This window comes from Ranitomeya variabilis, chromosome 3 (assembly GCF_051348905.1).
Source record: "Ranitomeya variabilis isolate aRanVar5 chromosome 3, aRanVar5.hap1, whole genome shotgun sequence".
NCBI classification, from domain to species: Eukaryota; Metazoa; Chordata; class Amphibia; order Anura; family Dendrobatidae; genus Ranitomeya; species Ranitomeya variabilis.
Genome location: NC_135234.1, coordinates 694,301,179 through 694,445,357, shown reverse-complemented (window position 1 = coordinate 694,445,357; position 144,179 = coordinate 694,301,179). Strand labels below are relative to the sequence as shown.

At 44.8% G+C, this 144,179-nt stretch overlaps 1 protein-coding gene across 1 annotated transcript; it reads right to left on the bottom strand.

The window, feature by feature from the left end:
* Positions 1–65,432: 65,432 nt before the first annotated feature.
* FOXO1 (forkhead box O1) lies at positions 65,433–127,632 on the bottom strand. The gene is made up of 3 exons (XM_077298165.1): positions 126,951–127,632; positions 71,583–72,904; positions 65,433–66,622 (listed from the first exon to the last, which is right to left on the bottom strand). The coding sequence occupies exons 1-2, from the start codon at positions 127,488–127,490 to the stop codon at positions 71,594–71,596; spliced, it is 1,851 nt and encodes a 616-aa protein (XP_077154280.1). The 5' UTR covers positions 127,491–127,632; the 3' UTR covers positions 65,433–66,622; positions 71,583–71,593.
* Between the last annotated feature and the right edge of the window lie 16,547 nt (positions 127,633–144,179).

Sequence of the window (144,179 nt, the reverse complement as noted above, 5' to 3'; positions counted from 1 at the left end):
GGTGAGTGGAGGAGTATTTAAAGTAGGGACCGCAGACAGGCTATCAAAGGCCTAAAATAACAAACAATAGGCTCATGGCAGCTTTACAGCTGTTACATGGATACACGGGCAGGCAGCTTGGTGGTGAGTGGAGGAGTATTTAAAGTAGGGACCGCAGACAGGCTATCAAAGGCCTAAAATAACAAACAATAGGCTCATGGCAGCTTTACAGCGGTTACATGGATACACAGGCAGCTTGGTGGTGAGTGGAGGAGTATTTAAAGTAGGGACCGCAGACAGGCTATCAAAGGCCTAAAATAACAAACAATAGGCTCATGGCAGCTTTACAGCGGTTACATGGATACACAGGCAGCTTGGTGGTGAGTGGAGGAGTATTTAAAGTAGGGACCGCAGACAGGCTATCAAAGGCCTAAAATAACAAACAATAGGCTCATGGCAGCTTTACAGCAGTTACATGGATACACAGGCAGCTTGGTGGTGAGTGGAGGAGTAGTGCAAGGAGTGTCTGTCCCAGTACTCCCAAAATATAAATAGATGTTAATGTCTCGCAAAACAACCAAAACAAAAAAAAAGGTGGCATACTTAGGTACAGGGGTGGGCTCATCTACTGAGTTTCTGACATAGTAATTTGGCAGTCACTATTTAATGGTGCCAATATAGGACACAGACACAGACTACTTTAAGTTGCATCATAGATGTCTACAAATTTGTATTGTCAGTGCCAGACATTGAATGATGTCAGCGAATAGACTAAAGATTGGTGGAGCTGTGCGACATAATTTTGCACGTGGTAGAGCACATTTTGAGCTGGGGTAGGGGGGAACTCTCTTGAGGCCGGCGGGACCGCCCCAGGGCCCCTCATGTTACAACGGTGTGTCTGACGTTGGGTGCGCACCACCACCGCCAGAGACACTACATTGTACTATGAGGGACCCAGTAGCAATGCCGTCAACCAAAAGCGAGCACACCCACCTCTTCAGACAAACAGCAGTCTCACGGGTGCTTGCGCCAAGTCGCGATACCACGGCCCCGTGTGGGGAGTTTTGCCATTTAGGGAGGTGTAAACATGTCGTATGCTGTACAATCAGCTGCAGCAAATTAGACATTAGAAAAGTAATTCACAGGCAAGAGCTTTTCATAGGAAAGCTAGGTGTCGGCCGGGCAAGGTGGGGCAAAAGATTTCGAAATCCAGTTGTGGTTCATTTTAATGAATGTTAGATCGTCAACATTTTGGGTAGCCAGACGAGTCCTTTTTTCGGTTAATATTGAACCTGCAGCACTGAATACTCTTTCTGATAGGACACTTGCTGCCGGGCAAGCAAGCTCCTGCAATGCATATTCTGCCAATTCTGGCCAGGTGTCTAATTTGGAGGCCCAGTAATCAAATGGGAATGACGGTTGAGGGAGAACATCGATAAGGGATGAAAAATAGTTAGTAACCATACTGGACAAATGTTGTCTCCTGTCACTTTCAATTGATGCAGCAGTACCTGTCCTGTCTGCGGTCATAGCAAAATCACTCCACAACCTGGTCAGAAAACCCCTCTGTCCAACGCCACTTCTGATGTGTGCCCCCCTAACACTCCTAGTCTGCTGCCCCCTGGAGCTCGTGTGAGAACGATCACGTGCGCTGTGTGCTGGGAATGCCTGAAGCAAACGGTCAACAAGAGTTGATTGTTTGGTTGCTAATATTAGTTCCAAGTTCTCATGTGGCATAATATTTTGCAATTTGCCTTTATAGCGTGGATCAAGGAGGCAGGCCAACCAGTAATCGTCATCGTTCATCATTTTCGTAATGCGTGTGTCCCTTTTTAGGATACGTAAGGCATAATCCGCCATGTGGGCCAAAGTTCCAGTTGTCAAATCTCCGGTTGTGATTGGTTGAGGGGCAGTTGCAGGCAAATCTACGTCACTTGTGTCCCTCAAAAAACCAGAACCCGGCCGTGACACGCAACCAATTTCCTGTGCCCCCGGGAAAGGTTCGGCATTAAAAATATACTCATCCCCATCATCCTCCTCGTCCTCCACCTCCTCTTCGCCTGCTACCTCATCCTGTACACTGCCCTGACCAGACAATGGCTGACTGTCATCAAGGCTTTCCTCTTCCTCTGGTGCAGACGCCTGCTCCTTTATGTGCGTCAAACTTTGCATCAGCAGACGCATTAGGGGGATGCTCATGCTTATTACGGCGTTGTCTGCACTAACCAGCCGTGTGCATTCCTCAAAACACTGAAGGACTTGACACATGTCTTGTATCTTAGACCACTGCACACCTGACAACTCCATGTCTGCCATCCTACTGCCTGCCCGTGTATCCTCCCACAAATAAATAACAGCACGCCTCTGTTCGCACAGTCTCTGAAGCATGTGCAGTGTTGAGTTCCACCTTGTTGCAACGTCTATGATTAGGCGATGCTGGGGAAGGTTCAAAGACCGCTGATAGGTCTGCATACGGCTGGCGTGTACAGGCGAACGTCGGATATGTGAGCAAAGTGCACGCACTTTGAGGAGCAGGTCGGAGAACCCAGGATAAGTTTTCAATAAGCACTGCACCACCAGGTTTAAGGTGTGAGCCAGGCAAGGAATGTGTTTCAGTTGGGAAAGGGAGATGGCAGCCATGAAATTCCTTCCGTTATCACTCACTACCTTGCCTGCCTCAAGATCTACTGTGCCCAGCCACGACTGCGTTTCTTGTTGCAAGAACTCGGATAGAACTTCCGCGGTGTGTCTGTTGTCGCCCAAACACTTCATAGCCAATACAGCCTGCTGACGCTTGGCAGTAGCTGGCCCATAATGGGACAACTGGTGTGCAACAGTGTCATCTGCCGATGGAGTGGTTGGCAGACTGCGTTCTGTGGAAGAGCTGTAGCTTCTGCAGGAGGACGAGGAGGAGGAGGAGGAGGGGGTGCGAACGCCTACAGCCAACTGTTTCCTAGACCGTGGGCTAGGCACAACTGTCCCTAAATTGATGTCGCCTGTGGACCCTGCATCCACCACATTCACCCAGTGTGCCGTGATGGACACATAACGTCCCTGGCCATGCCTACTGGTCCATGCATCTGTAGTCAGGTGCACCTTTGTACTCACAGATTGCCTGAGTGCATGGACGATGCGCTGTTTAACATGCTGGTGCAGGGCTGGGATGGCTTTTCTGGAAAAAAAGTGTCGACTGGGTAGCTCGTATCGTGGTTCAGCGTACTCCATCAGGGCTTTGAAAGCTTCGCTTTCAACTAACCGGTAGGGCATCATCTCTAACGAGATTAGTCTAGCTATGTGGGCGTTAAAACCCTGTGTACGCGGATGCGAGGATAAGTACTTCCTTTTTCTAACCAGAGTCTCATGTAGGGTGAGCTGGACTGGAGAGCTGGAGATCGTGGAACTTTCGGGTGTGCCGGTGTACATGGCAGACTGAGAGACGGTTGGAGACGGTATTGTTTCCGCCGGTGCCCTAGATGCAATATTTCCTCCTACAAAACTGGTGGTTCCCTGACCCTGACTGCTTTTGGCTGGCAAAGAAACCTGCACAGATACTGCCGGTGGTGCGGAAAATGGTGGCCTTACAGTGACGGAAGGGATGTTGCGTTGCTGACTAGCTTCATTGGCCGAGGGTGCTACAACCTTAAGGGACGTTTGGTAGTTAGTCCAGGCTTGAAAATGCATGGTGGTTAAGTGTCTATGCATGCAACTAGTATTTAGACTTTTCAGATTCTGACCTCTGCTTAAGCTAGTTGAACATTTTTGACAGATGACTTTGCGCTGATCAGTTGGATGTTGTTTAAAAAAATGCCAGACTGCACTCTTCCTAGACTCGGATCCCTTTTCAGGGATTGCAGACTGAGCTTTAACCGGATGGCCACGCTGTCCTCCAACAGGTTTTGGCTTTGACACGCGTTTTGGGCCAGATACGGGCCCGGCAGATGGAACCTGTTGCGATGTTGATGCCTGCTGCGGCCCCTCCTCCACCTCCGCTTCTGAACTACTGCCGCCTGCACCCTGTTCCCCCAATGGCTGCCAATCGGGGTCAATAACTGGGTCATCTATTACCTCCTCTTCGAGCTCGTGTGCAACTTCGTCTGTGTCACTGTGTCGGTCGGTGGTATAGCGTTCGTGGCGGGGCAACATAGTCTCATCAGGGTCTGATTGTGGATCTGTACCCTGAGAGGGCAATGTGGTGGTCTGAGTCAAAGGAGCAGCATAGTACTCTGGCTGTGGCTGTGCATCAGTGCACTCCATGTCAGAATATACTTGTAATGGGCATGGCCTGTTAAATGTTTCACTTTCTAAGCCAGGGACGGTATGTGTAAAGAGCTCCATGGAGTGACCCGTTGTGTCGCCTGCTGCATCCTTCTCTCTTGTTGTAGTTTTTGCTGAGGAGGACAAGGAAGCGACTTGTCCCTGACCGTGAACATCCACAAGCGACGCGCTGCTTTTACATTTACCAGTTTCGGAAGAGGAGGCAAAAGAGCTAGAGGCTGAGTCTGCAATGTAAGCCAAAACTTGCTGTTGCTGCTCCGCCTTTAAAAGCGGTTTTCCTACTCCCAGAAAAGAGAGCGTTCGAGGCCTTGTGTAGCCTGACGACGAAACTGGCTCCACAGCTCCAGACTTAGGTGGAATATTTTTATCCCCACGACCACCTGATGCTCCACTACCACTACCATCATTACCAGCTGACAATGAACGCCCACGACGACCTCTTGCACCAGACTTCCTCATTGTTTTAAAATCTTAACCAAAGTAACTTTATTTGTTGCTGTCAAACAACTTACACGGTGAGCTATAACTTCAGTATGATTTCAATATCCCTTAACAGGTTGGTGAGACCACAAGGAAAATCAGGCACAATGTTACACACTCTGTTTTCTGTGGCACAAAATCACAGAGATGACACACACGCAGGACTGTCACTCAAGCACTAATGTCAATATTAATCTCCCACCTAATTTATTTTTTTTTTTTTTTCAGGGAGACTTTAGAAACCAAATAATATTAAAAAAAACAAAAAAATAAATAGGCTTTCTATGGCCCACTGAATGAGAGAGAGGTGGCACACCCAGGAGTCAAGACTGGCACACAAGCTGAAAGGGCAATATTACTCTCCCACTGTTTTTTTTTTTTTTTTTTCAGGGAGACTTTAGAAACCAAATAATAAGAAAAAAAATAAATAAATAAATAGGCTTTCTATAGCCCACTGAATGAGAGATAGCACACACAGCAGTGGCACACAAGCCCTGACTGAGGCCAATATTTTTCTCCCACTGATTGATGTAGTGTTTTTGTGTTGAGGTAGATTTTAGAACACAAATCAAGGAAAAAAAAAAAATGCTTTCTATGGCCCACTGAATGAGAGAGGTGGCACACCCAGGAGTCAAGACTGGCACACAAGCTGAAAGGGCAATATTACTCTCCCACTGTTTTTTTATGTATTTTTTGTTTTTTAAGGGAGACTTTAGAATCCCAATAATATTTAAAAAAAAAAATAAATAGACTTTCTATGGCCCACTGAATGAGAGAGGTGGCACACCCAGGAGTCAAGACTGGCACACAAGCTGAAAGGGCAATATTACTCTCCCACTGTTTTTTTATGTATTTTTTGTTTTTTAAGGGAGACTTTAGAATCCCAATAATATTTAAAAAAAAAAATAAATAGACTTTCTATGGCCCACTGAATGAGAGAGGTGGCACACCCAGGAGTCAAGACTGGCACACAAGCTGAAAGGGCAATATTACTCTCCCACTGTTTTTTTAAGTTTTTTTTTTTTTATTTTCAGGGAGACTTTAGAAACCAAATAATATTAAAAAAAACAAAAAAATAAATAGGCTTTCTATGGCCCACTGAATGAGAGAGAGGTGGCACACCCAGGAGTCAAGACTGGCACACAAGCTGAAAGGGCAATATTACTCTCCCACTGGTTTTTTTTTTTTTTTTTTTTTCAGGGAGACTTTAGAAACCAAATAATAAGAAAAAAAATAAATAAATAAATAGGCTTTCTATAGCCCACTGAATGAGAGATAGCACACACAGCAGTGGCACACAAGCCCTGACTGAGGCCAATATTTTTCTACCACTGATTGATGTAGTGTTTTTGTGTTGAGGTAGAATTTAGAACACAAATCACGGAAAAAATAAATAGGCTTTCTATGGCCCACTCAGTGAGAGATGGCACACACAGGGATGGCACTGTAGCAGAAATGCCAATCTTAATCTCCCACAAAAAAAAAAAAAAAAAAAAAAAACAGGGACTGTCCTACAATTACTATCTCCCTGCAGTAATCTAAGCCAGGTATGGCAGGCAGCAATAGGAGTGGACTGATGCACAAATTAAATAAAAAGTGTGGACAAACAAAAAAGATAGCTGTGCAGAAAGGAACAAGAGGATATGTGCTTTGAAAAAAGCAGTTGGTTTCCACAGTGGCGTACACACAGCAATACAGCTATCACAGAGCCTTCTAGAGCAGCCCAATGAGCTACAGCGCTGAGGAAAAAAAAAAAAAAAATAGCTTCCACTGTTCCTGCACACCGAAGGTGGTGTTGGACAGTGGAAATCGCTACAGCACAAGCGGTTTGGTGGTTAGTGGACCCTGCCTAACGCTCTCCCTGCTTCTGACGAAGCGGCAGCAACCTCTCCCTAAGCTCAGATCAGCAGCAGTAAGATGGCGGTCGGCGGGAACGCCCCTTTATAGCCCCTGTGACGCCGCAGACAGCAAGCCAATCACTGCAATGCCCTTCTCTAAGATGGTGGGGACCAGGATCTATGTCATCACGCTGCCCACACTCTGCGTTCACCTTCATTGGCTGAGAAATGGCGCTTTTCGCGTCATTGAAACGCGACTTTGGCGCGAAAGTCGCGTACCGCATGGCCGACAAGCACAGGGGTCGGATCGGGTTTCATGAGACGCCGACTTAGCCAAAAGTCGGCGACTTTTGAAAATGATCGACCCGTTTCGCTCAACCCTACTATTAACTGCATAAAGTGTATGAGAACACGATGCAAGGAACCTGATTATGTGTTTTTTTGTTTTTTTTTCTATTTTTAATAGGCCACACAGGGATAGTTAGGTTAATGCGTTGAGGCGGTAGGCCAGTCTGAACAAATGCGTTTTTAGGGCACGCTTAAAACTGTGGGGATTGGGGATTAATCGTATTAACCTAGGTAGTGCATTCCAAAGAATCGGTGCAGCACGTGTAAAGTCTTGGAGACGGGAGTGGGAGGTTCTGATTATTGAGGATGCTAACCTGAGGTCATTAGCGGAGCGGAGGGCACGGGTAGGGTGGTAGACTGAGACCAGAGAGGAGATGTAGGGTGGTGCTGAGCCATGGAGTGCTTTGTGGATGAGGGTAGTAGTTTTGTACAGGATTCTGGAGTGGATGGGTAGCCAGTGTAATGACTGGCACAAGGTAGAGGCATCGGTGTAACGGTTGGTGAGGAATATGATCCTGGCAGCAGCATTCAGGACAGATTGGAGCGGGGAGAGTTTGGTAAGAGGGAGGCCGATTAGTAGAGAGTTACAATAGTCCAGACGGGAATGAATAAAAGAAACAGTAAGAGTTTTTGCAGAGTCGAAAGTAAGAAAAGGGCGAATTCTAGAAATGTTTTTGAGATGAGGATAAGAAGAGCGAGCCAGTGATCGGATGTGGGGGGTGAATGAAAGCTCGGAATCAAGGATGACCCCAAGGCAGCGGGCATGTTGCTTTGGAGTAATGATTGAACCGCACACAGAGATGGCACTGTCAGGCAAAGGTAGGTTAGTAGAGGGAGAGAACACGAGGAGTTCAGTTTTTGACAGGTTCAGTTTCAGATAGAGGGAGGACATGATGTTAGAGACAGCGGTAAGACAATCACTGGTGTTACTGTGCTACTGTGTTCAAGTGTTAAAAAAACACATACACACATATATGGTATTTGGCACCCCAGGAGTTCGGGTACCACAGTAGTGCTGTCTTCCTCATGGGGAAGATAGTGCTATGTCTGGAGACAAGTGAGATTTCCTTTGGTAGGTTTACACACATACAACACCTTCCACTTCCAGGCCAGGAGGGGGAGCTCCAAGCCCTGTTTTAGGGCAGCTTCCCTCAATAAAGATCCTGGTTTGGAGGCGGAGAGAGCTCAGTTTGTAGCAGGAGTCTGTGTGCGAGGACAGACAGGAGTGGAGCACAGAGGGAAGTGAAAGCTCCAAGAGGCCACGAGCAGGCCTCTGAAGAGTTTTAGCGCAAGAATCCGGGTACCGGGAGCCCGAGGCTTTTGTGGATTATAAAACACAGAGCAGAACCGAAGGGTATTGTTCTACAAGGACTTTGCCCATAATTTCCTGTGGCACAGCAGCTCCTAGGAGCCTGGAGTCACCGAGAACAGATCCCAGTTCACACGGCCCGAGCTGCCTGCCATATAGGTACCTGTCCTAGGACAGCAGAACAATTAAAGACCTTGTTGAGACACTTAGTGGCAGCAGGGACTTAGAGACAGAAAGCGCAGAGTGGTAGGCTCCCACCTGACTTACCCAGGGGAACTGGCTTGTCTCTGGACTGCATGGACTTCTCTGCCTGCCCTGTGGTCTGGTGCCCTGGATTGTGGATGCTGAGGTCTTCAGTAAAGGTAAAGAGACTGCAACCTTGTGTCCTCGTTCTTCTCTGCACCTCTCACTATATTACTATCCACACACCGGGAGCCCTGGGGATATACTTCATCTGTGGGAAGATATACCATCTAGCTGCCCTAACATCCCCCAGCGGACCCCCTAAAGCAGCGTCGGTCATCCTGACCGAATACCACAGTTGGTGTCACGAACATAAACTCTATCCCTTTAAAGACCTTTCCCTTTTACATGGGCGCCCTGGGCCATGGACCGGGTCGCAGCCACCGTCCATGACATCCCCCTGTGAACAGCAGGACCCGGTACCGAGTAAACCCTAGCCTAGCCCGACTCCGGTACATACATATATACAGTACATACAACATACAGTATATACTCACCATACAGCTAATCCCCGAAGCCCTCGATCACCTGTAAAAAAAAAATTTAAAATAATAACCAACAGTATACTCCCTGATCCGATGTAATCTATTTAATAACGAGTGTCCCACGACAATCTTCCGTGGAGAGCTGTCACATCGGAAGATGCAACCGCACTCCAATGGCTCTGTTGATACAATGACGGAAGGTACCCTTCTGCACTGTATCCCTTCAACTCTGTGAGTGCAGAGTTCATATTGTCACTTGCGGCACCGCTGCATGGGGAAATTCTCAAGCAGCAATGCCGTAAAGTGAGAGGCCTTTGAACCCTCAGTGATAACACTGCAGGAGCCTTTGTCTCCTGTCACTGTGTCACTGGAGGCCTATAGGGAATATTCTCGTGTGACACTGCATCGGACCAGGGAGTATTTGTGTTGTTTTTTTTTTCATGTTTTCCAGGAGGTCGAGGGCATTTCATGGATTGCCAGTATAATAAAGATGGCAAAACTGTGTGGTGTTTTATTTCATTAAAATACTTTATTCTGCATTTGTGTGTTTATTTAACCCATTATCAACTATAGGATTAGTAATGGATAGGCGTCTATTTGACGCCTCTCCATTACTATGCCGGCTTGATGTCACCTTGCAATTCAAAGGTGATATTAACCCACTATTACCCCATAAGCCACTGCTACAGGGCAGTGGGAAGAGAGAGGCTAAGTGCCGGAATTGCCGCATCTTACAGATGCACTATTTCTGGGGTGGTTGTGAGCTGGTATTTGCAGCCGGGGGGGGCAATATCCATGGTCCCTTCCTAGGCTATGAATATCAGCCCACAGCTGTCTGCATAGCCTTTTCTACCTATTAATTATAGGGAGACCCACATCGTTTTTTTGGGGGGTCCCCCTATTTTATTAGCCAGTAAAGGCTAAATATACAGCTGCGGGCTTATATTCATAGACTGGGAAGTCCCATGGGTATTAACCCCTTCCCAGGCTATAAACATCGGCCCCTCATCACTGGCTTTCCCTCTCTGGCGCAGAAAATTGCTCGGGAGTCCTCACCATTTTTTTTCATTTTTTTACAAATTAAACAGATATTGCGTTTAAGGCCGGGGCCAGGGTCACACTTGAAAGAAACTTGCATGAGTCTCTTGCATCAATACCCGGCACTGTAGCCTTCAGCTGCATAGAAATACATGCAGTCGCATGCTCCAGTCCCGAGTGCTGGCGGCAGTGCCGGGTATTGATGCGATAGACTCATGCGAGTTTCTCACAAGTGTGACCCCGGCCTAACTCTTTATGCACCATTTTATTATGTTTATTACTAAACATCGGGCTTGGTATTATCTATCTATCTATCTATCTATCTATCTATCTATCTATCTATCTATCTATCGGTAAATAGATTTATAGATAGATAGACCTATAGATCTATCTATCTATTATCTATCATCTATCTTTCTGTGTTTAAACATTATTCTTCAATGGAGTATGTAAATGAAGAGGTTGGACAAGAAATAACATCACAATTCTTTTTTTTGTTTAATAATAGATCATTATTTAGCTTTCAAAAACACATGAAAATCCGCATCAAAAATGCATCAAATCCACGCCGATTTTTACCTGTGTTTTCTGCCAAGAGATGCAGAATCTGCGCAAAAAATTCCACAGGCAAATCTGCAACGTGTGCACATACCCTAATGGTTGGTGAGATGTTCTTTTCCTGAAATTCTGTGCCCTTTTTTCTCCACACATACCTTTGATCATTAGGGCCAAAGAGGTATTTTAACCTCATCAGTCCACGGGACTTGTTTCCAAAATGCATCAGGCTTCTCGATGTTCTTTTGCATACTTCTGATGCTGAATTTTATGGTAAAGATGCAGGAGAGGTTTTCTTCTGATGACTCTTTCATGAAGGGCATATTTAAGCAGATATCTCTGAACAGTACACTGTGTTCCAAATTATTATGCAAATGACATTTTTCTCTGATTTTCCTAAATGGTTGGTGCAAATGACAGTCAGTCTAATACAAGTCATCACCCGTTAGAGTATACATCGAATTTTATTGAAGAAACCTCCCAATGATAACAGTATAATCTCCAAAATGAATAAAAACTTAAAATGCACTGTTCCAAATTATTACGCACAGTAGAATTTCTAAACATTTGATATGTTTTAAAGAACTGAAAATGCTCATTTGTGGAATTTGCAGCATTAGGAGGTCACATTCACTGAGCAAAAAGCTATTTAACTCCAAAACATCCTAACAGGCCAAGTTACATGTTAACATAGGAACCCTTCTTTGATATCAACTTCACAATTCTTGCATCCATTGAACTTGTGAGTTTTTGGAGAGTTTCTGCTTGTATTTCTTTGCATGAAGTCAGAATAGCCTCCCAGAGCTGCTGTTTTGATGTGACCTGCCTCCCACCCTCATAGATCATTTGCTTGATGATCCTCCAAAGGTTCTCTCTAGCGTTGAGGTCAGGGGAAGATGGTGGCCACACCATGAGTTTATCTCCTTTTATGCCCATAGCAGCCAATGACTCAGAGGTTTTCTTTGCAGCATGAGATGGTGCATTGTCATGCATGAAGATGATTTTGCTCCTGAAGGTGCGTTTCTGCTTTTTATACCATGGAGGAAAGTTGTCAGTCAGAAACTCTATATACTTTGCAGAGGTCATTTTCACACCTTCAGGAACCTTAAAGGGCCCCACCAGCTGTTTCCCCATGATTCCGGCCCAAAACATGACTCCTCCACCTCCTTGCTGACGTTGCAGCCTTGTTGGGACATGGTGGCCATCCACCAACCATCCACTACTCCATCCATCTGGACCATCCAGGGTTGCTCAACACTTATCAGTAAACAAGAATGTTTGGAAATTAGTCTTCATGTATGCGTGGACCCAATGCAACCATTTCTGCTTGTGAACACTGTTAAAGGGTGGCCGAATAGTAGGTTTATGCACCACAGCAACCCTTTGAAGGAGCCTACACCTTGAGGTTCGAGGGACTCCAGAGGCATCAGCAGCTTCAAATATCTGTTTGCTGCTTTGTAATGGCTTTTTAGCAGCTGCTATCTTAATCCGATGAACTTGCCTGGCAGAAATCTTCCTCATTATGCCTTTATGAGCACGAACACCTCTGTGCTCAGATTCAGCCTCAAATCTCTTAACAGTACGATGATCACGCTTAAGTTTTCGGGAAATTTCTAATGTTTTCATCCTTTCACCAAGGCATTGCACTATTTGATGCTTTTCAGCAGCAGAGAGATCCTTTTTCTTTCCCATGTTACTTGAAAACTGTGACCTGCTTAATAATGTGGAACATCATTTTTAAGTAGTTTTCCTTTAATTAGAATCACCTGGAAAACTAATTATCACATTTGTTTAAGGGTACTGTCACACAGTGGCACTTTGGTCGCTACGACGGTACGATCCGTGACGTTCCAGCGATATCCATACGATATCGCAGTGTCTGACACGCTACTGCGATCAGGGACCCTGCTGAGAATCGTACGTCGTAGCAGATCGTTTGGAACTTTCTTTCGTCGCTGGATCTCCCGCTGTCATCGCTGGATCGTTGTGTGTGACAGCGATCCAGCGATGCGTTCGCTTGTAACCAGGGTAAACATCGGGTTACTAAGCGCAGGGCCGCACTTAGTAACCCGATGTTTACCGTGGTTACCAGCGTAAAAGTAAAAAAAAAAAAACTGTACATACTCACATTCCGGTGTCCTTCAGGTCCCTTGCCGTCTGCTTCCCGCTCTGACTGACTCACGGACGGAAAGTGAGAGCAGATCACAGCGGCGACATCACCGCTGTGATCTGCTTTCACTTTACGGCGGCACTCAGTCAGTGCGGGAAGCAGACGGCAAGGGACCTGAAGGACACCGGAATGTGAGTATGTACTGTTTTTTTTTTTTTACTTTTACGCTGGTAACCACGGTAAACATCGGGTTACTAAGCGCGGCCCTGCGCTTAGTAACCCAATGTTTACCCTGGTTACCCGGGACCTCGGCATCGTTGGTCGCTGGAGAGCGGTCTGTGTGACAGCTCTCCAGCGACCACACAACGACTTTCCAACGATCACGGCCAGGTCGTATCGCTGGTCGTGATCGTTGGAAAGTTGCAGAGTGTGACAGTACCCTAAGATTGATTTCTGTGATCCATTGAGCCCTGAGACACAATACCATCCACAAGTTTATTTGAAAAACAAAACAATTAAATCTTTATCACACTTAAATCCAATTTGCATAATAATTTGGAACACAGTGTAGACCAATGTACCACAACTCCAGAGTCTACAAAATCTTTCAGAAGCTCTCTTGCAGTCAAGTGGGGGGTTCTGATTTGCCCCACTAGCAATCCTACAAGCAGCTCTCACTGAAATTTTGCTTTCTCATATACACTAGTGTCCAAAATTGTGAATACACTCGAAGTTTTAAATAATTTTTGAGGCTTCTGAAAGTTTCCTCCATAGAATATACTGCACCCCAAGATGGCATTGGAGGCTAGAATAGAGGTCTTTTCTCTTCAGCGATGATTTCTAATTTTTTTCAAAATGCAATGATAGCCAGAGATTGGCATGGAGACCATCTAGCCAACGCATGAAGAGACCTCCATGATGGATGTCACGTTACAGTAGTCATACTCCTGGGATTATGGTATTGGTGGAATAATGTTTGGTAGCCAGACCCCTCTAGTCTTCATTCCAGGTCATTAACAGCTTAGCAATACTTTGATTTGATTTGGCCATAAAACCAGTGGTTTGGCCATTTATCCAAAGTGTCCAATTATTATAGCATTATTGAAGCAATCATTTAACATGGCACTGTCAGTCCGCACATTGCTCATGATACTGCGAGCAACCTGCTTCACCTAAACATGCTACCATGGCATGCAGTGTCTCTGGACTTATCTCCATGTAGAAGTCATTGGTTGGTGATTACGCAAAAGATACCAGCAGCGCATGCTGATGATTTGTATATTCAGTAGCAAAACCTTCCTCAAACGAACATTAGTAACCTCAGTGATAGCAGCCGAGGCCGAAATTGCCAGGATTTCTGCACATAGCTCATATTACAATCTTATACAATTGAAATATTTCCATATTTTCCTCATTTGCAGATCAGTAATGTCTCTTTCCTGTGATTTACATGACTCAAGTTTTCAATTTTGGTGTTGCAATTTTAATATTGTGGAGTATAGTAAAGTGTATAACTGTATATATAATACATAGTGTGAACTCCACACCATAAATTATATACATAGGCAGATGCTTCACACCATAAAATATATGCACATCTCTACATTATATACCTCATATACTGTATACACAGCTTCATAAAATAAACTATAATAAAGTGTGGACTATATTACTGTGATGCTGAGTCACTCACACGGCCAACCCATGAGTTGGGATGGTCAAGGATTATGAGATCAAAAGCCAGGAGGGCAAGTCATAAACAGAGGGAAGAGAAGGAGGCATAGTCAGGTAACAGTCCAAGGTCAAAATACCAGGAAGATAGTGGATCAGAACAAAGGGGTTAAACACATAGACAATCAGAATGAGGTCCAAGGTCAGGCAAGGAACAATAATCAAAACACTAGGCACAGACAAAACCAACCACAGTTAACTGAAGCTACATATGGCAAAGGTTTGGGACTAACAGCCCAGTTAAGTAGCTGGGCAATCACCTGGAACAATGAAAACCTGGAGACAGCCAGCACCTCACAATCTCAGATTGAACAGACAAGCTGTAAAGCAAAACACTGACAGCTCATTATGCCCCTGCATCAGACTGGATACTGAGCTGTCAATCAAAGCACTGACAGCTTAAGCATTCCCTTGTACCAGATTGTACATCTGAGCCATCAGTACTGGCATCCCAGACACACTGAGGGGTAGAATAATGACATTACCCCCTCTTCTAGGTTGGCCACCAGACTCCCAAATTTTAGAATTTTCACATCTCGAGATGGGATACAGAATCTTTCCTCTGAACTGTATCCTCGCCAATAGATGAGGAATTTGAAAAGATTTATGGACCTAAGAGAATCGACAATCCTCTGAACCTCATACTTCAAGCCACCGTTGAGAGAAACCGGAGGAGACAGTGCTGAGGGTGACACTGCCAAAGGGACAAACGCATTTCATAGGGATTTATGGAACACAATAGGGATGTGAAGTGATGAAGGAAGCTTTAATCTGACTGCCACCAAATTGACCACTTCAGGATCTCATATGAACTAATAAACATTGGCCCAACTTCAAACCTTATTCCCAATCTTAAAAAAAAAAGACTTACCGACCGTCTTCTATCGACCTTCCGTTTTTGGCGAATCTGAGCATTCCCAATATTCTTTTGAACCTCCCTCCAGAGAGACATCATCAAGTCTCTGCATTGCGACCTCCACCCCAGGACATTCAGAACTAATCCTAGAAAATTCACCAAAATGTGGATGAAAACCATAATTACAGAAAAACGGTGAGTTTCCAGAAGACTCCACTGTTCAAGGCAAACTCAGCGAAAGGAAGTAACAAAGAACAGTCCTCCTGTCGAGCTACCACAAAGCACCTTCAAATTTGCTCCAAAAGATTGATTTCTCCTCCTCGTCTGACTATCGGTTTCAGGGTGGTAAGCAGGGGTGGGATTCAGCCGGTACGACCCGGTACGGGGCAGCCGTTTACTAAAATTTCTATCTGCCAGCGTTCCGGTAATTGAAAATGCCCCACCCCCGTCGCCGCTTATGCCTCCTGCTCCCTGTCTCATACTCACCTCACCTGCTCCAGCGGTGCCGGCTGGTCTGCTCTCAGCGACTGCACGACTGCAGCTCGCCCTGTGTGAGCGGTCACATGGTGCCGCCTCATTAAGGTGATGAATATTCATGAATATTCATCATCTTAAATGACCGTTACCACCTGACCGCGGCGCTCACACAGGACGAGGAGGACGGTGCAGTGCTGCGCAGGGACAGAGCGAGGTGGAGGATTCCGTTCCTCTGCTACGCGGTGTGTGAGCCTGTGAGGTGACTCAGGTGAGTATGAATCATTCCAGCCAGGGAGGACGGGGGAGCCGGCGGGGAGGAGGAGGTCCGCGGTGGACGGCCAGGACGGGGAGCCATGCCCATGAATGATACAAGATGGGACTGGGAGCATCGGGGAGCCGGCGATGAGCCACGCATGGGGGGGGGGCGGCGGGATGAATCATGAATCATTCCAGGCAGCCAGGGAGGATGAAGGGAGCCGGCGGCGAGCATGTAGGAGGTCCGCGGTGGACGGGGAGCCATGATACAAGATGGGACCGGGGAGCCGGCGATGAGCCACGCATACGCCGGGGGGGGGGGGAGATGAGCCAGTGCGTGGCTCATCCCCCCCCCCTGTATGCGTGGCTCATCTCTCCCTCCTGTATGCATAGGTGGGTCAGGCACTGGCTCATCTCCCATCCCCCCCCCTGTATGCGTGGCCCACGCATACGGGGGGGGGGATGGGAGATGAGCCAGTGCCTGAGCCACCCATGCATACAGGGAGGGGGAGATGAGCCACGCATACAGGGGGGATGGGAGATGAGCCAGTGCCTGAGCCACCCATGCATACAGGGAGGGGGAAATGAGCCACGCATACGGGGGGGGATGGGTTACCTATGCATATAGGGAGGGGGAGATGAGCCATGCATACATGATGGGAGGGGGGGGCCATTATACAGTATGCATGGAGCATCATATGTGGCCTTTATACAGTATGGAGCATCATGTGTGGCCATTGTACAATATAGAGCACTATGTGTGGCCATTATACTGTATGGAGCATCATATGTGGCCTTTATACAGTATGGAGCATCATGTGTGGCCATTGTACAGTATGGAGCATCATGTGTGGCCATTGTACAGTATAGAGCATCATGTGAATCGTGCCACTGGGCGTGGCTTATTAGTATGGGCGGGGTTATTGAAAATGGGCGTGGCCAAAATTCCGGCCGCCGCGACTTAGAGGACCTGTTGTTAAAAATTTGAATCCCACCCCTGGTGGTAAGCAAATGAAAATGACAAGTTAATCCTGAGTTTACCACAAAAATCTCTCCAGAATTTAGAGACAAATTGTACTCCCCTATCAGAAGTGGTCCACTACAAATTTATTTTTATTTTTTTTTATAAATCTTGCTATTATGTGCCGCTGAAAACATCCACTGTGTTTATTTCAGCAATATTACCTTTTATCATGCTGTAGCAGCACATCTTCAGTGCTGGATCCAGCTCTCATGGGGTTAATTGACAACTTCCTTTCTCCTGAGTTATTGTGCTCTAATACTACAAGTTCCATGATGCTTTGCACTGCCACTAAGCCCGAACCTAGCACCCCCACTCCAAAACACACCCAAACCCCTCCCTCCTCTCCCTCCTCTATCTTCAAAAGATTTGTGATGTCATTTCTGTCCAACCTCCTCTTTTACATTTGTCCAACCCACACTCCATTACACACAGATAGATAGATAGATAGATAGATAGATAGATAGATAGATAGATAGATAGATAGATAGATAGACAGACAGACAGATAGATAGATAGATAGATAGATATGGGATAGATAGATGAATACATACAGATATATCTATATATCTATGTCTATTTCCATAGATATGTCCATATCCATGTTTCTAAACCCCTTCACCCCTGGAGCTTTTTTCGTTTATCGCTCCCCTTCTTTCCAGAGCCATAATTTTTCCATCAATATGGCGATGTGAGGGCTTATCTTTTGCGGGACAAGTTCTACTTTTGAACGACACCATTGGTTTTAGCATGTCGTGTAACAGAAAATGTGAAAAAAATTCAAAGTGCGATGAAATTGCAAAAAAAGTGAAATCCTACACTTGTTTTTTGCTTGGCTTTTTTGCTAGGTTCACTATATGCTAAGGCTGTGTGCACACATTGCGGATTTGATTGCAGATCCGCAGGGTTTTTTGCTGCACAGAATTGCATCAAATCCGCAGTGTAGTGCACAACCAATGTAAGTCAATGGGAGCCGCAGACTTGTTGTGCACAAGCTGCGGAAAAATGATAATTACTTACGGGTAATTTGATTTTCCAGAACCATGACAGCACCGTACGTGAGAGATGGCATCCGCCCCGAGGAACAGGAAACCTGCAGCAGAGATAAAAGAATGGGGCGGCCACTCTCTCCTCAGTTTGTTTCAGAGTATGGAAGATGACCGCTTTGTTAGTATACACACCATACCTCCCAACTTTTGAAGATTGGAAAGAGGGACAAAGTTAGCGGCACGCAAAGCGCGCCGCGGCAAATTTTAGGCCACGCCTCTTACCACACCCATTCATAATTAGTCACACCCATATCCACGTCCCAACCACACCCATTTAGCACTGCTGATCACACTGTTTCATATACAATAATTATAAACAAAAAAATATGGCCACACAGTGCCCCATACTGTATAATGACCACACATGATGCTCCATACTGTATGATGACCACACATGATGCTCCATACTGTATATTGGATGAACATGATGCTCCATACTGTATAATGAACACACATGATGCTCCATACTGTATAATGACCACACATGATGCTCCATACTGTATATTGGATGAACATGATGCTCCATACTGTATAATGACCGCACATGATGCTCCATACTGTATAATGACCGCACATGATGCTGCATACTGTATAATGGTCACACGTGATGCTCCATACTGTATAATGTCCGCACATGATGCTCCATACTGTATAATGGCCACACAGTGCTCCATACTGTATAATGACCACACATGATGCTCCATACTGTATCGGCTCATCCTTAAAGGGGTTGTCGGATCTTATGCTACATGTCTACAGTCACTATGTGTGAATCCTCATATCGTGTGCACTGTGCGCTGTGAAGATTCTCTGGTGCCGGCAACAGGTGGTCTTGTAACCACAAGCATGCAATATATATATTCCCAGCCACATTTCGACTAGACTGTTTTGGGCCTTGTTCAATACATTTGCATTCGCCATGCAAGTCTAGTCGGCATGTGACTGCATGTATGCAAATCACAAACTTGCAGCCAGACACCCGCCAAATAACCACAGCTCTGCGAGCAATGTGAGATGCACAAGTCTGCAGTCACATAGAATGACACAGAGTGAATGCACCAATGACACACACACACACACACACATGCACAGCCCCACTGTATAATGACAGACACACGCACAGCCCCACTGCATAATTACACACACATGCACAGCCCCACTGCATAATGACAGGCACACACGCACAGCCCCACTGTATAATGACAGGCACACACGCACAGCCCCACTGTATAATGACAGGCACAAACGCACAGCCCCACTGTATAATGACAGGCACACACGCACAGCCCCACTGTATAGTGACACACACACGCACAGCCCCACTGTATAATGACAGGCACACACGCACAGCCCCACTGTATAGTGACACACACACGCACAGCCCCACTGTATAATGACAGGCACACACGCACAGCCCCACTGTATAGTGACACACACGCACAGCCCCACTGTATAATGACAGGCACACACGCACAGCCCCACTGTATAGTGACACACACGCACAGCCCCACTGTATAATGACAGGCACAAACACACAGCCCCACTGTATAATGACAGGCACACACGCACAGCCCCACTGTATAATGACAGGCACACACGCACAGCACCACTGTATAATGACAGGCACACACGCACAGCACCACTGTATAATGACAGGCACACACGCACAGACCCACTGTATAGTGACACACACGCACAGCCCCACTGTATAATGACAGGCACAAACACACAGCCCCACTTTATAATGACAGGCACACACGCACAGCCCCACTGTATAATGACAGGCACACACGCACAGCCCCTGTTACCACTCCTGTCACTGCGTGCCGCCGCCGCTCCTCCAGGTTCCAGCGCGCCAGCTTCTCTTCCGGTGCAATGTCCCATCCTCCTGCCGCTGCGAGTCCCCGCCGCTCCTCTTCCAGGTCACAGTGCGCTCGTCCTCAGATCGTCTCTTCACTTCCGGTATCTTGCTCTGTTAGGGGCATCCGGTGTTTGCGCAGGCGCTCTGGAATCATCAAAGGACGCATGCGTTCCTCTGCTATTCCTTCTTCCCCGGAGCTCTCTAGTGTCAGCCAATCCGGGTAAGACTTCGCCTATAAGAGGCTGACCTTCCTGCTTTGCGATGCCTGATTGTCATATAGCCTCCGCTTGTGCATCTGGCCAGTTTGCTCTACCTGTGCTCTGTCTTTTGTGTACTGCGTAGTCTGAGCCTATTGTCCTTGTCCTGCCTGCTTCGCCCCTGTGTTTGTTGCTTTTTTTCAGTTACCCCGCCGTACTTATTTTGTTCTTCTTTATTTCTTTTTCCCTGCAGCCTTCACCTGTCTCGGCTCCCCAGCCTCTCCGGTCTGATGTCCGTCTTCCTAGTCCTGAGGTTCGGTCCTGCCTTCCCGATTTTCCTTTACTGTAGCGCGAACGTGTAGGGAATAGAGTGGACCCTCTGGACCGCGGAAAAGACCTACCCCTGGGCGAGCTGACCTTATGGACCCGACCCCTATACAGGGACCGTCAGGGGCAAGCCCAGAGGAGCCAAAACCGCAGTAGCCGTACCAAGAGGGGCGGCTCTAGAGAGAGAGGAAACAAGAACAGAGGGGAAAATGCCGAAGGAGGGTGGAGAACAAAAAAGGAAAACCGGGAAGGCAGGACCGAACCTCAGGACCAGGAAGACGGACGTCAGACAGGAGAGGCTGGGGAGCCGAGACAGGTGAAGGCTGCAGGAAAAAAGAAATAAAGAAGAACTAAATAAGTACGGCGGGGTAACGCACGCACAGCCCCGCTGAATAATGACACACACGCACAGCCCCGCTGTACACTGTGTTCCAAATTATTATGCAAATTGGATTTAAGTGTCATAAAGATTTAATTGTTTTGTTTTTCAAATAAACTCATGGATGGTATTGTGTCTCAGGGCTCAATGTATCACTGAAATCAATCTTAAACACATGTGATAATTGGTTTTCCAGGTGATTCTAATTAAAGGAAAACTACTTAAAAATGATGTTCCACATTATTAAGCAGGTCACAGTTTTCAAGTAACATGGGAAAGAAAAAAGATCTCTCTGCTGCCGAAAAGCATCAAATAGTGCAATGCCTTGGTGAAGGGATGAAAACATTAGAAATTTCCCAAAAACTTAAGCATGATCATCGTAGTGTTAAGAGATTTGTGGCTGTATCTGAGCACAGATGTGTTTGTGCTGATAAAGGCATAATGAGGAAGATTTCTGCCAGGCAAGTTCATCGGATTAAGAGAGCAGCTGCTAAAATACCATTAAAAAGCAGCAAACAGATATTTGAAGCTGCTGGTGCCTCTGGAGTCCCTCGAACCTCAAGGTGTAGGCTCCTTCAAAGGCTTGCTGTGGTGCATAAACCTACTATTGGGCCACCCTTAAACAGTGTTCACAAGCAGAAATGGTTGCATTGGGTCCACACATACATGAAGACTAATTTCCAAACAGTCTTGTTTACTGATAAGCGTTGAGCAACCCTGGATGGTCCAGATGGATGGAGTAGTGGATGGTTGGTGGATGGCCAACATGTCCCAACAAGGCTGCAACGTCAGCAAGGAGGTGGAGGAGTCATGTTTTGGGCCGGAATCATGGAGAAACAGCTGGTAGGGCCCTTTAAGGTTCCTGAAGGTGTGAAAATGACCTCTGCAAAGTATACTGTATAGAGTTTCTGACTGACAACTTTCCTCCATGGTATAAAAAGCAGAAATGTGCCTTCAGGAGCAAAATCTTCTTCATGCAAGACAATGCACCATCTCATGCTGCAAAGAATACCTCATTGGCTGCTATGGGCATAAAAGGAGATAAACTCATGGTGTGGCCACCATCTTCCCCTGACCACAACCCTATAGAGAACCTTTGGAGTATCATCAAGCAAAAGATCTATGAGTGTGGGAGGCAGTTCACATCAAAACAGCAGCTCTGGGAGGGAAGAAATACAAGCAGAAACTCTCCAAAAACTCACAAGTTCAATGGATGCAAGAATTGTGAAGTTGATATCAAAGAAGGGTCCTATGGTAACATGTAACTTGGTCCGTTAGGATGTTTTGGAGTTAAATACATTTTTTATTCAGTTAATGTGACCTCCTAATGCTGCTAATTCCACAAATGAGCATTTTCAGTTCTTTAAAACATATCAAATGTTTAGAAATTCTACTGTGCCTAATAATTTGGAACAGTGCATTTTAAGTTTTTATTCATTTTGGAGATTTTACTGTTATCATTGAGAGGTTTCTTCAATAAAATGTGATGTATACTCTAACGGGTGATGACTTTTATTAGACTGACTGTCATTTGCACCAACAATTTAGGAAAATCCTATAAAAATGTCAGTTGCATAATAATTTGGAACATAGTGTATATATTTACTTATATATAATAAAACTTTTTTTTTTTCTTTTTGTGAATCACACAACCATCACCAAGATATGGCGGGAATTAATGCGGTGCTGTCATGGTTCTGGAAAATCAAATTATCCGTAATTATCATTTTTTCCCTTCACCATGACAGCACCATACGTGAGAGAAAGAAATAGAAGAATCCTAGGGTGGGACAACAGCAGATAGCACCTTTCTCCCGAAAGACAAGTTTGATAGACCTAAGTCTAGCCTATAATGTCGGAAGAAGGTAGAGGGTGAAGACCATACTGCCGCTCTACAAATCTGTTCCACCGAAACGTTTGCCCTTTCCGCCCAGGATGTGGCAATAGCACGCGTGGAGTGGGCCGTAACACCCTGTGGGGGAACTTGGCCAGAAGAGAATATGAAAGTGAAATAGCCGTATGCAACCACCGTGCAATAGTTGCCTTTGAGGCCTTTTTTACCTTGTTTGTCACCTGGAAGGTGACAAAAAGGGCTGATGACTGACTGATTTTGTGGCTTCTATGTATTGAAGCAGGCAGCATCTGACATCAAGACAATGGAAGGTTTGCTCTCCCTGGGATTTTGGTTGAGGACAAAATGAGGGCAAAAGAATTTCCTGGTCCCTATGAAATTTGGAGTTGACCTTTGGTAGGAAGGCTGGGTCGGTTTTGATAACTACTTTGTCATCCTGGAAGGTAGTGGAGCGCCCCCACACCGCCGCAGGGCCTAGGGGTACCCGGAGCCGGGCCTCTGGGTCTCAGTCCTGGGGTTGTCACGGTGGCTAGACCCGGTCCGTGGCCCTGTCCGTCAGTGGGGGACGTCCGGTGCAATAAGTGATGATGATGGTGCAGTAACGGTGGTGTAGCGGTGCAGTTGTGGGGTGCAGGTCGCGGTAAATAACGAGGACACCAGGTTGCAGTCTCTTTACCTCTTTACTGGGGATCTCTCAGTCCGCAGTCCAGAATACGGTTCACCAGGCTGCGCAAGTCCGGTCGGTCCGATGGCACTTCCAGAGTTCTCCTCACAGGTGGAAATCAGTGCCCTCCTTCTTAGCGCTATGTGTTGTAGTCCTTCCCTGCTGTGCTCACGGAAAGTACCCCACAACTGTCGTGTCTGTTTCTTAAGTTCCCTCACAACTCGATTCACTGATGTTCTTCTCGTATTCCATCCCTCCCTGTTATTCAGGTTGGAACGGCACCCGTTTGTCAGGTAGGCCTGGAGTTCTTCCGGGACCCTAGAGACGCCCCTCTCCCGCAACCGCCCCCCAAGACCTCATAGGTGATATGTGGTAGACAGCCCGCCTTAAACTGACTGCCCTGCCGCTGTTTGGAGTATGGCTTGAAGCTGTATGCTATTCCACTCCCTCGGCGTTCCGGCCACCGGTAATGCGCCTCAGTAGGATGTTGCTCCGGTCCTACAGCATGACCCCTACTGGTATTCTCCTTTTTGCTTGATCTCGTTTCTCACTCAGCACAATCTATCTCGCTTCTAGTCCTTTCTTGGGCACCGCCGCTATGCTGAGCAGGCACGGTCCCGTTACGTTCCTTCCAATGCCAAGCCTCTGTCAGGATCCCACCCCTGACAGAGACCCCACCGTCTCTTCCTCCACAACACCCTCTGCCACAAGGTGTTGCTTCGTTCAATCCAGTCAGCTTTCTCCTCTAACTTCCTGCCTGACCCCCAGTTTACCCACTATGGTGGGGAGTGGCCTAATGAATAGCACCCTTAGCTCCCCCCGGAGGCCCTGCTGTGAAACATATTGGTGTCTGTGATACCTGGTCAGATGAACTCCTTCAGTGCCATCGAACGCACCATGGCTCCCCATAGTGGCGGATCCACAGTACTGCAACGACCAGAACTCTGGGGCGCTGCACTCCCCCCTGGTTAAACACAGTACTCCGGGACTGGGAAGAAAACAACAATACAGGTTAGCAAAAAGACATACAATTTTGTTGAGTGCAAAACAATAAGCATACTTGAACAAGCTTCCCTTTATGGGAGGTGAGGACACTTTAACGTTACAAACATAATTAAATATCATAGCAACAGGCTACAATTAACTCTCATTACCCAACCGGGTATTCTACTAGGTGCAAACATTATTGACCAATAATTTAACTTTGCCTTTAAGGATATACACTCTTAATCCGCTAAAGACCTTCCTATAATCACATTATAAGGTATTTTAACTTTGCATTCTCCTACTTTGAACCTGCAGGACCGCCTGTCCTAACGGCACCAGACCTACTGCCTCTCCTTTCTATTACAGGACCGCCCCGTTCAGCCAGGGCCTACTGCCTTTCGCTACTATACATGGTATAGACATAACATTCCTTTCAATTAGAGAACATTGAGCCAGCTCTATTTGGCTCCTATTAGGACTCACTTTCTAACCCCTACGGGTTCACTCTCTGTCCTTAGTAACGAACGAACTTTCTATGGGGACTCAGGGTTTACCTTCTATCCTCACCTTCATTACTACTTTCTTTACTTTCAACTAAGCAGAACTCTAAATCTACCCCTACGGGCTTTCTGCATCTTTCCTTTTAAAGAACATTATCTAGATTTCTCACTTTAAACAAATTAAACACACATAACTTTTCTTCATGCAAAACAGTTACATTTCTTTCCAGAGCATCATCATCAGTATTTCTTCACATTTAACTAGCTAAAACACATACAACTTTTCTCGTTCAAACATTATCATTGCATTACTGTTCTAAAACAGTATCTTCTCATAAGTACGCTGTTGTACATCCCCTTTAAAAGAGAATCAAGTCTTTCTGAGGTAGCTTGTCTTCTCAGCCTACCAGTCTTTGCTCAGCAAAGGTTCCAGAACGGTATCTTCGCAAAGAGTCTTTAAATAAAACCAGTAGGAAGCGCCTTTAATAAGGTGCAAACTATTTACAAGAAAGTTTGGATCATGCACTGTTCATGATTTCTCAGTTTGTAAAACTTGTGCAAACTGGTAGGAAAAGCAAACAATAGGGATCCCGGGTCAACTAAGGGATCCATAAAGAGTTAACCCTGGACGGGTTTAGCAGCAAACAGTACTCAAACAGTTAACTAGAAAACTATTTACATTCTTGAAGCATTCAATTTCAGAACCCCCCACGAGGCGCCACCTGGTGGGTGAACCCCTGCAATACAGGCAGTCCAGGTTCCAGGTTCACTCCCGCAGCCAGGTACACCCCATGGGTGCGGGTCTGTTGCACGACCAGATCGTGTGCGGTGATGAGGGTCTGCGTTCCCATTTCTTTCTGCGCTGGTACATCAGGAACATCGGTTACTTGAGAAGGCACCTCCTTGGCCACTACGGTGGTTGCGGTGGTCAGGCGGCAGATCGCAGGTTCTGTGATCAGACGGGTGGGGGCGACCAGGGTGGTTACAGATCGGTCACACGGTGACACCTTGGCTACAGGGGCTGGTTTCTCTTTCTTGTAGACGTTCAGAGCGAACCACCCCTTTTCCCCAAAATGCCGGGTGTAAGTAACGCTGTCCCCCGGGTAGAGGTCCCGATCGGGGTGGCCCTCCCTAAGGTGCGACTCGACATCCCGTCGGTTAACAAAGACCTCCGCATATAGCCCCGGTTCTTTAATGAAGCCCCAGCCTCCTCGGAGTTTAAAGGTGGTGACGATGCCCTGCCTACGCGGGGCCTGGTGAGTGGTGGGGTCCTTACGGGCCCGGTCCTTGACCGCCAAATCCTTTTGATGGTGGGCCTCCCGCCCAGCCTGATGTATTTTCTCCTCCTCTCGCCACCGTTGTTCTAGCTGGATTCGGTACTCCTCCCAACTTAGAGCCTGTACCATCTCCCCCTTCTGGGTCTCCACCCCGGGGAACCCCATAAGATTGGATCCGGGATTCACCCAGCGGCACACCGTGCGCTCCGCGTGGACCTCACACAGCAAGGGAGTAGGGGTGATTGGGGCTCGCATACGGTGTTCCATGCCCGTGGCTTCCTCCCATGGTAGCAGGCGCTGGAGTCTATGGGTTCCCGGGAGAGGTGGTGCCGCTACGGGACCCACTAGCACCCCCTCGGCTGGCGGGGCAGGATCGGCGGACTCACCAACTGGTACGAGTTCACTTTCCGTAACAAGTCCCGCTGGTTCCTCCGGTGAGAACTTCGATGTCCGGGAACCCTCTGCCGGCTCCACCGGGTGCGGAGCCTGGACTCTCACATTCAGTTGGAGGAGCTGGTTATATAAGTCCTCCATCTCGGCTCTCAGGAATCTGGTGTTATCCACGGAGGCCGGGCTGCAGGGCTCATCCGGGTAGTCGGGGGAGACTTCCACTTCAACCCCACTGTCGGGTTCAGAGCTGCTGGCCATTGCGTCCTCCACGTGGGTCACTTCCTGGTCTTTTTCCCGCTCTCTCCTTCGGGAGCGGTTTCGTTTTCTCTGCCTCCGCCCCCCATTAAGGATTAGGAGGCGGATCTCTGCTGCTGACGGACACGTCCTCACCGTGCAGAAATACTTAGACTGGGCGGCCATTGCTGTTCGCGCTCTCCAGCTTGCCTACGCCCACTTCACGCCCCTCTTCTCTTCCTGCGCTCTCCTCAGCGCTACAATGGCGGCGGATTTTGGCGGCAACTGGCACAGCACAGTCTTTGCAATAAAGTACAGTTCAAACACAATAAATCACAGTCTCTAGGCACACATGACCTGATTCTTCAGGCTTAAGTAGATCCTGTTCGTGACGCCAAGTTGGAGCGCCCCCACACCGCCGCAGGGCCTAGGGGTACCCGGAGCCGGGCCTCTGGGTCTCAGTCCTGGGGTTGTCACGGTGGCTAGACCCGGTCCGTGGCTCTGTCCGTCAGTGGGGGACGTCCGGTGCAATAAGTGATGATGATGGTGCAGTAACGGTGGTGTAGCGGTGCAGTTGTGGGGTGCAGGTCGCGGTAAATAACGAGGACACCAGGTTGCAGTCTCTTTACCTCTTTACTGGGGATCTCTCAGTCCGCAGTCCAGAATACGGTTCACCAGGCTGCGCAAGTCCGGTCGGTCCGATGGCACTTCCAGAGTTCTCCTCACAGGTGGAAATCAGTGCCCTCCTTCTTAGCGCTATGTGTTGTAGTCCTTCCCTGCTGTGCTCACGGAAAGTACCCCACAACTGTCGTGTCTGTTTCTTAAGTTCCCTCACAACTCGATTCACTGATGTTCTTCTCGTATTCCATCCCTCCCTGTTATTCAGGTTGGAACGGCACCCGTTTGTCAGGTAGGCCTGGAGTTCTTCCGGGACCCTAGAGACGCCCCTCTCCCGCAACCGCCCCCCAAGACCTCATAGGTGATATGTGGTAGACAGCCCGCCTTAAACTGACTGCCCTGCCGCTGTTTGGAGTATGGCTTGAAGCTGTATGCTATTCCACTCCCTCGGCGTTCCGGCCACCGGTAATGCGCCTCAGTAGGATGTTGCTCCGGTCCTACAGCATGACCCCTACTGGTATTCTCCTTTTTGCTTGATCTCGTTTCTCACTCAGCACAATCTATCTCGCTTCTAGTCCTTTCTTGGGCACCGCCGCTATGCTGAGCAGGCACGGTCCCGTTACGTTCCTTCCAATGCCAAGCCTCTGTCAGGATCCCACCCCTGACAGAGACCCCACCGTCTCTTCCTCCACAACACCCTCTGCCACAAGGTGTTGCTTCGTTCAATCCAGTCAGCTTTCTCCTCTAACTTCCTGCCTGACCCCCAGTTTACCCACTATGGTGGGGAGTGGCCTAATGAATAGCACCCTTAGCTCCCCCCGGAGGCCCTGCTGTGAAACATATTGGTGTCTGTGATACCTGGTCAGATGAACTCCTTCAGTGCCATCGAACGCACCATGGCTCCCCATAGTGGCGGATCCACAGTACTGCAACGACCAGAACTCTGGGGCGCTGCAGTAGTGTAAGGGGGGTTCACCGAAATAGCTTGCAGCTCGCAGGTACGTCGGGCTGAAGTTAAGGCAACCAGAAGGACAGTTTTTAGGGTTAAGGATTTTATTGAAATGGAATCGAGAGGCTCAAAGGGGGGAACAGTTAGAGCATTTAAAACTAAATTTAGATCCCAGGGAGCCACCTTAGGTAATAATTTTGAGGGTCTAGATGTAAAGGAGGCTCGGATGAACCTATAGACCCAAGGGTGGTCAGCAAGTTTCTGATCAAATAGTGCACCCAGGGCGGAGACTTGCACCTTTAAGGTGCTAGTAGATAGCCCCCTCTCTAACCCTTTTTGGAGAAATTCTAGAATTTCTTTTACCGGAACTTCTTGGCTTGCCTCGGACAACTGTCGCCCCGAGAATTCCAGGAATTTTTGCAAAATTTTTTGGTATTTCTCTGAGGTGACCTTTTTTCTGCTAGCGAGCAACGTGGTCACCAAAGGGTTCGAGAATCCTTTTGCTAATAGAAGCCCCCTCTCAAGTTCCAGGCGGTGAGATGTAGCCTGTGTACTTGCGGATGTTGAACTGGTCCCTGGTGTAGGAGATCCGAGGCATCCGGGAGGATCCACGGGTCCAAGATAGACATGCGTCTGAGCCACGTGAACCATGCCCTTTCGGCCAAAAGGGGGCTATGAGGATCACTCGTGCCTTGTCTTCCCGAATTTTCTTGAGGACTGTCAGGATTAATGGTATCGGGGAAAATGCGTACGCTAGATGAAAGTTCCATCAGTATAGAAACACGTCCACTCCCTTCGGGTGTTCTCTTGGGTTCAGAGAAAAGAACTTCCTCGCCTTCCGATTTTCTTTTGTGGCGAACAAGTCTATTTCTGGAACGCCCCAGCTGGCACACATTTTCCCAAATATTCCCTGGTTCAGGGACCACTCCCCTTGATGTAATATGTGACGGCTTAAGAAGTCGGCTAATTGATTCTCTGACCCTTTTAAGTATGTTCCGGTTAAGGAAAGAAGGTTGTTCTTGGCCCATATGAAAAGTTCTTTGGCTTCTGCCATAAGGGATGTTGATCTTGTGCCCCCCTGACGATTTATATAGGCTATCGTTGTGTTGTTGTCGGACAACACCACCACATGTCTTCCTCGTATCCCTTCTCCTATATGAAGAAGTGCTTGCCTTACCACCGACAATTCTTTTAGATTGGAGGACTCTGCTGTCATTGAGGCCCCCCATTGACCCTGTAGGACCTGATCCTCCAAGTGTGCTCCCCACCCCCATGGGCTCGCATCTGTAGTAAGGACTACTGGATTCTGCACTGACCACGGCACTGCGTTGCTTAAATTTTTTGCTCTCAGCCACCATTCTACTGAGTCCTGAACTCTTGGAGATAGAAGAATTTTCCGATTCAGATTGTATGGATTCCTCATTTGTTCGGTTAGTATCTGCCATTGTAATTCTCGTGTGTGGCTTTGTGCCCACCGTGTTGCTGGAATTGTTGCCGTTAGAACTCCTAAGAGCGACATTGCATTCCGTAGTGAGATGGTCTGTTGTAGCAGGAACAGTTGTACTTCCTGTTGAATAGTTAGAATTTTTCTCTGTGGGAGGACACGCTCCTGTTTGACTGAATCCAATAGAATCCCGAGGAATTCTTGAGTCTGTGTTGGGATAAGTCTTGATTTTTTCAGGTTTATAATCCATCCTAACTTGGTCAGCACCTCCAGTACTCTTGCGACTGTTTTCTCGCAATTTTCTTTGTTGTTTGCTATTACCAGAAAATCGTCCAAATAAGGTACCAGCATTATGTCTTCTTTCCTGATGAAGGACGCCACTTCGGAAATTATTTTTGTAAACACGCGGGGTGCTATAGCCACCCCGAAGGGAAGACATTGATATTGTAGATGGGTGGGGGTCTTTGCAAGGTTTACCACTAATCTCAGGTATTGTTGGTGATGGACAGCGATTGGCACATGGTTGTAAGCATCTGTAAGATCGATCACTGCCATGTAACAGTTTGGGTCGAGTACTTTTATTGCCGTTCTTAGGGTCTCCATTTTGAATCTCTCTACTTGAATAAAATGGTTTAGAGCCTTCAGGTTGAATATCACTCTCAGTGAGCCATCAGGTTTTGGCGTTAGAAACAAGGTGCTGTAGAACCCTTTGCCTATCTCTTGATGAGGTACTCTTATTAGCACTTCCTTTTGTATGAGGAGATGAACTTCTCTTTCTAGTGTGGCTTGATTTTTTTCGGCCACTTGGGTCATTATTACACGATTTGGGGGGAGGCTGGAGAACTTGAGTCTTAGACCTTCTGACAACAAGCTGGTTATCCATTGAGAAGCCGGCAGTGCTGCCCAGTGGTGGACAAACCATCGGAGTCTTCCCCCCACTGGGATTTTGGTGTCATTGATGTTTGGGATCAAACTTGGGGGGAGGCTTATTGAAAAGGAATCCCTTTTCTTTTCGATCTTTCCAGGGTCTGCCCCGACCAGACCTGTCATCTGACCGGCCGCGGGCCCCTCTATATCCAGATCCATGAAAGGACGAATGAGAGGTTTCCCATCGGCGCCTAGGAAAGGAAGGAGGTGGAAAACGCTTCTTCTTGTCCGATGCCTTCTCAAGGATCTCGTCTAGAGCCTTACCAAAAAGATATTGCCCTTCACAGGGTACCCCACAGAGTTTGACTTTCGATTGGAAGTCAGCCGTCCAATTTTTCAGCCACAATGCTCTACGACTAGTGTTGAGCGATACCGTCCGATACTTGAAAGTATCGGTATCGGAAAGTATCGGCCGATACCGGCAAAGTATCGGATCCAATCCGATACCGATACCCGATACCAATACAAGTCAATGGGACTCAAGTATCGGACGGTATCCCTGATGGTTCCCAGGGTCTGAAGGAGAGGAAACTCTCCTTCAGGCCCTGGGATCCATATAAATGTGTAAAAGAAAGAATTAAAATAAAAAATATCGCTATACTCACCTCTCCGACGCAGCCTGGACCTCAGCGAGGGAACCGGCAGCGTTGTTTGTTTAAAATTTGCGCTTTTACTTGGTTACGTGAAGTCCCGGCTTGTGATTGGTCAGGGCGGCCATGTTGCCGGGACGCGGACCAATCACAGCAAGCCGTGACGAAATTACGTCACGGCTTGCTGTGATTGGTCCGCGTCCCGGCAACATGGCCGCCATTAACCAATCACAAGCCGGGACGTCACGGGAGGCTGGACACGCGCGCTTTTTAAAATGCGCGCGTGTCCAGCCTCCCGTGACGTCACGGCTTGTGATTGGTTGCATCTCCCATGTGACTGCGACGCAACCAATCACAAAGCCGGGACGTAATTTTAAAATCCTTAAGGACCTGAAATTACGTCACGGCTTGCTGTGATTGGTTGCGTCGCCCATGTGACTGCGACGCAACCAATCACAACGCCGGAACGTAATTTTAAAATCCTGAAGGACCTGAAATTACGTCACGGCTTGCTGTGATTGGTTGCGTCCCGGTCACATGGGCGGCACGCAACCAATCACAAGCCGGGACTCACGTAAAGGAAAGAAAAGCGCGAATTTTAAACAAAGAACGCTGCCGCTTCCCTCGGTAAGGTGCAGGCTGCGTCGGAGAGGTGAGTATAGCAATATTTTTTATTTTAATTCTCTCTTTTACACATTTTTACATTAATGTTGTTTCGATACCGATACCCGATATCACAAAAATATCGGATCTCGGTATCGGAATTCCGATACAGCAAGTATCGGCCGATACCCGATACTTGCAGTATCGGAATGCTCAACACTATCTACGACCCGAGTTGGATAAAGCACATGCATGTGCGGCACTTCTGACAGAATCAATTGAAGCATCTGCCAGGAATCTTGCGGCGCCCTGTAGAGAGGGTAATGCTTCAAGTAGTCTCTCTCTCGGGCATTTGTTTTTGATCTGGTCACTTAGCTCCTCTAACCACTTGACCATAGCACGTGCTGTGCAGGTCACAGCAACCCCGGGTTTAAATGACCATGTCGCTGCTTCCCAAGCCAATTTTAGGAAGGCATCTGCTTTCTTGTCGAGGGGGTCTTTTAGGGCTCCCATGTCCTCAAATGGCAATGCTACCCCTTTAGAGGTGCTGGCAATGGCAGCATCTAACTTAGGAGCCTTTTCCCACTTTTCACAGATCTCTTCATCAAAGGGGTACTTGCGCTTTAAGGCCTGAGGGATGGATATCTTTTTATTGGGCTTTTTCCACTCTCTTTTAATTATATTAACTATATTATCATGGAAGGGAAAAAAATTACGCTTTTTTCCCTCCAAGTTACTGAACATGGTGTCCTGAATTGACCGCGGCTCCTTAGGGGTCTCTACCCCCATAGTCGCTCTAACGAGTTTGAGCAGTTTCCCAATATCTTCTGATTGAAAATAAGGGTGGCCATACTCCTCATCCGAGGAGTCTAGGTCTGAGGCATCAGAGGGGGTTAACAATCCCGGTTCATCCCCTGAATCTACATCCGACCCTTGTTCACTTGTTGGGGGAGGTGGGGTTCCCTTTGCTGTATGATGTTTCAGCTGCTCCTTAACCGTTGATTTAACTTCTTCCCGTATAATCGTTTTAATATTTTGTAATAAGGAAGAAGATTCTTCTGCAACCGTTTTGTCAATACAAGGCTGGCAGATTTTCTTGCTATATAGTCTAGGGAGTGTGTCTTTGCATAGGGCACAGGCTCTATTTTTCTGTTTGGAGGTGGTTTTCTTCCCATAAAAAAAACACATAGTGTACAGGGTACCAGTATGTGTGGTTCGCCTGACAAAGGCACTCACCCCTCTAGGACCCCGGATACCGCGGTAGCGTGTGCCTCCTCAGACAATTTGGGCGCAGGCATCATCGGTGTGTCCGGATCCATCGCTGGTTCGGTCATCTTAGCAGGCAGATTGCTTGCTGTAAAGGACCAGCGATTCCCTTGGCTGCTCTATTATATATCAGGAGCGGTGTGCGCGCCTCTGGAACAAACTTCCGCCCGGAAGTGTCCAGCACACCGGCTCCCTCGGCGTGTGACATCACTTCCGTGACCGGAAGTCGTCATCCTTCACTTCGGCGCCAGCGTCAGTGAAGGACACGCCCCTTATCCCCGGACCAGCCTCCTGCACAGAGCGGACACTGGGGAGTCCAGCGAGGGGGAAAAAAGGCACGGACACACAGCCCCTTCACCCGGACAGCACCGCATGCAATGCCGCCGAGTATGGCTGGCCCCCACGCGGACCTCTGCCTCCGGACCGGTATCATCAGAGGGAGATCCCTCCGGAGGTAGGAGCCCTGCGACATGCATCCAGCTGCAGGAACAGGAAACCAAACTGAGGAGAGAGGGGCCGCCCCATTCTTTTATCTCTGCTGCAGGTTTCCTGTTACTGGGGGCGGATGCCATCTCTCACGTACGATGCTGTCATGGTGAAGGGAAAAAAGCCGCACTGAAACGCAGCTTTTTTTTTCCGCAGCATGTCACTTCTTTTGTACCAAACTGCAGCGTTTCTGCACCCTTAGGCCGGGGTCACACACAGCGAGATACGGCTGAGTCTCGCAGGTTAAAACCAAGCTCTGGCACCGGCACTCCAGAGCAGAGCGTGCAGCCGCTGTTGTGAATTCCGTTCTGGAGCTCCCTCCTGTGGTTGCTAATGGTATTTTTGTGAGTTCTGCCCTTGGGCTCCCTCTGGTGGTTTAGAGTGGAACTGCTGCTCCTTTAGGTAGCTGTAGCAGCTGCCTTCACTGATCGCCTTGCCTGGGTTTGTTATTTAAACCTGCTCTGGGCTTTAGTTCATGCCAGCTGTCAATGTTCTTGGTTGGATTTGGTTCTCTCCTTGGATTTCTCATATGGCCTGTCCTTGTCAGCAAAAGATAAGTTCTTGCTAGTCCTTGTTTGTCCATTTGTTTTGGACTCTATTGCTCTGCAAATATTTCTCTTTTTGTCCAGCTTGTCACTATGTCATATTCAGGCTAGCTGGAAGCTCTGGGAAGCAGATTTGCCCCTCCACACCGTGAGTCGGTGTGGAGTTCATTTTTGTAAACTCTGCGTGGATTTTGTAGTTTTTAATACTGACCGCACAGTATCCTTTTCTCTCTGTCTCTCAAGTTTAGTATTGGCCTCCTTTGCTAAAATCTGATTTCATTTCTGTGTACGTCATTTCCCTCTCCACTCACAGTCAATATTTGTGGGGGGCTATCTTTCCTTTTGGGGTTTTCTCTGGGGCAAGATAGCTTTCTATTTCCTTCTTTAGGGGTAGTTAGTTCTTAGGCTGTGAAGAGGTGTCTAGGGAGAGTCAGGAACATCCCACGGCTATTACTAGTGTTGTTGTTAGGATTAGGGACTGCGGTCAGTAGAGATACCACCTTCTCAGAGCTCGTCCCATGTTGCGTTTTAGCCACCAGGTCTTATCAGTGTGGCCTCTTAACCACCAGGTTATAACAGTACAGCTGGCCTACAATGTGTTAAATGCATCTCAAAAGAGGGAAAAGAAAGTTCTGAGTCATTTTTTTTCCTTTGTAGCTTGTTTTGTCTTTTTTTTCCCCTTAATCTCTGGGTGGTTCAGGATTTTGGTGCTGATATGGAGGTTCAGGGTCTGTCCTTGCGCGTGGATCAACTCGCTGCAAGGGTACAGAGTATCCAAGATTATGTTGTCCAGACTCCTGTATTAGAGCCTAGAATTCCTATTCCTGATTTATTTTCTGGGGATAGATCTAAATTTTTGAACTTTAAAAATAATTGCAGATTGTTTTTTGCTCTGAGACCCCGTTCCTCTGGTGACCCCATTCAGCAGGTGAAGATTGTTATTTCTTTGCTGCGTGGCGACCCGCAGGATTGGGCATTCTCCCTTGAGCCAGGAAATCCTGCATTGCTCAATATTGATGCATTTTTTCAAGCGCTCGGATTGCTGTATGACGAGCCTAATTCTGTGGATCAGGCAGAAAGAACTTTGCTGGCTCTGTGTCAGGGTCAGGAAGCAGCAGAAGTATACTGCCAGAAATTTAGAAAGTGGTCTGTGCTCACAAAATGGAATGAGTATGCCCTGGCAGCGATTTTCAGAAAGGGTCTTTCTGAAGCCCTTAAAGATGTTATGGTGGGGTTTCCCACGCCTGCTGGTCTGAATGAGTCAATGTCTTTGGCCATTCAGATTGATCGGCGCCTGCGCGAGCGCAAGGTGGTGCACCATATGGCAGTGTCCTCTGAGCAGAGTCCTGAGCCTATGCAATGTGATAGGATTTTGACTAGAGCAGAAAGGCAGAAATTCAGACGTCAGAATGGCCTGTGTTTTTACTGTGGTGATTCTGCTCATGCTATTTCTGATTGCCCTAAGCGTACTAAGAGGGTCCCTAGGTCTGTTACCATTAGTACTGTACAGCCTAAATTTCTCTTGTCTGTTACCCTGATTTGCTCATTGTCGTCCTTTTCTGTTATGGCATTTGTGGATTCTGGCGCTGCCCTGAACTTAATGGACTTAGAATTTGCCAAGCGCTGTGGTTTTTCCTTGGAGCCTTTGCAGAGCCCTATTCCCTTAAGGGGGATTGATGCTACGCCATTGGCCAAGAATAAACCTCAGTACTGGACACAGTTAACCATGTACATGGCTCCAGTACATCAGGAAAATATTCGCTTTTTGGTGTTGCATAATTTGCATGATGTTGTTGTGCTGGGTTTTCCATGGTTACAGGTACATAATCCAGTGCTGGATTGGAGATCTATGTCTGTAACTGGTTGGGGTTGTCAGGGGATACTTAGTGATATTCCTTTGATGTCCATTTCCTCGTCCCCTTCTTCTGAAGTTCCTGAGTTTGTGTCGGATTTCCAGGATATATTTGATGAGCCCAAGTCCAGTTCCCTGCCTCCTCATAGGGACTGCGATTGTGCCATTAATTTGATTCCTGGCTGTAAGTTCCCTAAGGGTCAACTTTTCAATCTGTCTGTGCCAGAGCATGCCGCTATGCGGAGTTATGTAAAGGAGTCCTTGGAGAAGGGGCATATTCGCCCGTCTTCGTCACCGTTGGAAGCGGGATTTTTTTTTGTTGCCAAGAAGGATGGCTCCTTGAGACCCTGTATAGATTATCGCCTTCTCAATAAGATCACGGTCAAATTCCAGTACCCTTTACCTTTGCTTTCTGATTTGTTTGCTTGGATTAAGGGTGCCAGTTGGTTTACTAAAATCGACCTTCGAGGGGCGTATAATCTCGTGCGTATTAAACAAGGTGATGAATGGAAAACAGCATTTAATACGCCCGAAGGCCATTTTGAATATCTTGTGATGCCATTCGGGCTCTCTAATGCTCCATCGGTATTTCAGTCCTTTATGCATGATATCTTCCGGAATTATCTGGATAAATTCATGATTGTGTATTTGGATGATATTTTGTTTTTTTCCGATGATTGGGAGTCTCATGTGAAGCAGCTTAGGATGGTATTTCAGGTCCTTCGTGCTAATGCGTTGTTTGTGAAGGGGTCTAAGTGCCTCTTTGGAGTTCAGAAGGTTTCTTTTTTGGGTTTCATTTTTTCTCCCTCAGCCATTGAAATGGACCCTGTTAAAGTCCAGGCCATTCATGATTGGACTCAACCTACATCTGTAAAGAGCCTTCAGAAATTTTTGGGCTTTGCTAATTTTTATCGCCGCTTTATTGCTAATTTTCCTAGTGTGGTGAAGCGTCTGACCAATTTGACGAGGAAGGGCGCTGATGTGATGAATTGGTCCTCTGCGGCTGTTGAGGCCTTTCAGGAGCTTAAACGTCGTTTTACTTCTGCCCCTGTGTTGCGTCAGCCAGATGTTTCTCTCCCTTTTCAGGTTGAGGTTGATGCTTCTGAGATTGGGGCAGGGGCCGTTTTGTCTCAAAGAAATTCTGACGGCTCTTTGATGAAACCATGTGCTTTCTTCTCCAGAAAGTTTTCGCCTGCTGAGCGTAATTATGATGTCGGCAATCGGGAGTTGTTGGCTATGAAGTGGGCATTTGAGGAGTGGCGACATTGGCTTGAGGAAGCCAAGCATCGCGTGGTGGTCTTGACTGATCTTAAGAATCTGATTTACCTCGAGTCTGCTAAGCGGTTGAATCCTAGACAAGCTCGGTGGTCTCTGTTTTTCTCCCGTTTTGATTTTGTGGTCTCGTATATTCCGGGATCTAAGAATGTGAAGGCTGATGCGCTTTCTAGGAGTTTTTTGCCTGATTCTCCGGGAGTTCTTGAGCCGGCTGGGATCCTCAAGGAGGGGGTGATTCTTTCTGCCATCTCCCCTGATTTGCGGCGGGTACTTCAGGAGTTTCAGGCTGATAAACCTGACCGCTGTCCAGTGGGGAAACTGTTTGTTCCTGATAGATGGACTAGCAGGGTAATTTCTGAGGTTCATTGTTCGGTGTTGGCTGGTCACCCTGGGATTTTTGGTACCAGAGATTTGGTGGCTAGGTCCTTTTGGTGGCCTTCCTTGTCGCGGGATGTGCGTTCATTTGTGCAGTCCTGTGGGACCTGTGCTCGGGCTAAGCCTTGCTGTTCCCGTGCCAGTGGGTTGCTTTTGCCTTTGCCTATTCCTGAGAGGCCCTGGACGCATATTTCCATGGATTTTATTTCTGATCTTCCTGTTTCTCAGAAGATGTCTGTCATCTGGGTGGTTTGTGACCGGTTTTCTAAGATGGTCCATTTGGTACCGTTGCCTAAGTTGCCTTCCTCCTCTGATTTGGTTCCATTATTTTTTCAGCATGTGGTTCGTGTGCATGGTACTCCGGAGAATATTGTGTCTGACAGAGGTTCCCAGTTCGTTTCTAGGTTTTGGCGGTCCTTTTGTGCTAGAATGGGCATTGATTTGTCTTTTTCTTCGGCGTTCCATCCTCAGACAAAAGGCCAAACGGAGCGAACCAATCAGACCTTGGAAACCTATTTGAGATGCTTCGTGTCTGCTGATCAGGATGATTGGGTGACCTTTTTGCCGTTGGCCGAGTTTGCCCTTAATAATCGGGCTAGTTCGGCTACCTTGGTTTCGCCTTTTTTTTGTAACTTTGGTTTTCATCCTCGTTTTTCTTCGGGGCAGCTTGAGCCTTCTGACTGTCCTGGTGTGGATTCTGTGGTGGACAGGTTGCAGCAAATTTGGACTCATGTGGTGGACAATTTGACGTTGTCTCAGGAAAAGGCTCAACTGTTGAGAATTTGGTTTTTGGGCTCCCCCGGTGGTCACTGGTGGTACTGGACTTGTGTGCTTCACTTTCTCTGTTCACCTGTTTCCATCAGGATATGGGAGTATCCTATTTAGCCTTGCTGCTCAGTTATTCTAGTGCCGGCCATCAATGTAACCAGAGCCTTTCTGTTGCATGTTCCTGCTTCTAGACTACTATCAGCTAAGTTGGACTCTTAGTCCTAAGTTTGTTTGCATTTTTGTTCCAGTTCACAGTTATGTTATGTTTCTGTAGCTGGAAGCTCTTGTGGGCCGAAATTACCACTCCGGTGTCATGAGTTGACACATGAGTCTTAAAGTAATTTCTGGATGGTATTTTAATAGGGTTTTCAGCTGACCGTGAAGTTCCCTATTGTATCTTCTTACTATCTAGTAAGCGGACCTCGCTTTGCTGAACCTACCTTCATACTGCGTATGTCTTTTCCTCTGAACTCACCGTCAATATATGTGGGGGGCTTCTGTCTCCTTTTTGGGGGAATTTCCCTAGAGGTAAGCCAGGTCTGTTTTTTCCTCTAATAGGGTTAGTTAGTTCTCCGGCTGGCGCTGGGCGTCTAGGGATAAAACGTAGGTACGTCACCCGGCCACTGTTAGTTGTGTGATAGGTTTAGCTCACGGTCAGCTCGAGATTCCATCACCCAAGAGCTAGTCTGTTATTTAAGTTCTCTGACGTTCCCTTGCCATTGGGAACCATGACAGTATGGCCGGCCAAGGGTTAAAACCGTTGGCAGAAGAAAGGAGAGAAAAAGAAGTCTGCAGATTTTTTTTTTTTTTTTTTCTTCTGAGCTTGCTCTATAGTTTACTCAGTTGCATTTCTGCTCTAATTGCAGCCTTTGCCTCTCTCTCTCCTTCTAATCCTTGAATGGCTCTGATCTCACCTGAGTAAAATGGATCCTCAGAGTTCGGCTACAGGTTTGAATAATCTTGCTACGAAGGTTCAAAATTTACAGGATTTTGTTATTCATGCTCCTATATCTGAACCTAGAATTCCTATACCAGAATTTTTCTCCGGGGATAGATCTCGTTTCCTGAATTTCAAAAATAATTGTAAATTATTTATTTCCCTGAGATCTCGCTCCGCTGGAGATCCCGCACAGCAGGTTAGGATAGTAATTTCCTTGCTGCGGGGTGACCCTCAAGACTGGGCATTTGCATTGGCACCCGGGGATCCTGCGTTGCTCAATGTGGATGCGTTTTTTCTGGCTTTGGGGTTGCTTTATGAGGAACCTAACTTAGAGATTCAGGCTGAAAAAGCCTTGATGGCCCTATCTCAAGGGCAAGATGAAGCTGAAATATACTGCCAAAAATTTCGTAAATGGTCTGTGCTTACTCAGTGGAATGAGTGCGCCCTGGCGGCGAATTTCAGAGAGGGTCTCTCTGATGCCATTAAAGATGTTAGGGTGGGGTTCCCTGCACCTACAGGTCTGAATGAGTCCATGACAATGGCTATTCAGATTGATCGGCGTTTGCGCGAGCGCAAACCTGTGCACCATTTGGCGGTGTCTTCTGAGAAGGCTCCAGAAAATATGCAATGTGATAGAATTCTGTCCAGAAGCGAACGGCAGAATTTTAGGCGAAAAAATGGGTTGTGCTTCTATTGTGGTGATTCAACTCATGTTATATCAGCATGCTCTAAACGTACAAAAAAGGTTGATAAGTCTATTTCAATTGGCACTTTACAGTCTAAGTTTATTTTGTCTGTGACCTTGATTTGTTCATTATCGTCAATTACCGCGGATGCCTATGTCGACTCTGGCGCCGCTTTGAGTCTCATGGATTGGTCCTTTGCCAGGCGCTGTGGGTTTGATCTAGAGCCTCTGGAAGTTCCTATACCTCTGAAGGGTATTGACTCTACACCATTGGCTAGTAATAAACCACAATACTGGACACAAGTGACTATGCGTATGAATCCAGACCATCAGGAGACGATTCGCTTCCTTGTGTTGTACAATCTACATGATGTTTTGGTGCTCGGATTGCCATGGTTACAATCTCATAACCCAGTTCTTGACTGGAAAGCAATGTCTGTGTTAAGCTGGGGATGTCAGGGGGCTCATGGGGATGTACCTTTGGTTTCCATTTCATCATCTATTCCCTCTGAGATTCCGGAATTTTTATCTGATTATCGTGATGTTTTTGAGGAGCCTAAGCTTGGTTCACTACCTCCTCACAGAGATTGCGATTGTACCATAGATCTGATTCCGGGCAGTAAATTTCCAAAGGGTCGTTTATTTAATCTATCTGTACCTGAACATGCTGCTATGCGAGAATATATTAAGGAGTCCCTGGAAAAGGGACATATTCGTCCTTCTTCATCTCCCTTAGGAGCCGGTTTTTTCTTTGTATCTAAAAAAGATGGCTCTTTGAGGCCGTGTATTGATTATCGACTCTTGAATAAAATTACAGTCAGATATCAGTATCCTCTGCCACTGCTGACTGATTTGTTTGCTCGAATAAAAGGGGCTAAGTGGTTCTCTAAGATTGATCTCCGTGGGGCGTATAATTTGGTGCGAATTAAGCAGGGGGATGAGTGGAAAACCGCATTTAATACGCCCGAGGGCCATTTTGAGTATTTAGTAATGCCTTTTGGTCTTTCAAATGCCCCTTCAGTCTTTCAGTCCTTTATGCATGACATTTTCCGGGAATATTTGGATAAATTCATGATCGTGTATCTGGATGATATTTTGATTTTTTCGGATGACTGGGATTCTCATGTCCAACAGGTCAGGAGGGTTTTTCAGGTTTTGCGGGCTAATTCCTTGTGTGTGAAGGGTTCTAAGTGTATTTTTGGGGTTCAAAAGATTTCTTTTTTGGGGTACATTTTTTCCCCCTCTTCCATTGAGATGGATCCTGTCAAGGTTCGGGCTATTTGTGATTGGACGCAACCTTCTTCGCTTAAGAGCCTTCAGAAATTTTTGGGCTTTGCTAATTTTTATCGTCGATTTATAACTGGTTTTTCTGATGTTGCTAAACCTTTGACTGATTTGACCAAAAAGGGTGCTGATGTTGCTGATTGGTCCCCTGCTGCTGTGGAGGCCTTTCGGGAGCTTAAGCGCCGCTTTTCTTCCGCCCCTGTGTTGCGTCAGCCTGATGTTACTCTTCCTTTTCAGGTTGAGGTCGATGCTTCCGAGATCGGAGCTGGGGCGGTCTTGTCGCAGAAAAGTTCCGATTGCTCCGTGATGAGACCTTGTGCGTTCTTTTCTCGAAAATTTTCGCCCGCCGAGCGAAATTATGATATTGGTAATCGGGAGCTTTTGGCTATGAAGTGGGCTTTTGAGGAGTGGCGTCATTGGCTTGAGGGGGCTAGACATCAGGTGGTGGTATTGACCGATCACAAGAATTTGATTTATCTTGAGTCTGCCAGGCGCCTGAATCCTAGACAGGCGCGCTGGTCGTTGTTTTTCTCTTGGTTTAATTTTGTGGTCTCATACTTACCAGGTTCTAAAAATGTGAAGGCGGATGCCCTTTCTAGGAGTTTTGAGCCTGATTTCCCTGGTGATTCTGAACCTACAGGTATCCTTAAGGATGGGGTGATATTATCTGCTGTTTCCCCAGACCTGCGACGGGCTTTGCAGGAGTTTCAGGCGGATAGACCTGATCGTTGCCCGCCTGGTAGACTGTTTGTTCCTGATGATTGGACCAGTAGAGTCATCTCGGAGGTTCATTCTTCTGCGTTGGCAGGTCATCCCGGGATCTTTGGTACCAGGGATTTGGTGGCTAGGTCCTTCTGGTGGCCTTCTCTGTCTCGAGATGTACGAGTTTTTGTGCAGTCTTGTGATGTTTGTGCTCGGGCCAAACCTTGTTGTTCTCGGGCTAGCGGATTGTTGTTATCTTTGCCTATTCCAAAGAGGCCTTGGACTCACATCTCTATGGATTTTATTTCTGATCTCCCTGTTTCTCAGAAAATGTCTGTCATCTGGGTGGTGTGTGACCGTTTTTCAAAGATGGTTCATTTGGTGCCCTTGCCTAAGTTGCCGTCCTCTTCCGAGTTGGTTCCTCTGTTTTTTCAAAATGTGGTTCGCTTGCATGGTATTCCGGAGAATATCGTTTCTGACAGGGGGACCCAGTTCGTGTCTAGATTTTGGCGGGCGTTCTGTGCTAGGATGGGCATTGATTTGTCTTTTTCGTCTGCGTTCCATCCTCAGACTAATGGCCAGACTGAGCGAACTAATCAGACCTTGGAGACTTATTTGAGGTGTTTTGTGTCTGCGGATCAGGATGACTGGGTTGCCTTTTTGCCGTTGGCGGAGTTTGCCCTCAATAATCGGGCTAGTTCTGCCACTTTGGTTTCTCCTTTCTTTTGCAATTCGGGGTTTCATCCTCGCTTTTCTTCTGGTCAGGTGGAGTCTTCGGATTGTCCTGGAGTGGATACTGTGGTGGATAGGTTGCATCGGATTTGGGGACAGGTGGTGGACAATTTGGAGTTGTCCCAGGAGAAGACTCGGCATTTTGCTAACCGCCGTCGTCGTGTTGGTCCTCGTCTTCGTGTTGGGGACTTGGTGTGGTTGTCTTCTCGTTTTGTCCCTATGAGGGTTTCTTCTCCTAAGTTTAAGCCTCGGTTCATCGGCCCGTATAAGATTTTGGAGATTCTTAACCCTGTGTCCTTTCGATTGGACCTCCCGGCATCTTTTTCTATCCATAATGTCTTCCATCGGTCATTGTTGCGCAGGTATGAGGTACCGGTTGTGCCTTCCGTTGAGCCTCCCGCTCCGGTGTTGGTTGAGGGTGAATTGGAGTACGTTGTGGAGAAGATCTTGGACTCCCGTGTTTCCAGACAGAAACTTCAGTATCTGGTCAAGTGGAAGGGCTACGGTCAGGAGGATAATTCTTGGGTGACAGCCTCTGATGTTCATGCCTCTGATTTGGTCCGTGCCTTTCATAGGGCTCATCCTGATCGCCCTGGTGGTTCTTGTGAGGGTTCGGTGCCCCCTCCTTGAGGGGGGGGTACTGTTGTGAATTTGGTTTTTGGGCTCCCCCGGTGGTCACTGTTGGTACTGGACTTGTGTGCTTCACTTTCTCTGTTCACCTGTTTCCATCAGGATATGGGAGTATCCTATTTAGCCTTGCTGCTCAGTTATTCTAGTGCCGGCCATCAATGTAACCAGAGCCTTTCTGTTGCATGTTCCTGCTTCTAGACTACTATCAGCTAAGTTGGACTCTTAGTCCTAAGTTTGTTTGCATTTTTGTTCCAGTTCACAGTTATGTTATGTTTCTGTAGCTGGAAGCTCTTGTGGGCCGAAATTACCACTCCGGTGTCATGAGTTGACACATGAGTCTTAAAGTAATTTCTGGATGGTATTTTAATAGGGTTTTCAGCTGACCGTGAAGTTCCCTATTGTATCTTCTTACTATCTATCTACCTCGCTTTGCTGAACCTACCTTCATACTGCGTATGTCTTTTCCTCTGAACTCACCGTCAATATATGTGGGGGGCTTCTGTCTCCTTTTTGGGGGAATTTCCCTAGAGGTAAGCCAGGTCTGTTTTTTCCTCTAATAGGGTTAGTTAGTTCTCCGGCTGGCACTGGGCGTCTAGGGATAAAACGTAGGTACGTCACCCGGCCACTGTTAGTTGTGTGATAGGTTTAGCTCACGGTCAGCTCGAGATTCCATCACCCAAGAGCTAGTCTGTTATTTAAGTTCTCTGACGTTCCCTTGCCATTGGGAACCATGACACTCAACGTTTTGCTAACCGTCGTCGGTGTGTTGGTCCCCGGCTTCGTGTTGGGGATTTGGTCTGGTTGTCTTCTCGTCATGTTCCTATGAAGGTTTCTTCCCCTAAGTTCAAGCCTCGCTTTATTGGGCCTTATAATATTTCTGAAAATTATCAATCCGGTGTCTTTTCGTTTGGCCCTTCCAGCTTCTTTTTCCATTCATAATGTGTTCCATAGATCCTTGTTGCGGAGATATGTGGTACCTATGGTTCCCTCCGTTGATCCTCCTGCTCCGGTGTTGGTTGAGGGGGAATTGGAATATGTGGTGGAGAAGATTTTGGATTCTCGTTTTTCGAGGCGGAAGCTTCAGTATCTGGTCAAGTGGAAGGGTTATGGCCAGGAGGATAATTCTTGGGTTGTTGCCTCCGTTGTTCATGCTGCCGATTTGGTTCGTGCTTTCCATTTGGCTCATCCTGATCGGCCTGGGAGCTCTGGTGAGGGTTCGGTGACCCCTCCTCAAGGGGGGGGTACTGTTGTGAATTCCGTTCTGGAGCTCCCTCCTGTGGTTGCTAATGGTATTTTTGTGAGTTCTGCCCTTGGGCTCCCTCTGGTGGTTTCGAGTGGAACTGCTGCTCCTTTAGGTAGCTGTAGCAGCTGCCTTCACTGATCGCCTTGCCTGGGTTTGTACCGACGGACGTTGTGCTAAATTTAGCACAACGTGGGCAGCGGATGCAGTTTTACAACGCATCCGCTGCCCATTTTGATGAGCGGGGAGGAAGGGGGGGAGTTCCGGCCACGCATGCGCGGTCGGAAATGGCGGACACGTCGCACAAAAAAAAGTTACATTGAACTTTTTTTGTGCGTCGTGTGCGCCAAAACACGACGGATCCGTTGACGTTTGCCCATCCTTCGCGATTCGTCGCTAATACAAGTGTATGGGCAAAAAACGCATCCTGCAAGCACATTTGCAGGATCCCTTTTTTTGCCCATAACGACGGATTGCGACAGAGCCCAGAAGACAGAAGTGTGAAAGTAGCCTAATCCGGACAGTGGAAACGCACCCTACACTATCCATACATCTATCAATAGATATATCTATCCAGATATATCTATAGATAGATATATGAATAGATAGATGTATGCATCTATAGATCTATCTATATGTAGATCTGTCTATCCATTTCATCTATCATCTGTCTATCTGTGTGTAATTGAGTGTGGGTTGGACAAATATAAAAGAGGAGGTTGGACAATAATGACATCACAAAACTTTTTTTCTTGTTCAATAATATATCTTTATTTAGCTTTTAAAAACGCATACAAAAACAGCATCAAAAACTGCATCAAAACTGCATGAAAACCGCACTAAAAACTGCATAAAAAATGCACAAAAACCGCATCAAAACCGCAGCAAAAACTGCATCAAAACTGCACCAAAAACTGCTTCAAAAACGCATGACAACCGCACCAAAAACTCCATTGAAACCGCACCAAAGACGCATCGAAACTGCATCAAAACTTCACCAAAAACTGCATAAAAAAGCATAAAAAACCTGAATCAAAACCACGTAAAAACGCAATGAAAACCGCACCAAGAACTGCATCAAAACCGCACAAAAAAACGGCATCAAAAACCGTGAAAAAAACGTGAAAAAAATGCATCAAAAACACAGCTGGGTTTTCTGCAAGGAGATGCAGATTTGACGTGTGCACACAGCATAAAATTGACCTGCCATTATGATTCTCCAGGTCATTACGAGTTCATAGACACCAAACACGTCTAGGTTATTTTTTATCTAAGTGGTGAAAAAAAATTCCAAACTTTGCTAAAAAGAAATAAAATAATTGCGCCATTTTCTGATACCTGTAGCGTCTATTTTCTGAGATATCGGGTTGGGTGAGGGCTAATTTTTTGCGTGCCGAACTGGCATTTTTAATGATACCACTTTTGTGCAGATATGTTCTTTTGATCGCCCGTTATTGTATTTTAATGCAATGTCGCGGCAACCAAAAAGACATAATTGTGGCTTTTGATTTTTTTTTCCTCGCTACGCCGTTTAGCGATCATGTACATTTTTTTGTTGTATTGAAAACAGCTGACATGTTGCGGCTTTGAAGTGGGTTCACCACCGAAGCCCAACTCAAAGCGGGGGATACTGCCAGCAGGCGTACTATTCCGTCAGCTGGCAGAAAGGGGTTAATGAACACTATGTTTCAGTTAAAAAAAATCAAAAGAATGGCATGGGCTCCCGCGCAATTTTCTGCGCCAGAGGGAGAAAGCCGACGGCCGGAGGCCAATATTTGTAGCCTGCTATGAATATCAGCTCGCAGCTGTCTGCGTAGCCTTTACTGGTTATTAAAATATGGGGACCCCCCCAAAAAATGACGTGGGGTCCCCCTATATTTTATAGCCAGAAAGGCTACGCAGACAGCTGCGGGCTGATATTCATAGCCTAGAGAGGGGCCATGGATATTGCCCCCCCCCCCCAGCTACAATTACCAGTCCGCAGCCGACCCCAGAAATGGCGCATCTGTAAAATGCGCCAATTCCGGCACTTAGCCCCTCTCTTCCCACTCCCCTGTAGCAGTGGGATATGGGGTAATAAGGGGTTAATGTCACCTTGCTATTGTAAGGTGACATTAAGCCGGGTTAATAATGGAGAGGCGTCAAAAAGACGCCTATCCATTATTAATCCTATAGTAGTGAAAGAGTTAAAAAAAAAAAAAGACACAGCCAGAAAACAGTATTTTAATATTCTTCATTTAAAAATACTTACCATACTTCAGCGCCTGCAAAAAACATAAAATAATAAACCGTATACTCCCTGTCCGATGTAGTCCAATTAATAACGAGTGTCCCACGACGATCTCCCCTATACAACAGTGACATCGGGTGATGTCACTGCTCTATAGGACCTTCAGTGACACACTGACAGGAGACAATGGCTCCTGCAGTGCATCACTGAGAGGTTACCATAGTTCACTGGTCTCACTTTATGGAAAAAAGCTGCGTGGGAACTTTCTCACACAGCAATGCCAAAAGTGAGACTAGGTACTATTTTCTCACAGGGGCGTAGGAATACATTGAGAGGAATACTGTTAGGGGTTGAGTTCCCGCCTCTGCACAGAGGGAATCTCGGGCCGTCTCTGCTGCAGTCTCCCATTCTTCTCCTGCCGCAGTGGAGGCTGCTCAGCGGAGACGTCGGTCTCAGCGTCTCGCTCAATCTGACTCTGTGAGGAGGATTACTGCTGCTCTTCCAGCCTCTGCTATTGTAGTCAGTGCTGGGCAGCGGCGAGCAGACGCTTTTGGGACGAAGTCTTGCTTTTCTCCTGAGCATGCCCAGGGTAAGATCTCTCATTGGAGATCGAGGGTCACATGCTTGGATACTGCAGCAAAGCCCATTGGTCCTCCAGGAAGGTCCTGATCCTGAAGGTGCTCAGGCTTTGCGGCAGCTTCTCATTGGTCCCTCTTGGAAGGTCCTGTTCGGGCTGCAGCTATAAAAGGCTCTCATGGCCGCACGGCCATGCGCTAGTGTCTTTCTAAATTATGTGCTTTGCGCCAGTGTGGTCATGTGTGATTGTGTTCAGGGACCCGGCTGAAATAAGCCCCTAGAATGCTGGCACCTCCGGCGAGTTTTGTGTGCATGCATGACCACTGACTGCTCTCTCTTGGGTAGTTAGCCTGTGCTCCTGTGAAGTTAACAGGGCGCAGAGCTTTGCTTTCACAGCTGCTCTGTGAGTCAACCGAGCTAGCCAATACCGCCATATAGTGCTGCCATTTGTCTAGCAGCAGGTTCTCCTGCACGGTGGACCCCGGGCTGCGAACGCACCAATAACAATAAAAACTATTTTCCTCAGTGCGTTCTGCTAGCCCTAACATACCTTCCATCATTGTATTCCTGGAGCCCCTGGAGAGCGGTCGCATCAGCTGCTGCTCCTGCTCTCCAGAGGAGATCGTCGAGGGACACTCGTTTTAATTGGATTTCTGCGGATCAGGGAGTATAGTGTTTGTTTATTATTTTAATATTTTTTACAGATGACACTGGCTTCAGGGAACAAAGTGACAAGTGATGGTGAGTATGTACTCTGTTATATGTACTGTATGTCTATATGTATGTTGTATGTATGTATGTATGTACTGTATGTGGCATGTTGCATGTCATTGCATGGTGCATGTCATATGTTGCATGTCGTCTCATGTCGTTGCATGTCAAATGTCGCATGTCGTTGCATGCTGCATGTCACGTCATCGCATGTTGCATGTCGCAGCATGGTGCACGTCGCATGTCATCACATGTTGCATGTCGTCGCATGGTGCATGTCACATGTTGCATGTCGTCGCATGTTGCGTGTCGCCGCATGTCATTGCATGTCACATGCGGCATGTTTCATGTCATATGTTGCATGTCGTTGCATGTTGTCACATGTCGCATGTCATCGCATATTGCATGCTATAGCATGTCACATGCTGCATGTCATATGTTGCATGTCGTCGCATGGTGCATGTCGCATGCTGCATGTCATATGTTGCATGTCGTCGCATGGTGCATGTCGTCGCATGGTGCATGTTGCATGCTATCGCATGTCACATGCTGCATGTTGCATGTCGCCGCATGGTGCATGTCGTCACATGGTGCATGTCGTTGCATGTTGTCACATGTCGCATGCTATCGCATGTCATCACATGTTGCATGTAATATGTTGCATGTTGTCGCATGGTGCATGTCACATGGTGCATGTCGTCGCATGTTGTCACATGTCGCAAGTTGTTGCATGTCACATGGTGTGTGTTGTATGTATGTATTGTATATGTGTATGTTTTTTTTTTTTACATTCAACACATTAGCCAGATGATGGGACTACTACTATCCCATCATTGGCTAATGTGTCACTCACTGTCACTGTAGCAGGCAGAGCACGATGGGACTTGTAGTCCCACTGGACGATGCCGGCACACAGAGACACACACACAGCAATGACCATCCCCCGCAGGAGACCCACCGCAGACCCCAGCACCGACCGCATATACAGGCGCCGGCCCGCACGCAGACCCCCGGCATCCGCACAATCATCCCTGCCTAGCCCCGCTCGCCCCAGCACAGCCCCGCAGGCAGCCCCCAGCGCCGCCCACAGCCCAGTCACTCTTGATGGGTCACACCTGCTGCTGCCTTCACGTCAGAGTCTGGAAATTGACGTGATGTCGGCAGAAATAAGCGGCGGCTGCAGCCTGAGACTCAGCCGCCGGAATAGCGCCGCTCACAGGCGAAAACGGCAACGGAAGGTATTTGTACAATTCATTAGGGGACCCGGGGGGATACATTGGGGGGTTAATTGAAAGTAGTGGACAACCCCTTTAAGGGGGATCCCAGGTAACCTTACAATATGAGTAATAAACAAACTGGAGAGTGTCTCTGCATTAGGTAATCCTGACAAAGGAACAAAATGAGCTTGTTTGCTGAATCGGTGAACTACCACCCAGATAGCAGTTTTCCCACCAGCGGCAAATCAGTAATAAAATCCATAAACAAATGAGTCCATGGTCTTTCTGGAATTGGCAATGGAGCCAATTCCTCAGCCAGTTATGACAGACTTTAGAGCGTGCGGCAGACTTCACAAGCAGATACAAAACCTATACCTTACAAACACAAAACTAATATCATTATGCATGAACGCTCACCAAAAAAAGTCTAGCAATGGCTTTCCGTGTAGTAGTAACCCCAGGATAACCACTGAAGACGAAATCATGAAACTGCTGTAACAGAAGCAATCTTAGGTACACAAGCACAAATAATTTGGACTATGGAGTAACAGAAGGAGCCAACGACTGAACTTTAGGGATCGCCTCTTCCAACTCCGAGGTTACCATAGAAACCAAAATATCCTGACGAATAATGGAGGATGGAGGTTCTGGAGGGAGAAATTGAGTCGCGACTACGAGATAATGTGCCAGCTTTCCTTTCTTAGACCTTGGCCTCAATGTAAAATAAAAATTAAACTTAGAGAAAAGCAAGGAATATGTGGCCTGTCTATAAGTTAGCCGTTCATCTGATTCAATGTATAACCTAGTAGTGTTGAAAATAATAGCAGTATGTTCAAAACTATGAATTAATCACAAAATCTTTATACTAGTTTTATTTTCATGCATTGGGAACATTGCTCATGGTTTTCTAATTCAAAACATGAAGAGAAAAGGTATATAATTTTTTATCTACTTTACAGAAAACAACAAAAATGAACATTGGGCCATTCTAAAAAAAAATAGCAGTGTCTGCATTTGTCTTTACAAACTCACAATATGTACTATTGTTTTGACAATTTAGCATTCCTGTGAATCACTAGCCTAATATTTAGTTGTATACTCATAGTTCTTTAGAAGTGCTTCACATCTATGTAGCATTGAGTCAACCACCTTCTGGCCCCGGTCACCTGTTATTGCAGCCCAGGATGCTTGGACTACATCCCACAATTTTTTGGCATTTGTTGCCTTTGCCTCAGAAATGAAATTTCTAATGTCACCCCACAAGTGTTCTATGGGATTAAGGTCCAGGGATTAGGCTGGCCACTCCATAACCTCAATTTTGTTGGAGTGGAACTAAGATTTTTCTTGTTTACTAGTGTGTTTAGGGTCGTTGTCTTGTTTAAACACCCATTTCAAGGGCATATCCTCTTCAGCATAAGGCTATGTGCACACGTAGGTTCGGGTCCCTGCGGGTTCTCCCGCAGCGGATTTGGTAAATCTGCAGGGCAAAACCGCTGCGGTTATCCCTGCAGATTTATCACGTTTTGTCTTGCGGTTTCCGCTGCGGGCTTTGGTTTTACTATTGATGCTGCATATGCAGCATCAATAGTAATGTTAAAAATAAAAAAAAATGGTTTATACTCACCCCCTCTGACGTCCCGATCTCCTCGGCGCTGCACGCGGCGGTCCGTTTCCAAAGATGCTGTGCGAGAAGGACCTTCGTGACGTCACGGTCATGTGACCGCGGCGTCATCACGGTCATGTGACCGCGGCGTCATCACGGTCATGTGACCGCGGCGTCACCGCAGGTCCTGCTCGCACAGCAAACCTGAGACCAGACGGCCGCGTGCAGCGCTGAGAGGGGAGTATAGCATTATTTTTTATTTTTATTCTTTTTTACCACAAATATGGTTACCAGGGCCTGGAGGAGAGTTTCCTCTCCTCCACCCTGGGTAGCAACCGCACATTATCCGCTTACTTCCCGCATCGTGGGCACAGCCCCATGCGGGAAGTAAGCGGATCAATGCATTTCTATGTGTGCAGAATCGCTGCGATTCTGCACAAAGAAGTGACATGCTGCGGGTTGTAAACCGCTGCGTTTCTGTGCGGTTTTTCCCGCAGCATGTGCACAGCGGTTTGCGGTTTCCATAGGGTTTCCATGTAAATGTAAACCCTATGGAAACTGCTGCGGACCCGCAGCATCAAAATCGCCGCGGATCAGCGGTAAAACCCGCAAAGTGTGAACATGGCCTAAGGCAACATGACCTCTTCAAGTATTTTAATATATGCAAACTGGTCCGTGATCCCTGGTATGCGGTAAATAGGTCCAGCACCATAGTATGAGATACATGCCCACATCATGATGCTTGCACCACCATGCTTCACTGTCTTCAGAGTGTACTGTGGCTTGAATGCAGAGTTTGGGGGTTGACTGGTGAACTGTCTGTGGCCCTTTGACTCAAAAAGAACAATTGTACTTGCATCAGTCCACAAAAAGTGCGACTTTGCGGGGACTTCTTGCTACGGCTTCTTTCACACTAGCGTCGTACTCGGCCCGTCGCAGAGCGTCGGGCCGACGCTAGCGTTGTTTGCGCCGCACAGCGGATGCTGTTTTTCCACGCATCCGCTGCCCCATTGTGAGGTGCAGGGAGGTGGGGGCGGAGTTCCGGCCGCGCATGCGCGGTCGGAAATGGAGGTCCGTCGGCTGCAAAAAACGTTACATGTAAGGTTTTTTGCAGCCAACGGTCCGCCACAACACGGCGCAACCGTCGCACGACAGTTGCGACGTGTGGCAATGCGTCGGTAATGTTAGTCAATGGGGAAAAAACGCATCCTGCAAGCACTTTTGCAGGATGCGTTTTTTCGCCAAAACGACGCATTGCGATGTATTGCAAAAAACGCTAGTGTGAAAGTAGCCTACGAGATTACAGTAGCTTCACACAGGAGTCTTCTAACTGTCATAGTACTCACAGGTAACTTGAGTGTCGCTGATCATAGGCTGAGCCTTTGCCATTCTGGCTATTCCTCCTTCCGTTCCAATGGTAGTCTTTTAATCTGGTTAGCCATACTAGACTACTATTATTTTGAACACTACTGTAGATTAATGTGATCAATGACTACAATAACTGGATGAATCGCCCCCTCCAAGATATGCAACTCCTGAAAGGCCAATTTAACAGTAAGTAACTGACGAAATACATCATCATTTCTGTCCACAGATGAGAATTTTTTTTTAAAGTTTTGGGCCCCTGCAATAAAGCTGCCCTTAGGCCGGCGTCACACTGGCGAGTTTTACGGACGTAAGAGCGCAGAAACTACGTCCGTAAAACTCGCATAACATACGGCACAATTATTCTCAATGGGGCTGCTCCTATTAGCCGTATATTACAGTTCAGTATTATACGGCTTTCTACGGCCGTACAAAATCGCAGCATGCTGCGTTTGTCAGTGTACTGCGCAAAAAAATCGCCAATGAAAGTCTATGGGGGCGAGAAAAATACGGATTCCACACGGACCAGCAGTGTGACTTGCGAGAAATACGCAGCGCTGTTAGTGAAAAGTCGGTAATTCAATTGCCGGCTTTTCATTTCTCCTGCACAAACCCGACAGGATATGAGACATGGTTTACATACAGTAAACCATCTCATATCCCCCTTTTTTTTGCATATTCCACACTACTAATGTTAGTAGTGTGTATGTGCAAAATTTCAGCGCTGTAGCTGCTAAACTAAAGGGTGAAATGGCGGAAAAAATTGGCGTGGGCTCCCGCGCAATTTTCTCCGCCAGAGCGGTAAAGCCAGTGACTGAGGGCAGATATTAATAGCCAGGAGAGGGTCCATGGTTATTGGCCCCCCCGTGGCTAAAAACATCTGCCCCCAGCCACCCCAGAAAAGGCACATCTGGAAGATGCGCCTATTCTGGCACTTGGCCACTCTCTTCCCACTCCCTGTAGCGGTGGGATATGGGGTAATGAAGGGTTAATGCCACCTTGCTATTGGAAGGTGACATTAAGCCAGATTAATAATGGAGAGGCGTCAATTATGACACCTATCCATTATTAATCCAATTGTTGGAAAGGGTTAAAAAACACACACACACATGATTAAAAAGGATTTTAATGAAATAAACACAGCGGTTGTTGTAATAATTTATTGTTCTCTCAAATCCATTTGCAGTCCCTCGCTTGGCAACATAATAAACGCACAAGATACATACCTTCTGATGTACTGTCAGGTCCAACGATGTAATCCATCTGAAGGGGTTAACTAATATTACAAGCAGGAGCCCTGCTATAATGCAGCTGTGCTCCGTGCTTGTAATTCCCCTGCGAATGAATGAAATGTAGGTCATTGACCTACATTTCATTCATTCGCGGTGAGGCGCCCTCTGGTGGATGTTCTCATGAACTGCAGCCTGGGAACTTTTTCCCACGCTCCAGGTCATATGAGGACATCCACCAGGGGGCGCATCACCGCGACTGAAGGAAATGTAGGTCAATGACCTACATTTCATTCATTCGCAGGGGAATTACAAGCACGGAACACAGCTGCATTATAGCAGGGCTCCTGCTTGTAATATTAGTTAACCCCTTCAGATGGATTACATCGTTGGACCTGACAGTACATCAGAAGGTATGTATCTTGTGCGTTTATTATGTTGCCAAGCGAGGGACTGCAAATGGATTTGAGAGAACAATAAATTATTACAACAACCGCTGTGTTTATTTCATTAAAATCCTTTTTAATCATGTGTGTGTGTGTTTTTTAACCCTTTCCAACAATTGGATTAATAATGGATAGGTGTCATAATTGACGCCTCTCCATCATTAATCTGGCTTAATGTCACCTTCCAATAGCAAGGTGGCATTAACCCTTCATTACCCCATATCCCACCGCTACAGGGAGTGGGAAGAGAGTGGCCAAGTGCCAGAATAGGCACATCTTCCAGATGTGCCTTTTCTGGGGTGGCTGGGGGCAGATGTTTTTAGCCACGGGGGGGGCCAAAAACCATGGACCCTCTCCTGGCTATTAATATCTGCCCTCAGTCACTGGCTTTACCGCTCTGGCGGAGAAAATTGCGCGGGAGCCCACGCCAATTTTTTCCGCCATTTAACCCTTTAGTTTAGCAGCTACAGCGCTGAAATTTTGCACATACACACTACTAACATTAGTAGTGTGGAATATGCAAAAAAAAAGGGGATATGAGATGGTTTACTGTATGTAAACCATGTCTCATATCCTGTCGGGTTTGTGCAGGAGAAATGAAAAGCCGGCAATTGAATTACCGGCTGTTCACAGATATCGCGCTGAATGAAATCTAAATACAGAATATATATATATGTGTCTCAATGACATATATATATATATATACTGTATATATGTTTTAATGAACATTTGAGCACATAAATCCATTAGATGTCGGTTTTGCAAGCCTGCGCGAAAATATCGCAGTACGGATGCCATACGGATTACATACGGAGGATGCCATGCGCAAAATACGCTGACACACCCTGCCTACGGATCACTATTTTGGGAACATTTCACCGTATTTCGGCCGTATTACGGCCGTAAAATACGGACCGTATTGTCTTACGCCGAGTGTGACGCCGGCCTTACTCTGACCTCAGAAGCATCCACCTCCACAATGAAAGGTTTTTGTAGATCCGGTTGGACTAGAATGGGAACAGAAATTAAATACTCAAATTTTGGAAAGCCCTGATAGCACCCGGTGACCAAACCTTGAAATTTTCCCCCTTTAGTGATTTGAGAAAAACCCTTGAAAAATTTCCTATGAGGCCGGGATCACACATACGCGAGATACAGCCGAGTCTCGCAGGTGAAAACCCAGCTCTGGCGCCGGCACTCCAGAGCGGAGCGTGCGGCTCCATTTATTGCTGTGTGGCTGCATGCTCTGCTCTGGAGTGCCGGCGCCAGAGCTGGGTTTTCACCTGTGAGACTCGGACGTTTCTCGCGTATGTGTGATCCCAGCCTAATAGTTGGCGAATCCCAGAAAATGTTGCAATGTTGTGAGATCACAAGGTTGAAGCCAATCAATTATGGCCTGCACTTTCCCAGGGTCCATCTTAAACCCTTCTGCTAACAAGATAAACCCCAAGAATGACATTTCCTGAACAGAAAAAATACATTTCCCCAATTTAGCAAGCAAAGAGTTCTCCCTCAACAATTATATTACCACACAGACATGTTTCTGGTGAGAGTCCAAATAGAGTAAGAAAATTAGATCATCATCCAGGTAAATCACAACATATCTTCCCATTGAGAGAAACTATTCAGAAAATTTTGAAAAATAGCAGATGCATTGGATAACCCAAATGGCATGACAATATTTTTAAACAAACTCCCAGGCATTAGAAATGCTGCTTCAAAATTTACTCTTGTGCCATGGATCTAACTGTGTGACAACCCAGTAGTCAGCACTATTTATAACCCTAACAATACAGGCATCATGTTGAAGATAGTGCAGCAAGAAGACTCATGTGTCGGGAGCTTTCATGAAGTCCAAGTACTTGATGTTGGTAGCGGGGTAACACTCAAGGTTGCTTCTTCCATCCCCTCCCGCCAACCACAGAAAACTGATAGGGTATCATTATCCTATTTATCTCCTGGCTGTTGTGTGCCTATCACCTCTTCCTCCCCGTCCATTTCTTCTTGGGCTCCTGCACCTTCAGTTTGTCTGGTATCATGAGACCCCCTTAAACGCTGTAATCCACTCTCCCATGGTACCCGCCTGTGCAACAACTGTCCGGAAATTAGAGATGTTGTGTCCCTTCCTTCGATGGAAGTTAGCACACAGCGATCATGCTTTCTGCAGCAATTCATTTAGGCTGGGATAGTGGCAGAGAAATTGCTGTTCCACCATGTTGAGGACATGAGCAATGCAAGGCATGTGTGAGATTGTCCTAGTGTAGGACGACCACCAGGTTCGCACCGTTATCGCACATGGCCTTCCCTGGCTCCAGGTTCAGTGGAGACAGCTATTGCTCTAACTCTGTCTGGCTAGCTATCCACAACTCTTGAGCTGTTTGACTGTGATCTCCAAGGCATATTAATTTAAACACTGCCTGATTGACGTGAGCCCTGGCTATGCAATACAGAAGTTGGTGGGGATTCTCTCTGCACTGTTGCAACTTGTGTCTCATTAAGGCTGCTTTCACACTAGCGTCGGTACGGGCCTGTCGCAGTGCATCGGGCCGACGCATGCTGTGAAATAAATGCGTCGCAATAAATCCGTCGCAATGCGTCGGTAATGTAAGTCTATGGGGAAAAAACGCATCCTGCAGACAACTTTGCAGGATGCATTTTTTCTCCTGAACGACGCATTGCAAACGACGCTAGTGTGAAAGTAGCTTACGGGAGAGGTTGAGGGCACAAGTGGAGGAGCCAGAAGTAGTGGAGGAAGTGATACAGAGGTTTGCCCCGTAAGCCTTGGGGATTCCAAGACATGTGGAGAAGCACCTTCCCACCTGCCCCTACAGCCACCAGAGTGACCCAGTGCCTAGTCAGTGAGATGTAACGCCCCTGTCCAGGTTTGCTTGTCCAGGTGTTCATCGTGAAAGCACCCTGACAGCCATAGATGTTTTCATGGAATAGGAGATGTTGTCAGCGACATGCTGGTGTAGTGAAAGCACAGCTTTCTTATGGCCAGGGACATGTGACTTGGGCAACCAATCGCAGAAGACCTTGTGTAATGATGATGTGGATGGCTCCTGCACCCTGATTGGTTGCCAGAATCAACAAAGTTAAAGGGAACCTGTCACCCCCAAAATCGAAGGTGAGCTAAGCCCACCAGCATCAGGGCCTATCTTCAACATTCTGTAATGCTGTAGATAAGCCCCCGATGTATCCTGAAAGATGAGAAAAAGGTTAGATTATACTCACCCAGGGGCGGTCCCGGTCCGGTCCGATGGGCGTTGCAGTCCGGGGCCTCCCATCTTCTTACGATGACGTCCTCTTATTGTACTCACCCTGTGGCTCCGTCACAAAGTACGTCTGTCTGTTCTGTTGAGGGCAGAGCAAAGAACTGTAGTGCGCAGGCGCCGGGAATGGTCAGAGAGGCCCAGTCCCTGCGCACTGCAGTACTTTGTCTGCCCTCAACAGGGCAGACAAAGTACGCCTGCACGAAGAGGACGTCATCGTAAGATGGGAGGCCCCGGACTGCGATGCCCATTGGACCAGAGCCAGTCCGGGACCGCCCCTGGGTGAGTATAATCTAACCTTCTTTTCTCATCTTTCAGGATACATCAGGGGCCTAGCTCACCTTCAATTTTGGGGGGTGGGACAGGTTCCCCTTAAGGGGGGGGGAGCGCACTGCTCCTCTAACCTCTCAACACATGCCGTCTCCTCATCAAATACATCCCCCCGCTCATCATACAGCACCACTATCCTAGTCAAACTAATAACAAAAGCATTAGTGGAAACACAATGATTTACCAAACTGTGACAGAATTTTGCTGTCTTTGAGTAAAAATGCCTGTGAAACCAAACACTTATCTGAATATGCTGCATTCATGCCAAGTTTGAGATTGGCAAACTTTTCCCGAACATGCTCACTCATCTCTACTACTCATTAGAAGCATGATTTCCCATTAAAATATAGATTACACACACATTCGTATTTTTTATCTATATTTTTCTATGTATACTTAGAAATATTGAGACTTGTTTGGCTTGATTTAAAGAAGTTACATTTGCATTTTGTTTTGATTCTTTCAGTATGGTCTTATGTGCACAATGGACTGCAGTTATGTTTTTTTCTATTATGCACTTTGTCATTGTGCTGTAATTAGAGATTAAATTAGATTTTTGTCTATATTCCTTTCTTATTACCCCATATACTATCCTGCTTTTCTTTTTGGTTGTGTTACTTTGTTTATTATTGTTATTTTTAATGAACTCTAATAAAAAAAAATCTTTTATGGTTGAATATACTCTCTCATTTACATATGTTTGATAGTGTATATAATGTTTTTTGAGTTATAATCTATATTTAATTTTGTGACATCCTCTTTTTGGAAACTTTGTATTTACTTGATTTTATTGTAAGATCTACAAATTAACGTTTATTTTGTTTGTGGGAAAACCCTTTTAAGGCTAAGCTCCCACTATGAGCTTTTGATACTTTTTTTGTTGCTACGTGTTTTCGTTGCGCAAAAAGACACATCTCTAGCAAAGTGGATGGGATTTATAAAAAAAAAAAAAATAATCTTTTTTCCAGTGTGCTCCCCCACAGGTACAAAATTATTAATCCCTTTAAGCCCCCAACTTGTTTTCACCTTCATGACCAAGCCAATTTTTACAATTCTGACCAGTGCCACTTTATGAGGTAATAACTCTGGAACGCTTCAATGGATTCCACTGATTCTGAGACTGTTTTCTTTCATGACATTGTACTTCATGATAGTGGTAAAATTTCGTCAATATGACTTGAGTGCATAAAAATTTAGCAATTTTCAAACTTTTCATTTTTGTGCACTTAAACCAGAGAGTTACATTACACAAAAGTGCAATTTCTACTTAGCACGCCGATACCCCATATGTAGGAGAAATGTACACTGTTTGGGCACACGATAGAGCTTGGAAGGGAAGAAGCACCTTTTTAGTGCAAAATTGTCTGGGATAGAGCACAGATGCCAGGTCTTTTGGAGAGCCCGTAACAATGGAAACCCCCCAAAGTGATGAAATTTTGGAAACTAAGACTCTCTCCCCCCCCCCCCAAGGAATTTATCTAGATGTGTGGTGAGCACCTTAACCCCTTCACCCACGTTTTTCCGTGTTCGTTTTTCACTCCCCTCCTTCCCAGAGCCATAACTTTTTTATTTTTCCGTCAATTTGGCCATGTGAGGGCTTATTTTTTGCGAGACGAGTTGTACTTTTGAATGACATCATTGGTTTTACCATGTCATGTACTAGAAAACGGGAAAAAAATTCCTAGTGCGGTGAAATTGCAAAAACAGTGCAGTCCCACACTTGTTTTTTGCTTGGCTTTTTTGCTAGGTTCACTAAATGCTAAAACTAACCTGCCATTATGATTCTCCAGGTCAGTACGAGTTAATAGACACCTAACATGTCTAGGTTATTTTTTATCTAAGTGGTGAAAAAAAATTCCAGACTTTGCTAAAAAAAAAAAAAAATTGTGCCACTTTCCGATACTCGTAGCGTCTCCATTTTATATGATCTGGGGTCGGTTGTGGGCTTATTTTTTGCGTGCCGAGCTGGCGTTTTTAAGAATACCATTTCGGTGCAGGTACGTTCTTTTGATTGCCTGTTATTGCATTTTAATGCAATGTCGCCGCAACCAAAAAAATGTAATTCTGGCGTTTTGAATTTTTTTCTCGCTACATCGTTTAGCGATCAGGTTAATGCTTTTTTTTATTGATGGATTGGGCGATTCTGAACGCGGCGATATCAAATATGTGTAGGTTTGATTTTTTTTTTATTGATTTATTTTGATTGGGGCGAAAGGGGGGTGATTTAAACTTTTATATATTTTTTTTATTTTTTTTCACATTTTTTTTTACTTTTGCCATGCTTCAATAGCCTCCATGGGAGGCTAGAAGCAGGCACAACGCAATCACCTCTGCTACATAGCAGCGATCTGATGTTCGCTGCTATGTAGCAGAAATGCAGGTGTGCTGTGAGCGCCGACCACAGGGTGGCGCTCACAGCTACCGTGGATCAGTAACCATAGAGGTCTCAAGGACCTCTATGGTTACAATATAGAAGCATCGCCGACCTCCGATCATGTGACGGGGGTCGGCGATGCGCTCATTTCCGCACAGTCAGCTTCTTCTACACCTTAGCTTTTCTCATGGCACTGTATGAGGTGGCATCCTCTTCCTCACTGTGTTGAAGGCAAGGAATGATATGTCTCTTATGCTAAATACCGCAATTTGGTCAAATGAAACAAAACTTGCTAAATGGACTTCAGTTACAAAAAAAAACAAAAACCTGACACTAACCCGTCATACGTCTAAAGCCAGAATGAGGAAGTGCAGGACAGTCATACTGAGATCAGATGGCCTCTGTGCAATTGAAATCATCGTCCGATCAAACCAAATCGGAGTTGGACCTGATGACGCTGCTAGGCTCCAGCCGTCCAAGGTCAGGTAAGTACTTAACCAGTAGTAGGAGAAAAAAAAAAAAAACACAGCAAACCAAGGCCAGTCATTTGTAGCATTATTTATATACATTTATGGCTTCATACAACAGATTGTTCTTGTGTCTGTAAATACATCAGGCACTTGTCTGCAGAGTTTGAATCATGAAATATAAAACAAAACAAAAAAAAACACATTAAAAAGGCTGCAATAAAACAAAAGAAAGCAGTTTTTACATGCCACCATTACACATATTGCTGATTTAATCGACTTCATGTTGAATGGATGATGTTTGAAAAACCAGGAAAACAAATGCCAGAATAGTTTTGCTTGCATGAACCACTGTGTAGCCTCTAAGGAATATACAACTTAACATGAACATAAAATCAGTCATAAATTAAAAAGGGACTTAAACAATTTCATAGTTTAAAATATGAATACAATATCAGTTAATGCACTGATCATTTCTTTTCCAGTGGTTTAACAAGTGCAAATATAGGATTTTACATTGGTCCGATTGAGAATTTCCATACATTCAAAAAAAAAAAAAAGTTAAATGGATTTAACTGGAGTTGAGCACAATTTTCCACCAACATTCAGCAAGATCTAGAGAGCTGAAGATCTACGGTGCTGATCAAGATGGGCATTGAAGGGTTCATCTTGTTATGTATAGAAACAAATGAGTCAATAATGAACTTTTCCCTTTGTAATAACATTTTTTACTATGGAACGTTGGAGAGTTAAAATTAGATTTTTTTTTTTTTTTTACCTCATTGGGATGGTTACTTACTGACGACTTACAGAGAATAAAAGCAGCATATTCATGAATACACGTCTGCTTTTCATTTTCATGATTCACTAGCACAAAAACAAATTACTCTTTACATTTAAAAAAAAAATTGATTAAAATGATATTGGCTCCATAATACACTTGGCACAACTGAGAGCATACAAGACACTTCTCCATATGGCGGTTTTAAAATGTATGCCAAAACTGACACCAGCAGTCCATAATCAATGCAGTTTCTTGTACATCATGCAAAATAATTTTAAAAATATATATAGATGTGATTTTTTTTTTTAATGTTACAAAAATTGTTTATTTTTCATAAAATACTTATCATTTTGACAACCACCACAAAAGACCCAACAAACAGCACCATAGATCTAATTTGTAAAGACCTGTACATACGGTATATTCCGATAATTGGCTGTGCTCAACCCTAGTCATCAAGATTTTTCTGGATTTTAATTAGGCTTTAAAAAAAAAAAAAAAAGTTCTAAAACAGATCCTTGAAGACAAAGATCACTGATCTCATAATCCAAGTATCATCACTGAAGCCCACACAAGCTGGTGCAAAATATTATCGGCTTGCTTGCGTTACATATTGCACGTAATATAAAATGGGTCCAGTTACAAACTACTGGCGAGAAAGCGGCAAATGTCTGCAACAAGCAGGAGGAACTTCAGGCATGATCGCTAATTGGCCGCATAATAAGTTAACATAGGTAACAAGCTTGCGTTAAAGCAAGGTCTTTAGCTTACTGAAACATCAAGAACTGCACCGATAGAATGTCTAACTAAACATTATACATCGCACTAATAAAACAAAACGTTTTTCACTGACAAAAGGAACACACCATTAGAACGGCACGGGCGGAGAAGAAAAGCTGCATAGAATCCGTACGATCCAAAAGTTTGGGCACAAGTTGGGGTTCTTTTTTATGCTGGAGGAAGTGTTGCTTTAATTTAGATACAGAAATTTAAAAAAAATAAAATTTAAAAAAAAAAAAGTGTACAGGTTTAGTGTTTTTTTTTTTGAATGAGCACCTGTTGAAATCCTCATAAAAAAAAAATATATATAGAATATATATATATTACCCTGAAAAGTTATTGTATATAGAAAAATCTAAGGGTCTCCTAACAGGCAAACTATATACATTTTTATTTAATGTGCATAATTATATTCCAGTTATTAAAAGGGTGCCTTTTATTTAGCAGGAGACTATTTTACCAAATTATACAGGAAAAAAAAAAAACTAAATGGAATGAAAGTCAAGTTATTCCACACTCTAATCCATTGGGTTCATCTCGTGAATGGAACAGAAATGCAACACAGGACAAGAGTGCAGTTTCTGGGAAAGTGGGGTAAAGACTGTTCATGTTTTTCACAGATGTCTACAATGACTTATCAAAGCTAAACCGGTTTGTTAGGGCGCTGTCAGATGCCATATAAATCGGACAGTGATCGGAACGCAGTGCACAGTGGCTCTCAACTCAAGCGTGACAGCTTCATGTATTTCTATGTGGTTGACACGTGAAGGCCAGGAGAGTCGCCGGCCAGTCCGCATTCCAATCTGTCCGATTTATATGGCCGCCTGATTGCGCCCTTAGTACACCCAATAAATTACCTGAAAGTGTTTAGCTTGCAAAAAAGAAGACAGAGGAGACTTAAGAGGTGTCTGCAAATATCGCAAGGGCTGTCACATTGTAGAAGGATCATCTTTATTCTCATTTGCACAAGGAAAGACTAGAAGCAATGGGATGAAACTGAATGGGAGGAGACACAGATTAGATATTAGAAAAAAACTTTTTGAGTGTGAGGGTGATCAATGAGTGGAACAGGTTGCCACGAGAGGTGGTGAGTTCTCCTTCCATGGAAGTCTTCAGAGGCTGGACAGACATCTGTCTGGGATGATTTAGTGAATCCGGCTTTGAGCAGAGGGTTGGACCAGATGACCCAGGAGGTCCCTTCCAACTCTACCATTCTATGATTCTAGGGGACTAGAAGAGTGATCCCTCTCAGCTCCACCAACTGGCTGATGGTCTGGGTGTGTTCAAAGCCATTTTCCAAGCCACTGATCAACAATTATTCCAAATTATGTAGAGGCTACGGGTGTGCTGAGTGGTCTGTAGAAGGGGTCAGTGTGCTATAATCTATCATTATCAAGCCATCTTAAAAACAATTTGGTTGCAGGAGGAAAAAAACTAACAGAATGCTTTGACAGGGTGATGGGTAAATGTTCTATATTTCCAAAGTAAACATATGAGATGTCAGGAAATAAATAAATACACACAAAGGTAGCAGATAACTGTCATCCTCAGATCTGATTACTAACCATGGGGATGACACTAAAGAATAATGTTGTGTATTTAGGACAATGGGACCTTCACAAATTAAAGCAACAATGTTCAGTGTCGGCAAGTAAAATCAAACTCAACGTATGCAAAGTTACATGTTCTTTGGCCAGGATCATACATGCTGCAGGAGAACATCTCCAGGAGGGCTCCGAGTGGCCAGTCCAGGAATATGGTAATCCATTACAACAGAAGTTATGTGGAAAGCGGGGGCTGTACATGTAAATACCAAGAAGTCATGAATCTCTCCCAAACAAGTGATACCAATAATTATACATTTCTTTCAGGCAAAATGAAGAAATATCTTATATACAACTTTCTCCATTTTTCCTTTCATGAAAATCTTAAACATGGATGTTGAGAGGGGGAAAAAAAGCACCCAAATCCTGTAGGTACAAAAGCTGGTACAAAGTACGGTACACAATGAAATACTGAAAGCTCCTGTGCGATGTGGGAATGCTGGCACACTTCAAACATACATAATTATCAACAATCATTTATCTAAAAACAGGAAAACAAAAAAATTAGAAAACAATTATACATATTAAAACAGTTTTTGTACAAGATCTAACATAACCCATTGTCTCTTTAGCCGACGGCTTGTCGGTTGAACCCTTGAATTGGATCAACAGTAAAGCTTTTCCATGTTGTGCTCATATTTAGGCAGCGAGCTTGTACCACTCAGGCACGACTAGGACGAAACAAAAAATACAAGCATCTGGAATTGGAGTCCGAAATATTGAGGCTAAAATTGGCATTTAATGTTAAATACATATTAAAAAATGTTTAAAGTTTAAATTTATCTAAAAAAATAAATAAAGCTAATTTGCAAATAGAAGACTGCCAAACCTTGACAACAGCGTCCATGCAGGCTAATGTGTCTCCATGGTAACAGACAACAAAACAATCCCTGTGTAGTCAGATTCTGAAGTTACTCTCCCTTCCACCTGTGCAGATTTCTAACTCAACTTCCAAATTTATATTAGCAAGAATGTGAAGATGGAAGGAGGAAGAGAGTATAAATACACAATTAGGCTAGGATTAGACTGCGTTATAGACAGTCCGTTAGACGGACTGCGTTACACCGCCGCATAAAGCAGTCCGTTAACGCCGCCATTAAGCCCTATGTCAGACGCATTGTTAGCGCACGCCCAAAATGGGCGATGTGCCGTCATTGAGTGACGGACCCTGGGCCGCGGGCCGCAGCGTTTCCGGGTCCGTCACCGCTAGCGCAGATAGAGCATCTGCTAGCTCTATCTGCGCTATCGCGATCACATTTCGGCACTTGCGTTAACACATGTGTTGAACGGGCTGCATTAACGCAATGTGAACCTGGCCTAACACTACATAGTTTGGTTTGTTGACAAAACCGGAGAAAAAAAAAAAAAGAAAAAAGCATAACCTATGGCAATGGTACATGTAAATAACAGACGGTACTTAGTTAACCAAGCGCTAACCAAGACCCCATTCTATTTATATTTACATGTAATATTTCCATTTGTTGATTTACTTGCTGTAGGGTACCATCACATTTGCTTTCCCCCCCCCCCCTTGAGTTTGGTCTATGAAATGGCCACCGTGTGAATGAGCTCTTACACTTTACACGTCGACCACATTTTAGTCCAGCTTAGGCTTTTGGTTTTTTACGGTTTGGTTTTGTTGTCTGTTACCATAGAGACACAAAATAGTCTAAAAATATGGATCAATTTGATTTGCAAAGTTTATTCTTTTTTTGTTGCACTGAATAAATTAAAAAACTGTGTGCATACCTTTTAAGAAATATTTAAAAGAAAGCCATAATCAGAAAATAACCCATCAATTAAATCAAGTTTGCGCTTTTCTTTTTTTTTTTAGCTCCCCCCCCCCCTTATCAACCTGAATTAAAAATAAAAGTGTCAATCTTGTACCTTTAAATTCACACAGGCCATTAGGTCTTTAATTTCTTTTAATAATTTAATGTGGATTCAGTAAGTATCACATTTATTTTAGCTACAATGGGTAAAAAAATGCTGATCCTGGGCCTTTGAGGATATAGAGCCTGCCCCAGTGTTTAGTGTGAAGACTGCAATATAATTTTATTTTTTTTCATAGAAGTCCTGATATGAACATACTCCGATTTAAACAATAAATCATTTTCTGAGGATAGCATCCCTTTAAAGAGCAGAGACATGGCCTAAACTACATCTGGACTTTGAAATGGTACAGGTAAATATTTTGGAACAAGTTAGATATGGTCACCATTATACATTCCGGACTCCAACTGGGGAAGTACTGGTATTTTGAGTTGGATACATTAGTGCTCTACCTCAAGCAGATAATAGGCAGACTAATAAAAACGCTCTGCAATGGTTAACACATTCCAGTTATTTTTATATATTTTAAATCAACATCTTTTTTTTTTTTTTTTAAATTTGTAGGGCAGATAAGTTATGTTATGTTTTGTTTTTCTTTTTTTAACAAAATTCTAGCACCAACCCTGGACTATGTATATGTTGGTCCAATAACAGGGAGGATCCCCATTAGCCTGGAATGTAAATAAATTAGACCGCAGCCACTGAACATACATTTGGCAGTTACCGACGAGACATAGCGTTGAAGAAAAAAAAAAAAAAAAAATGCTGGCAATAGCTCTTCCTGCTTCTCGTTAGGTCATTTAGTGCACAAGGGGCTTATGTAGGTTCCAGTCTTGAAAACGATTTCCACGAGATGCCCCATTGCTGAGCAGATCTCGCATCCACAGCAAACGCCTAGAGCAAAGAAGCAAATACACAACACACCATAAAGTCTTATTTCTGGACTGCGCACACGAGCCCCAGAATGGCAACAACGATGCAGGCTTCGGTATTCCCCCAGTAGATTCTTTTTTTCTAGTCAGTTTGGCACTTCATAGTGAGAGAGGTCCAGGAGCAGCACAGAACTGGCAAACACTGGGACAGCTCCGGATTTCTTCAGGCTTAAAAAAGAAAAATCGGCCAGAGAAGAGCATCTTTGGAGGGTTCTTCCACTGTCCTTGATGGCGATGCTGCCTACAATACAAAGAATAAGGGGTTAGAAGGCCAACAAGGTCTAAACTGCTGGTGTGAAGGTAAATGGCGCCAAATTAATAGACGAGACTCCATGTTATAGGGACTGTACAGATTTACAAGACGAGGCTGCGGTTTTAAGCAGAAACAGTGGTTCTTGTCCATGGACGTCTTTGGTACAAGGACGAGCAGCATAACCAGAGAACCCCTGCACAAGAGGGTGCCATGAAAAAATATCTACATTCCTATTGTACACAAAATTATCAGCGTGTGTTGTAAGTATTTGGTGAGATGTAAAGCATTGTGGGAGCTAATCCGAGAGCAGCATAATCTAGGTGACAGGGAGCCGGATTTCAGCGATATATCACTTAGGCCACTTTCACACATCAGTTTTTTGACATCAGTCACAATCCGTCGGATTTTGAAGAAAAAAAAAAAAAAAAAAAAAACAGATCCGGCGACTGATGCTGCTGGATCCGTTTTCTTCTCAGACTTGTATTAGCGACAGATGGCATCATGTTTCATCCGTCGTTCGCCAGATCTGACGAAAATTAATTGTCCGGAGACAACGGACAAAGTAACATTTTTTGTGTACATCGAAAAAACGGACAGCGATGGATCCATCACCATCCGTCATTTGCTAGAAAGGAAGCCTATGGCGCCGGATCCGTCAAATGACGGAATCCGGCGACAGATTCCATTTTTTCTTTAATGGAGCATGCTCCAATCCAATATGGCAGATCCGTCAAAAAAAACTGATCCATCACATCAGTTTTTCACAATCTACGATGAATTCGTCGAGCCAACGGATTATGATTAGCAAAAAACTGATATGTGAAAGGGGCATGAGGCTACGTGCACACGTTGCGGATTTTGCTGCGGACCCGCCGCAGTTTTCCATGCGTTTACAGTACCATGTAAACCTATGGAAAATGAAATCCGCAGTGCACATGCTGCGGAAAAAAAACACGTGGAAATGCTGCGGGTTACATCCCGCAACATGTCAATTCTTTGTGCGGATTCCGCTGCGGTTTACACCTGCTCCATAATAAGAATCCGCAGGTGTAAAACCGCAGGTGGAACCCGCAAAAAACTACAGGAAATCCGCAAGTAATCCGCAGTGCTTTTTACCTGCAGATTTATCAAAACAGCTGAAGAAAAATCCACAGACCTAAAAAATACGTGTGCACATACCTTTACTGGGCTGCTTGGTGCAGTTTTAGGCTATGTGCACACGTTGCGGATTTGGCTGCGGATCCACAGCGGATTGGCCGCAGCGGGTTCGCAGGAGTTTTCCATGCGGTTTACAGTACCATGTAAACCTATGGAAAACAAAATCCGCTGTGCAAATGCTGCGGAAAACAAACCGCGTGGAAACGTTGCGGTTTATTTTTCGCAGCATGTCAAATTTTGTGCGGATTCCGCAGCGTTTTACACCTGCTCCTCAATAGAAATCCACAGGTGTAAAAACGCTGCAAATCCGCAGGTAAAAAGCAGTGCGTTTTACCTGCGGATTTTACAAAAACAGTGCGGAAAAATCCGCACACGAATCCTCAACATCGGCACATAGCCTCAACAGAATCCCGGTTTTCTCTGCTGTATATTTAGCAGCGCTATGTTTAACTCCACCCACACCACTGATTGGCTGCTCCCCGTGTACACTCTACATGGTCTTCAGCTGGACTGGCCTGGAGTCTGTCTCCAGCTGATAAAACACTGATTGCATTGAAACTACAACATTCAGCCTAATAGGTGTCACTTATCCCCACAATCCTGTAGAATGTAAGCCCGCAAGGGCAGGGTCCTCACCCCTCTGTATCAGTCTGTCATTGTTAGTTTGCTTACTGTAAGTGATATTTGCATTTTGATGTAACCCCGTCTCATGTACAGCACCATGGAATTAATGGTGCTATATAAATAAATAATAATACTTATTAGGCTGTGTACTACAATTTCCATACAATAAGTGTTTTATCAACAGAATATCATTGTGGGACCAAGTCGTGTGCAGGCCAATCCAGTGTAATCTGTGTAAACCTGCTTGTACCACTAATTGGCAGCTTCCGTTGTACATTGGCAGCTTGCTGACAATCAGCGGTGTGGCTGAGGTTTTACACAGTTCAGCATTCTGACCACTGCTAGATCTGCAGCAGAGAAAACAGGGATTCTATTAAGGGTATGTGCACACGTTGCGGATTCCATTGCGGATTTTTCCGCACGGATTTTGCAGAATCCTCAGGTAAAATGACCTGCGCTTTACCTGCGGGTTTTCTGCAGATTTTGTGCGGATTTCACCTGCGTTTTTACACCTGCGGATTCCTATAATGGAATACGTGTAAAACGCTGAGGATTCCGCACAAAGAATTGACATTTTCCGAAGCATGTGCACAGAAGATTTTGCTTCCCATAGGTTTACATGGTACTGTACACCGCATGGAAAACTGCTGCGGATCCAAAGGGCCAAATCTGCAACGTGTGCACATACCCCAACACTGCACACGGTAAGTGACACATTGCTGGAATCAGGATCTCAGTCTCTACATCATGCTGCTATCGGATTCCACAGGTAAACCTTCCTGCCTTTAAGATGTGGTTTTGGAACACCCCACTTTACCACCTCTCCACAGGATAACTGATAAAATGCTGAATGTGGAGGGTCCCACCAATCATATAAACAAGGGTCTTTATTCTCCTGTTTGAATGTTTTCAAGTACGCATATACCAAACATGTATAGTTTATTTTATTTTACTGAAGTAGTGAGGAAAAAAAAAAAAAAGTCGCTTTAGTTGCCATTTTCCAAGACCCGTAACATTCTCATTTTTTGGTATCTGGGGCTGGGTGAGGGCTTATTTTTTGTGCCTTGAGCTGACATTTTTACTGAAACAATTTGGGTGTAGATTCAATGTTTTGATTGCCTTTTATTGCAATGTTGTAGCCATAAAATAAAAAAAAAACAAAACAAAACAAAATTCTTGCATTTTTTCTTCTTGTTGCTACGTTTAGATCAGGCATTTCTGAATGCAGCAATACCGAATGGATCTTTTTTTGTTTTTAATGGTGCAAAAGTGGGGCGATTTGAACTCTTTTTTTCAATCTTTTTTATATTCTATTTAATAGTCCCCATGGGAGCCTTGAAGTTGCCATAGGCCGGCGTTCACAGGAGGATCGTGATGACAGGCACAGGGGGAGTGTAGCAGTCATGACAACACAGACGCCCCGTGATCACAGATCGGTGGGCTAGACTACGTGTTTTCCTGTCTGCGCGTGTTATATGCCGCTGTCAGTGACTGACAGCGACATTCAACTGGTTAACAGCCGCAATTGGATCTCCGATTCACCTGCGGAACTTAGATTAAATCAGCCATCAAGTGGGGAGAAAAACCATGCGGGCTCAGCGTGTGAGCCCGTATCAAAGGCAACAAGTCCGATTATGTAAATATACATTATCAGTTGTGAAGGAGTTAATAGTTTAAGACAAGTTGATCGCACTACCGTGCACAGAGGACGACGGTCAATATGATCTTTTTCAGACCACAGAATATCAATATTCTTGGCTGCACATATCCTATTGAAGAATGACCATGCGCTCCTGAGAACGATGATTTTCATCTACGTTCGTCTGGTGATAGGACGATTGTGGAATGCTCATTCCTGATAAATCTGCCCACGTAGAAGCACTGTTAGCATTGTGAAGACAGCTATACAATATACATGGTGAATACAATAAAGACATAATTAATATCACTTAACTGTATTATGAAATAAGATAACAAGTCAAAAAAGTTATCAGCTTTTAATAAATAGTTAATTGGTAAAATAAAAATGCGATTAGGAGTGCAGACACCGGCTATATGTAAAAAAAACTACTGATTCTGGGTGATTAATCATAAGGCAATTTGCAGAGCAAGGTGATACAAACCAGCCTGATGGTAATTTATCAGCAGAAGGGTGAATAGTGGTGGCTTTGCCCTTGGGAATTGGCTGCATGAATGGTCTCAGTTAGAATTCGTTGAAGAAACATTCATTCAGTATAAGTAAGAAGATAAAATATTGACTTAAATTTGGGAAAACATGATGAAATTAAAAAATCCTTTAGATAAGAAACAAAACATAAATAAAAATAAACAGGCCAACAAAAAAAGGGGTTTTGCCCATTTGTTCGCTATGGCTACACTACACTGGCTGGCCACAACTCCCTCGATAGCCAATTGGTTGACTGGCTTTATATAAAAAAATAAGTTGTTTTCATTATCAAACCCCTTTAATAGGAATCTGTCAGCAGGTTTTTGCCATTTAGGCTGCCGTCACACCAGCAGTATTTGGTCAGTATTTTACATCAGTATTTGTAAGCCAAAACCAGGAGTGGAACAAATAGAGGAAAAGTATAACAGAAACATATGCACCACTTCTGTATTTATCACCCACTCCTGGTTTTGGCTTACAAATACTGATGTAAAATAGTGACGGCAGCCTTAATCTGAGCAGTAGCGTCATATAGACCAAGAGTTCCTGATTCCAGGAAAGTGTCACTTATTAGGCTCTGGGTTGAAGTTTCAATACAATCAGTTTATCATCAGCAGATTATCACTACAGAACTAGGTTTTGCGTGCAGGACAGTTAGGGGTGGGGGTTACACAATGACCCATCACTGATTGCAGCTTGCTGACAAAGTACTGAATACCAAGAGGGCTGCCAATAAGGGGTGTGGGGTGGGGTTACACAGAGCTCAGCATTCAGAGAACTGCTACATCTACAAGAGAGGAGACAGGGATTATATCAAAACTGAAATCTGGGTCTCTGTCCATACGCCAGCTGCTCTTGGATTATACAGTGAAACGTGCTGAAAGACTCCCTTTAATAACAACTCTACCAGATTTAACAAACTATACTAGAATTTTGTGTTTTGTAGACCATTTCAAAATCCACAAATTGTATACTGCTATACACAAGTCAGACACTTACATTCTCTGCCTCTATCCCGATACCCAGTTGTGTGTGGTGGTTGTGACATTGTGAGGAAAGCTTTGGTTTGATAACAGACTATCAAAGTTAAAATCTGCTTCTCCATCTTCCATGAGGTCATTCCGAATAATGGACTCCATGTCACAGTCCAAGCGCTCAACGAACATGTCATCCAAGTCACTAGGCAGCATCTCCTGGTGGATGGAGACTATGCCGACTCTGCCATAGCCATTACAGCTACTTGTAGGATAAGAACCCATGCCGGACATCTGAAGGGGCTGAGTCATAGGCACTTGTAATGAAGTTTTCACTGTTGACAGGCGGCTAATGCCAGCAGTGTGAGTCATGGTGCTCCCACTATGGGGCAAGGCACGACCATTCATGGAGGTCTGCTGAGTATGTTGCTGATGTGTATGGGGAATGGCGTTCATTTTGCTGTGGGGTGGCTGGGCGCCGTATGCAGACATTCCAGAATTAGATGCCATCAGCACATTCTGACTCAGAATCCTACCGTTGGCTTGAGAAACCGCAGGCTCCGGGACCAACAAATCATTATGTGGTGGGGAATCTGTGGTAAGCAGTTCCTTTAGAAGTCCCGCAGGAACATTGTATGGTCCCACAGCTCTGTAGGCAGGTTTACCTTCTTGAACACTTTGCATGGTCATCTGTGACATGGAGGTCATGCCAGCTTGACCATATGCATACTTTCTGAATTCTGGATCAGGAGATCCCATATTGGTGTCTGGGGATGTAAATAAATAGCCAGATTGCTGCTGCATCATGGATGCGGGTGAGGACTGTGTGGAAACAGTCAATGAGGTGTTTGGAGATAACAGATTCAGATTATCTAGAAGGTTCTCCATGTTTTCAGGGTTTCCAATCTCTGACAGACTTGGCAAAGTAGACGCCAATTTGGCAGAAGACGGAGGATACACTAGACTGTGTACATCAGCATCACCAAGATCTTCCTCCTCTGGCATGATCGAACTTGCGTTGGAACTGGTCCTTGGACGAAAAGTGTTCCACGCTTCAAAGTCATCATTGCTGTGTGAACTGGGGCTTCCAGGCCACTTTGGGAACTGTGACCCAGGACTGTCGCCACTGCATTCTTGACCTGACTGTAGAGAGGCTTTTTTCTTTGCAGCCCTTCCTCTGCTTTTCGTGAACTTGCTGTTGTTATCCATAGAGGCAGCTCGTCTTCTTGGGGATTTCCCATTCTTTCCACCTTCTGGATTTAGGATCCACCATGAACTTTTACCAGTCCCTTCGTTCTGTACTCGTACAAATTTGCTATGAAGAGACAAATTGTGCCGAATTGAATTCTGAAAGACATAAAACATAGAAATAATCAATACAACATATTGTAGAAAACCACAAAATAACATTGCTCGGATTATCTGCCACGCACAAGAACAAATACAAACACGGATCATCTCCAAGATCATTCGATAAGACTATTCTACCTTCCAGTTCAAAATGAGCAACAAACTATTAAATGGAGTTCCCCCAAGTAAAACAAAAATCCTTATACACATGCAGTGGTGCCATTCCAGCAATAATCAGCGTTCCATCACTTGAGTGCTGCAGCCAATCAGCAGCTGCTATTAGGCTGCAGCATTCATATCTCCACCGCCGGTCCAAGGGAAGAATGGACCCAGCAGCCCCATTAATGGGCACAGATTTGCTGCAGCACTCATGTAACATGTCAAGGAAGCACTGGCTCACCTGGGGTCAACACCACTGGAAAGGCACGGCTGCGGGAGGGTCAGAAAGCCATTTTACCAAGGAGACTACATCTAAAGTACCACTCCAGTGATTTTTTTAAATTTTATTTTCTATCTTTGATAGGGATCACGTGAGCAAGTGTGATGAAGGTAGTAACATCCTGTCGCCACATCTTTCCCCAGTTTCAGGTCAGTTCTAGCACTATGACTGCATTTGTGACCTGCTGAATCACACAGTGGTTGCTATGTGATGAAGGAATTGAGGGTAAACTGATTAAATTTGCTGATGACACAAAGCTAGGAGGGATAGCTAATACTACAGAAGAGAGAGGATTCATAAAGATATAAGTAAACTGGAGCAGTGGGCAGCAACTAACAGAATGGTTTTTAACAGGGAAAAATGCAAAGTACTACATCTGGGCAATAAAAATGAAGAACGCGTATACAGAATGGGAGGAATAGGGCTAAGCAACAGAACATGTGAAAAAGACTTGGGTATACTAATAGATCACAGACTGAACATGAGTCAACAGTGTGATGCAGCAGCAAAAAAAGGCAAATGCAATTCTGGGATGAATTAACATAAGAATACAGTCTAGATCACACAATCATTATTGCCCTCTACTCCTCTTTGGTCAGACCTCATCTGGAATACTGTGTCCAGTTTTGGGCACCACATTTTAAAAGGGAATCTGTCACCCCAAAAATCATATATGAGATAAGGCCACCGGTATCAGGGGCTTATCTACAGCATTCTGGAATGCTGTAGATAAGCGCTCGATGTAACTTGAAAGGTAAGAAAAACAGGTTATATTATACTCACCCAGGGCGCGCTGCGGTCCGGGTACGGCGCCTCCTATCTTCATACGATGACGTCCTCTTGTCTTCCTGCTGCGGCTCAGGCGCAGGCGTACTTTATCTGCCCTCTCTAACCTTTCCCAGTAACTGCAGTACTTCGCTCTGCCCTCAACAGGGAGCCGGAGCGGCAGCAGGAAGACAAGAAAAGGACTTCATCGTATGAAGATGGGAGGTGCCAGTCCTGGATCGCGACGCCCATCGGACAGGACCTTGGGTGAGTATAATATAACATGTTTTTCTTACCTTTCAGGTTACATCTGGGGCTTATCTACAGCATTATAGAATGCTGTAGATAAGCCCCTGATGCCGGTGGCGTTATCTCATATACGATTTTTGGGGTGACAGATTCCCTTTAATAAAAGACAACAAACTGGAGCAAGATCAGAGAAGAGCGAACAGAATGGTTACCGGTCTGCAAACCATGTCCTATGAGGAACATTTACAGGATTTGGGAATGTTTAGCTTGCAAAAAAGAAGACTGAGAGGAGTCTTAATAGCTGTCTACAAATATCTCAAGGGCTGTCACATTGTGCAAATGAGAATAAAGATGATCCTTCTACAAGGGAAAGACTAGAAGCAATGGGATGAAACTGAATGGGAGGAGACACAGATTAGACATTAGAAAAAACTTTTTGACAGTGAGGATGATCAATGAGTGGAACAGGCTGCCACGAGAGGTGGTGAGTTCTCCTTCAATGGAAGTCTTCAGAGGCTGGACAGACATCTGTCTAGGATGATTTAGTGAATCCTGCATTGAGCAGGGGGGTGGGCACGATGACCCAGGAGATCTCTTCCAACTCTACCATTCTATGATTCTGTGTGGAGCAGAGGTAACTTTTTGAATTTTCTCAATGCAAAATTGGAGACTTGCTTTGAGAACCAGGCTAAAAAAGAGTCTTGTTCTGAATCTCAGACGTACTATGAGTAATGACCAGTCCACATACAGATCCAGGAGGTTATATATGCTGGCAAATGGCGCCAGAGTAAGTGGAGTGGAAAGAAGACTGCTTACATACGTGCTAACTAGCAAAAAGGCAAAGTACTGCTCCAGTCATTTTTTTTTTTCTATTTAAATAAAGAGTTTTTCTAGTAGTTAAACTCTTTAAAATTTTCATGGTACAGCTAAAAAAAAAAAACTTCGTGGAAGCTTATGTAAAACAAGAGTTTACATGCATGGGACGCAGATTTGTCCATGGTGAAACCCGTATCAAACCTCCAGTGTGAAAGCAGGTTGTTAAAATTTCATTGTAGCCGCCATGACAAGATTGCTGTAAGTATCCAAAGCTGAATCTAGTATAAAAGGAATAAGTCAACCCCTTTAAGGAGGGAGGAGGAAAGCTACTGACATTTGAAGGTACAATAGTACCGTAGTTTATAGATCACTTCAAGAGTCCATGAACTGAAAAATTACTGCCAGTCAACATCACCAAACACTTTTCTCCCTTAAAAAAAGGTGAACTCTTTATTAGGGAACAGTCAGAGCTGTATTACTCGCGTGAGGATAGCATTGCAATCCTCGGACTGGCCAGCAGCGCTCATCACCTGAGCGTGACCGCATGTATTTCTATGCAGCTGTCATGCTCCGGTCAGGAGAGCCGCCGGCCAGTCTGAGGATTGCGATGTCAAAGTCCAGGTTATACGGCTGTCTGACTGCACCATTAGACTGAGCACCAGACACCATGCACAGCCAGGTTATAATACTACTTCATCCATTGAAGTGCTCTTTGCTTTTTTTGATAGCTACTCTTCAAGTTTCCTAAAAACAGAATTACTACAGCAAGGACATCTGGGGTCACACGTACACAATTCAGCCAAAAAATTAAAATATTTTGGAGAAGGGAAAAGCTGAATTTCCTAACAGGAAAGAGTCTGCTTGGCTCATTATACAAATTCCTGTTTTTACAAAAATGCGGCAGGTTATTACAAATATCCAATGTTTTCCTTAATTGGAGTATACATACCCCAGATACCATACCAAAATATTCTACATCAAGCTGAGCACTAAACCTAGAACTACTGCTGTACATTCAAAGGGGACATCAGCGGCAAGATAAGAGTTTTGGAATCTCAGCAAGAACAAGAAGGCTCTTATGGAGCTCCCACAGGATGCCAATGCTACTGAGCCATTAATGTTAAAGATTTATTGATGTGGCGATCAAAGCTTTTTTCAGAAAGAGTGCCACCCTTATTGATGGGCCGTGACTGATGTTCTAGCTCAGCCTCATTAAAACGAGGCCAGACCAAAGCCCGAGGCCAGGCCATCCAGACTTTTTCATTTCATACATCTTTTGAGTTTGGAAAAGTGCCTCCTTGCCAGGGTGCTCCTGAATAACTGATAGTTGCACTACTGGTCTGAACTGGGTCTCTCCAATGCTACGAGAAAAGGTATCGTCATCTCTGCAGCATCAGATCCATTTATCCAGCCAGCTTCAGAGCAGCGCCTACACAGTCTACAGCAAAACAGACTGCGAGCACTGCACTTCTTGCCTAGGAGAACGAGCGGTAAACAGAATTAAGAATCCTTCTATTCTTGAGAAAGGAGAACACTTATTAAGAGGTAAAATTGCAAAGTTGTTAGATTTTAAAAGCACTTTGCAATTTTATCCATTTATGAATTTATGATGTTACCAACAATGCCTTTGTTAAAAAAGTTATCCACTACTTGGACCCTTTCTTAATACCCACGTTTCTCCCACTGTAAACAAAACAAACAAAAAAAAAAAAAAATCACACAACCACCCACCCTTTTCCGGTGCCAGCCTCAATCCAGCAGTGTCACCACTGGCTCTCCCAGGACTTGCGTGACATTATTATGTCACACGATGCCTGTGGTCAACCAGTGCTGGCTTGACTCCACTTCTTTGGGCAAATGCAGAGGAGAGGAGAGATGCTACTGCTCACACTTACTCCAATTGGCGGCAGGGAGTGTTACGTCACAAGATCCCAGGGACAGCCAGCGCAGACACCACTGAAACAGCACAGGGTATTGAGGAGGAATTAACCAAGTAGTGGACGAGCCCTTTAAATGCTGGCTGGACCCACCAGCAGCAAAGCATTTGATATGTATAGGAGAGTCAAATTTTCTCCTCTGGCAAATGTTGACATGTCTGATCCCTTTAACTAGCTACAAAACAAAGCTATGCCAAAAAGGAACCGGTTATTAGATTCATGGGCAGCATGAATTAGACATTGGCTGCACGATTGTAGCCAGGTATGAAACACTGCAGAGTTTGAGAAAACTAAGCCTAGTGTTAAACACAATTTAAAAAGCCATCCGGAGACTGTACAGGATGAACTGGTCTGAGACAAGTCCTTTGGTGGTCTTCGCCCTGCCATGGTCCCTTTGACTGACAGGTCTATGCATTCACCCTGTTGGAAATAGAGAGGGGAGAAAAGAACCCAACCAGGAACCTGTCTCAAACTAGCCATCCAGCCTGCTTTAACTGATGCCCCTTGTCCGGGGCAGCACAAATCCGGAGGACGGGTTTCTAAAATATATAGATATAAAACATTCATATTAAATGCCTGCCCTGTGGGAGAGAGTCAGACAATTTCTATAGAAGTACATGGGTGGCTTCAGAGTCAAGGGATGCCTGGCCTCTATACAAAACACACTTTGTTGACCAATATGGTTTCAGCAGATTTCCATAGAGAATTTCACTAGCAAATACAGCCCACCCTAAAGACACGACGAAAACTAAACAAGCTGAACGCTCTGAAATTATCAGTATGAGGGGTCAGACATGCAATGATCGGCTACTGGAAACGAGGGCGTCTGGGGCGCAGTTGCATTTCTTGCTCAGTGCAGAATTAAGCTCAGGAATGTGTGAAAGAGCTGGAGAAGAAATATGTGCAATGAATAGAGCCTTCAGCTTGGGAAGCTAAATCCAGCAGCCTTGGCAATTAACTCTTTATAACTACACCACACCGATGTAGCAGAGCTGACGAGAATTTCATTTTAACGATAGTATTGCAGATAAAAGCACCATATTTAGCTGCAGTCCCATGTAAAACTACAAACTACCATGGTATGAGAAAAATTGATAATGGCTGACAAAGACACCATAAATGTCAGTTTCCTATGGAGATCAGGGAGGTGTAGTGGCTTCATTGTGATGCTGGACAGATAGCAGAACATTACATGCAATGTTTCTCTGTCGGGCTATGGCTGTTGGGCAGGTGTACAACATTTCCATTATTTGCGCCTGGAATATGTTAATGTGCCTGACTTGCTGATTTTGTAAGTTTCCCACTGACAGACAATTTTAAGGGTAGGTTAGTTTTAACATTGAGAGATAGAATATCAAAAATCAAATCCAGAAAATCACATTGTATACATTATATACATTTATTTGCATTTTGCAGTGAGAAATAAGTATTTGATCCCCTATCAATTATTAAGAGTTCTGGCTCCTACAGACCAGTTAAACGCTCCTAATTAACTCATTACCTGCATTATAGATAGCTGTCTTACATAGTCACCTTTATAAAAGACTCCTATCTGCAGACTCACCTCTACAACATGGGCAAGACCAAAGAGCTTTCTAAGGATGTCAGGGGCAAAATCACAGACCTGTACAAAGCTGGAATGGGCTGCAAAACCATAAGTGAGAAGGAGACTGTTGGTGCAATAGTAAGAAAATGGAAGAAATACAAAATTACTGTCAATCGACATCGATCTGGGGCACCATGCAAAATCTCATCTCGTGGGGTATCCTTGATCATGAGGAAGGTGAGAGATCAGCCTAAAACTACACGGGTGAACTTGTTAATGATCTCAAGGCAGCTGGGGCCACAGTGACTAAGAAAACCATTGGTAACACATTACGCCATAAAGGGTTAAAATCCTGCAGTGCCCGCAAGGTCCCCCTGCTCAAGAAGGCACATGTGTAGGCCCATCTGAAGTTTGCCAATGAACAACTGGATGATTCTGTGAGTGATTGGGAGAAGGTGCTGTGGTCAGATGAGACAAAAATTGACGTCTTCGGCAATAACTCAACTCAATGTGTTTGGAGGAAGAGAAATGCTGCCTATGACTCAAAGAACACAGTCCCCACTGTCAAGCATGGAGGTGGAAACATTATGTTTTGGGGGTGTTTCTCTGATACAGGACTACTTCACTGCATCAATGGGACAATGGATAGAGCCATATGCTGTAAAATCCTGAGTGACAACCTCCTTCCCTCCTCCAGGACATTAAAAAGGGGTCGTGGCTGGGCCTTCCAGGAAGACAATGACCCAAAACATACAGCCAAGGCAACAAAGGAGTGGCTCAAAAAGAAGCACATTAAGGTCACAGAGAGGCCTAGCCAGTCTCCAGACCTTAATCCATAGAAAACTTATGGAGGGAGTTGAATCTCAGAGTTGCCAAGCGACAGCCTCAATCTTAATGATTTAGAGTTGATCTGCAAAGAGGAGTGGACCAAAATTCCTCCTGACATGTGCGCAAACCTCATCATCAACTGCAAAAAACATCTGACTGCCGTGCTTGCCAACAAGGGTTTTGCCACCAAGTATAAAGTCTTGTTTGTCAGAGGGATCAAATACTTATTTATCACTGCAAAATGCAAATAAATTTATACAATGTGATTTTCTGGATTTTATTTTTGATATTCTCTCTCTCAATGTTAACCTCTTTCTGACCTCGGACGGGATAGTACGTCCGAGGTCAGATACCGCGCTTTGATGCAGGGCTCCGGCGGGGAGCCCGCATCAAAGCCGGGACATGTCAGCTGTTTTGAACAGCTGGCATGTGCCCGCAATAGCGGCGGGTGAAATCGCGATTCACCCGCCGCTATTAACTAGTTAAATGCCGCTGCCAAACGCAGACAGCGGCATTTAACCGGCACTTCCGGCCGGGCAGCCGGAAAGGAGCGCATCGCTGACCCCGTCACATGATTGGGGGTCAGCAATGCTTCTGCATTGTAACCATAGAGGTCCTTGAGACCTCTATGGTTACTGATCGCCGGAAGCTGTGAGCACCACCCTGTGGTCGGCGCTCACAGCACACCTGCATTTCTGCTACATAGCAGCGAACATCAGATCGCTGCTATGTAGCAGAGGTGATTGCGTTGTGCCTGCTTCTAGCCTCCCATGGAGGCTATTGAAGCATGGCAAAAGTAAAAAAAAAAGTGAAAAAAATAATAAAAATATATAAAAAGTTTAAATCACCCCCCTTTCGCCCCAATCAAAATAAATCAATAAAAAAAAATAAAAAAAATCAAACCTACACATATTTGGTATCGCTGCGTTCAGAATTGCCCGATATATCAATAAAAAAAAGCATTAACCTGATCGCTGAATGGCGTAGCGAGAAAAAAAATTTGAAACACCAGAATTACATTGTTTTGTTAGCTGCGACATTGCATTAAAATGCAATAACGGGCGATCAAAAGAACGTATCTGCATCGAAATGGAATCATTAAAAACGCCAGCTCGGCACGCAAAAAAATAAGCCCTCAACCGACCCCAGATCATGAAAAATGAAGACGCTATGAGTATTGGAAAATGGCGCATTTTTTTTTTTTTTAGAAAAGTTTGGAAGGTTTTTTTTTTTTTCTTCACCACTTAGATAAAAAATAACCTAGTCATGTTAGGTGTCTATGAACTCGTACTGACCTGGAGAATCATAATGGCTGGTCAGTTTTAGCATTTAGTGAACCTACCAAAAAAGCCAAACAAGAAACAAGTGTGGGACTGCACTTTTTTTGCAATTTCACCGCACTTGGAATTTTTTTCCCGTTTTCTAGTACACAACACGGTAAAACCAATGGTGACGTTCAAAAGTACAACTCGTCCCGCAAAAAATAAGCCCTCACATGGCCAAATTCACGGAAAAATAAAAAAAAGTTATGGCTCTGGGAAGGAGGGGAGCGAAAAACTAACATGGAAAAACGGAAAATCCCAAGGTCATGAAGGAGTTAAAATTAACCTACCCTTAAAATTATAGATTGTCCATGTCTTGGTCAGTGTGCAAACTTACAAAATCAGCAAGGGATCAAATAATGATTTCCTTCACTGTAAGAATAGTCCTAAAGAGGTGCTCCAGTCTATAGAAAGTGATGGTTAGATATTGGATTGTACCGCTGGGATCCCCCACCAATCACCTGATTGAGGCCATTTCAATGGCCACCATTTAGTATTTACTGAACTTTTCACATCTTTTGCAAACACAATGAAGCTCGGTAGATAATAGTTTCACATAAATTCTAAGGTGTGCGTATATTTTTACCTATGCACATACATGAACGACCTTGGCCAAGCTCAAAGTTCAGCTCTTGCGCACAGGCTAACCTGTGCAGGCCACGGATTCACCTTTGCTACACTTTGCACAGTGAGGCTTCTCCCACCCACTGACTTTCTGCACTGTACATTCCCTACCCTAGTAACCATGAAATCAGTAGTAAACATGGTGAGGATCTGCGAGGGAAGAGGGCACAGACTGGATACAAGCGAGGAAGACCTTGAGGATCAGCATTTCGCTTTTGTTACAGTGGAGTTTGCAAGCGGACACGAAATCAAAACATCTCAAAGTAGCATCAAGATCGGAATTTGGGATCCTTCCCGCAGCTTAGAAATCTAGGCTGAGAGCCTGAGCGCAGAATGGATTTGTGCCTGACACAGCAGTGAGGGTCGGCAGGAAATCCCTTTGTCACAGGAAGCTGTAAATGTCTTCAAGACAGCGGACATCAGCAAAGAATAGATCAAGAGGCAAAACAACCAGCACCGTATAGATTACGGTCCAGTCCATCAGCACAACACTGCCTGCTCGCCTTGCTTTCTTCCCCTTGGCCATTTCTCTACATTTCCATAGTTTGTGATGGAGCCTACTGATTACATGTAGCATGAGGCAGAGACTCATTGTACCAAAATCTGAAGGGTCTGTTATTTCTATAGGGGCTCTCCTGGGATACTCAAAATAAAAAGTAATCAGGGGGCAGAGGCAGGGGTCACTGACATGGTGTCATCAATCAGTTTCAGGAGCTGTGCTGGCTCCTGTTCTACTGAGCATGCGTCTGTTTTCAATTCCGACAGATGCTCAGTAGATTCTGTTCTTCTCAGTGCACAGTGACAATGCGCTCTCTCACCGACTCTGATCAGAACTGACGAGACTGCAACAGAGCGCACTGTCATTGCACAGTGTGAGCAGAGACCAATACCATGCATGCAAGTGACTGCCTATTTCGACCCTCCCCTGTTCTCTTATTGACATTTCTGGCTTCATAATTCAAAGGGTGGAAATAGACGGAAAACAAGCAAGTGAGAGGGTGCACTTAAATATTTGACCACGCCACGGGTACACCGAGTCCCTGTACTTGGTTTCAACAATCTTCCTGCACTGAGTCCATTTATCGCAAAGATTTCAATGAGATCTGTGTGACATTATGGTGGTGCTACAGGAGAGAAGAGAATGGAGCGCTTGCTGACGGGTCTCTTCAGATTCCAGCAGTAGGGCAGCTTACGGTCAGCTCAAACCAAAAACTACATATGCAATATAAAAACAGTACTAAACTACATACAGCACAACAAAAGAGCAGATACCCAAGTAACAATCTATACTGTAGATGACTGTCTGTAAAGCGCTGTGGAATTAACGGTGCTTTATAAGTGTACGCTAAATAAAGGTTCGAAAGCCATTGATCATCATGCACAATGTTGTTTATTTGCTTCATTTAGTATGTGAAAATAAGGGCAAGAGACGGTCTAGCCGAGACGACCATTCTAAAATAAAATGCAGGCATGGGTCACCACTGTCATTAGGCTTATACTACGGCATCCTACAGCTTTAGTATATGGGCTTATGATAAACACAAAGTGATGAAACTGTTATTTCCCATGAACCTCGGTCGCCACCACTTCACGGGAGTGTCTAGAGACTCTGATAATTAATGAGTCCAATTAGTTATAATTAGGTAAGCAGTATTTATATCATAATGAATATGCCATGTGTGTGTAAAAATAAAATTAGCATACCTATAGCTTTTCTTTCACACCTAAAGTTCATACTTATCTATTCTTACATTTCTACACAATCACAGCTGGATACATGTTTTATATAGCAGAGCCCTAAACTGTAAAACAAATATTTATTAAAAAAATAAAAATAAAAAAAATTCTAGATCTCAAACTGCAGGCACAGGTAACATTAAGGCTATGTGCACACGTTCAGGATTTCTTGCAAAAATTTCCTGCGCAAAACCGGATATTTTCTGCAAGAAATCCCCATGGGTTTTTTGAGTGTTTCTCACATTTTTACCGCGTTTTTTTCCGGATTTTTCCGGAGGTTCCCAATGCAATAATATAGTGGGAAATCTGCAAAATTAATGAACATGCTGCATTTTTTACCGCGATGTGTTTTTTTTTTTTGCAGAATGCGTTCTAAATGATGGGATGCATAATGTATGCGTTTTTTTCACGTTTTTATAGCGAAAAAACGCGAAAAATCTGCAACGTGTGCACACAGCCTAAGTTCCACAATATCCAAAGGCCACTGTTCACTATACACACAGGAATAATGGTGTCAGATAAAAGAATTTGCTCGTTGGGGGCCTCATATTGATCCGTAGGTAAAATACACACTATAATGACCATTGTAGAAAATACTGTGTTTCCTGTGGCAGATGTTACATTAAAAACAAACTTTTTCAGATTACTTGGATTAGCATGCAGTAGTTATGGTGTTTTACCATGTCTACCAGCCAGGCCAGATCAGAGGGGAGGTAACACACTGCACATACTGAAGCATATCTGTAAAAGGCTATGCCCACTCTTGCTATCTTCTTAAAAGTGTCAATGCATCAATTTAAAAAGTAAATAAATAGAAAATAAAAACGGAGAAGCTCTGCAAACAGTCTTCATTAAAAGAAATTTGTCATCAGACTTTGGCTATGAAATTGGAGAGCAGCATGATGTAGGGGCTGAGACCCTGACACCAGCGATGTGTCACTTACTTGGATGCTTAGTTTAGCAACACCAAGCTGCCCAGTAAGCGACACGCCACTAGAATCAGGGTCTATGCCTCTACATTATGATGATCTTAGACGGGGTAGCAAAAAACTTGCTGACAGATTCCCTTTAAAAATACTTGATGGTTTTGCATCTATGACCAAGATGAGTCTCCACAGTAAGTGACTACAATAAGCCGAGCGTAGCCACATCCTGTATTCATGATCTCTTCCTAACCATCCAACGATGGCTTCAGGATCCGGCTACCCAGTTTATAGTCATTTATTTTCTGAATCACTTCATTTTTTTTTTTTTTTTTTTATAGGAAACATTGGGATAATAAATAAAGGCTATGAATCTCTTTACAACTAAATGTTAGGGAATGCATATACCATGATTATCTGCCAAGAACCACACAGCAGCGATAGTTTAAGACATTCAGATAAGTCATTCATCCTTGGGTCACTCATGTATGACCAAACAAATGACAAAAACACATCTGCAGGTGGAGACAACCGACCGTTGTAAACAGGAACAAAAACTTCTGACTGGTGAGGAAGAGACATCCGTCACATTCATCAATAAAAAAGAAAAACCTTCATCTGGGTCAATATTGTGCAGGAGAGTTTGCTTTCGCTTTACGTTGGTGAAACGCTCCGACACAAAAAACATATTACAAAATTGTCCCAGCGCAGAGTTCAGAGAAGATCGATAATGCAAACAGGGTCATTTCTCTCACTTCAAAAATGCGAGGGTGGTAGGCGATTGGGTGTTTGGGGGACAAGGCCAAATGTCAGACAGATAAATACACTGGAAAGAACTGGGATGTGCAGAACAGTACAAAACACGCAAAAAACAAAACAGACACCTATAAATCACAGATGTGTGCACCATAAGTACATAATACAACAGCAAAAAAATGCAGCGAGGCTCAGAATGCTGTAGATAAGCCCCTGATGCTGGTGAGCTTACCTCACCATCGATTTTTGGGGTGACAGGTTCCCTTTAACTTTGTCCAAACTTTCAAATTATGACCTGACTGGATAACCCTCCGATGTATAGGGTCTCATGACATTTATTGGGGGGGGGGGGGGGGGGGAAAGATGAAGCATGCGGATTGTCATTGCTGCAGGGGATAAGCCAACCTCAGCACTGACTCGTATCCATTTACTCCACTCTTCTAATGTTAAAACACATGCATACTCCACCGATCTCCCTGTGTATGGAAAGCCATGAGTGTTCCCAACAGGTATCTAAAAGTGTGCAAGTCCTATGTAAAGACTCTGAAATTCCTTGCCTGAGGAGGTGGTGATGGCGAACTCAGTCGAGGGGTTCAAGAGAGGCCTGGATGTCTTCCTGGAGCGTAACAATTTTTGTATCTTAAAGTGATTAGGTTCTTTAGAAGGACGTAGATCTGGGGATTTATTCTGATGGAATATAGGATGACCAAATGTCTTTTTTCGGTCTTGCTATGTTACATGTACGGTACTGCGCATGCCGTCTCCTCCTTTTGAAGTGGGCTCCAGCGCGAGCCCTTATCTTTCCCGGCACGTCATATGTTTTGAATAGCTGACATGTGCCTCTAACAGCCACAAGTGGAATCGCGATCCACCCACAGCTGTAAGCCTGTTAAATGCCGCTGTCCATCTCTGACAGCGGCATTTAACTTGCACTTACCTTAAGTGCACCGGAAATCCTACCCATGGGTGACCCCGTCACATGATTGTGGGTCACCAATGGGTTGGCATGACAACCAGAGGTCTCCGGGGGGTCAGCGCTTACAGCAAGTGAGCATTTCTGCTACACACAGATCTGATCATCATTTCAAATCACCCCCCACTCACCAAATTCAAAATAAAAATAAAAATAAAAATATCAAAACATGCACATATTTGGTATCACTGCATTTAGAATCGCCCGATCTATCAAGCTATAAAAAGAATTAATCCGATCGGTAAATGGCGTAGCAAATAATAAAAAAAAAAAAAGTCAAAACCCAGAATTACGTTTTTTACGTATACACACCAAAATGGTATCAGTTTTTGTAGGGGGGAGGGGAATTTTTTTCACCACTGAAATAAAAAAGAACTTAAGACATGTTTGGTGTCTATGAACTCGTACTGACCTGGAGAATCACAATGGCAGGTCAGTTTTAGCAATTGGTAGACAAAAAAATCCAAAAAAACAGTTGTGGAATTGCCCTTTTTTGCAATTTCACCGCATTTGGAATTCTTTTCCCCCGTTTTCGAGTACATGGTATGGTTAAACCAATGGTGTCATTCACAAGTACAACTTGTCACGCAAAAAACATGCCCTTCCATGGCCATATTGATGAAAAAAAAAAAAAAAAAGTTATGGCTCTGCAAAGAAGGGGAGCAGGGTGGATAAAAATCAATGTTTTTTTAAAAAAATCAAAAAAATCGGATTTTTTTGATTTAAATCGGATTTTTTTGATTTAAATCGGATTTTTTTCAATAAACTGCTTTTTGAGGAAAATATTTTACCATCCAAAGGTTCTTCCATCATGAGATAAAGCTGAGTTGTTTAACTCAGTAGAATAAAGGCTGTATATGTGTAACATTCACAATGCCATGCTCTTCCAGAGGTTTCTGTAGGATGCTGACTATCCAACAAGTTTGGGCATGTCAACTGAATGGAAAAAGAAACTAAACCAAAAGTGAAACCAAGCTAGAAGTGTGGAATTAAAGGGGCAGTATGAGCAAAATGTGGAGGCTATTAATAGTTTATACAATTAAGACATGCTGCTTTTAAACACCTACCTATTGCCATATAGTAAAACAAAAAAGATTTTTACTTACTTTGGGGTCCCCCCCTCACCCTGGCATTAGATCGTTGCCCCTAGTTTCGTCCGTGTAACTATGGGCGCACATGCGCACTGCTCTCACTTCTCATTTTAATCGTGATTTATATTAAAAAAAAACCTTTTGATTTAAATCAGTGATTTAAATCATGATTAAAATCATGATTTAAATCGATCCGATTTAAATAGAAAAAAATCTTTTGATTTAAATCGTGATTTAAATCATGATTTAAATCGGCGTGATTTAAATCAATCCACCCTGAAGGGGAGTGAAAAACAAAGTGCAAAAATGAAAAAGGGCTGCGGCACGAAGGGGTTAAAGCTCCCCTTCAGCACTATGAAAGAGCCAATAATTGCACATGGCGGGTGGGGAATCTATAATCTAGCCTGAACAGACGGAGAGCGATGTATATTCAGCTGAGGAATGCCCGGTTTTCTCTCGTTCGCTTCCTGTTAGCGTTACCATCAGAACCAGACTTTGAAGTTTCATTCCTCACAACCTTTGTCCTAGTGGTACAAGAATGTGGCCTGATAATGGCTTTATGACTTGAAAACAAAGAATAAGTCCTTTAATAAGCAGTTTTGTCAAATATTGGGCAATACAATTGTGCAGGTCAAAAGATTTTGCTTGTGTAACCATTTCATGCTCACAGCGATACACCTTTTTCAGGACCACTCAGTTACGATATTACAGATATTCTGCATTTACACAGCTCACTTGCAGTCGTTTCCATGTACGCGCTTTTCAATGCATTTTACATTATTTAGATGCTAACAAGTCTTGTGCCATGGAAGTAGATGGCCTTTGGACCAATTCTTTCATGTGCCGAGCTAGTGGGATTCTGTAACTACAGATTTAAAGAGCAAGCTTCTGTATAGATGACCCCTCAGTCTACTACCAGGTAGTGTATAGATCAGGGCTGTGGGGCCGGTAAGCCAAACCTCTGACTCCTCAATTTCCCTGACTCAGACCCCACAGCACTGGTCACTACTGAGCATGTGCATAAAGTGCAGCACAGATTCATCTCCACAGCACTGGTCACTACTGAGCATGTGCATATAGTGCAGCACAGATTCATCTCCACTACTACTCCACAGCACTGGTCACTACTGAGCATGTACATAAAGTGCAGCACAGATTCATCTCCACTACTACTCCACAGCACTGGTCACTACTGAGCATGTACATAAAGTGCAGCACAGATTCATCTCCACTACTACTCCACAGCACTGGTCACTACTGAGCATGTACATAAAGTGCAGCACAGATTCATCTCCACTAACAGTCGAGATCCTGAGATCAGGAACAGAACAGACATTTATAAAGACATTTCATAACTTTCCCAAATTCTCATGAAAAAAAATGTACAGCTCATCCTGCATTGTACTACTGTTATTATACTGTATATTGTTGGAGTCTGTCCATTTTATACCAACTCCACAGCCCTGGTATAAATATGAAGGTAGCCCCCGTGCTGATCTATTTCAAGACCATAGAAATTACAAAGGTTCTTAAAGAAACAATCACATTAAAGTTTTTATCCTCTTACTATATTGCAGTCATCACATTATACAGCACCGTGTACTTACAATTGCTCATTTTGCCTTTCTACCCCGATAATTCTTTCCCATTAGGTCTAAGACATTACATAATTAAAAATGGACTAGCTGAATCCTTTGAAGCTCTATGTAGAAACAAGAGGTGAGTTGTGCTGAGAAAAACTGAGTTACTGCAAAAGATGCTCTTGTGTTGGGGGGGGGGTGGAGAGGAACAGATGGGTCAGGGGAGGTAGAGGGGAATGAGTCATACAGGGACAAGGGACTTCCTGTTTCTACATAGAACAGAATTAATCAAAAAAATCCACGGGTACAATTGCCCAGGATAATGAGTGGAGAGGCCAGAAAACCAAATATAATTAAAATAATTTTTTATTGAAAAGAATATATAAAAACAAGTATATATTAAACAGGGCTAAAAAAACCTCCAAGGGGAGGGAAACGGGTACAGACACAGCTAAAGTATGTTGAAAAATATATAATATGATATAATATAATAGTGGCAAGGCTATATAGAAAAAAACTAAATATTTATAGATACTGCTAGAATAGATGACAAACTATCATAAAGCGATAAACATGCAGTCAATGTATAATGATCTAGTAGTATGCTAGTAGATGCACAATAGCCATAATATAGCACTAATCTATTATACAATAGGCATAGCACGTGTGCAAATAACCTATAGCATCCAAAGCAAAAGATAGGTGAAAATACTGGAATAGGCAAGGCTATTAGAGGGGATACTACCGCTGTAATACAATGATGGATAAATAATTATAGCCAAAATCGGTCACATACACAGAACTGCGGTGTCCCAAGATACGGTCCTACCAGTGAGCTAACAATAAACCAAAACCTGAAATTGCTGATGCATAGATGTGCTGTGAAAGAGCACTTACCACTCGATATACTGTGTCTCCCGTACTTCCTCCCGCCCAAGAGACACAGTATATCGAGTGGTAAGTGCTCTTTCACAGCACATCTATGCATCAGCAATTTCAGGTTTTGGTTTATTGTTAGCTCACTGGTAGGACCGTATCTTGGGACACCGCAGTTCTGTGTATGTGACCGATTTCGGCTATAATTATTTATCCATCATTGTATTACAGCGGTAGTATCCCCTCTAATAGCCTTGCCTATTCCAGTATTTTCACCTATCTTTTGCTTTGGATGCTATAGGTTATTTGCACACGTGCTATGCCTATTGTATAATAGATTAGTGCTATATTATGGCTATTGTGCATCTACTAGCATACTACTAGATCATTATACATTGACTGCATGTTTATCGCTTTATGATAGTTTGTCATCTATTCTAGCAGTATCTATAAATATTTAGTTTTTTTCTATATAGCCTTGCCACTATTATATTATATCATATTATATATTTTTCAACATACTTTAGCTGTGTCTGTACCCGTTTCCCTCCCCTTGGAGGTTTTTTTAGCCCTGTTTAATATATACTTGTTTTTATATATTCTTTTCAATAAAAAATTATTTTAATTATATTTGGTTTTCTGGCCTCTCCACTCATTATCCTGGGCAATTGTACCCGTGGATTTTTTTGATCAATTCTATGATTGAGTGTCCCCTTGGGGCAAACAATGTTTTGATGGACTAATAGTATTAACATAGAACAGAATTAGCTGGATATAAAGGTAAAATGAGCAATTGTAAGTACATAGTGATATATATTATGATGACTGCAATATATTAAAGAGGATAAAAAAACTTTGATGCAAGCTAAACAGCTTGATGATGCTTCTGATAGGTGCCACTTAGAGGTGGCAAAATGGGTCAGTGCTGTAAGTACATGGACTCTAGTGGGGATACTGGACAATTCCTTGGACAAGGGGAATATTGGTTTTGCTTTCAAATCAAGTGCATAACACGAGGGGTGTGGGCCAGGGGAGTAGCCTAAAGTATGAGGGCTCCAAACGATCACAGGTCTTAAATAATGTTGATAGTCTTATAAAAGCCAAAAAAGGGACCTACAATGCCTGCCTAGGCTTCCGGGTGCTTCCGAAACTCCTGTACCCACTCTATTCTCATGCCTCTGGAAGGGGTAGATTCAAACTGGATTAAGGGAGTAGTAGAATATCGTCCGTGGCAATCAGATATACTGTGTTTTGTTTTTTTATCTCCAATTAAAGAGACATACTCATGGGGTTGCCACTTGCAGCTCCTACTCATTCCTTGTGCACCGGTTATTATACGCCTTTCTCATCTATTGTTGACTCCAGTTAGAGGAAAAACAAAATAAAACAAAAAACAGAAAGGCAGACATTTTTTACTCAAGTCACTTGAATCCAAATAGTTTCTGTGAAGAAATATCTGCCACAATCCAATAACTAAAAAAGGTGCTGGACACTAGACTTTAGTGGATGAAAGTGAACCCCATAATCCACAACTATAGCTCATGGACTTACAGGGGTTTCCCCACACACGATTACTGAAGTTAATAAAGGCGAGCCAACATTAGGGGGGGGAGGGATGCCTTAGCTGACAGATATTCATTGTCTGGAATGAAGTGGTCAATTATATATATTTTTTTAATTTATTTTTTTATATCCCCAAGCTGAACATCAAAAAAAAAAAAAAAGTTTGTAGAACAAAATGGTCTTTCGTTCTGGTTCATATTTCATTGAACGAATAAAAGAATATTCCCAGATATATTCATTTGTCGCCAAGAGTCACTGAACGTGTATAAAAAAAAAAAATATTGAACAAAACACGCATGACAAGTTTTGGTGTATCAACTGTTCAATGCAATCATTAAACTACCGTACTTTTATCTAATGTGTAGGATGACCACTAACCAAAACTGCCAAGGTCACACTATGGATTTATGTTTTTATACTACATGCACCACCGACCCCATTCCCTCACACCTCCTCCAGTCGTCACAACTCACCTAACTACAATCTTTAATCTCTCCCTCTCCTCTGGCATTTTCCCCTCTTCCTTCAAACACTCTATCATTACTCCATTACTAAAAAAACCCACCCTTGACCCATCATGCGCAAACAACTACAGACCGGTCTCCAATCTACCCTTCATCTCAAAACTCCTGGAGCGCCTGATCTACTCCCGCCTTACCCGTTACCTCTCCATTCATTCCCTCCTAGACCCTTCACAGTCCGGGTTCCGCCCCCTACATTCAACAGAAACTGCACTCATCAAGGTGACCAATGACCTTCTGACAGCAAAATGTAACGGTGACCACTCTCTGCTCATTCTCCTCGATCTTTCTGCAGCTTTCGACACTGTTGACCACCCTCTCCTACTCTCTAGGCTCCAGTCACTAGGCATTAAGGACACTGATCTCTCCTGGTTCTCCTCCTACATTTCTGACCGCTCCTTCAGTGTTCTGTTCTCCGGCTCCACTTAATCTCCTCTTCCTCTCACTGTCGGGGTACCTCAGGGCTCAGTCCTTGGCCCCCTTCTCTTCTCCCTCTACACGGCCCCAATTGGACAGACCATCAGCAGATTTGGCTTTCAGTACCATCTTTACGCTGATGAACCATCTTTACGCTGATGACACACAACTATACACGTCAGCCCCTGACCTTACCCCCGCTGTACTACAGAACGCCACTGACTGTCTGCAGTCTCTAACATCATGTCCGCTCTCTATCTGAAGCTCAACCTCTCCAAAACTGAACTTCTTCTGCTCCCGCCTTCTACTAACCTCCCTAAATCTGACATTTCCCTCTCCGTGGGTGGCACCATAATAACACCTAGGCAGCAGGCACGCTGTCTGGGTGTCATGTTTGACTCCGATCTCTCCTTCACCTCCCACATACAATCTCTTGCCCGCTCGTGCCGCTTACACCTAAAGAACATCTCTAGAATCCGCCCTTTTCTCACCATGGAGACAACAAAAACTCACTGTCGCCCTAATCCACTCCCGCCTGGACTACTGCAACTCTCTTTTAATTGGCCTCCCCCTCACGCGACTTTCCCCTCTCCAGTCTATCCTTAATGCAGCAGCCAGGGTCGTCCATCTGGCTAATCGTTACTCGGACGTGTCCGCTCTTCGCCAGTCATTACACTGGCTGCCCATTCATTACAGGATACAATTCAAAGTACTTGTTCTCACCCACAAAGCTCTCCACAGTGCGGCACCCCCTTACATCTCCTCCCTCATTTCTGTCTATCGGCCTAGCCGACCGCTGCGCTCTGCAAACGACTTTCGACTAACCTCTGCACTAATCCGTACCTCCCACTCCCGACTCCAAGACTTCTCCCGTGCTGCGCCAATCCTCTGGAATGCTCTACCCCAAGATATTAGGACCATCCACAACTTGCATAGTTTTAGGCGCTCGCTCAAAACTCATTTGTTCAGAGCGGCCTATCACGTTCCCTAATCAGTCATTTTATGTTTGTGTGTGTAACCCATTCACTATCTCATCTACCCCCCACCCCCTGAAGATGGCTGGACCATCATTGTAAATACATCATTGTAAATACACACCTGTACTTTGTATCTCCCCACCTCATTGTAGATTGTAAGCTCTCACGGGCAGGGTCGTCTTATTTTGCTTTATTGCTGTATTGTTAACATTGTTACCTATGACTGTTGTTTGAAACTGTTAAACTGTAAAGCGCTGCGGAATATGTTGGCGCTATATAAATAAAGATTATTATTATTATTATGTTCACAAGTTGCATTTTTGCTGCTTTTTCTCCCCCCCGCAGGCAAAACCTGCTTTTGGCAGTAAATAAGCAGCTTAGAAAAAGCAGGTTTTGTTGAGTTTTTGCAAAAATGCAACTTATGAACATAGCACAGGCCACATTAAAATGTTCAGTATTTTACATCAGTATGTGTAAGCCAAAACCAGGAATGGGTGATAAATACAGAAGTGGTGACGTGTTTCTATTATACTTTCCATCTGATTGTTTCACTCGTGATTTTGGCTACAAATACTGATGTAAAATTCAGACAGTGTGAATGTGGCCTAAGGCTCAGGGAATACATGTCGTGTGACGCTCCCGTATAGCTCCAGCCTCAACTTTACTTTCAGCTGTCATGGATTTACTTTTTTTTTTCCTTTTTTTATTCAGTGATGCTTTAGCTTATAAAAAGAACATGGTTACAATTGATGAATATGATGAAGACAACCAGTCCAGGGAAGAAAAGAAGGAAGTGGAAAGAAGTGATGGGCTCTGAAAAAGCAGGATAATATTTAGATAACAGAAAGGTCATCAGAGCAGTCACTCCTATAGTCTTACCGCACTGCCAGCCCTTTTTCCACAAGGAAACTATACCTTCTGGGAGTAGACACCTATAGCCAGAGCTCCCTGCCAGAACCGAACAGTTATTTTTCCACACGAGAAATCAATAAAAACCTTTGGAGACAAATGTAATTAACAAAAAAACGCAACTTTTGCACCAAAAGCAAATCTAATATAAAAGTTTTTCTAAACTCAGCCGCGTACAAATTAAAATCCACATGATGCCGAATTGATCACATATTACTGTTGAGTGCTGGTACCTACTACAGCAAAATGGATAAAATCTTTCACACACAGTTCTGGGCCAATCTGCTTCCCAAACAGAGCATAAACCAAGAGCACAGTCAGAAGAGGGGCAATTTTCTGTACAATATACCGTATGTAGATTTGGTTCTCAAAACATCCCCCAATAGCAGGAAAAAGAAAGCACATTGCAGTATATGAAGTCCACAGAATGCTCCATACATTGTGGATTTTTTTTGTTTCTTTGCAGCAAATAAAAAAGGCCTTCAAAAGCTCCGACTGCCATTGTGGTTCTGTTCATACTGAGCCACAGTGGCACTGGTGCTCGACACCCCACAAAAGTATGTGCTCAGTAGAGATGGGCGAACCCCAACAGTAAAGTTTGCCGTCTGTAGCGAACATCTACTGTTCGGGCACGGACACCGAACACAGACTTCATCAGGAGGTCCGTGTTACTGTAAGAATTTTTTTCACGGTGTTAGTGGGGAACTCACCGAGGTCACGGCAGTTCAGCCTGACTTGGAACGCAGCCTCAGTGACCGGAGGTAACCTCGATGATGTCACCGAGACTGCACTAGAAGCAGCTCATCCATCTAGGTTGAAAACTTGTTTTTCCCCCAGACATGGATTACAGCGTGGGACAGAACGGATAGGTGAGAGATATTTTTATTTTATTACAGGAGAACAAGGGCTTCGGTGGAATAGGCATTTGTTGAGTATAACGGTGTTTGTTATTTTTAAATAAAAATGGAAAAAAGTGTGTTTTCTTTTATTTTTAATAAAAGACTTTATTCTGGCTGTCTTTATTTACAATACAACTATAGGATTAGTAATGGATAGGTGTCTAAGGCTAGGTTCACATTGCGATAGTGGGTGATCGCTAACGGACAGCGTTGCACGGCGAAAATGTCGCAATTAACGCCATGCAACGGGTCCGCTAGCGCACCCATTGACAGCAATGTAAATTTCGCCTGCAGCGCATGCCAGTTTTGGCACACGCTAGCGATGTGCCGTTCTTTTGTGACGCGCCTCGGACGCTGCTTGCAACGTACGCGGCGCGCCTGAAGTCCGTTCCCCGCTGTGGCAGATCGGGGATCTGCACTAGCGGGGACGTTAACGCGACCCCTAAACGCGGCCCCGAAAAAGACATTGCGTTAGCGCAATCCGCTAGCGCTAAACGGATTGCCCTAACGCAATGTGAACCTAGCCTTAGGCCTGTCCCACACGTCCAGATAATTCCGGTACCGGAAAAAATCGGTACCGGAGTTATCTGTGACCGTGAGCTCACGTGGCACATCAGTGTGTGCGGCAGCCATGTGCCGCCCGGGTACCACACGGACCGTGCAGGAGAGAGCTACAGTAAGCGCTGTCCCCTGCTTTGGGTGCTGAAGCCGCCATTCATTTCTTCTCTCCAGCAGCGTTCGCTGCAGAGAAGAAATGAAAAATCATTGTTTTTTGTTTTTTTTAGAGGTAGAAATAAAGATCTTGGTCACCACCCCCCTCCCACCCCCTGTGCGCCCGCCGGAAAGAAAATACTCACCCGGCTCCCTCGAAGCGTCCTCTCCGCGCCGCAGCTTCTCCTGTATGAGCGGTCACGTGGTGCCGCCCATTAGTGATGAATATGCGGCTCCACCCCTATGGGAGGTGGAGCCGCATATTCATCACTAATTGGCGGCACCACGTGACCGCTCATACAGGAGAAGCTGCGGCGCGGAGAGGACGCTTCGAGGGAGCCGGGTGAGTATTTTCTTTCCAGCGGGCGGGCGCACAGGGGGTGGGAGGGGGGTGGTGACAGGGATCTTTATTTTAAACAAAAAAAAAAAAAAAGATTTTTCATATCTTCTCTCCAGCAAACGTTGCTGGAGAGAAGAAATGAATGGTGGCTTCAGCACCACGCTGGGGGTATAGCGCTTACTGTAGCGCTGTCTCCTGCACGGCACACAGACTGCACATGGACAGCATCTGTGTGCGGTACACGTTTTACACGGACCCATTGACTTTAATGGGTCCGTGTAATCCGTGCGCTCCCACGAACACTGACATGTCTCCGTGTTTTGCACACGGACACACGGTCCGCGAAAACACGCTGACATGTGCAGAGACACATTGATTTTAATGTGTCTACGTGTGTAAGTGTCTCCGGTACGTGAGAAAACTGACACCTCACGTACCGGAATCACTGGCGTGTGAAACCGGCCTTATAGATGCCTCTCCATTACTAAGCCGTGAGCTTGATATGTCACCTGACAATACAAAGGTGACATCAACTCCAAAAATACAGGTGAACCCACGCCGGGTTTTTTTCTTTTTTTAATTATTTATTTACAGTGCAGGTGCCGGCTAATGAATACATCCAAAAGCCGCTCCAGCTCTCACTGTTACTAGCGGCAGCAGGTGTCAGAAGATGGGAGCTGTAGTCCCATCCACTGACACCAGTGACCGGAGGTAAACTGTATACCTCCGATCGTAGTTCAGTTCTCATGCTGTCTTTGACAGCGTTGAAACGGCAGCTCTCTGACCGGAGAGGGATGATTTCACCACCATTCAGAAGCGGTGTTTGCTGCGCTGTCATGCACATGACAGCGTGGCAAACACTGGATGTTCGGGCCCCCATTCAAGTGAATGGGGTTCAGGTACTATTCTAGTACTCAAACTTTTTGCTTTTTAACGGCACTGACAAATAAGTGTATAGCAATGCACCCAAACAGTGGCTTTCCCCCACATAAGGGGTATTGGCGCACTGTGGAGAAAATGCACAAATTTTGTGGTCCATTTTCTCATGATACCCTTGTGAAAATGAAAAAAAAAAAAAAAAAAAAAACCGGTTCCAAAGTAAATTTTATGTGAAAAAAGTAAAATGTTTATTTGTTCCTTCCACATTGCTTTAGTTCTCGTGAAGCACCTGAAGGGTTAATAAATTTCTTGAATGTGGTTTTATGCACCTTGAGGGGTGCAGTTTTCAGAATGGTGTCACTTTTGGGTATTTTCTGTTATATCGACCCATCAAACTCACTTCAAATGTGAGGTGATCTATATCTAGGTATCTTTTAACCCTTATTACTTCTCACAAAAAAAAAAAAAAATACATGTTTCCAAAATTGTCCTGATGTAAAGTTAACATGTGGGAAATGTTTTTCGTGTACTAGGGTACAAAAATTAAAAGTTTAAAAGTTGCTACAAAATTTGACACTTTTTTTCCATAAATAAACACAAGTTATATTGAAGGTATTTTACCACTAAGGCTACCTTTCACACATCATTTCAACATTTTCTGTTTCAGGTATAATCCGGCTAATGGTGTAAAAAAGGGATCCGTTGCAACGGATCCATTTTTCTGCCGGATCCGTTTTTATTTTTAACATGGAGTTTACAGCAAATTCCTTCCTGGGGGAGAGAGAGCGCGCGAGAGAAAGAGCGCGCGAGAGAAAGAGCGCGCGAGAGAAAGAGCGCGCGAGAGAAAGAGCGCGCGAGAGAAAGAGCGCGCGAGAGAAAGAGCGCGCGAGAGAAAGAGCGCGCGAGAGAAAGAGCGCGCGAGAGAAAGAGCGCGCGAGAGAAAGAGCGCGCGAGAGAAAGAGCGCGCGAGAGAAAGAGCGCGCGAGAGAAAGAGCGCGCGAGAGAAAGAGCGCGCGAGAGAAAGAGCGCGCGAGAGAAAGAGCGCGCGAGAGAAAGAGCGCGCGAGAGAAAGAGCGCGCGAGAGAAAGAGCGCGCGAGAGAAAGAGCGCGCGAGAGAAAGAGCGCGCGAGAGAAAGAGCGCGCGAGAGAAAGAGCGCGCGAGAGAAAGAGCGCGCGAGAGAAAGAGCGCGCGAGAGAAAGAGCGCGCGAGAGAAAGAGCGCGCGAGAGAAAGAGCGCGCGAGAGAAAGCGACCAAAGAATGGAAAATCTGCATGATTTTGATAAAAAATGCTTTGAAAACCGGATACGGACACCGGATTCATTGTTTCACATCTCCATTCACGCATTTTTGGCTGGTTCCATCACTGTGCGCTTTTTTCGCCGCACAAAAAAAAAACGTTTCTCTGGACCTTTTCTCCGTCCGCCGTAAACGACTATTTGGACAGATCCAGAAAAAAACAGATGAAACGTCTGGCCATCAGGTGCAATTCGGCGCTAATACAATTCTATGAGAAAAAAAAAAGGATTTTTTTTTTAAACTTGCCGGATTGTGCCTGAAAAAAAACCTGATGTGTGAAAGTAGCCTAACATGACGTACAATATGTCTCGAAAAAAATCTCAGAATCAGTGGGGTACATTGAAGCGTTCCAGAGGTATAACCTCATAAAGTGACACTGGTCAGAATTGTGAAAATTCGCTTGGTCATTAAGTACCAAATTGGCTCTGTCACTATGGGGTTAAATCTTCATGTCCATTCTTGCAGCAAATTTCACACATAGTAATGAGTGGGGAAAAATCTGCAACAAAAAACGCATGTAAAAAAAATGCAACAGAAACAATTGTATTTTACACTGCGTTTTTCCTGCCAAGAGATGCAGAAATTTGTGCAGCTAATATGTAACATGCTCACATACACACATTTCCCATATAAGAAGGAAGGCCTGTCCTGAATTGCCCTAATGTACTGTACTTTGATCAGGCTTAGATGAGATTAGCACCTTGTAAAAAAAAAAAAAAAAAAAAAAATGAAATTAATTATCGCCCTTTCTGGATCCAATCTTGACAAATCGTAAAGCAATCCTCGCAACATCTTATTTTAATGGTATTTACCCTATCTAGCTAATGTGTCACAGAGCCTCGCAAGTGGACAGCCATAAAAGTCCATTGTTCATGGCTAAACCACGTCACACTCTATAAAGCGGCAAAAGCAGCAACTCCCAATGACTGGCTCATGTGCTGCTAACAGAAGCCGGGATGTTCACCGTTGTCAACCTCCAGTTTCAGATTAGCTCAGCTAATGTTTTAATCCCAGAGACCTGGAGGGGAATAACAGACCTGTTTTACTCATGGTCAGAGGTCAGGAATTTGTAACCAGGAGGATTCAAACAAACAGTCCCTAGTGCGTGCGTTACGTAGGTCAGCGCAGTGCTCTTATCCAACTATGTCACGAAAACCTACCTGCCAATGACCCTTGGCACAGCAGCTATGGACAGTGCACCGCTCCCAAGGCCATTTACAAGTACAAAAGCAACAAAACAACTAAATAAACGGAATTGGTTACATTCCACTCAATCTGACGCTATTGAAAAGGAGAAAAATATTTACCCTAGACATTTGGATACAAGTTCAATAAAACCATACACACTGGCATAGCAGAAGATTTTTATGAATTTGCACACAATAAAATAAGCGGATATGTGCAGAAACTTGGAAGAGAAGACATAAATTCCTCCATAAAGCTGGTTTCACATGTCAGTTTTTTCCAATACCGGATATGTCGGTGTCCATGTGTGTAATGTGTGTCACTTTAAGGCTATGTGCCCATGTTGCGTTTTTGCCGCGATTTTACCCGGTGGAAACGCTTAAAAAATGCTTACAAACAGCATCCCATTAATTTCTAATGCATTCCACAATTGATGTGCCCATGCTGCGTTTTTTTCCATGACGGAAACGCATAAAGTGGTAAAAAAAATGCAGCATGTTCATTATTATTGCAGAATCGCAGCAATTACGCACTCATAGACCTGTATTAAAAACCACATGGAAGACGAGTCTAAATCCGCAAGCGTTTTTCCTGCCAAGGGTATGCAGAATTGAAGCAGAAAATTCTGCTTCTATTCTGCAACGTGGGCACATAGCCTACACCTGCTGCCATTACTATCAGCGGGAGAAAGCGCCGGCTGATGGGAGTATTCATCACCCACCGACTGGGCTATAAATTAAACAAAAACCAAAAAAAAAAACCAAACAAACAAACACACAAACACGTGGGTTCCCCTGTATTTTCTATAACCAGCCAGGCAAAACTCACAGCTGGGGCTGCAAACCTCAGCTGTCAGCAAGGCTGGTTATCAACATTAGAGGGGTCAACATACTGCTTTCTAAAATATTTAAATTAAATATATATATATATATATATATATATATATATAGTGGCCGCCCCCATTTTCGACAACCAGTCAAGCTCCAGCTGACAGCTGGGGTCTGGTATTCTCAGGCTGGTACGGGAACCCACGCCATGTTATTTTATTATTTAAATAATTAGAGGAAAAAAGCAGCATGGGGGCCTCTATTCTTGATAACCTGCTTGCTGAAGCCAACAGCTGAGGGTTAACGCCCCCAGATGTGAGTTTTGCCTGGCTGATTGTAGAAAATACAGGGGAACCCACACCTGATTTTTTTTTTTTTTATTTATTGATAGTGCAGGCGGCGGGTGAAGAATACTCCCATCAACCACTGCCTGCTCTCACTGAAATTAGTGGCAGCAGGTGTAGGCTGACAGGAGTAATAGTCCCATCAGCCGCCGCCCGCAGTCCCATCAGCCGCCGCCCGCTCTCATTGTTATCAGTCGAATATAAACTCATCATACTCTCCTCCTTGTGCTGTTTGCTGGCAGAGAAGGGGAGAATGATGAGAGACGTCTTCAGCACCCACTGTAACACTGCTTCTCAGGTGCTGGTACGTGTCACACGGATGACATCCCTGTGTGTCATCCGTATGCAGGACGTTTGGCAGCCCGTGCTGCTGGTAAAACATGGCCATGTCAGCGTCACATGGTCCGTGGAAACACACTGACATGTGCGCAGAACCATTCACTTGAATGGGGCTACATGTGTAAGTGTCTCCGGTACATGTGGAAACTGTCACCACACGTACCAGAAACAGTCGTGTGAGAGGCCCAGGGCAGAGCCCTAACTGTAACCAGCAGAACATACATCATTATACTTCGTCCAATAGGGACTCTAGTGATGTAGGAAATCGTCTATATAGACTCCTGCAAATAAGTGTGGCAGGCTGGAGCTAGTAGGGTAAGCGTTTATCTTCTATAATGTACAGCAAGAACAGTGTCAGACAAGAGGGCAGACTGATTGCAAAGTCTCAGATTTTTGACTCTGGTCTGGCTCATTCAATAGCTACGTTGGCACAGTGTCCGAACACCATTTTTCAGTGCTCTTCATTTGCTATGGTGATAAGAATACTGCCATACATACAGATTTGCTACAGATTTCACACTAAGTAATTGTGCAACAAGTCTCTATTCAGGATATTGGCATTCTGTGGCAGATGTGCCAGTATGTGCACACGATGCCTTTTAGCCCACCAGGGTTTGCAATCATAGGATGCTTCAGGAAAATGCTGGTGGCGTTTCTCCTAAGCAGCCTTTTGTCTGCTTCATGGGTTTTATTGTTGTTGCTGGTATGTATGAAATCGTGAGCGGCTTGAGCGGTCTTTGGAATGGCTATATCGCTTTTACCATTTGGCCTCTTTAGAATTGTGGAGCTGTTAAAAGCATCTCAACAGACTGAATGCATGCACAGCAAGTCGTTCTTACATTGCAGCGTATGTTCTCTCTTTTCAGCATTTATTGCTTGCCAAGCTGTGTGCACATACCCTTCTCAGACTGGAAGCTTGTGAGCAGGGCCCTCACTCCTCTTGAGGTTTGATGAATTGTGTGTTAACTCTGTAATGTCCGATATGGTCTGTACATGTGCCCTCTGATTTGTAAAGTGCTGTGGAATATGTTGGCGCAACAGAAATCAAACTTTCTTATTTCCAGGATGTATTTTTGTAGTACGCTGCCTGAAAATGTTTTAACTGACATCAAAACATACATTTCTGGGAGTGTTGGTAACCCAGGTTCCAGAAATTGTCCAGGAATTAATTGGTAGGTCCTAGAAGCATATACGAAAAAGCTTATTTAAATTGGAATCTGTCAGCAGGTTTCTGTTACGTAATCAGATAGCAGCATCATGTAGGAGCAGAGACCCTGACTCCAGGGATGTCTTACTGGGATGTGTATTGTAGAATATACAGTATACAATTATTTGTAAGGAGATTACCTCTGCTGGACTAGGTGTCACCCTACCAGGCAGTCCCACTACTGACTGGCAGCTTCCTGACAACGCAAAGTGCACGCAGGAAGCTGCCAATCAGTGGTGTGTGCGGGTTATACACAGGAAGCTGCCAATCAGTGGTGTGTGCGGGTTATACACAGGAAGCTGCCAATCAGTGGTGTGTGCGGGTTATACACAGGAAGCTGCCAATCAGTGGTGTGTGCGGGTTATACACAGGAAGCTGCCAATCAGTGGTGTGTGCGGGTTATACACAGGAAGCTGCCAATCAGTGGTGTGTGCGGGTTATACACAGGAAGCTGCCAATCAGTGGTGTGTGCGGGTTATACACAGGAAGCTGCCAATCAATGGTGTGGGCGGGTTATACACAGGAAGCTGCCAATCAGTGGTGTGGGTGGGTTATACACAGGAAGCTGCCAATCAGTGGTGTGGGCGGGTTATACACAGGAAGCTGCCAATCAGTGGTGTGGGCGGGTTATACACAGGAAGCTGCCAATCAGTGGTGTGTGCGGGTTATACACAGGAAGCTGCCAATCAGTGGTGTGTGCGGGTTATACACAGGAAGCTGCCAATCAGTGGTGTGTGCGGGTTATACACAGGAAGCTGCCAATCAGTGGTGTGTGCGGGTTATACACAGGAAGCTGCCAATCAGTGGTGTGTGCGGGTTATACACAGGAAGCTGCCAATCAATGGTGTGGGCGGGTTATACACAGGAAGCTGCCAATCAATGGTGTGGGTGGGTTATACACAGGAAGCTGCCAATCAGTGGTGTGGGCGGGGTTATACAGAGATCAGCATTCTGAGCACTGCTACACCTACAGCAGAGAAAACAAGAATTCTAGCAGAACTGCATGGCTTGTACATAGCTTGGTCTTTTCCTTAGTAACATACGGATGCAAGAACCGGATGATAAAGAAACAAGACAGAAGAAGAATCAACGTCTTTGAAATGTGGTGATGGAGAAGGATGTTATCAAGACCAAGGATGGAAAGAAGAACAAAAATTAATTTTGGAACAAATCAAGCCAGACATGTCACTCGAAGCAAGGACCACCAAGCCTATCTTGAACACATCATACGAAGAGAGCAATCACTGGAGAAGGACATCATGGTTGGAATAATAGAAGGAACAAGGTGAACAGGAAGACCAGCAACAGGATGGGTGATACTATTAGGATAACGGTGGAGAAGACCCTGGTGGACTTATCTAGGCTTGCACAAGATCAATCTTCCTACAGATCGATCATCCAACAAGGCGCCATGGCTCAAGATTGAGCCGAGTGTAGTAAAAAAAAAAAAAACATCTGCACCAAAGCCCAAACATTGCAAGATTGTGAGTTATTTTTTTACCCCCCTCGAGATTTAAAGTAAGTTGCATATATAATTTTCACGTTGCACTTTACAGCATCACTACAGGTCTCCATAGAATGAGGTCACCATTACATAAACAGCATTTCCCATACGGAGCATGGCAGCTTCTTATACTACACTCATCTTGTCATCATCCCCAGTCATTCCTCATGAAGTAATGGAAGGCCAATATCCACACCCAGATTATGTGAAACCCTAATAACATGGCACCTCAGCGGGGTCCTAGAAAGCATCACAGCTATGTACAATCAATCGCATCACAGTGATTGTAAGTGATAGATGCCAAGTATCTATACATTCCTGTATCTACATCAAACACCTAATATAATAATTGTCAGTGTGTTAAACATGTAACTAGCATCATTTACTACGTGAATAGGTAGTCTGGCGAACACTATAATAAGCAGGTAATCCTCAGACCTGGCGTCCATAGTGTCTGCCCCAACCTGTTCCTTGTGATTAAGTCCCAAAACATCCCAGTGTCAGCAAGTTCAAGTTGAGTCAGGGCTGTAATAATAAATGGGTTAGTTTTCGTGGTTGTGGAGGAAACACATCGTGACTTATTGTGGATCGGTATCAAGGCTGTTTTTACAGGAAAATATAAAAATAACCAAGTCATTCTATTGCAGTTCTTTTATTTTGTTCATTGACAAAGACCCCACTTTCATAAAGTGTTTTCTCTGTTAAAAAAAAAAAAAAAAATACAATGTGCGGCTCACAAAAAACAGTAAAAAAGGCATAAACAGCTTGGAGGAAATTGGAGCAAGAGAAAAAGCATACAAGGGTGCCAAAAAGAAATGTACGGTAATTGATCTGTAGCAAGACAAACAACTGCTGCCTGTTTTTATAGCTGACCCTTTGTTATGATCTGGATATTTTGGCTTTTCTTTATATAATGATATTTATGGTGTCTGGGCAGCCTACATGGACCGATCAGTTAGTTTATGCAGTCAATACCTGGTTTCAAGAGATTGCCAACTGACAAGATACCAATAAGTGAGGGGAAGGGGGGGGGGGGGGGGACCCACACGTTCCAGAGTGAGGACAGGTGGCCCCCCCAAAAAAATCTTCAGTTAGGTCCACAGCTCGTAGTTTACAGCGATGCTTTATGCCATTAAACACCCATGTCATTATTCACTTGGCTGAACACCCCAAAAAGCCCATTTGAAAACTGGACCTTTTGGCATTAGGCAAAAATGAAGAGGCTTCTGAGTCTATGACTGTACTGCGGCAAGAGTTTCAGGGTAAATTTTATTCCAAAAATTATGCAAAATCTTCTCTTCAGAGGAAGAGGACTAGAACACTAGCACCACCTATTGGAAGAAGCAATCCTAAAAGTTATGTGCCTACCCCTTGGATCCTGGTCAGACCCCTTGCACTTTGCACTGACGAGACACACTACCCCGAAACAGTGTCTGAAAACTGAGATTCTGGTTTTGGTTTTTATCCGAAGTCATGCGGCAAGGCTTGTTAGCGGGTCGATCTTGGAAGTAGCAGTCCCAAAAAGTCAATAAGTGGCACTAGAGTTCTAGTTCTCTTCCTCTCTGAAAAGACATTTTGCATATTTAAATTTCACAAAGGAGCATTGCATGACAGAAAAAAAGAAAAAAAAAAAAAAAGGGGGACTAACCCTGGCATGTGAGGTTTGACATGTCACTCTCCGAAAGGAGAAACGTTAACCCTTGGATCCTTATTCAGAAAATAAACCTTAAAACGTTTTCAAAGCGTTTGGTCGCCAAATTCTAAACCATACGCCTAAAGTTTTATAGGTGAGCGATAAGGGAACAATTTTCGCACCTTTTCACCTACATCCAAACCTGGACTAGACAGCAAAGGATAAATAATACAAGGGCTGTGGTGTCGGGAGTCCATTTTGGTGAAGTCGGTTTGGCTTACCGACTCCACAGCCCTGAATAATACCCCACCATCCTTACAGCAGAGTACAAAACAAAGTCTGACTATAGAAATACAAGCTTTAAATATACATACAGTGGAAATATTCAGCCAACACCAGCTCTTCTATATCGTTCTTTCGCCAACACGATGAGATCAAATGCAGCAATTATAATTGGATAATAACTATACCGATGAGCAATTACTGTCTGCTAAGTGGGGATGTAAAGCTTATAATTGCAAAGTTATTTCTTTTACAGCAAGCTACACAGAACGGAGCTGAGACGAGCAATTAATTTCACACATATTAGTATTTCATGATCCTATTAAACCCAGTCCGATTCTCTGTATTTAAAGCTTGGATTTCTATAGTCAGCCATTTTTTGTACCCTGCCATCAGATTCGTGGGGCATTGTTCATCAAGGTCTAGATGGAGGTGGGAAGGTGATCAAATTGTTCCTTTATGCCTAATCTTTCTATAAGGTTTTAAAGGGAACCTGTCACCCCCAAAATCGAAGGTGAGCTAAGCCCACCGGCATCAGGGGCTTATCTACAGCATTCTGTAATGCTGTAGATAAGCCCCCGATGTATCCTGAAAGATGAGAAAAAGAGGTTAGATTATACTCACGCAGGGGCAGTCCCTCTGCGATCCGGTACGGGGCCTCCCATCTTCTTACGATGACGTCCCCTTCTTGTTTTCACGCTCCGGCGCAGACGTACTTCATCTGCCCTGTCGAGGGCAGAGCAAAGTACTGCAGTGCACAGGCGCCGGGAAAGGTAGGAGAGGCCCAGCGCCTGCGCACTGCAGTACTTTGCTCTTATCTCAACAGGGCAGACAAAGTACGCCTGCGCCGGAGCATGAAGACAAGAAGAGGACGTCATCATAAGAAGATGGGAGGCCCCGAACCGGATTGCAGAGGGACCGCCCCTGCGTGAGTATAATCTAACCTCTTTTTCTCATCTTTCAGGATACATCGGGGGCTTATCTACAGCAATAGGCCGGGGTCACACTAGACCGTAATACGGACAAGTGCTATGCGATTAAAAAAAAAAAAAAAAAAAAAAAATCGCATAGCACTCGGCCCAATGTTAATTTATGGTGCAGCTCCCATCATCCGATATTTTCTCTGCCGTATTCAGGATCCGAGTGAAATCGCAGCATGCTGCGATTGTCAGCGTATCTCGGCCGAGACTCGCCAATGCAAGTCTATGGGTGCGAGAAAAAAACCGGATTACACACGGACCATGCGTGTGCATTGCGAGAAATACGCAGCGGTGTTCTCTAGAAAAGCCGGTAATTCAATTGCCGGCTTTTCATTTCTCCTGCCTAAACCCGACATGATATGAGACATGGTTTACATACAGTAAACCATGTCATATCCCCCTTTTTTTTGCATATTCCACACTACTAATGTTAGTAGTGTGTATGTGCAAAATTTCGGCGCTGTAGCTATTAAATTTAAGGGTTAAATCGCGGAAAAAATTGGCGTGGGCTCCCACGCAATTTTCTCCGCCAGAGTGGTAAAGCCAGTGACTGAGGGCAGATATTAATAGCCAGGAGAGGGTCCATGGTTATTGCCCCCCCGTGGCTACAAACATCTGCCCCCAGCCACCCCAGAAAAGGCACATCTGGAAGATGCGCCTATTCTGGCACTTGGCCACTCTCTTCCCACTCCCGTGTAGCGGTGGGATATGGGGTAATGAAGGGTTAATGCCACCTTGCTATTGTAAGGTGACATTAAGCCAGATTAATAATGGAGAGGCGTCAATTATGACACCTATCCATTATTAATCCAATAGTACGAAATGGTTAATAAAACACACACACACACACACACACACACACACACACACACACACACACACACACACACACAATTAAAAAGTATTTTAATGAAAGAAACAAACAGGTTGTTTTAGTATTTTATTGCTCTCTCAATCCATCCGGAACACCCTCGCTTGGCAGAATAAACCAACAATATACATCCCCTCTGATGAACTGTCAGGTCCCACGAGGTAATCCATCTGAAGGGGTTAATTATTTTACAGGCAGGAGCTGCGCTAAAGCACTCGCTCGTGCCTGTAACCCCCGGGGAATGAATGAAAGCTGAGTGATCTGTACTTACATTGAGTTGCGGTGAGGCGCCCTCTGGTGGATGTTCTCATGAACTGGAGCCTTGGAAAAGTTCCCACGCTCGAGTTCATATGAGTTCATCCACCAGAGGGCGCCTCACCGCAACTCAATGTAAGTAAAGATCACTCAGCTTTCATTCATTCCCCGGGGGTTACAGGCACGAGCAAGTGCTTTAGCGCAGCTCCTGCCTGTAAAATAATTAAACCCTTCAGATGGATTACCTCGTGGGACCTGACAGTTCATCAGAGAGGGTATGTATATTGTGGGTTTATTATTTTGCCAAGCGAGTGTGTTCCGGATGGATTGAAAGAACAATAAAATACTAAAACAACCTGTTTGTTTATTTCATTAAAATACCTTTTAATAATGTGTGTGTTTTTTAACCCTTTCATACAATTGGATTAATAATGGATAGGTGACATAATTGACATAATTAATCTGGCTTAATGTCACGTTACAATAGCAAGGTGGCATTAACCCTTCATTACCCCATATCCCACCGCTACAAGGGAGTGGGAAGAGAGTGGCCAAGTGCCAGAATAGGCGCATCTTCCAGATGTGCCTTTTCTGGGGTGGTTGGGGGCAGATGTTTGTAGCCGGGGAAGGGGGGGGGGCCAATAACCATGGACCCTCTCTAGGCTATTTAAGGGAACCTGTCACCTGAATTTGGCGGGACCAGTTTTGGGTCATATGGGCGGGGTTTTCGGGTGTTTGATTCACCCTTTCCTTACCCGCTGGCTGCATGCTGGCCGCAATATTGGATTGAAGTTCATTCTCTGTCCTCCGGAGTACACGCCTGCGCAAGGCAATATTGGCTTGCGCTGGCGTGTACTCCGGAGGACAGAGAATGAACTTCAATCCAATATTGCGGCCAGCATGCAGCCAGCGGGTAAGGAAAGGGTGAATCAAACACCCGAAAACCCCGCCCATATGACCCAAAACTGGTCCCGCGAAATTCAGGTGACAGGTTCCCTTTAATATCTGCCCTCAGTCACTGGCTTTACCGCTCTGGCGGAGAAAATTGCGCGGGAGCCCACGCCAATTTTTTCAGCGATTTAACCCTTTATTTTACACGCTACAGCGCCCACATTTTGCACATACACACTACTAACATTAGTAGTGTGGAATATGCAAAAAAAAGGGGGATATGAGATGGTTTACTGTATGTAAACCATGTCTCATATCATGTCGGGTTTGGGAAGGAGAAGGAAAAAGCCGGCAATTGAATTACCAGCTTTTCACAAATATCACGCTGAATTAAATATAAATACAGAATATATATATATATATATATATATATACACATACACACACACATACATACATACATACATATATATATATACATACACACACACACACACACACTGTATATATGTTTTAACGAACATTTGAGCACATAAATCCATTAGATGTCGGTTTTGCAAGCCTGCGAGAAAATCTCGGCATACGGATGCCATACGGATGTCACACGGATGTCAAAGGGATCATTTGATGCGAGGAAATCGCATCCTCGCACTGCACACGGATCACTGTTTTGGAAACATTTGTGCGATTCTCGTCCGTGAAAAATTGACCGTTTTTTTTATACGTTGTGTGTGTCCCGGCCTTACAGTATAGTAGATAGTATACAGCACACCCAATAGTAGGCTGCATCACTAGATGGGGTGTGGCCTCACTCCATACAGGTATATAGAGAGGCCACGCCCACTGTCTTGGAGTATGTGCAGCGCATACACACCCTCCGGTCCCGGGGTACAAGACCAAATGGCACCATGCACGTACATGCATTTATAAACTGTACTTGCAGATATTGCTGGAGCGGCTGCAGTCGGCTCCTGCCCCGGCATTCTGCAGCATATTGGTCATTTCACAGAAGGAACAACTTTCATGATGGGAAGGGGGTGGGGGGCACACATCATAATTTGCAAAAATAAAGAAATGTGTTTGTTCTATAGTATAGATTGCAAAATTGGGAACCTTGCGACCACGTGGCGTTATACTGTATATTGTTTCAGGCCATTTCAAATGGAATATTGTGATCTCCCACTACTCAATTTGGAGCATAGTAAACAAACTTGGGTGTTAAAAAGAATTTAACCCCTTTCACGACCTTGCAATTTTCCACCCTTTCATCCCAAAGGTATAGCTTATTTTTCCATCAACATAGGCTTATGATAGCTTGATTTTTGCAGGACAAATTGCACTTTTGAATGACACCATTCATTTTACCATATTGTGTTCTGGAAAATGGGGAAAAAAATCCAAGCGCAGTGAAATGGCGAAAAAGTGCAAACTTTTTTTTTTTTAATTCACCATGCTTTGCGTTCATAGGAGGCTCACAATGACAGGCACGGGGTCTTCTGCAGACCCACGACTGTCATGACAACCCATTGGAGCCTCCCCGGTAACGTCACAGGGGCACCGATGGGCGGGACTTGTGATGTGCAGGGAAAAATGTGGGCTCAGCTTCGGAACCCGCATCAAAGGCAGGGACACAACCTTTGACATACCTATATGTCAAAGATCGTGAAGGGGTTAAAAGAAATGCCATTTGACTGCAGATACAGCTGTAGCAGCTACATTCAAAAGGAAGTATTTATCCTCAGCTCCTGTCAGATAGGAGATGTATGAGCTGCAAATATCACGGGAGACTGTCAGGTGTGTTGGAAGCCCAGTTTGCACTGACAAGGAGCAATACCCAGAAAGTCTGAAAATTGAGATTCTGGTTTGGCTTTAATCCCAAGTGATACTGCAAGGCTCGTTATAGGGTCAATAGTGACTTTAAGGCTATGTGCACACGTTCAGGATTTCTTGCAGAAATTTCCTGAGCAAAACAGGACATTTTCTGCAAGAAATCCACATGCATTTTTCTCGCGGTTTTACCGTGTTTTTTTGCGGAGGTTCCCAATGCAATAAAATAATGAGAAATCCGCAAAATTAATGAACATGCTGCGTTTACCGCGATGCGTTATTTTCGTGGAAAAAAACATATCATGTGCACAAAAATTGCAGAATGCATTCTAAATGATGGGATGCATAATGTATGCGTGCGTTTTTTTTGCATTTTTATAGCGAAAATGCGAAAAATCTGCAATGTGTCCACACAGCCTTAGGATCGCTGCTTCCAACAAGTGGCGCTACACAGTTCTAGTCCTTACTCTTCCTCTCGAAAGAGGCAATTTGCATATTGGTTAGGAGAGAATCTACTTTTTCTGTGGGGAGGGACGAGGAAGAATAGTCTAATACTATGAGACTTCAGACAAGATTAACATTTTTTTTCCCTTTTTGTTTCTATCTGTAGCAATTTGGCAGATTCGGGCACAACTCGCCAGGCTCATGTACTACAGATATTAAAGGGAACCTGTCACCCCCAAAAGTCACCCCGAAGGTGAGCTAAGCCCACCGGCATCAGGGGTTTATCTACAGCATTCTGTAATGCTGTAGATAAGCCCCCGATGTATCCTGAAAGATGAGAAAAAGAGGTTAGATTATACTCACCCAGGGGCGGTCCGGGTCCGATGGGCGTCGCGGTCCGGTCCGGGGCCTCCCATCTTCTTAAGATGACGTCCTCTTCTTGTCTTCACGCTGCGGCTCCGGCGCAGGCGTACTTTGTCTGTCCTGTTGAGGGCAGAGCAAAGTATTGCAGTGCGCAGGTGCTGGAAAAGGTCAGAGAGGCCCAGCGCCTGCATTTTAAAATGCGCGCGTGTCCTGCCTCCCATGACGTCCCGGCTTGTGATTGGTCGCGTCGCCCATGTGACCGCGACGCAACCAATCACAAGCCAGAACGTAATTTTAAAATCCTGAAGGACCTGAAATTACGTCACGGCTTGCTGTGATTGGTCGCGTCGCGGCCACATGGGCGGCACGCGACCAATCACAAGCCGGGACTTCACGGAAGGAAGTAAACGCGCGAATTTTAAGCAAAGAACGCTGCCGGTTCCCTCCGTGAGGTCCAGGCTGCGTCGGAGAGGTGAGTATAGCAATATTTTTTATTTTAATTCTTTCTTTTACACATTATTACATTAATATTGTTTCGATACCGATACCCGATACCACAAAAGTATCGGATCTCGGTATCGGAATTCCGATACCCGCAAGTATCGGCCGATACCCGATACTTGCGGTATCGGAATGCTCAACAGTAGTCAGCAGTCTTCCCCATGATTGTGGAGCCTACTGAAATAGACCAAGGGACCTTTATAAACACTTAGGAAGCCTTTGCAGTTGTTTTTTTGTTAATTTTTCAAATTTACTGAGATAATGACTTTTGGGTTTTCATTGGCTGTAAGCCATAATCATCAACATTAACAGAGATAAACACTTGAAATAGATCACTCGGTTTGTAATTACTATATAATATAGGAGTTTCACTTTTTGCAATGAAGAACTGAAATAAATTAACTTTTTGATGAGGGAAAGATGCGGGCTCAGCTTTGTGAGAACAAAATTGGTTGTGCTGTTTTCAGGTTAAATGTTAGTTTATGTGTTCACTGACCATGTGCTCCATGCAACGAGCTGCTGAATGGTTCACTATGAAGAGGATTTCATGGTGCTGGAAACTCAGGACCTAACATTATTATGGACAGTTATGTGTGTACAACTGATTAGCGCTTTGCCAATGTGACCTCCTCCTTCATCAATTCTAAATGAGGAAAGAACTAAAGTGTAAGGGTATGTGCCCACGTTCAGGATTGTTCGCAGAATTTCCCTAAGCAAACCGGACTCCTTTCGCAGGAAATCTGCACGCTTTTTTTTTCTCGTTTTTTGCGCGGATTTTTATAGTTTTTTTCAGGAGTTTCTCAATGCAATAATATAGCGGCAAAAACGCAAAAAATTAATGAACATGCTGCATTTTTTTCCCGCGGAAAAAAAAAAAGCTGCATGGGCACAAAAATTGCAGAATGCATTAAAATGATGGGATGCTTAATGTAAGCACTTTTGCAGCGGAAAACAGCCGAAAAAACACGGAAAAAAAACGCAAAAAAATCCTGAACGTGGGCACACAGCCTAAGTGTAAATGACTCAAGTGAAGGCAGAATCCAGCACCTACCCGTAGTGACACCAATGTGACCTCTCTCTATTGTCTCAATTGTCAAAATCATAAATATATAAAAGCAGTGTTTCCTGTAATCAGATCAAAAGTGGGCAGTCTTATTTCAGTCCCCTCTGACGATCAGTGGGGGTCCCACACCAATCTAGAGGTAGTCACATGTCCTGTGAATTTTTCATTGTACAACCCCTGTAGCAGGTATGACTGCAGATACTGCAGTATATGGATTTTGCTTCTATTCAGCTTATCAATATTTTTCAATGCCTGCAGAATTAGCTGAATGCTTCTCCATATAAAGTTGTCAGATCCAATTTCACCATTAAAGTGATTGTGGCAGTAACTAGTTTGTGCTCAGCCTCTCTCATACACATGGCAACTTGTTTGAATAAGATGCCAACTATAAAGGGAATCTGGCAGGATCAACCCTCCTATCCAGTCTACATGGACATGTAGGTCATACGCAGCTGAGTAAAATAATACCTTGATACCTGCGATCCACTGTCTTATTCCAGAGAAATCCATGTTTTGTTTTGTTTTTTTTTTGTTTTTAACTCAAATAAATTTTAAAGAATAACATTACAATTGACATGTTACATTCTTGTTTTCAGTACAAAGTTTTCCCCCCAAACAAACCCCGCAATCCCAACTTATCCCGCCCCCCCAATAAGACAGCCCACCTTGTTTAATAGCTCCACACTCAAATCTATAGGATGACTATCCCCTCAGTTAGGACCATAGACCATGTGTTATGTTTTCACCAATTCAGGATCTTGATTCGTCCATACTCTATAACAAACCTATCCCATGGCAAGCCACGGAGACCACAGCTTATCGAACATTTCAATTTTCCCTCTTTTCTGATAAAACCCCTTTTCCAGCTTCAGGCCCTGCTTCACATATTGGAGGAATTCTCTTCTTGAAGGCGGCTCGTCCTTAATCCAATTTCGCACTATTACCTTCCGGGCCATATACAGCAATCTGGCAATAGCTGTCTTCAGGTTGTTATCCACTCCAATCTCATCCACGCACCCCAACAAGCACACCATCGGGTCCCTTGGCACCGTGCATCTGTATGCTCCTTCCACACGACTCAAAATTACCAACCAAAAAGCAGACAGTCTCGGACACGTCCACATCATATGAAATATATCAGCATCTGTAGATTTACACCTCGGGCACTCAGAATCATCACGCAAGCCTGCCTTATATAACACCTGCGGAGATTTGTAAACTCTATTACATAAAGCTGTGACAGCCTATACGGTTCGCTCACAGACAGCCGTGGAACCCACTCCAGCACCGACTCCCAAGTTTCATTCTCCATTGGGCCCAGATCCCTCTCCCACTTAGCTCTCGCCAGTATTGGAAACCTTAACAGGAAAGTGTGCAGCAAGTCTTTATAAAGAGTGGAAATAACCCCCCAGTAGTCCCTTCACCACACACATACTCTAACACTATATCCCTTTGAATTCTGATGCCTCCGTCCCTATTCTGAGCTCCAAATGTGTGTCTCATCCGCAAATATTGATACATGTTTTTCTTAATATGTAAATGAGCTGCTAAGATCTATGGGCCAGTCACTGATCTGCATGAGAATCTGCCTCCAAAGATTATTAGAAATAAAAGGGCAGTTACCAGTGTGAGACATGTAACTAAACACCGAACTGAACTTTGTCTCAAACAGATTTGCTGCAGCTCTCACAGCTCTGCTGTATTGCAACCCTGTCTGCCTGTGAGAGGAACCTGCAGATGTGTCAAGTATAATCACACACAGCTCTGCAGTGTGATCAGTAGAGCGGCCATTACTCATCACACTGGTAACTCCCCCTTCTATTTAATATAAGCTCTGGGGGCAGATTCCGGCCTACAGATCTTAACAGCTCATTTACATATTAAGAAAACATGGATTTCTCTGGAATAAGACATTGGATCACATATCAAGGTATCATGGTATTCCATTTCCTATGACTTGCATGCCCATATAGACGGCTTAGGAAGGTTGAGCCACATATATATTGAAGGAAACCTAGAGACATACAAAACCATGTAAACATTTATGGAGGCTTAAAAGGGTTCTCCAGTTTGGATAATTTCTATTGTTAAAGTGCCCCTTGACAATAAGATTATCATAAAGTCTCCTGGAGGGAGTACGAGGAATTGGCAGTAATCTGTGTAGAATTCTGGCAGTAAAGGTTCAATTTCCCTTGTAGTGCCACCAAAGGGCTAATGAGGTATTACAGTTCTTTTTTAGATCAATGGTTTATATGAGCAATGCAATTATATAATCATTCGCCTTTAATAAATGAAGAAAGGGAAACATGCTTCCTTATCCATCCCAATTTATTTCAGAAGTGTACACGTACCGGTACATCTCCAAAAGGCTCTCTGTTATGGGGTCCATGATCTAAAGACCCTTTAACTCAATCAACCAGCTATTCATGGTACACCAGTCAGAAAGTATGTGGTGTGAAACCCGCTTAAGCTTTGTATGCCGTTATACTCGGCTACATTTCCCTTTAAAGTTGAACAGTTTCCCCCGAGGGATAGAATAAACTGCCGCGTTATACTGGATGATCTCAAATCTGAGGCTTTCAGATGAACTATTCCGAGCATCACTAATGTTGCATAATTTTTAATATTCTGTCTCTGTCTGAGGACACAGCCCGAGGACACTTCTGCATTCTCATTCCTGCACACTGGATCCATGGCTAACCGCTGCTACCCACATGCTCCGTGCATATTGCACAAATTATGGAAAATACTTCAGATATTGATAAACTACAAAATCCAACTGACCTTCCCCATCAATAGCCTTGAAGGACAAAGAAGGGGGCAGAGTCTATACTAGATGTAAAGCGCCTAAAAAAAAGAAAAATATATAATATAATATACATACTGTACATACATACACACACATCCACTTCACCTTCGTGGATAAAAGTTTATAATGGAAATGTGTTGTACAGTCCATTTCCAGAAGTGTGGTGGCACTAAATCAAGGTAATGAGGACAAAAGTCAAATTCAGAAGAATTACAACACATACACGACAATAAAAAAGGCTTATTAAAACATTTTATGGCAACCACTTGGATTTGCAATAACACAACCTCCAACTGTGATGTAGCGGGTAACAATGGAGGATTGGGGAACATAACACTGCGATTAGCCCAGGATCAATGTTTTCCCAATCTTGCAGTCTAAAACAAGCTGCCAATCCCCCGTCGAGAGAATGTATGTTTTCAATAAGTTTAAGTTTTTGTGCAGAAAAAAAAAATATATATATAAAACGCTTTTTATTCACAATGGTTTTTTTTCTTTAATTTAAATTCTATAAGGGAATTTGACACTAGGTTTTTGCTACCCCATCTCAGTGTAGCATGATGGAGGGTCAGAGACTCTGATTCCAGTGGTGTCAATTGCTTTGTGATTGTATCAAAATTGAAGCAACCAGCAGTTCTCAGCTGCAGTTCTAGCAGTTCTCGGAATGCTGAGCCCTATATAACCCCGCCCACACCACTGATTAGCCGCTTTCTGGCTATGCACAGTGTACACAGCTTAAAATCAGTGGTGGGAGCGGTGTTATTCAGAGGTCATGAAGATGGACGACTGAGTGGGAAGGTTTACCAGTAGTGACAAAAATCACAATTTTAAATCAGGAGATTATGAAAACTACAACAAGCAGTCCAGTAAGTGACATATCACTGGAAGCAGAGTTTCTGTCTCTACATTATGCTGCTCTCAGATTGGTAGAAAAGAAGTGACGGGTTCCCCTTGGATGTTTTTTTACTTGTTTTTCCCCAATTGAGATCAAAATGTGTTAGCAACAAAAACGCACCTAAAATGTGCATAATGTTCAGTAGTGTTTTCGGCACACAATGCACTATTTCCATACAGGGGAAAAAAAAAAAAAACCTTCAGGCGACGACATGTGAAGATAACCTTAGGCTAGGCCAAATCCAATAGAAGCGACAGCCACAAGTGTGAACATTTTAGAAGAGGTTCACAATAGATTCATGGTCTCAGGAGCAGACTACAGAAACTCTCCGCACGATGACGCATGTCTTATACAACAGCTGGGAAGGCAAACACGGTTATATGACAGAATCTTTCATCGATTGCTGTCAGAGCCAGTCAGGCGCGTTAATCTGCAAACTGCTGGGATTACAAAAGGAACAACTCATACACCGACAACCAGCACTGAAACAGGAATACAGGGAGGGTGAGACACCAGCGAGGCTGCGCACATGGAGGCTGGAAGGCCGGCACAAACAGCGAGCTGTCTAGTAGACACTGCTCCTCATGGAGGTTTTGGTTTCTGGATCTGGTTTTGAAGCATTTTTTTTGCAAGTTTTTTTTATTGGACAGCTCCAAAAACATCCATGAACTGTGTGCACATATACTAAGGGGGAATAGTTAAGAGGGGTTTTCCAGCTGTTAAGTGGGCAGAAATGTTTATAACAGATTCTTACAAGTAATACAGAATCATCTGCTCAAATTTCCATCATAAAATGTATCAAACATGATCCATCATGTATGTATCATTAATGTTATAGTAAAAACGCTACTGCACGGCAATCTTCAGACAAGAAACCCATGTCAATGACTAGACCTAATTATGTGTTGGAGGGGGCACAGTGTGTAACATATCCATATATGTGACACCCTCCCTAAAGAAAAAAAAAAAAAAAAAAAAAAACCTTTCTTAATTAAAGTTGACACTAATTAAAACAGATCTGTGCCATTTACAAAGTCTTATTGATCTCTTAACAATATATGGCTCCTGTCTACATGTGAATATTGGGAGGCATGGGATACTTACATAATTTACAAAAAATTTTACAGTTGACTTAAAAAGTGATGTACTCTGGTTTAAAACTTATCCCATATCCATAGTAACTATAGGGGATAACTTCAGGACACTGGGGTTCGACCACTATGGCCCCCCACCGATCCCAAAGATGGAGGTCGATCATGTACACTGCCTCTCCACTCACTCTAAGGTCGGGGGTCACACTTGCAAGTGCAATGCAAGAAACTCACACATCAATACCCAGCACCGCCACCGGCACTTGGGACTGGAGCGTTCACCTACATAGAAATACATGCAGCCGCACACTCCGGTCCCAAGTGCCGGCGGCAGTGCCGGGTATTGATGCAAGCTTCTCTCATGGCACTCACAAGTGTGACCCCGGCCTAAGAGGAAGGCTGTAGATCAGCCGAGAGGTAGTGCACATGATCAACCTCTGCTCCGTTCAGCCGCGGCTCTTCTGAGTCCCAGTTCTCGGGATCTGAGGGGTACGGCAGTCAGACCAACGGCAATCGGAAAGTCATCCCCTACACCGTGGATAGGGAGCAACTTTTAAACTTGATATCACCCCTTTAACTCATTGACTTACATCAGCGATACTTTCATAGTGACTATGATGGATTTTGCAGCATTACCCATTCAAGTAAATGAGATCTTACCACCGAAAGCGGAGGCCACCTTCCCAAGTAGTGTTAATGCGACTTCTTTCCCCCAGATATCTACACAAAAATACTCAATTCTAATCTGTTCTCATTTTTGCTTTTTTATATGCCTCTGGTGCAGATTTTAAACAGCTTTTTAAATTCATGTTTTCAGTGCAAAAATGCTGGGATTCTGCTCTTCAGATACACAACTGCATGTTTTACCAGGTCCACACTAATCTAGTATTGATGATGCAATCTAAAAGGATAGGAAATCCATTTTAAAAGGATAACCTCGGTAATTTTTGTAGTCTATAGCCCTATCAGCGTTAAAAAAAATATATATATATTATTTTAAAAAAACCTGTAGACGTTCTCAGATGCAAGAGACTTTACAACTTGCACAGCAGTTACACCAAACCCACAGGTCACCCCACACATCCATACTCATCAGGTTGAATAACACTATCAAACCCCAAACCCTCGTGTGAGTAACCTATGCAAATATCACATCTACAGGGACATTTTATCTGAGTTTTGGGGAATTAGTCATAGTACAAGTGAAGCTCAGATTATTCACATCTGCCACACTTGTGGGTTTCTGTCAGTCTGCTCCACCCCGGCTATTTCCTCTGCTGAAACTAGCTTTGTCCCATAAACTCATTTTTTAGAGGCTTTACATTTTACATGTAACCTACATTATGTGAATTACAATATGAAAAAACATTTACTGAAATATATATATATATATATATATATATATATATATATATATATATATATATATATATATATATATATATATATATATATATATATATATATATATATATATATATATATATATATATACACACATATACACACTTATACATACATATATGTATACACATACATACACACACATACATATACACACATACATACACACTGTACCCATCTATAGATCATGTGACAACCTATGTCATGCCCATGTAAATTTAGGGAATATTCACGGTTGTGTTGCAAGTCAAAATAACATCAAGGGTTATTTTTTTTTCCCGTGACAGTATGAAAAATATATTATATACATATGTACACACACACACACACACACACACACACACACACACACACACACACACACACACACACACACACACACACACCTACCTCTTTTGTCATTTTTACACCTTAGACATGTAATTATTTGTAAATGTGACAAAGCACAATCATAAGGGTAAATTCACATGCAGCAGATTTGATGCAGAAGTTTCTGAGACTATAGGACATCAGTTCCATTCATCTAGATTGAATTCCTGTTGCAGCACGTGGCTTTCAGCAAGCTCCATGTTATTAATAGACAGTCACATAAATCTCTGCACCAATCTATCATTGGCAAATACACCTGAAAGGTTAAAGGGGTTGTCCAGGACTTTATCATTGATGGCCTACCCTTAGGGTACTGTCACACAGTACCATTTTGATCGCTACGACGGTACGATTCGTGACGTTCTAGCGATATCGTTACGATATCGCAGTGTCTGACACGCAGCAGCGATCAGGGATCCTGCTGAGAATCGTACGTCGTAGCAGATCGTGTGGAACTTTCTTTCGTCGCTTGATCACCCGCTGACATCGCTGGATCGTTGTGTGTGACAGCGATCCAGCGATGTGTTCGCTTGTAACCAGGGTAAACATCGGGTAACTAAGCGCAGGGCCGCGCTTAGTAACCCGATGTTTACCGTGGTTACCAGCGTAAACGTAAAAAAACAAACAGTACATACTTACATTCCGGTGTCTGTCCTCCAGCGTCTCAGCTTCTCTCCACTGTGTGAGCGCCTGCCGGCCGGAAAGCGAGCACAGCGGTGACGTCTGACGTCACCGCTGTGCTTTCCGGCTATGGCGCTTACACAGTGGAGAGAAGCAGAACGCCGGGGACAGACACCGGAATGTAAGTATGTACTGTTTGTTTTTTTTACGTTTACGCTGGTAACCACGGTAAACATTGGGTTACTAAGCGCGGCCCTGCGCTTAGTTACCCGATGTTTACCCTGGTTACCGGGGACTTCGGCATAGCTCCAGCGCCGTGATTGCAACGTGTGACCGCAGTCTACGACGCTGGAGCGATAATCATACGATCGCTGCGACGTCACGGATCGTGCCGTCGTAGCGATCAAAATGGTACTGTGTGACAGTACTAAGGGCTCATTTCCACATGCGAGGCACACGTCCGTATCTCGCATGTGGAAACCAAGCTCTGGCGCCGGCACTTTGGAGCGGAGCGTGCGGCCGCATAGGAACACATGGAGCTGCACAGCTCCGCTCCTGAGTGCCGGCTCCACAGCTTGGTTTCCACATGCGAGATACGGACGTGTGCCTCGCATGTGGAAATGAGCCCTTATTCTAAGGATAGGCCAAAAATGTTGTAGTCACTGACAACCCCTTTAAGAGAGTAGTCACCACTTTATGGCTACATAATAGGATGGCTCCTAGATCAGCTAGACATTACAGTACCAATGAAAGGTCAATCAAAGGTCAAGGTAAATTGTCAAATCAAGACTATTTATTTCACAGAGGGGCTTTTAACTGGGGGCTCTCCTCCCTAGAAGCACCTCTACAAAAAACAGACAGCTCCTTTAAATTGGTATCTGTTTGGATACTAATAAATTTGACATTTACATTGTAGGAACAGACTAAAATTTGTGATATCTGATACAGAAAATTATATATATATATATATTTATATACACTATATATATATATATATATATATATATATATATATATATATATATATATATATATATATATATATATATATATATATATATATATATATATATATATATATATATATATATATATATATATATATACACGGTATATCACACACACATATACACATACACACACATAGGAAGTTAAATTCCATGCTTTGTCATCTACAGTGCAGCCCAACTTCACACATTGTGGTCTGAATAAGGCCTTTATCTTAATGTTTCAGGGCCATAAAAACAAATGCCAGAAATAACATAAAGGTATGGCAGCCTACAGGGTATGAGAGTTAATGCACAGTCTGATGATAGACCCTGGTGGTATCGTTCAGGATCCATGCCCAGGGCTTTACCTTGTACACAGAGAACTCAGTTTTAGATTTTTTTTCCCTACCCCGTCCTGTGACCACCACCAAGTACGATCCCTAAAAACAAGACCCAAGAGTCCTGAATGTAGAATATGAGAAACATCCATATCATACAGAATATTTACACCACTGACCATACGCTCTCATCAATGGAACTCCAAGGATATCCCAAACATGCAGCCAGTCACATACCTATTTCTACACTCACAAGCTAATTGTTTTCCATTTAGTACCTCATTACTTTTACAACGTATTTGTCGTCAGGAGCATTTGTAACCCATTGTTATAAAACAGCAGCGTAAGCCTCAAGCTTCATTTATAGACGAGGCTTTAAGATGCGAATCTTCGTGTCATTACAGGTAGGGAAGGCTGACGAGGTGTGCTAATTATTCACAATTCTGCCAGCTCAGAAAAATTTAATTACTCTACTAAATACTGTTGAGAAAAAAAAAAAAAAAAAAAACAGACACAATCTGCCTTTGTTTCTCGGATGGCGTGCGAAGTGTAATCCCTGCAGGAATTTAGGAGAACCTTCTGTATTGAGGACTGGACCTTTGGGTGAACTTTGAGCAGGAAGCGTTCCTTGTAGGAAGGGGCACCAAGTACGATAGATATTCCACCGTACACAATCAGGAGTCATTTTCTGTTAAACAGGACTGCTTGGCCCTAACCATTGCTGGTAAAAATCCACAGTATACTCATTGACAAGGGAGCCACACTGAAGGTACAGGGCATAACCTGAAAATCATTGACGTGTCACCTAACTCCCAGAGATACTTCCTGAAGATCACAGGTCACCTCACCAACATCTGCAAGTATTAGAAGCTGCAGATGATGGGATATAATACATAGTGGAAGGTGATGGGCGGCTGAAGATCAGCATAGACTCTAACCACTATGATTTATAGAGGATTACTCACACATTTGCATTGTGTCACACCAGGTCCTGCACCACAGATAGTCCAGATAGGAGGTGAGAAAAATACTCCTACACCTGTCTAATCAGAAAGTAGTCATAACCTAAATTTCTTCTGAAACCCATTAATAGACGGTGACAGTCAAATTTGAACGGGAAGTCCAGGTTCAATAGAATATAAAATTAGGACTGCCGAGCATCGTTTTGCTAATACTTTTCTTAATTGTAGCACTGGGAACCAACCTTCCATAATTTCTGCTTTTTCCATATTATAATCAACAACAACCCAAATAAACCACTCAAAACAATATGTGAATACATCCCTTATGTAACAAACAAACAAACAAAAAATCTCTAAAGCAGTTGCAAACTCTTCAGAAAGCAAAAGGAGCCGTTTCCACTAAGAAAGTACCGAGTGTCCCAGATTTCAGTTGAGGAGTCAATTCCATTTTGGTGCAAATATATTTTTTACAAACCTCTAGGGAGACAGAATATAACTAATACAAATGGTGAGAATGTAAATAAATAAATGTTTGAGACACAAAGTGAACACACGTGTAAGTAAAGGATGCAGTATAACTGCGGCATTATAGACAGTCCTAGTGGAGCATTACACACGAGCCCACGGTACAGCCTGTACCGAGAGCAGCAATGTGACACCATGGGGCAGAGCCTCTCCTGTTTACATCGGGGTCTCCTCCAACCTGTGGCTCTACAGCGGTTGCGAAATTACGACTCCCATCAGGTCCAGAGAGAGGGATAGTTTGGAGCCGCTAGTCTAAAAGGGAACATTTCTAAGAAAAGACTATCAATAATTGGGCTCCCTGAGGGACAGGATAAACAGGCCAGTGAAGACCTGTGTAAGGGTATGTGCACACGTTCAGGATTTCTTGCAGAAATTTCCTGAAGAAAACCGGAAATTTTCTGCAAGAAATCCGCATTTTTTTTTTTGCGTTTTTTTTTCCGTTTTTTTCGCGTTTTTTTAGCATTCTGCAAGCGTAATTAGCTTGCAGAATGCTAAAGTTTTCCAAGCGATCTGTAGCATCGCTTGGAAAACTGACTGACAGGTTGGTCACACTTGTCAAACATATTGTTTGACAAGTGTGACCAACTTTTTACTATAGATGCAGCCTATGCAGCATCTATAGTAAAAGATAGAATGTTTAAAAATAATAAAAAAAATAAAAAAATGCTTATACTCACCCAGACATCTCCTCACCGGCGTCCGGCTCATCTTCCTATAGCTGGTCTGTGCGCACAGGACCTTCCGTGACGTCACGGTCACGTGAGCGGTCACATGACCGCTCACGACCAATCACAGGACAGTGACGTCATCGGCAGGTCTTTCGCCGCACACCAGCTACAGGAACCGAACGGCAGCGTGCAGTGGAGGCGGGAAGACATCGAGGGTGAGTATAGGACTGTTTTTTATTTTAATTCTTATTTTTTGACCACTTATATGGTGCCCAGTGCGTGGAGGAGAGTCTCCTCTCCTCCACCCTGGGTACCAACCGCACATAATCTGCTTACTTCCCGCATGGTGTGCACAGCCCCGTGCGGGAAGTAAGCAGATCAATGGACCCCTAGGTGTGCGGAATCCCCTGCAATTCCGCATTTTAATGAACATGTTGCTTTTTTTTCCGCGATGCGATTTTTTCGCGGAAAAAAAGGCTACATTTGCACAAAAAATGCGGAATACACTTAAAATAATAGGAGGCATATGTAAGCGTTTTTTTTCGCGTTTTTATCACGTTTTTATAGCGAAAAAACACGAAAAAAACGCGAAAAATACTGAACGTGTGCACATGGCCTAACAGTCAGCAAAAAGCAAAGTCAACTCTGAGGGAGACATCACTTCTCTCTGCAGAGTCTCAAAGCATTACTGGGTTGATAATTAATTGGAGTTCATGTATAATCATCACCGGCTTTCTCAGAAAAGAGTAACCTGACAATAAGCTCTTCCTCAGGATGCAGTCCTGCGGAAATGGACAGAGGAGAGAATGTGTCACTACACAATGTAGAAGTGTGGGGGGGGATCAGAAAGTGGAGCTTCTATGGGTGCAGCTCACATACAGACCATGGTAAATACTAATGAAAGCACGTGCCATACATACAACCCAAGGGGCAACCACAAGAGAGTGTGCCATACATACAACCCAAGGGGCAACCATACAAGAGAGCACGTGCCATACATACAACCCAAGGGGCAACCATACAAGAGAAAGCGTGCCATACATACAGCCAAAGGGGCAACCATACAAGAGAAAGCGTGCCATACATACAACCCAAGGGGCAACCATACAAGAGAGAGCGTGCCAAACATACAACCCAAGGGGCAACCATACAAGAGAGAGCGTGCCAAACATACAACCATAGCAGAGACCATGCCGCACATATAACAACCATAACCACAACATAACTAACCATACTGGAAAGAGTGCCGCATATACAACCCACTAGAAGCACAATGATGCAGAGTGCGTGCTATACATACAACCCAAGGGGCAACCATACAAGAGAGCGTGCCATACATACAACCCAAGGGGCAACCATACAAGAGAGAGCGTGCCATACATACAACCCAAGGGGCAACCATACAAGAGAGCGTGCCATACATACAACCCAAGGGGCAACCATACAAGAGAGAGCGTGCCATACATACAACCCAAGGGGCAACCATACAAGAGAGAGCGTGCCAAACATACAACCCAAGGGGCAACCATACAAGAGAGCGTGCCATACATACAACCCAAGGGGCAACCATACAAGAGAGCGTGCCAAACATACAACCATAGCAGAGACCATGCCGCACATATAACAACCATAACCACAACATAACTAACCATACTGGAAAGAGTGCCGCATATACAACCCACTAGAAGCACAATGATGCAGAGTGCGTGCTATACATACAACCCACTAAGAAGTACCATCATCGCAATGTGTGCACCATAATTACAACCCACAACAAGTACTAATCATAGCAGAGGCCATATGCCACATACACAGCCCACCATTAGTACTAGCCATAGAAAATGAGCGATACATACGTCCCACTAGAAGTCCCACCACAGCAGAGCGAGCACACATACAACCAACCGTAAGTACAATTAAAAGCAGAGACAGCCAAACATACAACCCACAAGCAGTAATGTCACAGCAGAAGTCATGGTGCTTATATAGGAAGCAAGCCACACATACAGCCCACAAGAAGTAATGTCCAGAGAGCACATGATGCACATATGGATTACAGCAGAGAGAGACCCTCATACAACCCTTCATACCTTCCCTCTGTGCCAGCATTTTTGAACTCCAGTGCTCAAGTACCCCCACAAATCATTATCTTAAGCAGGGTTATGGAGTCTGTCGATTTTGGTGGAGTCGGAGTCTGTAAAAAATGGACCTGAAAGTTTTATTCAGAATAATTTGGGAAAGTAATGAAATGCCTGTTCTGCTCCTGATCTAAAGATCTGGGCTTTTGGTGGAGATGAATCTGTGCTGCACTTTATGTGCATGCTCAGTAGTGACCAGTGCTGTGGGGTCGGAGTCATGGAAATTGAGGAGTCAGAGGTTTAGTTACAGACTAAACAGCAATGATTTTAAGGTTAGCCAGTCCAGATCATAACTATGGAGATTTCTGAGGACTCGACAATTCTTACATCACCTATGTGATACTAAGGATATCCTGAAAACATGACGTTACCTGTGGAGGTACTCAAGGAGTGGAGTTGAGAAACACTGATCTACAGAAGTCACAGCACATCACATACATGTACTCTGTGAATGCACAGGATACACGCCAGCCACCACAAGCCATCTATAGTCACAGCACATCACATACATGTACTCTGTGAATGCACAGGATACATGCCAGCCACCACAAGCCATCTATAGTCACAGCACATCACATACATGTACTCTGTGAATGCACAGGATACATGCCAGCCACCACAAGCCATCTATAGTCACAGCACATCACATACATGTACTCTGTGAATGCACAGGATACACGCCAGCCACCACAAGCCATCTATAGTCACAGCACATCACATACATGTACTCTGTGAATGCACAGGATACACGCCAGCCACCACAAGCTGTCTATAGTCACAGCACATCACATACATGTACTCTGTGAATGCACAGGATACACGCCAGCCACCACAAGCCATCTATAGTCACAGCACATCACATACATGTACTCTGTGAATGCACAGGATACACGCCAGCCACCACAAGCCATCTATAGTCACAGCACATCACATACATGTACTCTGTGAATGCACAGGATACACGCCAGCCACCACAAGCCATCTATAGTCACAGCACATCACATACATGTACTCTGTGAATGCACAGGATACACGCCAGCCACCACAAGCCGTCTATAGTCTGAGTGCGGCAGGCAGAGACTCCTCAGAGCCCTATTATAGTAAATTCAGGCTCATCATGGGGATAGCTCCTGTAATCAGCCCTGAGCCTTGGAGCCGGGGTAATCGCTGCACAGTCCCAGACGTGGTCCCCAGGGCCCCATCCAATGCAGACAATCCCCTCGGCACAGCTCATCCCTTTGTCAGGCAGCAGCGGTGCGGGTACTACCAGGAGTTGGGTTACCTGATGGCGCTGACACCTGGCAGCAGGTTATCACCAGGGAACATCACACAGTAATCTGACACTCAAGTGCTGTTTATACATCAGGTATTGTGTCAAGTGTCAGTGCTGCAGGCAATCAATGGTCTCCAGCAGCCGCTACATTCAGGAGCCCTGATTTATCGTCTACAAGGACAGTTCCTCCATAACTTTACACCGGGCTGAGATTCTGCGATCAATGATCAACCTGAGAAATTCTGTACTTGTGACCCCACATGACTGTAACAGAAGTAAATGGCAAGTGACAAACCGCACATGGTACAGAGATCACCGCCGCACAGTGTGACCGCCGCACAGTGTGACCGCCGCTGCAGATCTCAGCCTGCAATCTGGTTACATTACAACTATCGGTCATGGAGACAGTAGATGAGCCGGGTGACTGCACCGATCCCCCTGTCACCGCACCCCGACAATCCCGCGCTCACCTTCCAGCCGGCGGAGCTGTTGCTGTCCCCCTTGTCCTTGAAGTAGGGCACGCTCTTGACCATCCAGTCGTAGATCTGGGACAGGGTGAGCCTCTTCTCCGGGGCGCTCTCTATGGCCTGGCTGATCAGGTCGGCGTATGACAGGTTGCCCCAGGCGTTGCGGCGGGAGGAGCTGCTCTTGCGGGGCTGCTGGGCTCCCAGGGGGGACGGGGAGGACGCCGGGGACAGGGCCGGCACACTGGGGGGCGCATGCAGGGCTCCGGGCTGGGGGTGCTGCTGCTGCGGGTGGGGGTGCTGCTGCAGCTGCAGGAAGTCCCCGCAGACCCCCGGCTCGTAGTCCTCGCTCTCCTCCAGCAGGCTCATGAAGTCCACATTGCCGGCGGCGGGCTCGGGCTGCAGGGAGGGCGCCGGGGACGAGGTGGCGGAATTGCTGGGGTTAAACTCAGGACGGGGCAGGGGCCAAGTGCAAGACCTGGGCCGGGATAGAGGCTCGAAGTCCGGGTCTATCTCCACCACCGGGGGCGCAGCGGCTTCAGCCATGACTCCCGGGACTACGCACTAACTTTGCGGCAAAAGTTTCAGTCACTTCATGAGGCAGAGCTCCGCAGGGAAAGAAGTCTGCGTCACTCGCTCGCTGCGTCAGTCCGGAGCTCTGCGTCACTCCACAGAGACTGTGCGTCACCACGCCGCACACACTGCGCCCGCACTCCCGCTCCTCACTCCTCGGCAGCCGCCTGTTGAATGTCTGACCTGCCCCCCGGCAACAGGCTGCAGTTACTGGAAACCACCGTCACGAGCCGGACCTGCCCTCTTCTACAAAGAAGGAAAGGGGGAGGGGGCGGAGTCTCTCTGACAGAACAGTGTCCAATCCCGGCGTCCCATCGCTGTCTCCTCCCCCTCTCCACCCTCCTAACTTTTCCGTGTTCTCCTGCGTTCACCTAGTAATGCCGCTGAGTGGGCGGAGATTGGAATGTGACGTCACTAGCTTAACCACGTCTTTGCCTTTCCTCGCTTGATAATGGACGTCTGTGATTGGTTAGGTTATCTCACAGCCGGCGTAAGAGGGGTTAAGAGCCAGTGCCGGCCGATCCCGTGTTATTGTTATGTTTCTGTGTGGAGCAGTGTGCGGTTTGTTTATGTTCCTTGTGCGCAACGTGTCTGCCGCGCTCGCCACAAACAGCCAGAGCGATCCAAAGAGCAGGGAGGGGAATGACCGGAGCAGATAACGCGGCCCTGCTGTGCACTCCGAGCACGCGTGATAATAACAGCAGCCGGCTCCAGCATTGTGCAGCTCAAGAAACACCCGTGACGGCACGAGGAGTAAACACTGAGGAGAGACCTGACTGTGACTTGGCCACAGCATGCACATATACCACCACATAGTGACCGATAATCCCCCCTCACCACATATTATCACCATATAGTGACTAGATAATCCCCCCACACCACATAGTTACTGGATAATCCACCCACACCACGTTACCACCACATAGTGACCGGATAATCCCCCACACCACATATCACTGTATAGTGACCGGATAATACCCCCTCACCACATATCACCATATAGTGACCGGATATTGCCCACACAACACATAGTGACCGATAATTCCCCCACACCACATGTTACCACCATATAGGGACCGGATATTCCTCCCTCACCACATATCACCATATAGTGACCAGATATTCCCCCCACACAACATAGTTGCTGGATAATTCACCCACACCACGTTACCACCATATAGTGACCTGATATTCCTTCCTCACCATATAGTGACCGGATATTCCCCCCACACCACATAGTTACTGGATAATCCACCCACACCACGTTACCACCAGATAGTGACTGGATAATGCCCCACACCATATATTACCACTATATAGTGACTGGATAATGCCCCCACACAACCACATAGTTACCAGATAATGCCCCTCACACTACACAGTTACATGATAATCCCCCCACACCACATGTTACCACCAGATAGTGACCAGATAATTTCCCCACACCACATATTACCACCATATAGTGACCAGATATTCCCCCCACACCACATAGCTACTGGATAATCCACCCACATCACGTTACCACCAGATAGTCACCGGATAATGCCCCCACACCATATATTACCACTATATAGTGACTGGATAATGCCCCACACCACATAGTGACCGGATAATACCCCCACACCGCCACATAGTTACCAGATAATGCCCCCCACACTACATAGTTCCCGGATAATCCCCCACACCACATGTTACCACCAGATAGTGACCAGATAATTTCCCCACACCACATATTACCACCATATAGTGTACCTGATAATGCCCCCACACCACATATTACCACCATGTAGTGTACCTGATAATGCCCCCACACCACATATTACCACCATATAGTGACCGGATAATGCCCCCTCACCACATATTATCACCACATAGTGACCGGATATTCCCCCCACACCAAATAGTTACTGGATAATCCACCCACACCACGTTACCACCAGATAGTGACCGGATAATGCCCTCACACCATGTATTACCTCTATATAAAAAAAAAAAAGGGAGCAGCCAGCGCTGCTTGTGGTCAGAGCACAAAACATAAAGTGCACATGCACATACTGATTTCTAACTGTTTCAAAAATGAGACATTTAGCAAACAATTGATCAATTCTTTGAGCCACCCCACCACTTCACTTCACTTCCACTTTCTCATTTTGATATACAGTTAGAAATTAATATGTGCATGAGCACTTTTTGTATTGCGTTCTGACTACAAGCAGCACTGGCTTCTCCCCTTTTGTTTTGATGTTGGTTTGTGGCTGACCACCACTGTTGCCGTGCGCGCTGGGTCATTCACGCCGTTCTTTCTGTTTTCATTGTGATTGATCTAGGCTGCTGTACACACATACAGCAGCCCTGACCCGCCCCAGGCTCTGTTTTGATTAGTGCACCTGTGCCTGGGCCTGTCTCTCTCTTTATCTATGGTGCTGGTCAGGCAATGTGGAGGTCAGATCTGAAATGTCTATGTTTGGACCTGGTCGACCTTTATCTGCGCATGCCCTTTCTGGCGCCATGGGAGTGATTCAGAAACGCTACAGGTACAGTTTGCATTAAATATTTCCCGCTTTTAACACATTTAGGAGGCCGTAATGGCACATTGAATATAATGAAAAAAACGTAGAGTGGGATTAATGTGGTCTGTTGTGAAATTGGATTTTGGGCTCCCCCGGTGGCCACTGGTGGAATTGAACTTGTGTGCATCATCCCCTCTGTTCACCTGTTCCCATCAGGATGTGGGAGTCGCTATTTAACCTTGCTCCTCTGTCACTTCCATGCCGGTCAACATTGTAATCAGAAGCCTTTCTGTGCATGTTCCTGCTACCAGACAACTTCCAGCTAAGTCGGACTTTTGTCCTTGTTTGTTTTTTGCATTTTGTTCCAGTTCACAGCTGCAGTTTCGTTTCTGTGTCTGGAAAGCTCTTGTGATCTGAAATTGCCACTCTGATGTTATGAGTTAATACTAGAGTCTTAAAGTAATTTCAGGATGGTATTTTGATAGGGTTTTCAGCTGACCATGAAAGTGTCCTTTCTGTCTTCCTGCTATCTAGTAAGCGGACCTCGATTTTGCTAAACCTATTTTCATACTACGTTTGTCATTTTCATCTTAAATCACCGCCAATATATGTGGGGGCCTCTGTCTGCCTTTCGGGGAAATTTCTCTAGAGGTGAGCCAGGACTATATTTTCCTCTGCCAGGATTAGTTAGTCCTCCGGCCGGCGCTGGGCGTCTAGGGATAAAACGCAGGCTACGCTACCCGGCTACTGTTAGTTGTGCGGCAGGTTTAGTTCATGGTCAGTTTAAGTTTCCATCCTTCCAAGAGCTAGTTCCTATGTATGCTGGGCTATGTTCTCTTGCCATTGAGAACCATAACAGTGGTCTTGCTTTTAACATATTAAAGAGGCCGTAATGACACAGCGAATATAAAAATCGTAGAGTAGGACTGCCCCAAGAGAATGCCGTGACGTGGCGGGGTGGCTCAAAGAATTCATCAATTGTTTGCTAAATTTCTCATTTTGATATACAGTTAGAAATTAATATGTGCATGAGCACTTTTTATATTGCGTTCTGACCACAAGCAGCGCTGGCTTCTCCCCTTTTGTTATTACCTCTATATAGTGACTGGATAATGCCCCACACCACCACATAGTTACCAGATAATGCCCCCGACACCACATAGTGACCGGATAATCCCCCCTCACCACATGTTACCACCAGATAAGTGACCAGATAATTTCCCCACGCCACATACTACCACCATATAGTGTACCTGATAATGCCCCCACACCACACAGTTACCGGATAATGTCCCCACACCATATAGAGACCAGATAACCCCCCCACACAACACATATTACCACCACATAGTGACTGGATAATGCCCTCACACCACGTATTGCCACCAGATAGTTACCAGATAATCCAGCCACACCACATAGTGACCGGATATTCCCCCCACACCACATAGTGAACAGATAATGTCCCCACACCATATAGAGACCAGATAATCCCCCCCACACCACATATTACCACCACATAGTGACTGGATAATGCCCTCACACCACGTATTGCCACCATATAGTGACCCGATAATCCCCCACACACCACATGTTACCACCAGATAGTGACCAGGTAATCCCCCACACCACATAGAGACCAGATAATCCCTCCACACCACATATTACCACCATATAGTGACCAGATAATCCCTCCATACCATATAGTTATTGGATAATCCCCCCACACCACATAGTTATTGAATAATCCCCCCACACCACATAGTACCACAATATAGTGACCAGATAATCCCCCCATACCACATAGTTACCGGATAATCCCACCACACCACATATTAGCACCAGATAGTAACCAGATAATCACCCCACACCACATGTTACCACCAGATAGTGACTGGATAACTTCCCCACACCACATGTTACCACCATATAGTGACCTGATAATCCCCACACACCACCAGGTAGTGACCGAATAATCCCCCCACACTACATAGTGACCAGATAATCCCCCCACACCACATATTACCACCAGATAGTGACCAGATAATCCCCTCACACCACATATTACCACCACATATTAACCGAATAATCCCTGCACACCACATAGAGACCAGATAATCCCTCCACACCACATATTACCACCTTATAGTGACCGGATAATCCCCCACCACCACCACCAGATAGTGACTGGATAGTTTCCACACACCACATATTACCACCATATAGTGACCATATAATCCCCCCATACCACCAGATCGTGACCAGATAATCCCCCCACACCACATATTACCACCATATATTGACCGGATAATCCCGCCACCCACATAGTTACCGGATAATCCCCCACACAACATATTACCACCAGATAGTGACCATATAATCCCCCCACACCACTTAGAGACCAGATAATCCCTCCACACCACATTTTACCACCATATAGTGACCGAATAATCCCCCCACACCACATAGTTACCGGATAATCCCCCCACATCACATAGATATTGGATAAACCACTCACACCGTACCACCATATAGTGACCAGATAATCCCCCCATACCATATAGTTATTGGATAATCCCCCCACACCACATAGTTATTGAATAATCCCCCCACACCACATAGTACCACAATATAGTGACCAGATAATCCCCCCATACCACATAGTTACCGGATAATCCCACCACACCACATATTAGCACCAGATAGTAACCAGATAATCACCCCACACCACATGTTACCACCAGATAGTGACTGGATAACTTCCCCACACCACATGTTACCACCATATAGTGACCTGATAATCCCCACACACCACCAGGTAGTGACCGAATAATCCCCCCACACTACATAGTGACCAGATAATCCCCCCACACCACATATTACCACCAGATAGTGACCAGATAATCCCCTCACACCACATATTACCACCACATATTAACCGAATAATCCCTGCACACCACATAGAGACCAGATAATCCCTCCACACCACATATTACCACCTTATAGTGACCGGATAATCCCCCACCACCACCACCAGATAGTGACTGGATAGTTTCCCCACACCACATATTACCACCATATAGTGACCATATAATCCCCCCATACCACCAGATCGTGACCAGATAGTCCCCCCACACCACATATTACCACCATATATTGACCGGATAATCCTGCCACCCACATAGTTACCGGATAATCCCCCACACAACATATTACCACCAGATAGTGACCATATAATCCCCCCACACCACTTAGAGACCAGATAATCCCTCCACACCACATTTTACCACCATATAGTGACCGAATAATCCCCCCACACCACATAGTTACCGGATAATCCCCCCACATCACATAGATATTGGATAAACCACTCACACCGTACCACCATATAGTGACCAGATAATCCCCCCATACCACAGTTACCGGATAATCCCACCACACCACATATTAGCACCAGATATTAACCGGATAATCCCCCCACACCACATATTACCACCAGATAGTGACTGGATAATTCCCCCACACCACATATTACCACCATATAGTGACCAGATAATCCTACCACACCGACAGATACTGACCAGATTATCCCCCCCATACCACCAGATAGTGACCGGATAATCCACCCACACCACACAGTACCACCATATAGTGACCAGATAATCACACCACATATTACCACCATATATTGACCGGATAATCCCCCCACCCACATAGTTACCGGATAATCCCCCCACACCACATATTACCACCAGATAGTGACCATATAATCCCCCCACACCACTTAGAGACCAGATAATCCCTCCACACCACATTTTACCACTATATAGTGACTGGATAATCCCCCCACACCACATAGTTACCGGATAATGCCCCCATATCACATAGATATTGGATAATCCACCCACACCACACAGTACCACCATATAGTGACCAGATAATCCCCCCATACCAGTTACCAGATAATCCCACCACACCACATGTCAGCACCAGATATTAACCGGATAATCCCCCCACACCACATATTACCACCAGATAGTGACTGGATAATACCCCCACACCACATATTACCACCATATAGTGACCAGATAATCCTACCACACCGCCAGATATTGACCAGATAATCCCCCCCATACCACCAGATAGTGACCGGATAATCCACCATCACCACACAGTACCACCACATAGTGACGAGATAATCACACCACATATTACCACCATATATTGACCGGATAATCCCCCCACCCACATAGTTACCGGATAATCCCCCCACACCACATATTACCCCCAGATAGTGACCATATAATCCCCCCACACCACTTAGAGACCAGATAATCCCTCCACACCATATTTTACCACTATATAGTGACTTGATAATCCCCCCACACCACATAGTTACTGGATAATCCCCCCACATCACATAGATATTGGATAATCCACCCACACCACACAGTACCACCATATAGTGACCAGATAATCCCCCAATACCTCAGTTACCGGATAATCCCACCACACCACATATTAGCACCAGATGGTGACCAGATAATCCCCCCACACCACATATTACCACCATATAGTGACCAGATAATCCTACCACACCGCCAGATACTGGCCGGATAATCCCCCCCATACCACTAGATAGTGACCAGATGATCCCCCCACACCACATAGTGACTGGATAATCCCCCCACATCACATGTTACCACCAGATAGTGACCAGAAAATCCCCCCACACCACATAGTGAACATATAATCCCCCTACACCACATATTACAACCAGATCGTGACCTGATAATCCCCCCATACCACATATTACCACCAGATAGTGACCGAATTATCCAGGGGCTCCTTTCCTGGCTCTAACACTAGGTGGCGCCCTAGCTCGCCCTTTTCCCAGGATACTTCACATGGCAAAGATGCCGGGGCCTCCGCCCTTGCCTTATCTCTTAAATTAGCCCTCCGTCTGTTCTCTTTCTCCACCCAGGGAAGAGGGGGCTCTTCTGTGCACCGCAGTACACCAACCCAACAAACAGGGCAACAAAGACAAGGGGAAACAGAAAACTCCACCCACAAAAAATATTCACTCACATATAACAGAGGAATCCACCAGGGTGTGTAGGAAGGGGAAGAGACCAAAATAGGGAAAAATAACGAATTATCAAGTGTACAAACCAAATAAGAGTCGATTATAACTTCTCCAGCTCTCCTTCTCATACCAACTCCTCTTCCTCCGTTAGCCATGCAGCAAAAAGCTAACTCTGACAAGGATTAGTAATAGAGGCCATATTATATAGGGAAAAAGAGTGGCTAACCGAGCACAGCTGAGAACAAGGATTTCCAACATGGCCGATTAACCCCTGTTCTGCCGGAAGAGATAAATGCATTTAATAAGACGGAAAAGTGCTTCTTCTCAGCATCGGAGTAGGAGCAACCAGATGCTGCGGTCTCGTAACCCCGTGATATCAGGATCCTCTACAGAACGGTTACTGACACGGAGTCTCAGACAGGGCTGATTCGGAGACTGGTTGTAGCAATTCAGAAATATGGGATACTCAGGTAACGTTCACATTAGCGTTCTGCGCCGCAGCGTCGGGCGCCGCAGCGTCGCCGCATGCGTCATGCGCCCCTATATTTAACATGGGGGCGCATGGACATGCGTTGCACTTGCGTTTTGCGACGCATGCGTCACTGCGGCGCATGCGTCATGGCGCAGAGGACGCAGCAAGTTGCATTTTTGGTGCGTCCAAAATCAAGCCAAAAAAGGACGCATGCGTCGCAAAACGCAGCGTTGTGCATGCGTTGTTCCTGCGTTGTGTCGCCGACGCTGCGGCACACAACGCAAATGTGAACGTAGCCATAGACATGTGTTCAGACACACAGGTCTCAGTTACAGATTCAGGGACTAGCTGCACATGGACCGAAGGAAGGGCTTTAAGCACTGGTCGCACTAAGACCAGGTACTTCAGGTTCAGGACTGGCTTCACAAGGACCAGGGACTTCAGGTTCAGGACTCTGGCCACACCAGGACCAGGGGACCTCACAACTTCTCTCGGAGACTACCATACTACCTAATAATTTCCTATGTTGCATAGCACCTCCCTATAGGGGAGGGTGCCTTATATACTTTATGGCTCCCAACTATTGGCTGGGTATTTTACTATATCAGCTTTGCCCCTTTAACCCCTTTCTGACCTCGGACGGGATAGTACATCCGAGGTCAGAAGCCCCGCTTTGATGCGGGCTCCGGTGGTGAGCCCGCATCAAAGCCGGGACATGTCAGCTGTTTTGAACAGCTGACATGTGCCCGCAATAGCGGCGGGTGAAATCGCGATTCACCCGCCCCTATTAACTAGTTAAATGCCGCTGTCAGACGCAGACAGCGGCATTTAACCGCGCTTCCGGCCATTGGGCCGGAAATGAGCGCATCGCCGACCCCGTCACATGATCGGGGGTCAGTGATGCTTTTCCAAAGTAACCATAGAGGTCCTTGAGACCTCCATGGTTACTGATGTCGGCCTGCTGTGAGCGCCACCCTGTGGTCGGAGCTCATAGCAAGCCTGCAATTCAGCAATGTAGCTAAGCCGATCGAGTTGTATCAGCTTCTAGCCTCCCATGGAGGCTATTGAAGCATGGCAAAAGTTAAAAAAAGGTAAAAAAATGTGAAAAAAATTAAAAAAAATAAGTTTAAATCACCCCCCTTTCGTCCCATTCAAAATAAAACAATAAAAAAATCAAACCTACAAATATTTGGTATCGCCGTGTTCAGAATCGCCCGATCTATCAATAAAAAAAAAGCATTAACCTGATCGCTGAACAGCGTAGCGAAAAAAAATTTGAAACGCCAGAATTACGTTTTTTTGGTCGCCGCAACATTGCATTAAAATGCAATAATGGGCGATCAAAGGAACGTATCTGCACAAAAGTGGTATCAATAAAAACGTCAGCTTGGAGTGCAAAAAATAAGCTCTCAACCGACCGCAGATCACGAAAAATGGAGACGCTACGGGCATTGAAAAATGGCGCAATTTTTTTTTTTATTTATTTATTTTTTTAGCAAAGTTTGGAATTTTTTTTCACCACTTAGATAAAAGAGAACCTAGATATGTTTGGTGTCTATGAACTCGTAATGACCTGGAGAATCATAAAATCAGGTCAGTTTTAACATTTAGTGAACCTAGCAAAAAAGCCAAACAAAAAACAAGTGTGGGATTGCACTTTTTTTGCAATTTCACCGCACTTGGAATTTTTTTCCCGTTTTCTAGTACACAACATGGTAAAACCAATGATGTCGTTCAAAAGTACAACTCGTCCTGCAAAAGATAAGCCCTCACATGGCCATATTGATGGAAAAATAAAAAAAGTTTTGGCTCTGGGAAGGAGGGGAGTGAAAAACGAACACGGAAAAACGGAAAATCCCAAGGTCGTGAAGGGGTTAAGAGCAGGGGAGCCACAGGAAACTGCTTTGCGCACATTATCAGTAGGCGGGAACCACGCCGCGCGGCCAGGGTGGTGGGTATGCTGGCTTCTCTCTATGGAGGGGGAGGGGAATCATGCAGGGTTGCCGGCAATAGCCTTACAATATTGGAGCAGTATAGAAGGGTACAACTACTATGGTTAATATTAAAAATCATTTTTCAATTTCCAGATAGTCTCCTATAGCAGACTGGTGCCGATGCCCTGTAAACCCATCAGAAATACATCCTTGCTTAGGGGTTAGCATGCAAGCTTTCTAAAAATAACCCCTACCTGCAGGTGACCACATTCCACGTCCAGATATCTGTGTCTTTTTAGTGAGGACTTATGTCAGGAATGCAGACCTGTGACATCTAAAATATCAGAATCATGTCATCAATGTCTGCACATACAGTAGGTGGATGCTAGGTGCCTAGAGCTTACAGACGATTCCCAGCACCAAAAATTACTCATCTGTGATTTTTGTCCAGAAAAATTCAAGTTGGCAACCTCAGCGACAATCATAAAATGTGTTTTTGAGTCCACAGAACTCTAGTGTCTGCCATTCATTGGACAGTCACCATAACTTATCCGCTAAATTGATTGTGCGGGTGTTTTTTTTGTTGTTGCCAGCCCCAGGTAGACACTCCATGATGAATGTAGCTTTTTGGGGACCAATCAAAAATAAAATGTATCCCAAGTTCAGTGATGCCCGAGACATACATTTGAAGATCTAGGTAGGAAGGGGTTAAAAATATTAAAAGCTCATAGACCCAAGTCTGAGGCTAAGGCTGAAGTAACACTAAACGTATAAAAAAATCGGCCGAGTCTCCCTGCCAAGAGTCGCACGAGTGTAATGCGAGTACAATCCGATCTTTCACAGCATCCGATTTACATCCGAATGCAGTGCGATTGCTATCAGATTGCAATTAGTGATGAGTGAGCCTTAAAATGCTCGGGTGCTCGTTGCTCGGGTCCAGTAGATTGGAATACTCGGGTACTGGGCCAGAACAACGAGCCCAATGTAAGTCTATGGGAGACCCGAGTATGTTTACCGCGATCCCCCGGGGGTGCTTTTAAGGTCTAAAAACGTTTGAAAATTATGAAAACACTTCTCAAATGACACAGGGACCTCATGGGGATTGCCCCTGGGAGCATTCCTGACTCCTAGTTCACAGCCTTAATCATTTTTTTCCGAGATTCATGCCATTTTTCCACTCAAACGAAACCAAAACGGATTTTGCTGGGAAATACAATATGTCAAGGTACATCCTTTGCAGGTTAATGACTTGCCTGTAAGGCCAAATATTTCACCCCAGACCGAAAATTTCCTCCCCTACTTAAGCTTAGTTCAGACGCTGCATTTTTTAACCTTTTTTCAACTTTAACATTGCTTTCAACCACTACAAATGCATTCACTGGGAAATGTCATTGTAACATTTAACACCCCTAGCTGGCCATGTGGTGTGTGACACATAAGCAGACCCATCTTGTTTCATTTACGAAGGAGGAACTCTTAGGGTATGTGCACACGTTCAGGATTTCTTGCAGAAATTTCCTGAAGAAAACCGGAAATTTTCTGCAAGAAATCCGCATTTTTTTTTTTTGCGTTTTTTTTTTCCGGTTTTTTCGCGTTTTTTTAGCATTCTGCAAGCGTAATTAGCTTGCAGAATGCTAAAGTTTTCCAAGCGATCTGTAGCATCGCTTGGAAAACTGACTGACAGGTTGGTCACACTTGTCAAACATAGCGTTTGACAAGTGTGACCAACTTTTTACTATAGATGCAGCTTTTGCAGCATCTATAGTAAAAGATAGAATGTTTAAAAAAAATAAAAAAATGCTTATACTCACCCAGACATCTCCTCAGCGGCGTCCGTTCCTCTTCCTATAGCTGGTGTGTGCGCACAGGACCTTCCGTGACGTCACGGTCACGTGAGCGGTCACATGACCGCTCACGACCAATCACAGGACAGTGACGTCATCGGCAGGTCTTTCACCGCACACCAGCTACAGGAACCGAAGCGACAGCATGCAGTGGAGGCGGGAAGACATCGAGGGTGAGTATAGGACTGTTTTTTATTTTAATTCTTATTTTTTGACCAATTGTATGGTGCCCAGTCTGTGGAGGAGAGTCTCCTCTCCTCCACCCTGGGTACCAACCGCACATAATCTGCTTACTTCCCGCATGGTGTGCACAGCCCCGTGCGGGAAGTAAGCAGATCAATGGACCCCTAGGTGTGCGGAATCCCCTGCAATTCTGCATTTTAATGAACATGTTGCTTTTTTTTCCGCGATGCGATTTTTTTGCGGAAAAAAAGGCTACATTTGCACAAAAAATGCGGAATACACTTAAAATAATAGGAGGCATATGTAAGCGTTTTTTTCGCGTTTTTATCACGTTTTTATAGCGAAAAAACGCGAAAAAAACGCGAAAAATACTTAACGTGTGCACATGGCCTTAAAGTCACAGAGCCTATTTATACTGGTGCATCAGGTGGCATTAATCTTTTTAAAGGGCCATTGTGAAACATTGGGTCTCCTAAGCTGTTGTAGCCTATGCTGTGAGTGGATGGGCTGCCAAGAATTACGACACACCACAATACCCCTTTCATAAGATGTCCAGGAGGGCCTCCTGAAAAAGTGTTGCATTGAATGCAAGGTCTGCCCTGCTACCAATTCATATGCACCCTAATAAGCCTTTGAACCCACATACTGGATGGGCCCATGCAAATCCACTTAACAATATGCATTTTGTACTCCTGTACTCCTTGGTTTTACACATTGGCAGCAAGGCCAGCCCTGCTGCATAGTCAGTCATATGCACCCCATTACGCCTTGGAACCCACATACTGGACGGGCCCATGAAAATCGTCTTGTATTTTTTAATGGTATGATGGCTCCCTCTTTGCAGAATTATTTACAGGAGAATTTGGCAATTTTATTTGCTATGTTTTTAACACTAAGGTTCAGATATGGCTTTAAATAAGGCTAGTACTTGCAATAGCATTGTTTGTCACATCTGTAAATGTTTTACAAGAAATGCAGCTATGTGATTGTCTGAATGCATTCGGTATACAGTATTTTAATCTGGATTTCAAATCGCCATTTCTAAATTCGCCATTTGTACATTTGAGGCAGCCAACGTTATGTCTCTCAAGGAGAGAAACTAATATACTCGACAAAGAAATATTTGTAATGAACTACTGAGCCAAACTAACAGCATTGCTTTATCAAATTTATACGAAGTGTCTTCTGTCCAATGTGAGCAACCAGGCAACACAAAAAGGAGCTTTTCAAGTGAGCTCTTTAAGGTACACAAATGTTATGAAGTCTTTGCCAACAAGGAAGTGATTTCACCAATGGCGGTACCTTTTTTAAAAATATACTATTGCCATCACAGCTGTTATGATCTGGTGACCTTGCAGCCGCATGAAAACTTTCTCTGGAGTCGGTGGAACCTGTACTGACCGCAAATCCTGAACTAACACCGCAACTAGAAGTAGCCGTGGGGTGTGCCTAACAAACCCTAGACACCTCGACACAGCCAGAGGACTAAATACCCCTATAGATGGAAATAGGAATGCTATCTTGCCTCAGAGCAGACCCCCAAAGGATAGGCACCCCCCACGAATAATGACTGTGAGTAGGAGAAGAATAGACACACGCAGGTAGAAAACAGGATTTAGCAAAAGAGGCCACTCTAGCTAAATAGGAAAGGATAGGACAGATTACTAGGCGGTCAGTATTAAAACCCTTCCAAAAATATCCACAACAGATAATACAAAAAGTTCCACAATCTAACTAAAGACATGGAATGTATATCTGCCACTCCAGAGAATCCAACAAGACTGAGAAAATACTGACAACATCTAAGCTGGACAAGAAAACACAAAGAATAGCACTGAATTGTGAAGCACACAGCATGTGTGCACAGGAAAAAAAAACCAGACACTTATCTTTGCTGATTTGGCAGAAAGGCAGGAGGAACCAGGCAGAGGTCCTACACCTCCCAACAACAATTGACAACTGGCAAGGACTAATGAATCCTGCACACCTAAATACCCCAGTCAGAACTGCAATCAGCAGACACACCTGACCAGGACTGCAACCCAGGGACAACTGCATTACCACCTACTACCACCGGAGGGAACCCAAAAGCAGAATTCACAACAGTACCCTCCCCTTGAGGAGGGGTTATCGAACCCTCGCCAGCGCCCCCAGGCCGATCAGGACGAGCCAGATGAAAGGCACGGACCAGATCAGCAGCATGGACATCAGAAGCAAAAACCCAAGAATTATCCTCCTGGCCATAACCCTTCCATTTGACAAGATACTGAAGCCTCCGCCTCGAAAAATGAGAATCCAAAATCTCCTCAACCACATACTCCAACTCCCCATCAACCAAAACAGGGGCTGGAGGATCAACAGAGGGAACAACGGGCACCACATATTTCCGCAATAAAGATCTATGGAAGACATTATGGATAGCAAAAGAGGCCGGAAGCGCCAATCGAAAAGACACCGGATTAATAATCTGAGAAATCCTATAAGGGCCAATAAACTGAGGCTTAAACTTACGGGAAGAGACCTTCATAGGAACATGACGGGAAGACAACCAAACCAAATCCCCAACCCGAAGCCGGGAACCAACACACCGACGACGGTTAGCAAAACGTTGAGCCTCCTCCTGAGACAACACCAAATTGTCCACCACATGAGCCCAAATCTGCTGCAACCTGTCAACCACAGAATCCACACCAGGACAGTCAGAAGGCTCAACCTGCCCAGAAGAAAAACGAGGATGAAAACCAAAATTACAAAAAAAAGGCGAAACCAAAGTAGCCGAACTAGCCCGATTATTAAGGGCAAACTCGGCCATCCTGATCGGCAGACACAAAGCATCTCAAATAAGTCTCCAAAGTCTGATTAGTTCGCTCGGTCTGGCCATTTGTCTGAGGATGAAATGCAGAAGAAAAAGACAAATCAATGCCCAGCCTAGCACAAAAGGCCCGCCAAAACCTAGAAACAAACTGGGAACCTCTGTCGGACACAATATTCTCCGGAATACCATGCAAACGAACCACATGCTGAAAAAACAATGGAACCAACTCTGAAGAGGAAGGCAATTTAGGCAAAGGCACCAAATGAACCATCTTAGAAAACCGGCCACAAACAACCCAGATAACCGACATCCTCTGGGAAACCGGAAGATCAGAAATAAAATCCATAGAAATATGCGTCCAGGGCCTCTCAGGGACCGGCAATGGCAAAAGTAACCCACTAGCACGGGAACAACAAGGCTTGGCCCACGCACAAGTCCCACAGGACTGCACAAAAGAACGCACATCACGTGACAATGAAGGCCACCAAAAGGACCTACCAACCAAATCTCTGGTGCCAAAAATACCAGGATGACCAGCCAACACAGAACAGTGAACCTCAGAAATCACTGTACTAGTCCATCTGTCAGGAACAAACAATTTCCCCATAGGACAGCGATCAGGTCTATCAGCCTGAAATTCCTGAAGAACCCGCCGTAAATCAGGGGAAATGGCAGAAAGGACCACCCCTTCTTTCAGAATGCTGACCGGTTCAAGGACCTCAGGAGAATCAGGCAAAAACTCCTAGAAAGGGCATCAGCCTTAATATTCTTAGAACCCGGAAGATACGAAACCACAAAATCAAAATGGGAAAAAAACAAGGACCATCGAGCCTTTCTAGGACTCAGCCGTTTGGCAGACTCGAGGTAAATCAAATTCTTATGATCGGTCAGGACCACAATACGGTGCTTAGCTCCCTCAAGCCAATGTCGCCACTCCTCAAACGCCCACTTCATAGCCAACAACTCCCGATTGCCGACATCATAATTGCGTTCAGCAGGCGAAAACTTGCGGGAGAAGAAGGCACACGGTTTCATCAAAGAACCAACAGAATCCCTCTGAGACAAAACGGCCCCTGCCCCAATCTCAGAAGCATCAATCTCAACCTGAAACGGAAGAGAAACATCTGGTTGGCGCAACACCGGAGCAGAAGTAAATCGGCGTTTAAGCTCCTGAAAGGCAGAGACAGCGCAGAGAACCAATTTGCCACATCAGCGCCTTTTTTCGTCAAATCAGTCAAGGGTTTAACCACGCTGGAGAAGTTAGCAATGAACCGGCAAAACCCAAAAATTTCTGAAGGCTCTTCACGGATGTGTGTTGAATCCAATCATGAATGGCCTGAACCTTAACCGGATCCATCTCCATAGATGAGGGAGAAAAAATAAAGCCCAAAAAAGAAACCTTCTGCACCCCAAAGAGACACTTAGACCCCTTCACAAACAAAGCATTGTCACGAAAGATCTGAAATACCATCCTGACCTGTTCCACATGAGACTTCCAATCATCGGAAAAAATCAAAATATCGTCCAAATATACAATCAAAAATTTATCAATATAAGTCCGGAAGATATCATGCATGAAGGATTGAAAAACAGATGGAGCGTTACTGAGCCCAAATGGCATCACAAGGTATTCAAAATGGCCTTCGGGCGTATTAAACGCAGTTTTCCATTCATCACCCTGCTTAATACGAACAAGATTATATGCCCCCCGAAGGTCAATCTTCGTAAACCAACTAGCCCCCTTAATCCTAGCAAACAAATTGGAAAGCAAAGGTAAAGGGTATTGAAACTTGACCTTGATCTTATTCAAGAGGC

Bases quoted from the DNA above. Each gene is read 5' to 3' on its own strand.
- FOXO1 (XM_077298165.1), bottom strand. From the start codon at position 127,490: ATGGCTGAAGCCGCTGCGCCCCCGGTGGTGGAGATAGACCCGGACTTC. The intron at 72,905-126,950 runs GTGAGCGCGGGA...TATGTCTTTCAG, and splicing joins ACAGCTCCGCCGGCTGGAAG to AATTCAATTCGGCACAATTT.